Source organism: Sceloporus occidentalis, unplaced genomic scaffold (assembly GCF_023333645.1).
Source record: "Sceloporus occidentalis isolate IW3139 unplaced genomic scaffold, rSceOcc1.0.p SCAF_1, whole genome shotgun sequence".
Taxonomy (NCBI): Eukaryota; Metazoa; Chordata; class Lepidosauria; order Squamata; family Phrynosomatidae; genus Sceloporus; species Sceloporus occidentalis.
The window spans coordinates 137,093,440-137,237,277 of record NW_028316981.1 but is presented as its reverse complement, the minus strand read 5'-3'; the positions used below and the strand labels follow the sequence as shown (position 1 = coordinate 137,237,277).

General features: G+C 43.3%; 4 protein-coding genes across 10 annotated transcripts; 1 reads left to right on the top strand and 3 right to left on the bottom strand.

The window, feature by feature from the left end:
- Positions 1 to 26,550: 26,550 nt before the first annotated feature.
- Positions 26,551 to 36,447, bottom strand: LOC149322274 (MYCBP-associated protein-like). Its single transcript, XM_089525408.1, has 7 exons — positions 36,378 to 36,447; positions 34,753 to 34,940; positions 33,050 to 33,196; positions 30,384 to 30,644; positions 29,514 to 29,635; positions 26,937 to 27,052; positions 26,551 to 26,666 (listed from the first exon to the last, which is right to left on the bottom strand). Exons 1-7 carry the CDS (start codon positions 36,445 to 36,447, stop codon positions 26,551 to 26,553), a joined length of 1,020 nt encoding a protein of 339 aa, XP_089381534.1.
- Positions 36,448 to 50,026: 13,579 nt separating this feature from the next.
- On the top strand, positions 50,027 to 102,119 carry GCGR (glucagon receptor). 3 transcript variants are annotated; one of them, XM_089538413.1, is made up of 14 exons: positions 50,027 to 50,186; positions 88,341 to 88,482; positions 88,570 to 88,666; positions 89,809 to 89,916; positions 90,230 to 90,351; positions 90,496 to 90,528; positions 91,997 to 92,089; positions 93,671 to 93,830; positions 97,484 to 97,544; positions 97,789 to 97,858; positions 98,682 to 98,770; positions 99,270 to 99,408; positions 99,923 to 99,964; positions 101,071 to 102,119. In XM_089538413.1, exons 2-14 carry the CDS (start codon positions 88,429 to 88,431, stop codon positions 101,368 to 101,370), a joined length of 1,368 nt encoding a protein of 455 aa, XP_089394539.1. In that variant the 5' UTR covers positions 50,027 to 50,186; positions 88,341 to 88,428; the 3' UTR covers positions 101,371 to 102,119. The 3 variants fall into 3 exon arrangements, with proteins under 3 accessions (XP_089394539.1, XP_089394519.1, XP_089394529.1); XM_089538393.1 differs by having other exon boundaries at positions 90,496 to 90,602; positions 91,936 to 92,089; XM_089538403.1 differs by lacking the exon at positions 50,027 to 50,186 and adding an exon at positions 68,365 to 68,383 and having other exon boundaries at positions 90,496 to 90,602; positions 91,936 to 92,089.
- Positions 102,120 to 105,250: 3,131 nt separating this feature from the next.
- Positions 105,251 to 130,438, bottom strand: MCRIP1 (MAPK regulated corepressor interacting protein 1). Of its 3 annotated transcripts, none has more exons than XR_016282327.1 (5): positions 129,093 to 129,154; positions 127,640 to 127,758; positions 127,089 to 127,190; positions 124,341 to 124,625; positions 105,251 to 105,374 (listed from the first exon to the last, which is right to left on the bottom strand). XR_016282327.1 is itself a non-coding variant. In XM_089538379.1 (5 exons), exons 2-5 carry the CDS (start codon positions 129,098 to 129,100, stop codon positions 124,561 to 124,563), a joined length of 294 nt encoding a protein of 97 aa, XP_089394505.1. In that variant the 5' UTR covers positions 129,101 to 129,154; positions 130,334 to 130,438; the 3' UTR covers positions 123,592 to 124,560. The 3 variants fall into 3 exon arrangements, 2 of the variants coding, with proteins under 2 accessions (XP_089394505.1, XP_089394496.1); XM_089538379.1 differs by lacking the exon at positions 105,251 to 105,374 and adding an exon at positions 130,334 to 130,438 and having other exon boundaries at positions 123,592 to 124,625; XM_089538370.1 differs by lacking the exons at positions 105,251 to 105,374; positions 129,093 to 129,154 and adding an exon at positions 128,900 to 129,037 and having other exon boundaries at positions 123,592 to 124,625.
- A 4,040-nt stretch (positions 130,439 to 134,478) lies between these two features.
- Positions 134,479 to 141,707, bottom strand: LOC149322271 (protein phosphatase 1 regulatory subunit 27-like). Of its 3 annotated transcripts, none has more exons than XR_016282324.1 (4): positions 141,270 to 141,706; positions 140,114 to 140,264; positions 139,187 to 139,371; positions 134,479 to 134,735 (listed from the first exon to the last, which is right to left on the bottom strand). XR_016282324.1 is itself a non-coding variant. In XM_089538354.1 (4 exons), the coding sequence occupies exons 1-3, from the start codon at positions 141,523 to 141,525 to the stop codon at positions 139,248 to 139,250; spliced, it is 531 nt and encodes a 176-aa protein (XP_089394480.1). In that variant the 5' UTR covers positions 141,526 to 141,707; the 3' UTR covers positions 134,479 to 134,735; positions 139,230 to 139,247. The 3 variants fall into 3 exon arrangements, 2 of the variants coding, with proteins under 2 accessions (XP_089394480.1, XP_089394467.1); XM_089538354.1 differs by having other exon boundaries at positions 139,230 to 139,371; positions 141,270 to 141,707; XM_089538341.1 differs by lacking the exon at positions 134,479 to 134,735 and having other exon boundaries at positions 137,576 to 139,371.
- Between the last annotated feature and the right edge of the window lie 2,131 nt (positions 141,708 to 143,838).

Genomic DNA, 143,838 nt, shown 5'->3' with positions numbered 1-143,838 from the left:
GGTGCCAAAGCTGATCTCCAAAATAGATCCAGCACCTTGAAATATGCCTTTAAATTTTGAACTGAAACCTAGCACAGATTCCCTGTCTTATTAACATGGCAATCACCAGCTGCCATTACACTAGTCTACAAGGGAGAATATCCATCCCGTCATGGCAGTTTTGTATATAAAAGTATGCAGATGTAGCATATTAAGATGCAGCATAATATGTTATGCTGTACACATTCTTGATGTGAAAGACAACACAGTGCAGTGATAGAAGTACCACGCTATGACTGTGGAGGCCCAGTTTCAAATTCTCCAACCAAGAAGCTCATTGAGTGGTTTTGATCAACATTTCTTAATTTGTCCTACTCTACAGAGCTATTGAGAGGATAAAATGGAGGGAAAGGAGCTTCATAGAACACCCTAAGCTTTGTAGAAGAAAAGTAGATTATCAATGTTGAATAACTGTATAACACACAGCAGCACAAAATGAGCTTCTGATATTATTTCAGAGCTTGAAAAGGTTAATATTCTATTTGGACTGTTAATTCCCATAATGCCCCAGCCAGCATTATTATCTATTTACACACACACACACACACAACCATACATATGTAGTAGACATTGTGTCATGTGTTCTTTCCTGTTCAGAATAAATAAGTTCAGAAAGTGATAGATGAAATGCACAGATGTTATTGTTGTTGTTCTGTTTCTTACACACACTGCCAGATTTTTCATGAAAGTGGCTCCCAAAGCAGATATCTGCTTGCTGGAAGGCTTAGCAAGAGCACCAAGCCAGGAAGCGTGATGCTCTTTTAGAGTCTCATTTGCTCACAGCCGGCACCCAAACACAGCAGGGAGGGGAGAATGGGAAAGTTGTCGCTGGCCAGCTCATGCTAATTGGAGTAACAACAGAACCAGCCATGTTCTTCCAAGTGCTGCATGAGCTGTCAATGGGAGCAGAAATCACAGCCAACTACAACGTCTCAAACTTGGTTAGGGCTTTTTAACAAAATTCTGCAAGGGGCTGTGTGCGTTTATGTGTGTGAGTGTTCTGGATAAAAAAATGCAACTGGGATGAGTGAAGGGAGACATTTGCAGAAATGTATGAAACTGCATACAATAGAAGGAGGGAATGGATAGGTATTTTCTGGATAACTTTCTTTTGTCATGTGAATCAGTATGTTCATCTGTTCAAAATGTCTTTGGAGAGCTTTCTTTGGGTATTTTTGAAAGCAAGTGGCAGCTATGGGGGAGCTTTTCAGCGTGGGATCCAAATAATGGCTTTCCCACAGGGACATGTTTACCTAATATCAACTTTATTGTCTTTACGTAAAGAGACAAACTGTGCTTTTAAAATGTTTTTAATGACTTCTGACACTGCCTTATTACCTTGTTTAAATTATTTAATGGACTGCTTGGTGTTTTATTGTTCTCAGCCCTTGATTCATTAAAACACACACACACGTACACACTGCTGTTCTATTCTGCACATGTCTCTACTGTTTTTATTCTTTAGTACTATATTATTTGTTAGGTGCCTGGAGACAAATGCTGAAGACAGGATATAAATCTATAAAATAAATAAATAAATAAACATCTGTTTCTCAAACTACTAAAATTAGGCTTCTCCAATGAAACTGAAATTGCCATAAAATTTGAGACAGTAACTTCTTCACATGGCCACTACCCCTGTAGAAATACAAGGTAGTTATTCCTATCTTCCTGTACTTGTGAACTTTCTAAGGGCATCTGGTTAATCACAGCTGTAAACAGAAAGTTGGGTTTGACATGGTCCAGCAAGCTGATCCTTTTAGGTCTTGGGATGTCATTGACTGTTCAGATTAAAATAAGGTCAGCCCAGCCTATCTCCTTGCTAACTCAGTGGAAGAGAAGTCTTGCTTGCCTTTCCCACTCGCTACACTATCTCTGGAAAGCAAACATGTTGTTTGCCTCTTTGGAGTGACTGTTGTGTAATTCCCAAAGGCAGAAGTCCAGCCTTGCAAGCACTGGGCTCATTGCATGCTAAGAGAGGGCATTTGGTTTCTACAAACCAGAGGGTACAGCTGCAGGACCAGAAGAATGCTTATCCCAAGCACAGGGCAGGCCATCAACAGCCCAATTAATGGCACTCAGCAGGGTTCCCTGGTCTGACCTTGCCATGCATTGTGAAAGGAAAGCTACCACTTTCTATGTGTGTGTATTTGAGGGGCAGGATGGAGGGAAAACATGTCACAATGGAGCTGACTGATAGGAGGGCAAGTAGGCAGGGAAGCTCACAGTGCCAGGGAGAGAGACCAGCATCTAATCCCAGTGGGAGGGAATAGAAGAATCATTGAGCTTTGGATCAGTCCCAAGGTAAACAGGCCAGTGTTTGAAAACACTTTGATCAAGGCAGGACAGCAGGGCCATCAGTTCTCTTTGCCTAGGGGCCTTGCTATGCCATGGGCTCAAAGATACCAACCAAACACAGTAGCATGGTAGCACTGGATTCAGAGACTGGAAAAGTGACCTTTGGGACTACAGCTTCCGGAATCCCCCTAGGGTCTGGAGGATTTAGGCAAATAGAGTCCAAAAAGTAATTTTTTCATGCTCTGGGTGCATTCTGTTTAGCACTGAAAGTTTCAACTGTATGTTAATTTAACCAGCTAAACCATCATTCATAGAACAAAATTCCCTGCCTTTGTTTAATTAGTGGAGCTGTAAACAAGTACCAGTTTTTGGCCTTGGAACTTTTAAAAGATTTGCCAAAATGCACCAGACTTGTTGGGAAATAAATGGGAAAAATAGTTTTAATCCAGTTCATATCTATTGGTTGACTTTCAATGTTTTCTTCTAATAAGAACCACTGGCAACCAAAGTATACTACCCTTAGCTAAAATTAATGGACCAACACATACCCTTATGTCCCATTGATTTTGGAAAGAAAGCTACAGTGCAATCTTGTATATGTTCTCACCTCAAAAAGTTTGGATGTGTTCAATGAGGCTTGTTTTCTAGGATCAAAAGATTCCATCTTCAATCCCATGTTATTCTGTTGAAATCAATAATACCTTAAAGTGTGAAATGTTGCCTTGTGTCAATACAATTTTCATAACTCTATTCTCACAGTACTGACAGAACTTGAATTTATTTATCTTTTAAAAGCTATTGTGCTGTTTCTACAATAGGAAATATTTCATATTCTTCAGTTAGAGGTGAGAAATAGAGGAAGGCTCCCTAGCAATGAATGCAAACTTAAATTGTCCTTTTTTCTTTTCAAGCTTATGAAAATGCACTCTGTTGGAGATTTGTCATATACTAATATTTTCACATATCAATAAACTGAATGTGTAGTTGATTGATTAAATCAGTTAATTATTAATAATTAGTGGGCATTGCAAATTCTACCTTAGTGGCATATGGGCCTGTTAAAAGCCCTCCTCATGACAAATAATATTGGGTGTAGTTTTATACTGTTCCAGCAAGGTGTGTTTAAAATTTAGGCAGAACCAACTCAAGACACTTTGCCGGTTTTAGAAGAGCAGCATATAGTACTGCCACCTGCCCAAAATGCATTGGACCCTAAACAAGGTGCATTTGACTTTGTTGTTGTTGTTAATTGTCCTCAAGTCTACCATGGCTCATGGTAACCCTGTGGATCAGACATCTCCAAGACCCCCTGTCTTCACTGCTCTGCTTAATTCCTGTAGTTTCAAACCTGTGTGACCTCTCTGATTTAAACTACCCATCTGGCATGTGGTCTTCCTCTCTTTTTACTACCATCAGCCTTTCTTAGCATTATTGTATTTTCTAATGAGTCATGTCTTCTCATGATGTGGCCAAAGTAGGGCAGCTTCAGTTTGATCATCTTGGCTTCCAGGGAGAGTTTAAGCTTGATCTGTTCAAGGAATCATTTGTTTATCTTTTTAACCATCCACAGTATTCTTAGCACTCTTCTCCAGCACCACATCTCAAATGAATTGACCTTAAAACATGCTATTTTGGTATCTGAAGTAGGAAACACCTCTTTTCCTCATCAGCAATATAGATAGATAGATAGATAGATAGATAGTCAACAAATTAAATAACCATCAATTTGTTATCCTTCCATGAAACCACAAATCTACTGCCTGAGGCAGTCGCCTCACTCTGTTTAATGACAGGGCTGGCCCTGAGTTTTGGGAACATGGAAGTAGGTTGGTTACAATTGCTAGTGCAATTTCAAGGTTTCCCAGCAGGTGGTGCTGTAGATGGGACCAAATGAGAGTGCTACCTAGTAGGTACCCTCCCCGCCCCCCAGCAGGGACTGATGTCTGTCTGGCAGGCTGGCTGGCTGAAAACAAAAAGAGGGGCTGGCAAGCAAAGCCAATGAACTCAAAACCCAAAGCGTGTTGGCATGTCTTCTAGTTCCATTCAGTGGCATGCTGTTTGCAGGAGACTGTGGGATTGTGTACACAGGCCTTTGACCTCATTCCGTGTTCAGCTCTGTGTCCAATTTAGATCTCTTGCATTTTTGCTTGTGCCTGGTGCCTCTCGGATAGGGTTGCCATAAGTCACGACCTCCAAACTGGGACAAATGTAGGACAAAGTAGGACAATATTTTTCAAATGGAGGACACTTTTTTGGAAAATGGAGGACACGCGAAAAAATTGCTGTTTTTTAAAAAATGTTAATACTGTATAAATGCATGTTTTTTAGACATGAGCAAAATGGAGGACATTTTGGCAATATTCCTAGATAGATGGCAGAAATGTACTTCCCTTTCTGGCCAAACCTCCCCCCTCCATTCCAAAACACACGACACACATTTGGGCATTTCACATGGCTTTATTTAACATGGCCTCTTCAGAGGCTTATTGCATAACCAGACCCTTTGGGTTTAACACTTAACATGGCTATTATTAACATAGCCTCTTACATATTGCAGTTGCTTCCATAACCAGACCCTTTGGGTTTAACACTTAACATGGTTTATCATTTAACATGGCTATTATTAACATAGCCTCTTACATATTGCAGTTGCATGACTCTGGAGATCAGGGTTTGAATGCAAACTCAACTATGAAATCCAGAGGGTGACCTTGGGCATGTCACACTGTCTCAGCCTCACAGAAAGATGGCAAAGAGAAATCTTGCCAAGAAAAAACCCATTTTTGAATCCCCATTTCTGTGAGGCTGAGAGAGTGTGATATGAGTCCTGAACAACTGGAAAGCATGCAACAACACAGACACACCACAGCCATCAAGTTATATAAACAACCATAATCCACACACACAGATTTCTCCCCAATACACTTCTTGCAGGGTGACCAGTCCCCTGGGCCACAACCAGGCCTGACCATCTGCTGGGCAGCCCTGTCTAGATTCACACAGCTAGGTCTTTGACTAATAATAATAATAATAATAATAATAACAATCATGGAAGGCCCTTTTGCAAACTGACGTCACAGAGCTAGGTTTTGGGTGCTAATAATAATAATAATAATAATCACCACTTGCCTGGAGCACCTCAGTTCCTCGCCGGCCGGGGAGCAAACAGAGGAGAGCTCCTCCTCTATGAGCTGGGCAGCCAATGGAGGCAGAGACCTGGAAAAGCCCCCCCCCTGCCAGAACGGAGCTCCAGCCTCCAAGTGAGCTCTGCGCGCTCTGGGGGCTTGCGCGGCGGCGGTGGCAGCCCTCGCTTGCCCCTCCTTGCTCGCGCAGAGCTGTGGAGGCTTGCGCGGCGGTGGAGGCCCTTGCTTGGGCCTCCATGCCCGCGCGCTCGCGCGGAGCTCTGAGGGCTTGCGCGGTGGCGGCGGTGGGTCGGCGGTGGCCCTGGCTTGGGCCTGTTTGCCTGCGCGGGCGCGCGGAGCTCTGGGGGCTTGCGCGGCCGCGGCGGCGGGTCGGCGGCGGCCCTGGCTTGGGCCTCTTTGCCCGCGCGCTCGCGGCGGCGCCCTCACAAAACCCGGGGGGGCGCCCGGGACAAAGGTGGAACCGTGGCGGGACCGTGCACAACGGTCCAAAAGCGTGAAAGTCCCGCCCCCCGCCGGGATATGGTATATCTCCCTATGGTGTGACTGTGTAGAGCAGGGGTAGGCAACCTTTCTGAGTCGGGGGCCAGGTTGCTGTCCCTCAGACAACTGGGGGGCCGAAGCCGGGGGTGGAGCTTCCACCCTCCAGGGGTGGAGCCACATGCCGGGGGTGGAGCTTCCACCTTCTGGGGGTGGAGCCACATGCCAGGGTGGAGCTTCCACACTCCAGGGGCGGAGCCACACACTGGGGGTGGAGCTTCCACCGAAGCATCATCATCATCATCACCACCACCACTATCATTGTTACAGCAGACCTTTGTTACAGCACTTTGGAAAGTCACACTGTCTCACCTTCATAAATAATAAAAATAATGAAATGAAATAAAAAGCAATAATAAAAATAATGAAATAAAAAAACAAAAATAAGTGTTATATATTTTTTTTTAAAAATGGAAAAAACCCAAGGCAGACCTGAAATGACTCACCTTTCCACCTCCTCCCCCTCTTTCTCATTGAGAGGGCATTTTGCAGAAAGAACACCCAGAGCAAGTATTAGTAGTAATAATAGTAATACTAATAAAATTACAAGCCAGGAAGTTACTAAAATGCATCTGAAAATAAACTACAGCAAGCATGCACAGTTTCAACTCAGAAAAGCCACAAGGTGCTCAGAGGGGATTTTGCAGAAAGAACACCCAGCTAACCCCCTCCCCCAATGAACCAACCTCTGGCCTTGCTGTGGCTGCTGCAGCTGCTGCTCTGGCTCCCTCGCTCTGCACTCCTTCCTTCTGCCTCCTCCTCCTTTCCCTGCTCTTAGGGAGGAGGAGGAGGAGGGCGGAGGGCGAGGTGGAGCCTGCTGCAGCCCCTGGAGCCCTGTTGGAGTGCTACAGGGGCTGCACCAGGCCTCCTACATGGGCGCCGCCATTTTGTTTTTCAAAATGGCGGCCGAAATCTCACGTGACCTTTGCCATCCTGAGGTCACGCGAGACTTCGGCCGCCATTTTGAAAAACAAAATGGCGGCCGGAGCGGCGAGAAAACGGGGAAAATCGGCGGCAATCGGCGGCAGGATTGCGCAGGGGCCGGTAAGAAGGCCTTGGCGGGCCGCATCCGGCCCGCGGGCCGCAGGTTGCCGACCCCTGGTGTAGAGCAAAGGCCGAGTAGGCTACAGGTCTGTCAGGCCTTTATTATCTCGACCACGAGACCAGACGCCATAATAAGGCTGCGTTACCTGGGCAACAACGGCGAGGCCTTCAAAACACAGAGGCAGCACAGCTGTCGCCATTTTGCTGCGGAAGTGCCAATAGCCAGTCAGGTGACCATGGCCATACAAAGGTTGTTCTTCCTTTCCGCAGCTATTTCCGTTCTCTTCTCATTGCTGGAGTTCAAAGGAGGTCTTCAATGGAGAGATCGCAGCTGGGGTGAATTCTGTCTTCTAATCTCCGTCTGTTTTGGAATAGCCTTGCTCCTAGTCTTGGATGTGTTTGCAAAAAAGGAGCCAAAATCACTTGTGATGGTTGGGACTCAAACCAAAAGCGAGTATTTTGAGGAGGAGGAGGATGAAGAGTGGGCCCTTGAAGAAGAGGAAGAAGAGGAAGAGGAAGAAATATCAAACGAAGACGAGGAGCTTTTTGCTGACGTCAAGTGGCTGCATGCCCAGCAATTTGAGCAGAGAATGAGGAGGCCCAGGGCTCACTTTCAAGACTAGCAGCTACGATCCCGGCCAGTCCCTCACTCCTAGAAGATGCACCTGGCCTAAATAAGGCATTTTGAATTGTTTTAATTTAAAGAAAAATTGTAAAGATGTATTCAGTTGGAAAACCTCAGCCAGCGGAGGAGGAGAAAAAAAGCACAGAACCCTTTGAAAGCAGAGGATGTAAGAGTTTCCCTTGGGATACTATGTCCCTTTTGAGGACACTGCAGAGGTTGGTATTCCCTTCCTCCCAATTGGATTTCATACACCAGACTTACTCTACACTCTTGGAGGCTCCTTCCCCACATCTATTTCATGAGGATCAGACAAAGTTGAAGAAGCTGTAGATGACAGCAGTTTGTACAAACTACATTTCTGCGACCTCTCGCATCCGTGGAGATACATGTTACATGCAAATGAATTAAAGCAGGAAAGCTGGTGTTAACTCCATGACTGAATTGAAGTATTCATGCTCAGAAGGGGATTTCTCCATCAGAATGACACCGAAATATCTCTGTGAAACAAGAACTCCATGGCAGTTTTATGTGTGGTATTAGCAACTTCTGCAGTCCCAATTGGATTTCAGTACCAAATCAGAAACTGGGGAAATGTTTGTTTGGGATGCATCAACTGGCTGAATGTACAGTCCTCTGACCTCTATCTAATCCTCTTAGAAGGACATTTATAAAAGTATGAAAACTATAAGCCCATTGTGCCTTTGTCTGTGTGCTTTAATTGCTTTTTAAACTAGAGCTTTTCAAAAACAGACCTTGCCTGACCCCCTCCCAAAGGGCCCTCCTCCTCCTCCTCCTCCTCCCATTCGGGAGCCCTGCATATTGCTCTGTAAACAGAGGCCGGGGGGCCATCTGTCCCGGTGGGGGCTTGGATTGAGAGTTCCTGCATGGCAGAAGGGGCTGGACCGGAGGGCCCTCTTGGGGTCTCTTCCAACTCTATGGTTCTATGCTCCTCGCCAGGTGCCCTCTTTTCCCCAGCCACCTCCTCTCTTTCCCCCTCCTCCTCTCCAGGAGGGATTCCTCCAAGTCCTCCATAGATGAGGACAGGTCCTCCTTTCCTTTTCCCTTCCCCCACACTTTCTCTCCCAAGGCTCCTTCAGTTTGGGAGCCCTGCATATTGGTCTTTAAAGAGAGGCTGGGTGCCCATCTCTAGGGGGCTTGGATTGAGAGTTCCTGCATGGCAGAAGGGGCTGGACTGGGTGGGGTCTCTCCAACTCTATCATGCTATGGCCCTCTCCCCCGTTTTCCCCTAAATGTCACACACACACCCCTCCAAAAAAGTGCTGGCTAGGGAAGACCCCCAGCCTTTCTGCACACTTACCTGGCCGCCGGTGAGGAGAAGGACGCTTCATCAGGACTGCCTCAGCTGCGCAATGCTGGGTGGATGATGGGTGCTTCAGTGGAGGAGGAGGAGGCCTCTTCCCTGGCGGCTGAGCCACTGCAGTCCCGGCCGGGGAGCAGTCCAGACCTTCCTGGCTCCTTCCCTGGGTCTCTTTGGGGGAGAAAGGCAGCATAAAAATGACTTTTTTCATTTTTTACTTATGTATAAATAAATTTATTATTTTTATTTATTTTATTATTGTTATTAATATTTATCTTACTATTATTTATTTTATTGTTTAATTTATTATTATTATTTTATTGAGAAAATTTAAAATTGTAAAAAAATTATTTAGTTTATTATTTAATTATTTATTATTATTTATTTTTATCCCGCCTTTCTTCCAAGTTGGGACCCAAGGCAGCTGACAATATACATATATATCACACACACTAAAACAACACTTTAAAAAACAATTAAAATAGTCAAATTAAAACAGTAAAACGTTTTTAAAAATACAACATACACAATTTTATTATTATTATTTATTTATTTATTTATTTATTTATTTTTATCCCACTTTTTTTGCAGGTCCTCAATTTTATGGTGCCTTCTCCTCCTCTGGCCACCTTGTCCTTGGAGGTTATTAAGCAGAGGCTGGAGGACCATCTATCACAGAGAGGACATGGATGCCAGCCTCCATCACCAAAGAACCACTCCTGGCCTAGCAGTTTGAGTGTTGGACTAGGGAGACCAGGGTTTGAATCCCAGCTCGGCTATGGAAACCACTGGGTGACCTTGGGCAAATCACACTGTCTCAGCTTCAAAGGAAGGCCAGGGTAAACCCGCTCTGAGCAAATCTTACCAGGAAAACCCCATGATAGGTTCACCGCCTTAGGGTCTCCATAAGTTGGAAAGGACTTGAAGGCACCCAAGAACAGCAGCCTCCATCACTGTTGGTGGGGCTGGCTATCCCTCCTCTTTTTCCTTGGGGCAGAGACTCCTAGGCACCAAGAGGATGCCCCAGGAAGGAGGGATCCCCTACACACACACCCCTACACAACTGTTGTGTCTCTCTGCTGCAAAACCCAGCACTCCAAAGTTGTCAAGCTTGCTGGGCAGGTCTGTGGCAGTTTCCACAAAGAGAGCAGGAAGGAGACTCATAGCAATACCAATAGGATTTACATTTCTATACTGCTTTCATAGTGAACTCAGCACTGTCTAAGCTGTTTACAGTGTGTAAGCCAATTGCCCCCAACAACCTGGATACTCATTTTACCGACCATTGAGAGGACAGAAGGCTGAGATAGCCTTGGAGCCCTGCAGGGACTGAACTCACAACCTTGTGGCTGTAATACCAGCCTTTAACCACTGCGCCACCAGGACTCCTAGGGCAGAGTGAGAGAGAGAGAAAGAAAGAGAGGAGAAGAAGGGAGTCACATTAAAATAGTCACAAAGGCACAGGACAGACCGTCCCAAAAGGGTGGCCTGCTGGTGGCCTAATGCCCTCCGGAGGGAAGCCGCAGCTGCCAAACTGCGTGGTTTCTCTCTGGAGGAAAAAGAACCCAGAAAAACCGGGTTCTTTTTGTGCCGCAGGGCGGACGTCATGAGTGCACTAATGGCACACTCATGATATAAGTTATATGCGGTGTCGTATGGATGCCATGTGGCACTTACGTCACAATGGTGGCACCCGTGTACACAGGACACCGCCATTGTTATGCCACCATGCTGTGCTAGGGTTAGGAACTGTGTGGTTGCCGCGCGGTCCCTAACTCTAATATTGGTGGGAGTACAGTGCATTAGGGCGGTCTGTATCATGCCAAAGAAGCATTAACACACCACCATTTGCTTTCAGTATTGCAGTGACAATGCATTTCCGATATTGCTTTATTTGCACAATTGCATGTGATAATCATTCACACAATTACTCACCATTTTTGCTTTATTTGCAGGATGCTTTAAATGCTGATTAACTCCGATGATGCTGCTGCAACAGAGGCAGAGAGGCAGTTGCTATAAGGCAGCTCAATCCCTGTGGCTGTTTTTGGCTGGAACCCAGAGGGTGGCTTTTGCTTTTGTTTTCCTTTCCTCTTTTGCCTAGCCAGCACTCGCGCCTTCTAACCAAGGGGCTGTTCATCTTTGTCCACTCCACAGCCCTGGCACAGCTCTTCAGCTTGTCTTCGGTGAGGTGACACAGCACCATTGCCATCCCAAGGCCACTCTCCCCAGTGGCCTTCCAGCAGACGCTGCTTTGGGGTTTTACATTTGAATTGGTTAGCAGATTGCACCCTTGAACTTCCCTTAAAAAACAAAAAAATGTTCAACTGGCCATGTGTTGTGTGTCCTCAAGTCATTTCTGACTTATGGCAACCCTATAATGGTGTTCTCTAGGGCTGAGAGTGTGTGACCCACCCAAGGTCACCCAGTGGGTGTCCATGGACCAAGAGGGGTGCTGAACCCTGGTCTTTAGTCTGGTGCTCAAATGCACTAGTTCTTGCCCTGGTGTGTGTTGTTGCTGTGTGCCTTCAAGTTGTTTCCAACGTATGGTGGCCCTAAGGCTAACATTTCATGGGGTTTTCTTGGCAAGTTTCTTCAGAGGGGATTTGCCATTGCCATCTTCTGAGGCTGAGAGTGTGTGACTTGCCCAAGATCACTCAGTTTCATGGCTGAGTGGGGATTCAAACCCTGTTCTTCAGAATAATTCTCCAACACTCAAACCACTACCATTCTGGCTCCTGATGTGTACATGAGCTAAAACAGAGTGCTTCAAAGTGGCGGTTCCTGTGCCATTGGCTATGCAGGTCCCTGCCTATGTTCCAGGGTGAAAAAACAAAACAATTGCGATTAGTAGGGAAAAAATGTGGTGCTAGTACTTAGCACACTAGAAGAAAAAGGAACTGCTGGTCCCCCCACATCCCAAGAAGTACTAAGTTAAAACCTATCACCCTGCCTTCTGAGTTGGCAGGAACTAAAGAAATAGCTCCTAAAGCCACTGTGATGTAGTGGTTTGAGTGCTGGACTTTGGAGACCAGGGATCGATTCCCTGCTCAGCTGTAAAACTCACAGGGTGACCTTGGGCACATCACATGCTCTTAGCCTCAGGGGAAGGCAATGGCAAACCCCCTCTGAAGAAACTTGCTAAGAAAATCCCATGATAGGTTCGCCTTAGAGTCTCCATAAGTCAGAAACAACTTGAAGGCACATAACAACAATCCAGAAGACAGTGAGAGCCAGCATGGTGTAGTGTTGGACTATAACTCTGGTAGACTGGGGGTTGAATCCCCACTCAGTCATGGAAACCGACTAGGTGACCTTGGGCAAGTCACACTCTCTCAGCTTCACAAGAAAGCAAAGGCAACCCCTCTCTGAACAAAGCCTGCCAAGAAGATCCAGTGATAGGGTCACTTTAAATTGAAATGACTTGAAGGTACACCACAGAAATCCAAAAGATTCTGTCTCCCCATGGGAGTCTGCCTGAATTTATAGATCTTGGGGGATAGGCATTTGTAGGCATGCTTGGCGAAGACACAGTGTAGAGAATCTCCCCAGTGGCTGCCTTAAAATTGTAAGATATCCTATAGAATGCTAGGTTGGTCCCCTGTCTGCTCTGTTTCCGCTGGCAGGCAAATCCCTTTCCCTTTACTCAGGCCTTTGAGGATTAACAGCCTGGTTCAGAAAGACATTTCATTGGGGTGTTGTCCTTTTATCAACATCATTACTACATTTCAACATCCTTTTAAAACAGCTTTAACTTAATATTTATAACATGATGGCTTATTTAATTGTAATGAAGTTGACAAAACATCAGAGACATAACATATAAGAAATACAAATATTACAATATACACGGTAAATGAATGAAAATAAATTGTTTATTAAGAAGTGTAATGTATATTTGGGGGGGGGGGATTTGGTGTAAAGAAGAATAAGCTAGTGGTTACTTATTTTCAGGATGACACCAACAATGCCTTTGTTAATGTACTAAGGGGAGAGAGAGAGAAAGGGGGTTAAATAATTTGGAAAATGGGAAATAAGGACATGAGAGATGTTACAACTTTTTTTTGTCTAGTTTTGAGTATGAAATATATAAAGATACAGATACAGATACAGATATAGATAAATTGTTTTTTAAATGTTTGTACTATCCGTTGTTTTAACTGTATTTTAACTCATGTTGAGTGCCTTCTTGGGTCTCATATCAAGAAAAGGAAGGATATAAAATAATTAACTAATTAGCAACTATTACTACTGTGAAGAATTAAAAGCAGAGAAGAATGTGGTGCCCATGTTGCACAGTCAGAGAGTCTTCTTGTCACAGCACCTAGATGTAACCTCCCCACCTTGGGTCAACCTTTCTGTGCAGGCTGGAGATGCAACGTACTATCCCTGGCATCTCCTCTGAACAGGAATGGGTGCAGGAAGAGATTTTTAGAGAGAGTGGAAACACTATTGGGTAGTATAGAAAGTAAATTACATTTCTATCCAATTTCCCTTCAACCAGGTTGTGTACAAAAGGTTCTTAGAAGTTGTCCCTTTCATGTATTGACCAGACCCACATCTTCACTGGCTGCCTATTCGCTTCCGGGCGCAATACAAGGTGTTGGTTATTACCTATAAAGCCCTAAATGGCTTGGGCCCAGGGTACTTGGAGGACCACCTCTCTCCGTACAATCCGCCCCGCACACTCAGATCAACCGGGAAGCAATTATTAAGAGTTCCGGAGGTCAGATTAGTTACTACCACCAGGAGGGCCTTCTCTATCTCGGCCCCCAATCTCTGGAACTCACTTCCTGATGAGCTCCGCTCGGCCACCTCACTGAACCAATTTAAGAAGGGGTTAAAAACACACCTCTTCGAGCAGGCATACCCCTGACTCCTGACTCCCTATGTGCTCCCCCCACCCTCGTCAGCACTGTTGAGCTGGCACAAGATGTGGTTTTATTGCTGTAGTTGGTGTTCTGATGTTTTATATGATGTTTTGTATTTAGATGGTTTTAGATTGTATTTGCACATGTTGTTAACCGCTTTGATTTTTAGAAAAGCGGTATATAAATAAAATTTTTATTTATTATTATTATTCTTAGCTTCAGCAAAATTGCTGCTTCCTATTTACGTTGTAGTGCCTGGGACCCTAAAAGCACCAGATCCTGTCTAATTTTGGAAGCTAAGGAGGGTCAGTCCTGATTAGTACTTGGATGAGAGATCGTATACCAGATGCTATAGGCTATATTTCAGAGGAACTGGGAAAACCTGTTTATGGAAACCCTATGAAATTCATGGTGTCATCATAAGTCAACGGATGACTTGAAGGCACACATACAGAGAGAAAGGTAGTTATGTTCAGGACAGCCAGCACAGTATAGTGGTTTGAGTGCTGAACTAAGACTCTGCGTCACCAAGGTTTAAATCGTTGCTCAGCCATGGAAGTCCACCTTGGGCAAGTCACACTCTCTCAGCCTCAGAGGAAGGCAAGCACAAACCTCTTTAAAAAAAAAAAACTTGCCAAGAAATTCTCACGACTCTAGGATCACTTTAATGTTGCCATAAACTACTTAAAGGCACAACAAATTGATTTGACCTCATAGCTCTGGCCAAACTGAATACACACATAGAACAAGTTGCTGATTCCCTTCCCCAGTTTCTTACTTAAGAGCTGCTACTCCTAGCCCCCTGCCTAGCAACTTAAATTTCACAGCGGGCATATTTTTTGGCCAGAAGGACTCACAACATTTGATGTAGAAGCAGACTCCTCATCTTCCCCCAGTAAGAGGCTGTGGTGGTGGAGCCCTGCTTTTGGGATGCCTGAGCCACCCACAGTTATTTTCACTGTCCTCTGATATGTGTGTAGGAACACATCTCGCAACCAGAAATTCTGCTAAGGACATATTGCGAGTGCAGCCCCTACATGTGGATTAGGACCCTGGCATGTACTGAAGTTAGGATATTTTTTAGGGGAGAAGTCTTCCCAGGGCAACTTACATTTTTGAAGAAAAAAAAGAACAATGTAGCATTTCAATAGAATATGGTTGTTTTCAAAAAGAGTGTTAAAAACCACAACCTGGGCCTAAACCTTGGAGATTATCGCACTGCGTTCTGAGAACGTTCCTATCATCACGTGATGAGAACGTTCCTGGAACAGATATTACTGCATTAGTAAACTAGAACGTGATCAAAACGTGATCAGAACTGCATTTTACCGCACAGCGATTCCTGAAACCGTTCCGAGAACATATTCCACCAAGGCCGCCTCCGTCTCCTGATTGGCTGAAAGAATGACAGGCAGGGAGGCATTGAAGCAGGCAGGCGAGCGACTGCAGTGAGGGAAGGGGTGTGTGTGAGAGAGAGAGGGGGGAAAGGAGGAGGGAGGGAAGGGAGGGAAGAAGGAGGGATCGGGAGGAAGGCAGGGAGAAAGAGAAATGAGGAGATGAGCCTTGCAAGTTACATCCCAAACCTCCTTTGCAAGGCTGGGAAGAAGGAGGAGCTCCATGCAGGTCTCTTCAAGCCGAAGAAAAGCAAGTTGCCAGGGAGGGGACTGGGCCAAGGGCAGAGCCCCGGCAGCCATAGCAGCTCTTTAAACCGGTTAGAAAAGAAGAGTCCTCTGCTGTCATCCCAATTCCCCATTTTGGCTGCTTGTCAGCCTTTTGCCTCCTGTGTGTGTGCGCATGTAATGTGTGCCTTCATAGAATCATAGAGTTGGAAGAGACCACAAGGGCCATCCAGTCCAACCCCATTCTGCCATGCAGGAAATCACAATCAAAGCATCCCCAACAGATGGCCATCCAGCCTCTGCTTAAAGACCTCCAAGGAAGGAGACTCCACTACACTCTGAGGAAAGAGTGTGTTCCACTGTCGAACAGCCCTTACTCTCAGGAAGTTCCTCCTAATATTGAAGTGGGATCTCTTTTCCTGGAGCTTGCATCCATTGCTCCGGGTCCTAGTCTCTGGAGCAGCAGAAAACAAGCTTGCTCCCTCATCAATGTGACATCCCTTCAAATATTTAAACAGGGCTATCATATCACCTCTTAATCTTCTCTTCTCCAGGCTAAACATCCCCAGCTCCCTAAGTCGTTCCTTGTAGGGCATGGTTTCCAGACCTTTCACCATTTTAGTCGCCCTCCTTTGGACACGCTCCTTTTTGAATTGTGGTGCCCAGAACTGGACACAATATTCCAGGTGGGGCCTGTGAGCTTCCCTCCCCGCTTTAATTCTTGTCTGGCTCTTTGCTATGGAATTCTGGGAGTTATTTGCTTGCTTTTGTGTGTTGCTCCAAACAGAGGAGCTTTTGTGGGTTCCTTCCTGGAGGGAAGGAGGAGAAGGTCCTGGGCATCCCTGCCATCCTTGCCTCCTGCAGGCTGCCAGCACAGGAGCCCCGCTGGACATGACACTAGAGGCCCCCGCAGAAGCAGCCAGACCCTCTCCCTCTTGCTCTCTACTCTGGCCCCCCTGTTTCCCTCTCTCTTTCTCTCTCTTTCCCTTCTTTCCTCTTCTCTCACTTGTCCCAACTTTCCTCCCTTCCCTCCCTCACACACACACACCTTCCCTCACTGCAGTCGCTCGCCTGCCTGCCTCCCTCCCTGCCTGTCATTCTTTCAGCCAATCAGGAGACGGAGGAATGCGAGAACGGATTTGAGAACACATAAGAATATCGCACACACTTCTGTTGGAACGTTCTCATCACGTTTCAGCTCTCTGGGAACACATTCATATCTGTACCCTCCTGGAACACATTTGGAACACATTTAAGCGTTCTGAGAACCCGATTGGAACACATACGTGCGGTATACTCAAATGCGTTCCGTTCTCATCACGTGATGAGAACGGTCTCAGAACGCAGTGCGATAATCTCCCTAGTCAAAACACTGGAATACAGCAGACTTAACACTTTACTGCTGCAGCAGACAGTCCTGGTTTTGATCCAAACCCTGCCATAGCTGCCCTCCTGTTGCAGCAGTAGGGGGAGAGCTCAAACACCCCTTTAGTGTTAACAGAAACTTTTATTTAAAAACAAATAGAAGGCATGGGTTGGGGATAGACCACAATACAGGAAGAAGGGATTAAAGCCCCTCTGCCCTCAAGGTCCCACTTGGCATTCATACTAGGTTGTTGTTGTTTTGTGCCTTCAAGTTGTTTCTCAATTATGGTGACCCTAAGGCTAACCTATCAAGGGATTTTCTGAGGCTGAGCATATGTGACTTGCCCAAAGTCACCCAGTGGGTTTCCATGGCCAAGTGGGAATTTGAACGCTGGTGTCCACAGTCATATTCCAGTGCTCAAACCACTATGCCATGCTGGCTCCCTACCTATTTACTGTATTTGCACATCTGCTAATTGCCTAAAAGGCCCTCCTCTCATTTGACCCTGAGCTACTCAAAAGGAAGACAAGGGCCAGGGGTTCTGCCAAAATCTTACTTATGCTTCAGGGAAAGTGGCTGGAGTATAGGACAGAGTGTGACAGGCAGCCCTTGGAATCAGGTGCTGTGTTGGGTGGGATTTGGGGGGACTTCAAATTGTTTCTTATAACTCAAAAAGAATTTGCAAACTGTGTGATGAAGCAGATCAGGGCATCAGAACAACAAACAGTTTTAGTTTATCCAGTTAATTTTAGTTTATATGAGAAACAACAGCTTCCTATTGATAGAAAATCTATCCGTAATTTTCGGTTAATAAGGAAAACTATATTTTGTATTTTTTAAAATAAATATATTCTTAACTGTTCTGTATGGGAAAGATTGCTGTTTAAAAATTCTTGAAACTTTTATTTTTTTGTCCCCAACAGAGCTTGTTGTGAGGGAACCTTGGACAGTTTTTGTCTTCTTTCTTTAGGGCTATATGCATGTTTATGGGACCACAAATAAGCACATCTGCTTTATACAGCTAATAACACAATCCTTTACATGGATATTCAGAGGCAATCCCCAATGGGAATTCAAAGGCTTTCACTGCCGGCATCCATATTTTTTTGTGGGTTTTTTGGACTATGTGGCTGGGTTTTGGAAGAGTTTATTCCTGACATTTCGTCAGCAGCTATGGCTGGCATCTTCAGAGAATGGTGGCATGGAAGTGAGTGGGGTATATATACTTGTGTGACCCTTGGTTGAGAGGAAATGATCTACATGTTAATCTGTGTGTTGGTGTGTTGCTGAAAGTCAAGGCCTCTAGGTGTCTATTTAATTAATTAATGATTCATTGTATGTTGGGAAGCCCCTTTAACCCTGGGTGTTTTTTATTTGCATGGACGGGGTATTGTTCACAAATACCTGGACAACTTCAACAGGAAAAAGAAACCCTGAAAGTCAACAAAGTTTGGCTACCAGTCCTGAAAGTTTTTCAGGACTGGTAGCCAAACTTTGTTGACTTTCAGGGTTTCTTTTTCCTGTTGAAGTTGTCCAGGTGTTTTTGGATTTCAATGGTTTCCCTGTGCATTCTGACCTGATAGTTGTTGGGATTGTCCAGAATTTCAGTGTTTTCATTGTTTTGAACCAAAAGGTTGAAAACTGAAGGACAGGAAAGACCCTCTCATGGCTGCTGGAGTTTATTGCATACTGTGCAGCTGTGGACAAGTCTACATAGGGACCACCAAACGCAGTGTGCAAATGCGAATCAAGGAACATGAGAGACACTGAAAACTGGGTCAGCCAGAAAAATCAGCAGTAGCAGAAAACATTATAAACCAACCTGGGCATAAAATGCTATTTGAAAACACTGACATTCTGGACCATGCCAACAACTATCAGGTCAGAATTCACAGGGAAGCCATTGAAATCCACCAACACCTGGACAACCTCAACAAGAAAGAAGAAACCCTCAAAGTAAACAAAATTTGGCTACCGGTCCTGAAAAACACCAAAATCAAGACCCAGCAAGTGCAAATGAAAACCATCTAGGGTGAGGGGGTTTCCCTGCAGACCATGGATCACTAATTAAATAGACACCCTGAGGCCTTGCCATTCAACAACAGAACAATACACAGATTAACATGTAAATTACTTCCTCTCAACCAAGAGTTATACAGTATACAGTCCTTGTTAATGTCCTATCAACCTGGTTTGTCATGAGAGGGGGGCATTCATATGAATATGTACCACAAGCTGAATGGTGCCACTTCCAAGTCTCATGAGTGTTATTTAAGGGGAAAATAGGCATTTTCCCATACAACAATTACCCTGAAAATCTTGGCAGTTCTGATTTGCCCTTCTCTGGCCCCATTCCCACTTATGTTTAAACAGGTTTGGGATTCGCCTTTGCTCCATGTTGGTAAATTGTTTCCAAAAGATCTGTCGTTCTCACTATGAAAGCGGATCTTTTCATTATCCCCTTGTAATTGCTTCTTTTATGGCACAACTGTCATCCCCACTACTTTGCACTGCTTCAAAATGCATGTCAGTTATCTGTGCGTCATCAATGACATAAGCGGCAGCCCGGGCAGCCCAGCTTGGGAACTATAGATATTCTTTAAAATAACTTGATAGAAGATTCGATTCATTGGTTTTGCAACTACTTGCCTCACTGATTGCAAGTAGTTGCAAAATCAATGAATCAAATCTTCTGTCAATTTTTTTAAAATCATGCGCCCATAGGTCACACCACAAGCACAAAGGCAGTACTGTTGGGGGGGGGGGAGTTGGATCTACCCCTCTGCCATTAGTCCCTCCCCTCCACAACGATGCAGTTCAGATCCGTCGTTCCCACTTGTCAAACATGTTCCATAATCGATTCTTTCCAAAATAACCACTAGAAAACTAATGTCTGGAAAAACCAGTTTTTTTCTGTTTGCCTTGCTTTATCGCAACAGAAATCGATCAAAGTAGGATTGGAACCGGTTTCAAATGGGAACGACGATCATATAAACTGGTCAGCAATTCGCTTTAAATCATAGTGGGAACAAACCCTATGTATGTCTGAAACTTCTAAACTTTGTTATCAAATAGATTAACCTGTAAAATCCAACCATATATGGGGTTACAACCACAATGATATACACTGCCTTGGATCCCTTGTTGGGAGAAAAGTGGGATATAAATTCGTTAAAATAATCATTTAACTATATGTGGCTGCAATGGAGAGAAATAATTGAACAGATCAGTTCCCAAGTCCATGAATTGGCAGTTTCAAAAACAGAAGAAACACTACGATAATGTATATAAAAATATATAGCCTTTTATTTCATTACAAAATCAGCACTATTTAAATAAAAGATGCTTTAGTCTTCTTCTCTGGGATGTCCTTTTTCAGCTCCTCAAAGAGGAAGACCATTTTGCTTATCATTGAATCCAGCAATCCATAAACCTAGAAGCAAGAACCAATTCAAAGATACTTTTAGAATCAAAACAAAAGGCAACAACATCTCAGAAGGAAGGTACAGTACAAATAAACATTAATCTTTCTCAGACATACAATCAAATAAGCTTATGCATTTTCAAGTTTTGTGCATCCTGTACCAAACACCTCCAAGGCAGGCCTAGTAGTAAATGTAAGGTTGTTTCATAATGCATAACAGATATCTACATTAAATGCTGACTGAAAGTCTGAACTTAATCCATTTTAGTCATAATAATGGCGGGGGGGTGGGGGGGATTTGCTGTGCCAAGGCTATAGCAAGGTTATGATGCCTGGCCTTTGGAGGCATGTAAATCTGTTTCATATGCTGGGCAATACAACAAACATTAAACCCACTGGATGCCACAAAATGAAGCCAGAAGGGATCCCTTACTACTTTCATGCAAACTCACCTGTTGATTAATTGTGTATGTTCTGCCAGTCAGGGCATATGCATTCTCACACCACAGCCTCTGCACCCACCCAAGGGGATAGATCTGGTTTCAGAATCAGATATCACTCACACAGTTGCACTGGAGTTAAAATTTTAAAACCCATTTACATGTACTTTGGTAGAAGAGTGCTAGAGCACAAATATGAACTGTTACAGAAGGCACTCCTATCAGTAAACAGTAGAAACCAATATGCAAAGGGAACTTGTAGCACCTTTGAGACTAACTGAGTGAAAGACAGTGTAGCATAACCTTTTGTAGACTTGGGGGCTGGAGAATCTGGAGCGGCATGCAGCATCATGGCGCCCTGTATAGGGCCTTGGTCTACTTTATGTTTACTCCAGAATAAATCCTGTAATATAACTGACTTCCAAGTAAATACGTAGGAGTAAAGTTAACATCCTTCCTGTATATCTTCTATTTTATAGTCTTTTAATAGTTGTATTCTGTCTTTAGCCAAACCTTTTAGTGTATTAGTAACTAATACCTTTTAGTGTATTAGTGCCGCGTGATGGGGTGAGCTTCCATCACAAGTCCCAGCTTTGACCAACCTAGAAGTTTGAAAGCATACAAATGCAAGTAGATAAATAGGTACCACTTCAGCGGGAAGGTAAAAGCGTTCGGTGTAGTCATGCTGGCCACATGACCACCAGAGCAGTCCTCGGACAACACTGGCTCTTCAGCTTAGAAATGGAGATGAGCACTGCCCTCTATAGTCGGTTACAACTAGACATTCATGTCAAAGAAACTTTACCTTTAAGACATTTAGCTTTCTCTTTCAGAGAGCTCTGGTGCCACAACAATCTACAATTCCCAGAATTCTATAGCACTGAGCCATGGCAGTTAACGTGGTGTCAAACTGGAATATTTCTGCAGTGTAGATGAAGCCATAGACAGAGTACTTCTGAGAATATGAACAAAGATGAAACGTGCTTTAAATCACTGCTATTCAAAGTGGTGGTGAATGGACTGGTGTCGATCCACAAGCCATCAGCTGCTGGTCCCTGGAGAGCTCCCAGGAAAGAAACAACTGTAGCCAATGGGGGCAAATATGGAGCAGTATGTGGCATATTCACTAAAAAAAAACAACATTACTGATCCCCTATGTCAGATAGTTTTAAAAGCACTGCTTCAGGTGATATGCTGGCTATTTGCCGGAATACATAAAATGTAAATGTTTCAGGTGATATAAGGTGGGTTTATTTGGTTTTTTTGGCAAAGATTTCATTCTCTGGAGAGAGAAGACTGGTATCCAAACAGTGTAGGGCCCAAAAAGCACATCAAGCAATGTATTTGTCTTTTAACGGTCTATTGCAGTTGTGATCATCCTTTTATATATTCTACACTGCTGCTATTGTCCCCCTACATCAATTGCAAACTATGTCAAATCAAACATATCTTCAAACAATTCAATTTCATGATTGTATACTACTATCAGAAATAAACAAAGGTTTGGAACAATTATTGAAGAAGGTCAAGGAGGAAAGAACCAAGGTTGGGTTAATGCTGAACATCAAAACACAAAAATAATGACCGCAGAAGATCTAGAAGTCAACAAGAAGATTGAAATAGTCAAAGAATTCCCATATGTTGATTCAAATATTGATCAGAACAGAGATTGTAGTCAAGAAATCAGAAGATTAGGATTGGCAAGGGCAGCTATGAAAGAACGGACAAGATCATAAAGTATGAAGATATAACTCTGAATACTAAAGTGAGGATATTCCAAGCCACTGTATTCCCCATCACCAGGTATGGATGCAAGAGCTGGACAGTAAAAAAAGGCCGACAGGAAGAAAATCAATTTGATATGTGTTGGAGAAGAGTGCTGAGGATATCATGGACAACCAAGAAGAGAAACAAATGCGTTCTAGAATATATCAACCATGAAGTCTCTCTGGAAGCAAAGATGACTAAATTGAGGCTGTTGTACTTTGGCCACATCATGAGGAAAAATGAATCCTTAGAAAAATGATGCTAGGAAAAGCAGGAGGCAGCAGAAAGAGTGGAAGACTGCATGCAAGGTAGATAAACTCAGTCATGGAGAACACGGGCTTGAGCCTGCAGGCCCTGAGCACAGAGGTTGAGGATAGGGGGGGGTCTTGGAGATGTCTTATCCACAGGGTCAACATGAGTCAAGGTCGACCCGAGGATAGCTAACAATAATGGTTAAAGAAACTACAGCCGGCCCTCGATATCTGCAGAGAATCTGTTCTGGACCTCCACCCCACAGATACCAAAATCCGCAGATGCTTAAGTCTTATTGCCTCCAATGATGGTGCAGCCATGCTACCATTGGGGATGATGGGACTTCACCAGCCCTCATGCATCCATCCATGCATCCATCCTTCCTTCCTCCCACCCTCTCTCCCTCCTGGCTCTCACCTATGGCCGGCAGGTGGGCAGCAGGCACTACTGACACTCCCTCCTCCTCCTCCTGCCTCCTTCTCTTCCTCCTGTCCCTCCCGTCTCTTCCACCAGCCCTAGTCCTTCCTTCCTCCCTCTCTCCTTTCCTTCTGGCTCTCACCAGTGGTGGCAGGTGGGCTGGCTGCTGGCAGAAAGGGGCTGCCACCGCCACTGCTTCCTCTTCTTTCTGCCTCTTCCTCCTCCTCCTCTTTTTCCTCCTCCTCCCTGCCTTCATCTCTGTTGCCAGTGTCGCCTCAGAGCGGGCTTGCTGTCCGTGGATAGTTGAATCCGTGGATGGCAAGTCTGCAGATACCGAGGACAGACTGTACATTCTCTGTGTTTCTCTATTTGCTGTTCAAAAAGTTGAATTAACTAATCAGTCCATACTTTTATGGATATTAAAAAGGCAAAAACTACAGACAGTGAATGTGGCTGCTTTACATTTCCCCCTTGCAGTATACTGGGGGGAGGCAGAGCTTTACACTTAGGTCATGGAAGAGTAATGGAAAGGATTTCGTTTAAAAAAATATAAACCAGGAAGAACTCGGTTTAGGCTAATCCATGACCTGTTGGCTAAAGAAGGAGCCCCCAGGACACTATATGTCTGACTGAAGTTTATGACATGATATCCTTTCTGCTGGCAGTCATGCCTGCTCCTGGAACCATCTCTCGAAATGTAAGTGATCAATTGTTGGAACCGCCAGACATCTAAATACCATAAGGATAAGACAAAATAAATTAGGCTGCAGTCCTATACGCAGTTTCCTTCCATAGGTTTTACTAATTCTATGGACCTTACCTCTGAGTTGGTATGTGTAGGTTCACTGCTAGAGATCTTTCTTTTTCTTTCTATTTCTGCTTTTTTAAAGTACTATTGTTCAAGATACTATTCTGGAACATATTGCTGAATTATCTTGGCTAGAGCAGGGGACTTGTGGCCCTCCAGCTATTGCTGGTCTCCAGCTTTCATCCTAATCCTTGGCCTCTCTGCCATCACAAGAGAAAGCCATGCTAGAATAAGTATGCTCGTATTTGTGAAAGCAAACAAGTCTTTGAAGAATCAATCTAAAACTTGGAGAAGGACTCACTCCAGAGAAGTAGCATAGATTGTCCAAATGCATCAAGAAATCAGAAAGTACCCTTTTTGGCATACAATTCACAGAATCTCTCAGCCAGTTGTTTGTGGGATAGTAAAAAACATATCTTTCCCAATCTCTTGTCATGCCCTGCATGGAGGCTGAGGACTAAGAGGATGAGGACACAGACGAATCCAGCCCTGAGTCTGACCCAAGTTCTTCAGTGTCTGTGCTAGCAGGGAAGGCTGCAAACAACAACCAGGAACCTAGCCCCAGAGACTCCCGCCAGCTTGGGCAGTGAAGAGAACAAGGAGTCGAAGTTACCCAGGTCTTCTTTCTTTCTTTCTTTTATATTTTATTTTTATAATATGTACAAAAATATAAAAACATGCATCAACAAATGTTACAAAATACAAGAGATTATTTGGGGGGGAAAATGACCAGCAAAGGTCAGAAAGGGAGGGCATGTGATATTCCCAATTTATGCAAAACGCCAAGCAATCAAAGAACAACCGCAGGAGATAAAATCCTTGGAAGAATGCCAGAGAGTTGTCATAAGTTAACTGACATCTCTGGCGAAAGCACTCGCCTTGGACTCCTAGTGTTGTCTGAATCTCTGGACCGGACTTTTGGACCTTTGCCTGATTACTCTGCCTTCTGCAACCCTGGACTCTTGTACTGCTTTGACTATTCTGCCTTCTAGAACACTGGACTCTGGATAGCCTTATACATTGTTTACTGGTTGCTCCGTTGCCTGTCAGTAAATTATTATTCTCTTGACTCCAGGATTCATTAGTTCCATTGCTATCAGCTGCTGGCAGGTTTCCCAGACACCTCTGGATAAAACTTTTGCTATCATCTCACCATGTATGGCAAACTATAAAGGTAACACTTTACAATCATGCAATGAAAGCAATCACACAATAAAAAGGGGTGCAAAATGAGAAAACAGAAGAGTCATCTCCCACATCCACATAGTCAGAAGGAAGTCCCAACGGTTTTACTGGTACATACAAGATATAACCAGATTCAGAATTGCACTCAAAGTGCTAACTAAGAAGACAAAGGTGACAACTGTGGACATACTTACTTCAACATAAAGTTTCTCATGATATTTTTCCTGCACAACTGGATCCACTTGCTCACGGCGAAGATCCTGGACTTCTGGTTCGGCAGAATCCACAAAAAAGGAGATTGGTTCTTTTGTTTCCTTTGTGGAACTTCTTGCTTTTCTTTCTTCTTTTAGTTTCATCTTTCTGCTGTTTGGGCGTTGCTGCTCAAAAAACAGAAAGAAAGGCAAAGAGATGAGAACATTGAGGCAGGGTGTGTGTGTATATTTCTCATCAAATGAAAAGTGTCATTTTTGACCCCTTTTTTGAGGGGTGCCCTTTTAGTCCCACTTCCCTGATTTCGATTCCTTGAGGAAATCTCTTTTGAGGGGGGTCCCTATTGGTCTCCCTAGGATTCTAAGGGTTCCCTGAGGATCTCCCATGAGTCTGTGGGACTCCTGACCACTGGGCCCTCCTGAACCCCAAACAGGGCAACCATCTTTGTTGCACAAAACTTGGTTCTCAGGCTGGGATGTGACCCTTCTCTGAGCTCATTCTGGGACCACTGAACACTAGGAAGTTTTTGAAGTGGTCAGAGCTTCTCTGTGGGTGAGGTGATGATTTTAGCCTGACAAGCAGCAGCCATTTTTATTGAAACAACTTGTTTTTCAGGTTGAGGTGTCACACCTCTCTGAGCTGGTCTCAGCACCCCCAATGGTGAGGGATAAACTGCTGCTAGTCATGCTAAAATCATCACTATGCCATTGGGGAAAGCCAGACAGGCTCAGAATATGTTCCTAGCAGTCAGGGGTTCAAAGATGAGCTCAGGGAGGGGTCACACCCCAAGTTTTGTATATCAAAGATGGCTGCCCTCTTGTGGGATTTGAGGTTCAGGAGGATCCACAAGCTTATGGGAGGTCCTCAGGGAAACCCCTAGAGAATCAAACCAAAGGAGACTGAGAAGAGACCTCCCAAAAGGGATTCCCTCAAGGGACACCACAAAGGGGCACCGCTCAAAAATGGGGTAGGGCCACCTGTTACTTTTCATTTGACAAGAAATATGCCGCAATACTACCTACATATAACAGATACACAGTTTCATGCATCCATGTTGTGTGTCCAAAACTAACTGTCCTTTCAGCAAAGGTCAGATCAAAGAAGCTACTGATGCATATCCTGGGAATCTTCCAGATACCTTCCCTGAACTGGGCCTGTAATCTCCCAGGACTCATCTTCATGGAGGCCTAACCACATACCTCTTTTGAGGCCCTTCCTTTTTCTTTTGCAGCAGCTTTCTTATCTTCTTTTTGAACTTTCCGGTCCTCCTTCCCTGTCTTTACAGCCACTGGTTTTGTTTCAACTGCTCAGAAAAAAAGAACGGTGCCCTTATTTGAACCCTGTTTAATTCAAGTCTTACAAGTGCTCATTATTTTACTAATATCTCTGACCAGAAAAGCTCCTATTGGGCAGCAACAAATGCTGAATTTGGGGAGACGGGGAATAAGACCCAATAAGATTTGCCATTGACTCCATACCTGGATTAGGAAGGCTCTGTCTGGGGCATCTTCAGATTCTGTCATGCTCCACTCCTTTCTCAAGACAGAATTGGTCTGTTGAGCTGAAAACTTACCTAACTCCTCTGGCACAATTTCAATGTAAGTGTCCTTCTCAGGCATACCAAGCAGGGATCTGAGCATCAGAGAGCGGGTCACCAGACCATCAATTACTTCACACCACAACTGAAAACTGGTATAGGAAAGAAAACTGATTTTACTTCTGGACGGAAGAGAGGAGAGAGAGTGAGGCCACCTAGAACTTTTACTACCTGTCTGTTTCATGTTATTTCTCTATCCCCATAATCAAAGGCAGACTAAAACTAGGAGGAACTGTTTTGCTTCAAATATATTTAACAGATTCCTCAATATCCTTCTGCAGACAGGTGAAAATCTTTTTTATTCCAGCAGACCTTTGAGAATTGATTTTTTAAGGAAAACAGGCCTTCCAATAATGTACTGGACTTTTGTTGTTGTTACTACTGTTGAATGGTTTATGTTTTTAACTGTTTTTAATTTTTTTATAGTCTACTTGCTTTTTAACTTTAGTTGTTAAATGTAATAACTGCAACAATTCTAAACCTTTATCTCCAGAATTTCTGCTGTCTAAGCTCAACTAAAGTAAAACTGGGGGCAAACTGCCCTTTGACACAGGGGTAGTTTGCTTACTTGTCCCTGTGTTTAATTCATTCATTAATGAACGAAAGAGATATAGAATAATCAAAATTATTATGTAATTAGCCAGCACCTCCATGCTGAAAAGCTAATATGATGTCCTCCCATTAAGGTAATGTCTGTTAAAAAATAAAAACATGCACAATGAGCTATGTTTCTCTATGAATCCCTCTGTTTTTATGTCTCTTAATGTTTCAAGTCCTGCATTTTTTGCCTAAATTGCTCACTCTTACTGGATACCAATCCTTATTTTCTCATGTGAATTCAAGACACTGGGCATTTCTTTGGCTTCAGACTGATCTGGGGGCATGGTGTGCAGACGACACATGCCCCCCAGATTGACCGGAAGATTGGTCACGGCAGCCTATGGTGGCCTAAACCAAGCCACAAAAGGAGCAGAAAAAAAATGCTCCTTGTCAACAGTCCATTTTGGCAGCAGCTGACCTTGGATCTCAGAGTCCAGTCACCACAGTCCCGTTTCGCTCAAGGATCAATCAGGGCTGGAGTGGCCAGAGGCCACTCCAACCAGCCCGTCTGTTTGACCCCTTTAAAGAAGGAACAAAGGAATAGATTCTTCAGAGCAGTCATACTGGAGAGCAAGTACTGGTAGCTCCAGTGTACTGGAGTACTGTAGAGCAAGTACTCCAGAGCAAGTATTGGAGCTCCAGTGCTGATCTATGCCACAGGATCTTCTCAGGAAAATAAAGAAGAAGGGGAAACAAAATGCATGCTGTCCAGACCATCATAAGAGGAAGAGATAGGTAAAAACATAAAAATAAATAAAGGAGTTTCTAGGATAGCTTCCACAACTAGGACAAAGCTAGCTCAATAGAGGTCAGAGTGTTGCATCGAGGTGTTCCTCCCAACTGAGCCATGAAATGCACTGGGTAACCTTGGGCTAGTCATTCTCTCAACCTGATCTAACTCATGAGGCTGTCATGAAGGTAAAATTGGGAGGAGAGGCATGTTGACCATCTCATCTTACTGGAGGGAAGTGGGATATAAAAGTAACTCACAAACCAAACTCAGGAGTTTATCACATGAAGGAGATCGGGATTTTATCCCGTGAATATCCTGGAAAAATTGCATAATTATGCATAACAATTTCACACAACGTTACACAAATACACTGTTAAAGTGGTCACAAAGAAACATTGGCGGTGTACAGACCACTCCTTTGGGGTGGCCTGCACTCGCCCCTTTCCCCAATGGATCGGGGCCTGAGCTGCCACAGCAGCAGCCCCGGAGGCCCCAACCCACCGCTTTTCCTGGCCTCGGGGAAGCGGCAAAAGGCCGCTTCTCCGCAGCCTGGAAAGGGGTATCCTTGGGGCTTCATGCCCCAAAGACACCCCGACAGCAGCGGGGAGAGAGAGAAAGGGGCCGCTCGGCCTCTTTGTATCGCTGGCGCGGCTGTTTAAAGGCTGCGCCAGCAATATGCACAGCAGAAGCAGCTCCAAAATGGCAGAAAGCGCTCCACAAGCGCCCTTCAGCGGCGCCAAGATGTAACGGCCGCGCCGCGCCATTTGGACGTGACGCGGCTGTTATGTCAAAATGGTGGCGCCCGTGTGAAAAGAGATGCCCCAAGGCAACTCTAGTACGTACAGAGTACGTACAAAATGGCGCATCTGGACAGGGCCATTAATGCACATCTTTTTACTTTTGGGATTTCAGCAACAATACATTTTCGATATCACTTTATTTGCCCAATTGTGTGTGATAATAATTCGTGCAATTACTCGCCATTTCCGCTTCATTTGTGGGACACTTTGAATGCGCTTTAATCTCTCTTTAATGCTGAAATCAGCCCTGGTATGATAAACTCCTAATAAATACCTTCTCTTCTCACTTGTGCTTGAAACCACCTCCTGGAGAACCACTTCCTGCATCTTCACTAGTCTACAGAGGATTGGTTTGGGTTCTCTAAGTGAGCCAAGATTTTTGCAGGAAAAGGTATGTTCTGTGCAGTATCAACAACATACCATATGTGGTACAAGAGTTCTGTCTGTGTTGTCAAAGGTGCCATACAAAGTTCCAGTACTGCTTTATTGATTTGAGCCAGGGCAGCTTCTCGCTCATCTTCATCAGGGATTGTCAGCACAGACTAATGAAACAGAAACTACAGTCAAAATCTACATCTAATCCAGAACCTCAAGTATTCCTTGCTTACCATATCTGCCAGAGATTATCATGAACTCCAGAATGGCGGCAGGCCTTGCCCCATCAACAGCAATATTTGATGGAACTATCCACACCTTTCCCACTCCTTGCTCCCCTTTCCATGGGAAGCATAAAATATCAGAATAGAGAAACACATATCTACTGAACATGGGATCTCCTCTATTGTACCTGTCCACACCTATGCCATGCAAATAATGTATATAAAAAAGAGCAGCATGGTGTAGGGGTTTGAGAATTGAACTATGTCTCTGGAGAACAGGATTTGAATCCCTGTTCAGCCACATAAACCTACTGGGTGACTTTGGGCAAGTTATACTCAGAGGAAGGCAAAGGCAAATCCCCTCTGAACAAATCTTGCCAAGAAATCCCTTAAGGTCACCATAAATCAGAAATGACTGGAAGGCACACAATAACATGCACATACCTGATTTCAGTGCAGTTATGCAATTCTGGATTGGGGGGGGGGGAATCTCTGAAAGCTAGTTTGGAATTACATGTGCAGGCATCTTAAGATGCCATGCTTGTGTGCACACATGCCAGTGCTTCAGTTATAGACACAATCTTGACATCCTTCTTTCAATCCACTTGCTGCCAGTACTAGAAAATTTGGATATGCTGCTCAGAGGATGACATGTGCTTAGAATTTTCCAGGGATACGAGCATACACACACCTGTTTGAAATCTGCAACAGAAAGATTCCACTCCACTCGATTCATGGGCTCTACTTGCTTTATCTCCTCCGCCTCAGATTCAGTCAAATGAGTTACATCCTCTTCTGTTACAGACCCCCCTGCTTTTGAAAAAGCTGGGGAGTCAATAGGAATGCTTTTCCTGTGTCCCTCATACACGTAGACCTCTACCACCTGAGGGGGATTCATGAGCTTGTTCCATAACTCATGGAGTTCCCTTACCACCTGGTGTTTATAGTAAAGCTGTAACAAGAGGAGGTAAGAAGGGACAGCAAAGAAGCATGAATCTCACATGTTACTATATATTTAATATACCTTTGAATAGATTCTAATCCACAGATCAAGAAACCACCCTTTGGATATCTTTTGGAAGCTCACCAATGTATATGTGAAAATCAACCCTCAAATTTGGCATAGGAGCTAGGTGAACACCAGCAAATGACAGCTCTGCCTATAAGAGACTATCTCATATCTATTGTCCCTTCAAATTGAGAACTTCTTTTTCTAGCTAGCTTGCTCAGGCAATGAGATTTCAGGTGTTTCAACAGATCAAAGTCACACAATAGAGGTGGGCAAAACAAAGCCCTCCAAGTATTGATGGTCTGTCACTCTCAGCATCCCTCGGTGCTGGCTCAGTTGGTAAGGGTTGATGTGAGTTATACACCAACAACATATGGAGGGCTGCAACCTGCCCACCCCATCATCAAAGAATATGTTGTCAGATAGTGACTCATTTCTTGTCCCATTTGCCTCTAGTTATTAACAGTATGCTCAGCTTCAAAAATAGCTGGTCTCAAGGATGACCCTAAGCCCCACTCTCTGCATTTCGCTGACTAAGCCTACAACTCTATACACACTTACAAAGAAGTAAGTCCTACTAGACTCACTGGGATTGACACCTGCAGAGGCTTAGGAATTCTACAGCAAAATTCTGCCTTCCAAGGTATCATTTTGAAAATCAAATATTCTATCCTGTAGGAAGAGGATTGCAAGTCATGCATTTAGAGAAACTGACATTTGTATTAGTTCTAATCCAGTTTTGTTTTTATGAATATTGGTTCATGTAGCATCAGCCAGTGTCGTGTAGTGGTTTGAGTGATGGACTACAAGTCTGGAGAAAAGGGTTTGATTCCTTGTTCAGCCATAAAACTCACTGGGTGACCTTGGGCAAGCCACATGCTCTCAGCCTCAGGACAAGGCAATGGCAAACCTTCTCTGAACAAATCCTGCCAAGAAAACTCCGCAAGAGGGTCACCAAAAGTTGGAAATGACTTGAAGGCACACAACAACAACAACAACAACAACAACAACAACAACAACAACAGCAGCAGCAGCAATAGTATCAGCTAAAAACATATACTTCTAAATAAACATGCATAACATTGCACTGTTGACCTATTCAACATCTGTAGCTGTAGGGTATAGCAAATCAATGTAGAGCCATAACAGAGAAATTAAAAAGTTGTATCTTTTAAAAGGTGTGTTCTGAGGGGCTGAAGCCCAAAATACCAGCAGTCAAAGGTTTTCCATCCTTGTATTATATTTTTAGCTCAAGCAATATTAATTAAGAAGAGCAGATAATGCATATATTCAAGTCCACACACCCAGAGGAGAGTGAATCTCACGTGTCTCTGACATGTCTTCCTAGCCCACAACAGGGGAGCCTTTCATCTTCCAGATGTTGAAGAGTTACTACTCTCATCCTTCTTCACTATTAGACAAGATAGCTAGTGTTCATGGAAACTGTAGGCCAGCAAACCTCTTGAGAGCCTATTAATTGCTACAAAGCTAGTTATAGCAACAATCTGGAAATGAACAAGTATTCCTGTGATGAGGGATTTTTAACAGATTTGAAATAATGTGTACATGCCAAAGTAACACATTGTCCATTCTTTGGGAGAAATAATGAAAGCAGATCTCATTTTGAAAGATCTCATTTCTTAATTTCCTGCATTGTCTTGCAACTCCATGAGATCCAGTATACAATTTTATATTAAATATATATTTTATTAAAATATAATTCTTTAAAGAAATAATTGCATGTAATCATGGTTTCTAGCTGTAAATAGACTGCACATCATCTGACTGAGCTTTTCAGGGCAAGTTATCAAATGGCATTTTCTGCTTTTTGACCATTTTAGCTGTCGTTTTCTTTGGGCTGAAGTGCTCAAAAGGACATTTGGGCCTGGGATACAGAAAACAGAAAATTGAATAAGAAATGTCACCTCTAAACTCAGGCAAAAGAAGGGAGCACTGAGGTGCTGAGTGTTCATTATCCAGTGATCAGGTGGCACCACCATGAAGTGTTCCATGGTTCTGCTAATCCATCCACCACATCCTCAGGCAAGTTTTTTGACACTATGGCCTCTAGTAACACTGGTCATTTACAGACAGCCAAAATAAAGCTGCTTCGAGTCACAGTGGAGGTATGGTGTTTCAATGATGCATGCGTCCTAAGAGTCCAGAAGTCGCACCAAAGCCACAGACCAGTCCTTAGAGCTGGAGCGTGGCTTTGGTGAGACTTCTGGACTCTTAGGACGCATGCATCATTGAAACACCATACCTCCACTGTGACTCGAAGCAGCTTTATTTTGGCTGTCTGTAACAGGCCACTATAGTATCCTTTCATTTCAACAGACTAATGTTACCTCTGGATTCTTTCTCTGGAATAACTCCTCCTCTGTGACATATGCATCAAGAGGAGACCGTACTCGCTCTGGGGTATGGATTCGATCAAACAGGTCCTTCAGGTTCTCTTCCACAATGACAGCAGCTTCACGGGCTTGCAGTTCTTTCTAAGATTTCAAGAATGCCACAGGTGAGCTATGGAATCTAAATTCCTTTGTAAATATCAAGTAGCACATATTCATTCTACTTTTCTCTTCCTGGCAAAGTACATGAATAGGGAATTATGTGGCTCTGGCAATATGAAAGCTGGCTTTCCTGACCAGCAGGAGGAACAAGGTCTTCCTTGATCCTAGGAGGCTGAACACCATGAAAAGGGAAAAACTACCTTGCCCCCCCCCCTCAAACTGGAAACACAATTCCCTGCTTTGTTCTGGCACGGTCAAATTCATTGTAATCTTCCCTCCTGTCTTTGGTGGTATATTATTATTATTATTATTATTATTATTATTATTAAACTCAAGGATATTATTTGAGGATACAATATTTATCTGAATAGGCAGATAAGAGTGAAATAAATAAATATTTGTAATGTATTTGAATTTTCAGTTTAGTTAACTATAGCTTCGAATATGTCACTTCCAATTTCTTTCTAGCAAAAGGGGCCAGCCTCCAATCTTTTAAGAAGACATAAGGATTTCTTTTGTGAAATGAAACCACTCAAGACACTGGTGCACAATTTCTCTTTTTTATTTTCAGGCCTGTTGTTTTTAGCTTCTGAGATTTTCCTAATCTCAGGCTACAAATCTGAATTGTTTTAACTGCCAAGGTTTCTCTCTAAGAGAATGTGGGAAGAATAATTCTGTGGGGGAGGAATTTTCTGTATCCTCCCAAAATTGAACCTATTTAAAACTGAATAGACAGGTGGTGAGACCATGATCTGAGAGAAAGAATATGAGTGGGAGAGAGAAAGAGAAAGAGAAAGAGAGAGAGAGAGAGAGAGAATACACTACTATTGTTTTGCCAATCCCTGGCTTTTACAGGCTAAAGATGATCTGATCATCACATGCAACCATTATGTTTCTGTTCATTATGAGGCACAGCAAACTTTGAAAACTGCCTGTTCATATCATTTACAAATGCAACATAAACAGTATCTAACAATATTTGTTACATTCAAAAAGGACAAAGAACTTTCATGGCTGCCCTCCTACCTCTACTGTTTATCCTTACAAACTCCCCATGATGGGCAGGCTGAGTGTGTGTCGTGGGCTCCATGATGGAACAGAGAATTTCCTGGTCTTAAATTGACACTCTACCCACTGTCCAAAGTGGTGACCCATGGACTGGTGCTCTTCTGTGTTTTCCAGACAAGGAAAAAACAACAGTCATAGCCACTGGACACAAATATTGTACCAGTCCTTGGCACATTAGGGGGGGAAATTGCTGGTCCTTCAGATAGCCTGAGAAGTCTTTATGGATGACATAACTCCAGCAGAGCCATACTCCTGAATCTGTGTCTGTTTGTGCACATGACCATGGCAGGAAAGGTATTTTTATATATGTGTGTGTGTCTGCAACACATGCCAAATTTTGTTGTTGTGCAAACCCACTCCTCTTGCAGAGAGGTACAATCTCAGAGCTACACAAACATCCTAGATCCCATTCCCCTCCCCAAGTTGTTTAAAGCATAAAGTTCATAGCTTCTGCCCCAACATTTTATTACCTCCAACTCTTCCCTGATCCCAGATGATATATCTTCATATAGGGCTACTCCCCACAGAGTCACTTGCAACACAGCTCCTCCTAGTAATACAGGATGAGTACCAAACTCCCAGGACTCACTGAAGATACCTGCACTCATTGACTTGAAGATGAAGAAAAACCTCTTGGTTTCTCCAGGTAAAATAATCCCTATGGGGAACAGAAGGAACATATTGGAAAGGAAAGCCTTCAGGGGCTTTCCCTGGCAGAATGATTCCATTGGAGGTGACTTCACATGTTATTTTTATTTTTTATGCATGTATTACCATATTTTAGTTTCAACTTTACTTCCCATTTGTTGACATATAAGAAGGATGTTATCAGGGCTCTGGCAAGGGTGAAACATCTATGTGGTATGCAGGGGCTTGTACTGAGTCTCGGATGTGCTGTGAGTTTCACTGCCCCCACACTTCTTTCGTCCTCTCTGTCTGTCTGTGCCATGCACATATCCAGACCCCCCTAGGCTGATGGAAGAATTCAGGGCCTTTCCATTCACCCAGCTCTAAGAGGAGCAGCTGAGACCTTTCTTGGGGCTGGGGCTGGGGGTTTGCTTTAATTTCTCTTCCACTCTTTTGAGCAAACAAAAACGCCAGAGGAACATCTCCTGGAAGCTGGAAACTGTTGTATTGAGAAGCTGCAGCCTTGCTTAATTTGCAGTGAGCATGGACTAGGCTGGCTCAGATCTAGTCCCATGGTGAGCAGAAGGCCTCTGCAGGGAGCCTTTTTAAAGCAGCTTCCGCCTGAGGATGGACTTGGCTCTCTCAGACAGGCAAACTGGGTTACTCAGTACCATGCCATTTTATTTAAGATACATCGCTGTCCCCCTTTTTTTCTTTACCACCACAGATGGGAAGGCTAATTGAATGGTCCTCCATTTCCCTCTGCCCCACCCCATGTTATGCTCACAACAGTCCTGTGAGATAGAGTGAAAGACAGTGATGGGCCTAAAGTTGCCCAGGGAGAACTTTGTGGCTGAGGAGGTATTTCAAACTGGTTCTTCTATACTCTTAACAACTACACCATGCTGACTTTCCCGCATCGGGTTTTTAAAGTCTTATTTTAACTAGACATGTATGATGTATCCCACCTCTCTTTCATTCTTTTCCAGGTCAGCATTCATAATATTTTTAAGTGGCCTCACACCCAGACATGCTTCAGGTCTAGAGATATGACAGTGTTATGCATAGGTCTCTATCCACACTGTTGCTCTGTTATCTCTATAAGGACAATAACATGGTGTCACATGTAAGATGGAGACTTGGAGTCATCAGTAGGCCAAGACTCTTGAAAATATTCACTGAAAAGTGGAATATTCACATCTTCTCCTTAAACAACTACTTACCTACAACAGGACACATAAAATGGATGGAAATATAGGGCCACAGATGCCAACTCTATCCCCACATCTACTCTGGCTACAACGTTACATCTGTTATATGCCATCCTCTGTCAACAGTGCTCCTTTGCAGTCTACATTGGCCAAACAGGACAGTTTCAGTGCAAGAAGATAAATGGACACAAATTCGAGATTAGAAATGGAAACACCTAAAATCTAACTGGAACATTTCAACCTTCCAGGAAATTCACCTTCTGAGCTACAGTCAGACTGCCGTATTTCTGGGCACACGGCTTGCCATCGGCAGATCTGAGCATCCATGGATGGCAAGCTCCTTTGTCCCCAATGACCATGTATGCATGTGGCTGTGCGAGCAGGAGCACACACATCACACCACTATTATGAGGTATGGGACTTGAGGTCCCACTTGTTTTTGTATCTGCGGGGGGTGTCTGGAAGATATGGAGGTTTAACTGTACAAACAGAAGTTCTAGAACAAAAAAGAAAATAATCAAAGAATGATTAGAAAAGAGAAGCAGTTCAATTAGGACATATTCCCAAATTCCTATCCATTAATAAATGTAGGAACGGAGACATTTATTTCTTGGCACACCATGTATATTAAAATATAAAAAATATTCTTATTTCAAGGGAATAGATATTCAATTAAGCAGATTTTATTGATTTCACACTTCAACACCAATAGACCAGATATCTGACTAACCTATATCATCATACACAACTTTTGAAGTTGTGGCCAAAAGGTGACCAGTGTCACAATTTTCATCTTTTTGTATCCTGTTAACCCTATCTCACTCCCATAACTATGTATCTATGCTTAAATGCCTGCGGCTTTAATTTTACTCAGTTTTATTCAAATTTATTCAATTTACTCAGCTTTATTACATCTGAAGAAGGAGACTGTACCCATGAAAGCTCATGCTGAAATAAATCACTTTGGGTGCTGCCAGATGCCTTCTATCCCCCCTTTTCCTTTTTTGCATAAAGAAAGCTTGTCAGGCAAAACTTCAATAAGGACTTCAGAGAAGCATAACTATAAGGGACATGCTGAAGCCATCCATAACTTAGTGGGGGTAGGATAATGATGTTCTAGGTACCAGAACATCATCTTACTGCTCAACTGTGGATGACTTCAGTATGTCTGTGCTAGTCATTCTTTTTAAAACTCATTTTCAAAGCATTTCAGCCCTACCCCAGGCAATGCTGGAAGAAGTGTAATCTGTGTGGTGTGGTGCACATTATCCTGATTCAGCTAGTAAGGAAGTCAGCAGAAAATACACGCTCCTATAGGCATTCTGATGTCTCTGTTCCCAGAAAATGGAATAGCAATGCTGGTTATATCATAATCCACACTTCAGAAAACCCTCATAAGTGGCTACAAATGACTTTCCATTTACAGACCAATTACACCTAAATTGCATAGGTCTATTGCAAGGAGGGGAGAAATGTATTCAAACACTGTGCTTTGCATACCAGAGTGGAATACCAGTTGGAGTACAGATTTAGAACCTGGCCTTCTCCCACCAATCTCCTGATACACACTCACAATCACCCCTGCTCATATCCCACCGATTTTCCTACAGATTGCTCTTTCTCCATTGCTGCTAGCAGGTAGTAAAGGGCAAATTATTCAGGCTTGCTGAGGATGCTCTGTTCCCTCTTAGTGAGGAATGGGGACTGCTGGAATGTGTACATGCTTTGTATACATGTTAATAATAATAATAATAAATTTTTTATTTTTATACCGCCCTTCCATAGATCAGGGCGGTTCACAGCAAATATCAATAAAACAATTAAGAATACATAAAAACACCCCTCTCTCACTGACCCCTCCCCCCTGGTAAAAAGCCACCACAGCGGCAAGATAGTCCTACGCAGTTCTGGGGAGCTTCTTCCCAGGTGACATGGGGGGGGGCAGCGGCAGAAGTAGTCCTCCACCAGCTCTCAGGCAGTCCCCGATGTTGCTGGGTCTGCCTGATGGCTCCCTCTGAGGCCGAGATGACAGTTGAAGAGGGAGGGGCCTCTTCCTTCAGGCAGTCCCCGATGTTGCTGGGTCTGCCTGATGGCTCCCTCTGAGGCCGAGATGACAGTTGAAGAGGGAGGGGCCTCTTCCTTCAGGCAGTCCCCGATGTTGCTGGGTCTGCCTGATGGCTCCCTCTGAGGCCGAGATGACAGTTGAAGAGGGAGGGGCCTCATCCTTCAGGCAGTCCCCGATGTTGCTGGGTCTGCCTGATGGCTCCCTCTGAGGCCGAGATGACAGTTGAAGAGGGAGGGGCCTCTTCCTTCAGGCAGTCCCCGATGTTGCTGGGTCTGCCTGATGGCTCCCTCTGAGGCCGAGATGACAGTTGAGGAGGGAGGGGCCTCTTCCTTCAGGCAGTCCCTGATGTTGCTGGGTCTGCCTGATGGCTCCCTCTGAGGCCGAGATGACAGTTGAAGAGGGAGGGGCCTCTTCCTTCAGGCAGTCCCCGATGTTGCTGGGTCTGCCTGATGGCTCCCTCTGAGGCCGAGATGACAGTTGAAGAGGGAGGGGCCTCATCCTTCAGGCAGTCCCCGATGTTGCTGGGTCTGCCTGATGGCTCCCTCTGAGGCCGAGATGACAGTTGAAGAGGGAGGGGCCTCTTCCTTCAGGCAGTCCCCGATGTTGCTGGGTCTGCCTGATGGCTCCCTCTGAGGCCGAGATGACAGTTGAGGAGGGAGGGGCCTCTTCCTTCAGGCAGTCCCTGATGTTGCTGGGTCTGCCTGATGGCTCCCTCTGAGGCCGAGATGACAGTTGAGGAGGGAGGGGCCTCTTCCTTCAGACAGTCCAAGATGTTGCTGGTCTGCCTGATGGCTCCCTCTGAGGCCGAGATGACAGTTGAGGAGGGAGGGGCCTCTTCCTTCAGGCAGTCCCCGATGTTGCTGGGTCTGCCTGATGGCTCCCTCTGAGGCCGAGATGACAGTTGAAGAGGGAGGGGCCTCTTCCTTCAGGCAGTCCCCGATGTTGCTGGGTCTGCCTGATGGCTCCCTCTGAGGCCGAGATGACAGTTGAAGAGGGAGGGGCCTCTTCCTTCAGGCAGTCCCCGATGTTGCTGGGTCTGCCTGATGGCTCCCTCTGAGGCCGAGATGACAGTTGAAGAGGGAGGGGCCTCTTCCTTCAGGCAGTCCCCGATGTTGCTGGGTCTGCCTGATGGCTCCCTCTGAGCCATGTGACCCTTGGGATTAAAAAAGTTGTGCACCTTGACTCAGAGGGTGTCAGACTAGACCTGGGGACACCAGATTCCCAGTCTGACTGTGAAGCTTGCTAAGTAATCTTTGGCAGATCTCACACTCCCTTGCTTAGCCTGCCTCTCAAGGTCATTGTCAGAAGAAAATGTGAGTTGGGGACAAGTGTGAGTGTTGTTGACTTTAGTTTGTTGGAGGAAGGGGCAGCAATTAAAGTTAATAAGGAATAGAAGTTGCTTCTTCTCGTTTGTACCCTGACACCTTCAGGGCTTTTCAAAAGAAGCCACACTTGGTTTGGAGGCCACTGAACCCCCCTTCCCTCTCATCCAACAGTTAGGCAGGAATGGGTTGTCACAAACATAGAACTACAACTGCTAGCCATCATGACCAATGCTGCCTGGATGATAGGAATCATAGCTCAAAATATCTGGAAGGCTGCTCCTAAATGGAGGGTCACAAGCTCTTTAGTGATCAACCATTCATCTTCAAAACTGAACCCCTAAATATCCTCATACCCTCTTAAGAGCTATGGGTGAGTTTACATTGCAGTTTGAAGCATAATTTATCTTTCCCACATTTACCATGCTTCCCTTTTCCTGGCACAACTTTATGTCACTTCAAAACAAGACTCCAATGTTATTACCCACTGGTTTAAAAGGTTTTAAAAACTACCACAAACAAATGAGTGATGCTGAGTGCCAGGGTTTGATTTACCATGAGGTAAAAGTGCTCCTTGAAAGCAGCCTTGGAGACATAACATTTGATGGCATCTCCTGTGTTTTGTGCCTCAGTCTGATTTGGAGATAAGTAACAAACAGCAGGGGACATGGTGTTTATTCTCTAAAGCACTAGCCTTTTCTGTTTAGAAAAATCTTGTGCGCTGAATTCTGTGCTTAACCACGCTACACACAAACATACATTACGCATTAAGCAGCATTAAGTGTCGTGTGTTTCCTTTGCAGCCCTCAAAGGCCTTTTGGTGGCTCAGTTGGTCTCTCAGAGGGAACAGAGAGAGGGAACAAGTCAGAGTAACTCAGACATGTCCTCACATTAAAACATTGCCACTCTCTTGACACCAAAGTGACACCTCTGCCCTTTGCAGCCATACTCCAGGAAACATAACTTTCTCCCTAGGCCTTTCCTTTGCATCATGTCTCTCTCAGCAGCCAGGGCAGGTGGTGTTCTCCGTCTCAACTGGGGCGCCTCACATTTGCTACTGAGATGCCGCACTGTATCTAAGAGCTTATCAGCTGACTTAACACCACCATCAATGCATGTTCCTTCCCCAGTAGGCTGGCTGAAGGAAAGGGCAGTAGACTGAGAAATGCTTTTGAAAAAAAGGGAGAATTAACAGGTTCCCTTTGTCAAAGGGGAGGGTGAGTGGGAGAGCTGTCGTATAGGCAATGCTTATGATCTGCATTTCCTAATCGGTTGTCAACACTAATAACACTACAGCCATACGAGGGATTTGTGGTCTCTATTTCTGCAGTTAATGTGATAAGCTCCCTTTCCATTGACAGGCTCATCTGCAAGATCCACTTTAGAGTGCGATTGTAATCGCTGTATCCAATTACCAAGGGTCAGTCACTCAAAAAAGGGCACAGGGAGGCAAAGTGGCACTTCTTTAAAGTATCAATAATGGGGAGCATTTAGGAGGAAAATGGCATAAGCATTAAAAAAAACCCACCTGGTAGCTGGGTGGCTGACTCTGCACCATCTCTTAGAAAGTGCCTAAGGGGAAAATGCTGAGGCTGTGAAGGGAAGAAGTAAAGGAGCCAAAACGGTGGGCATAGGGAAACTGGACAAGTGCTGTCATAGGAAATTTTGTAGCTCTGATGGAACCCTGGAGAATTTTATTCCAGTAGACTTCCTCCTCCTCCTCCTCCTTTTCATCCTCATTACCATAATATCCCACCTTTTCTCTGAAGTTGGGACTCATTAATCAGAATAGCATGATTTCTGTTGGGATGGGCAACAAAGATGGATCCGGGGCAAGTCTTCTTGTGCAGACTGCCAAAAATGCCAAAAAGAAAAAAAAAAGAAGTCCACTTCTAGTTGTGAAAAATAGGTGTGTGTATGTGTGTGTGTGTGTGTTAAACATTTTGTGAGGGGGTGTTGCTATGTGTTTCAAAGATTAACTGCCTCCTCTGGAAGTTTCCAGGATAGGCAATTGTCTTCTTTTGTAGAGAAGTTGAAGCCCTAAAAAAAAACAGCCTTAGAAAGCAAGAATGGTCCCCGGTCTGTACTGGCTACCTCTGATCAACATTTTTAATATCTAGATAATTGCCTCACTTCGGACCTTGGCCACTGCAATCCATTCTGCTCACATAAAAGGCACACCAGCCAATTTCATGTACTCATCCCCTTATGCCTTTAATTGTGAGTTTATTTATTTATTCAGATTTGTTTATTGTTGATATATTTATTGATTTGTTTTTATAGTTTACTTTCCTCCAAGCAGATCAAGGCAGCATGCACAGTTATCCTCCTCCTCGCATTATTTTCACAAAATTCTTATGAGGTAGGTCAGGCTGAGAGAGGTTCATGGCTCCATGGGGATTAGGATCTGTATTTCCCAGTTTCCAGTCCATTCGTCTAACCACTACACTATACAGGCTCTCCAGTGAATCTGATACAATATAAAATCAGATATTCAGAAACTTGGACTGGAAAAGCTGAGGTAGACATTGCAATAAAGACTGTGCTGTACTTGTTGCTGCAGATCAGTAATTCTTAACCTGTGGTCTGGGGACCCCCAGGGATCCATGATACCCTCACAGGGTCCGTGAAGGCTTGAAGGCTGATCAGCTCACTTCCTTATCATACAGAAGAAGTCACCTGAGACAAGTCAAAGGGTGGCTGACTGGCTGGCCTGCTGGACCTTCACATTGCCATTCAATCTGCTCCAAACGCAAACTGGTGGGAAGAAGCAAGAGAAAGTCTTTCCTCCTGGTCTTGTATTTCTGAGTAAAGCTTTAACAATTGTGTAATTGTTAATGGTTCGGTGCAACTGTTTGGATATATTTGTGATCTAAAAGTAAATGATATATATTTTTGGTCTCCTTAGTTTGGTCTATTTTATTTCAAATATTTTTAATAATGTAACCTATACTAGGAATGAAATGTGCTTTATATTTATTTGTATATTATTATACTACTATATATTTTATATGAAATTACATGCTTTGGACTTGTCATGTTTATTGTTTCTATGTTAAACTGTATTTCTAAATATTTTCAAATAGTCTCTTCTATTATTATTATTATTAGGGTTCTAAATCTTGAGTTAAGTTTTGGGGGTCCACGACAACAAAATATGTTTAAGGGGGGGGGGAGGTGCCTGGTAAAGAAAAGGTTAAGAACCACTATTGTAGATTAACTAATAGATATACTTTAGATCATCAACAGAACCTCACAGTACAGCCTAACAGAGATGTGCTTATCAGAGATCCATGAGCCAGCCATGTCCTCCTCCAAGAGACAGATGAATCTGGCTGGGCAACTTTCAGCATTTTGGCCTCACATGGGCCTCATCCTAATTTCAAGTAGCTCACAGCCTAATTTCAAAAGCCCTTTGCCAGCAATCAGTTCAGACCTCTGCCAATAACTATCTCTGCCTTCCTGCCTGCTCACTGATTTTCCTCATGTACTCTGTAAACTTTCCTCCCCATTGCCCTTAACGCTGTGAGAAAGATGTACTGATTTCCATTAAAGTTACTATGCTGGGAGAATATTTGTTTTTCCTTCACTTTACACTGACTTTTTGGAAGCCAGATTGCATATTTTGCTGAACCACTCATTGATCTCTGGTGGTGCCTGGCGATTCTGTCATTTTCAGACGACAGATTGTGTTTCCACTGCCCAGACAACTTTTCAAAGCTTGGCAGTTTGGGTCTGGTTCCATGCCCAAACATAGCCTGGAATTATATGTGAGTATTTGAAGGCTTATCCTCAGTGTAGAACAGTCCTGAGACACCTTCATGGCATATTGTTAAAGGTGGACTCTAGGTCCTGACATCACCAGCTGCAGCTAGACGTTTGCTTTTCCTGTTTTCACTGATTTGGTAACATAGCTAGAAGGAAGCAGATATTTTTGGATTTGATCAAGACTGCCTCTGGGCAGCATCAATAATGTTTGAGGATGTTGCCCACTGGGTTTACTTAATTATACTTTTTTATTTCTTTCCTCAATGATTTCTTAACGAAATCTAATGGCCTGTTAGAGCCACATATGCACAATAAATAGGAGCTCTGAACAGGACAGGAGAAAATAAATTTGAACAAATGTTTACCTATTCTACAATAGTCCTGCTTAAGATTCTTTGCCATAGTCTTTCACAACCACACAACTGCAGCCCACAACTTTGTGAGGTTTTCCTTCTCTGTCTATCTTGGTTAATTTTCTGTCATTCATCTTTTTCAGTTGCTTCTAAAATGTCTGTTTCTCTCTCCTCTTCCCATGTTGTCATCAGCTTACCTCCATTGCTGCAAACTGGGCTCAAAGTGTAAAAAGTAGTTTGCACTCAATTAACTTCCAGATTCACAGCTATGCCTTTCTTAATTGAATCTTCTTCTTGTTGTAGTTGTTGTTGTGTGCCTTTGAGTTGTTTCCAACTTATGGTGTACCTAAGGCAAACCTATTTTCAGGTTATCTTGGCAAGATTTGTTCAGAGGAGGTTTGCCATTGCCTTCCCCCTGTAATGCATTCTTCCTCTTTTACTAAGTAATTTCCCTAGTCCTACATAATATTATAAAACTGTCATATTATCTACCTACCTCCACCATCATTTTTAGCTTTTTATACAAAATGTACTCCAATTCCTTGGGAAGTTTGCTTGCACCTTTCAACACCATTAGCAGAACTATAATATACTTGTTGAGCCTAGGCAACTAGAACTGTGCACTGCATTCCAAATGTAAGTTTATTAAAAAGCATTACAGTGCAGGCTGTCTATATCAGTCCCTTTCACAATAATTCTTGGTCTGGAATTTGCTTTTTAAACTGGAAAAAAATACAAATATCAGCAAAATAAATGTCTTTCCAATTATCCATCATTTGAATAAATGCCAGTGCATTCCAGTATGAAACAAAACAAGTGTCCATTTTCCACCTGGATTTTATGAAATTCACTTTTTCAATAAACATTTTCCATGAAAAATTTGGCATTTCCAAAATCTCAAGGAGCCACTTCTCAATGGTAATAGGACAGATGATCAGAGTGCATATAGTGTTGAGTCCAAGCTATTGTTGTCACCAAGAAAATTCTTCATGATATTTTCAGCATTAAAGTTTTCTATCTCAAGAACAACTAACAGTTCAGGCACAGATAAACTTGTTCTAAAAATAAACCAAGTAGTCTGAATCTGATGTGGACAGACAACTCCACCAAACCGAGGTGTGTGTTGTGGGGGGGGGGGGGTCCTGTAGATATTTGATAAATTTCCTAATTCCAGCTTTAGTAATGTTTCCCAGAAATTTTATTTAATGTTGCAGCAAATTTAATTCAGCAAATGTTGGTTGGAATCCTACTCATCAGTCCCAACTAGGGTAGACCCATTAAAAAAACACTATTGAATGGTAAGTCAGCAAATACATGAAATCAACTGATTCAGTGGGTCTGCTATAGTTGGATCTAACAACAGGTGTATATTTAATGTTGCAAGTGTCATGCACCAATGGGTAGTCATTTTATACAATGATTTCTTCGAGGTAAGGGTAGGGAAGCTTGTACACCTTCTCTGAGGTCTACTTTTGAATAATCTTGGGCAGGAACAATAGCAGCCATGGGTGAGGCCAAAACCACAGACTCACTACATTATAATATAACATGCATCAATACAGGTCCAGCCTCCCTGATCCTGAATGTCGAAATCCAAAATAGTCCAAAATCCAAAACTTTTTTCATGTGTGGCTGGGAGAGTGACACCTTTGCTTTCTAATGGTTCATTGGACACAAACTTTATTTTATGCACAAAGTTATTGGGAAAAAATGTATACAATTACCTTCAGGCTATATGTATAAAGTGTATATGAAAAATAAATGAATTATGTGTTTAGGCTTAGGTCCCATCCCCAAGATATCTTATTATGTATGCATATGCAAATACAGGTCTTCCAAAATCCCCCCAAAATAAAATTAAAATAAAAGCCTAAATCCAAGGCACTTCTGGTTCCAAGCATTTTGGATGTGGGAGACACAACCTATACAGCTCCATTCAGACCCCATTCTCACTCTCACCCTTTCTTGCATACATCACCTTCACCTCTTCATCCATCTGAGAGGTAAGGAGTTGGGGAGGGAACATATAGATTTAATTGCAATTCTTTTTTTCTACTGCATGTTATCTTATATTCCCCTCCTTAAATCTTGAATGAAGAGCCACCATGGCATAGTGGGTTGCGTGTTGCACTACGGAGTTTATCACACGGGAGGATTTTCCCTTAATTTCGAATGAAAAAGAGAGTGGGGCCAGAACACATTCACGCGAATTCGCTAGTTCAGTGAATTTACATGAATTCGAATTGCGTTAGAACTGACTTCCCATTGCCCGAAAATAGCTTGCCATTGCCCGAAATTGCATGTGGTAGTCTATCACGCAATAACGTTCGGATTGCCATTGGATTATACTTCCGATTTCCCTTGTCTGATAAACTCCAGAGTCTCTGGGAGACTAGGGATCTAATCTCTGCTCAGCCACAGAAACCCACTGGATGATCTTGGGAATGTCACACTCTCTCATTCTTAAGAGGAAAGCAATGGCAAACCTCCTCCAAATAAATCTAGCCAAGAAAACCCTAGGATAGAGTTGCCATATGACACAGCTGACTTGAAAGCACATAATAAAAACAACAAAATCTCGAGTCTACGATATCTTGTAAGAGTCTTTATAATGTTTCACATTTGCATGGAATTTGCTTTCTTCACCACTGTTACACACTGACTTGACATGTTCATTCAGAGACAATTCGAACACATCTTTCTTGGTTAGGCACTGCCAGTTCCATTCCCGTCAGAGATGCTTTATTTATTTTTTACTCCAGTGTGCATAACTTTAGCATTATTTATACTAAACTAAATTTTCCATGTTGTTGCACATTTAGTTATTTCAGAACACATTCAACTTTGGTTTTCATCTTGTCCTTTCATTACTTCATCACATATTTTTGTCAGCCGTAAGTAGATTTAAAATAACATCCAGTCAGAATTATTATCCAGATCTGTAGGATAACCTAACTTTAGGATAACTTTAGCAACACTATTTTAGGATTGTGTACTATTAACCAGTCAGTCATTTAATTCATCAAAACCCCAAGATGGCCTGTATTATTGGAAAAGCAGCCAAATGAACAGGGAATCTCTCTGAAAAACCTAACAGTTAACATGAATCATATTGCCAATTTACAAATCACATTTATCAGAAGTGAATACAACTTATATTTGATTCCCCTCTTTAAAAACAATAGATAAATTGATACTAATTTTATCAATGTTTTCTCTGCATCTAGTTCCATCCCTTCATTTGTTCCAAATTTTTTGCCCACTTTTTTGTAAAAGTCCAAGAGAACTTGTTCAAAGCATAAAATGGACTGATGCAGCCACTGGCATTGCTGATGTCAAACAAGAATTCACAAATGTTTTTTATTCCTCAGCTCATAATACTTTCTACATGGAAGCACTACAGAGTGCCTTGCATGGAAATGCTGGACTGGAATCTTGAAGATCTTAAGCCTCTTGTAGTAATCCCTATCCACACCCTTATTTTCTTAGGTTAAAGCCATGGTTCTCAGCCTTTTCTATGCCCTACGCCCCTAGGAAATGTTTGATTAATGTTCACACCCCATGTAAAAGTAATATCACATTTTAAGATGAAGAAGCCTAATTTCTAATATTTGAGCCACATACAATACTGCAGTTGAACAAAATAAAATAAGCTTTTAACTCAAAGTATACTGTAAAATGCAAATCTGAATTGAGCATTAGATTCTAATTTATTCAGAAAACAAATTGAGTGACAACTCATTATTTGTTACTGAAGGACACAAGCCACTCATCTGCCGCACCCTCTGAAATCCCACCTCGGCAGGCACCCCAGGTGGAAAAGCCCTGGATTAAAGCATCCTGGCCATTCGCAAGGGTTTCCCATTATATCGAGGTTACATTCCCCTCCTCTGTCTGCCTACTGCACTTGACGGTCATGTTCATAGTTAATCAAAAGAGCCCCAACATACATGTTGAAAACTTGGGTTTATATTTAGATGTATGCTGCACATCTAAAGCAGAACAAATTTAGGGTATTGTGCTAGTATTTGTGGGCCAACTTTTTCCTTTTTTGATTTTTCTTAAGAATAGTCCCTTCTAGTTTTATCAGTGTATCAGATTCATATACTTTGGTTTTAGTGGCACAGGAAACTTTTTAAGTTTCGGGGGGGGGGGGAGTGACTATTGAGAGGATACTGTCTGGAAGCAAGCAAGACATGGCAATACCTTTTCTGGGCGTGAGGGCTAGCAAGAGTGGAAGGGCAGAGCGGAAGGGGGAGAGTTTCATAGCAAGGTCATAGTGGATTTTAAAGTGAGGATGAAGCGTTTGTGATGGCTCTGTGAGCAGGCAAGAAGCCACTCTGGGGATTGAACGGAGGGTGTTCAGGCAGTCAAAGAGATGAGAGATATGGGTTATTTGGCACCAGAGTGTTAAAGAACAATCTGGCTTGTTCTTTAACTTGGCTATCTCACAGCTCTGTCCTGCCTGCAGCTCATTTACTGGTAGCTTAAATGTTACCTGTCCCCATATAAATCCTTCAGAGCTGTCCTTGTCGATATCTCTGCATAGTTCCTTCCATTACGAAAGCTGTCCGTTTACTCCTATCTGCTTCTTGTGTTTTAACTAGTGGCCAATCTACCGAGGAAATCTGTCTTGTTATTCCTTGACTCTTGAGTTTATGCTGGGGTCCTGGATGCAGGGAGTTTGGTGATCTGACCCATTATGCTCAATGTCCTTATCACACTTTAAGGGGAAAAAAGCATGCTGAACACTGCCATTTGTTATTTCGGAGGGAAAGAAGCGGCCACCACCATCTCAACAACAGTATGCTGTGCTCTGAGTCTGGATTGGGGTTCTTTTCCTTTGAAATAAAAGTGCCACCATGAAGACCCCTTAAAAATTATTATTAACATCATGCGCAGTCTGGCACTTGTCAAAAACGTTTTGAAACTCTGAATGTGTCACGTCTGTGCAGTCTCTAGCTGCATGTTTGAAGATGTTCTCAACAAAAAAGGCTGATGAAGCTTCCCTTTCCAGAAGCCAAGCTGATTCTTCCTCATCAGTGCTTGTCCTTCTTCAGTATGTTTCCTAATTCAGTTCCAGCCTTAATATTGCTTCTCCACAACTTACTCAGGGCAAAAAATTAGTCTATTTCCAAGCTTTCCTGGCTTATCCACTCTCATCCATTATATATAGATATATGAACCTATTGTTAAGTTGGCTAACCTCCATTCCTCTGGTACAGAGGCTGATTTTAGTGGTTGACAAGCTATTTTGTAATGCTGAGTTTCAAGGGAAAAGGTAGCTTTGCCTTATGATCCTCAAGGCAAGGAGCCAATGCTGAATGGAAAGAGAATACAGAACAAGGGAGGGGGGAACCCCCCACATATTTTGACTTTGAAATGAAGGAGCATCCACGATTGCAGCAGACATGTGTTGGGTTGTGTAATGTAAATCTCACATGGAGTTACTCCTGCATTGTGCTACGCAATGAGTGTGTTGAACGGCAGTGCAAGGAACAAGAGGCAAAAAGTGACCTGATTCCTCCTGGCTTTGGTTAGCAAAAGAACTTGGTGTTGGGGTTTAGTATATCTGGTAATGTGTGTATATATATATATATATATATATATATATATATATATTATGAGGGGTGGCCTAGCGCAGTGGTCAGAGTCTTGGACTCGAGGACTCTAGAGGCTCTGGATTCCTAGCTCAGCCATAGAAACCCCCTGGGTAACCTTGGACAAAAGTCACACTCTCTCGGCCTCCTCGAGGGGGGCAATGGCAAAGCCCCTCTGAAGAAACCTTGCCAAGTCCAAGACGACTTGAAGAGCAGGGCTCTGTTAAGCGGGGCGCCAAGGGAGGCCCGGTGGGGCGTGTGTGCCGCTGCAAGAGGCGGGGTGCCGCCGGGGCCAGGAAGGGGCCAAGAAGCCAGAGAGTCCGCCAAGGGCAGCAGGGGCAGAAGGGCCAGAGGCTCCGCAGGTCTTGCAGCCCTCTTCCCTCCGACGCCCAGAAATGAGAACTGTCCAATGGGTTGAATGTGAATTCTTGTTCTGAAGTTCTCCTTAAAAACACCCCCTTGATGCTCAGGAGGAGCCCCTGGGCTGGGCCTCTGGGGCCCTTGCCAGGCAGAGCCAGGGGGCCCTGGTTGTTGTCTGGGAAGCGCTGGCCTTCCGGGCGGAGGAAGGAAGCCGGGCGCTGCCTTCTTCCCAGGGGCTCCCCGCCTGCTCCGGGAAAGGAGGAGGAAGCCCACCGCCGGCACCTGCCGCCCCGGGGCAGAGAGAGAGAGAGGGAGGAGGAGGAGGAGGAGGAGGGCCCCGCCGGCCCCAGACCCCTCCCAGGCCCTCCTTGGCTCCCTCCTTGGCTCCCTGCCTCCCTCCCGGCGGAGGCTGCCCAGCCAGGACCACGCGCGCCCCGCCGCACAAAAGTTTGGAGAGCGGCGGCGGAGGAGGAGGAGGAAGAGTTGCTGCTGCAGAGCCTGGCCCCGAGAGGAAGGCAGGAAGAGCCCCCTCCCTCCCCAGAGGCCTCTCGCCCAGCCATGCGCCCCGGAGGGCCCCCCAAGAGCCCCGGCAGGAGAGGTAGGAAGAAAGAGAAGGGAAGGCAGGCAGGGGCCCCGGATGGAGAGCATGCCTTTCCCTTCCTGGCCCAGGGAAGAAGACCAGGCACCCCAGGCGCCCGGGGCTGCCCTTCCTCCCCCGCCCGCTCCCCCGGGAGCCTCCGCGGAGACAGACACAGGGGGCTCTGGCCGGAGAGAGCCTCGGCCCTGGAGGGGCTTCCTGAGGGAGAGCCCCAGCCAGGAAGGCTTTTTAGGGGGAGGGGTGGCAGTTCTCCCTGCGGAGGAAGGAAGAAACCCGGCGCCTCCAGCCCAGGCTTCCCTTGGGGCAAGGGGCACCAAAGCAGGTGCAGAAGAAGCGGCTTCTCACCTTCAGCTGCCCCAAGAGAGGGAGACTGCGGGACAGGGACCGAGAGGAGAGGAGGAAAGAAGAGTCTCAGGAGGACTAGTAGGAATTAGGAGAATAGCAACAATACAGTCCTACCTATCTCCCTCCCTCCCTCCCTCCCTTTCTAATCTTCCTATCTTTCTTCCCCTCCTTTCTTTCTTTCTAATTACAGTCAGGCCCTCCTTACCCACAGATTTTTTTATCCACGGATTCAAGCATCCAAAATATTCCAAAAAAGTATACATTTCAAATGGCAAACCTTGGTTTTCCAGTTTATGTAAGCAACATCATTTTGCTCTGCCACTGTATTTAATGGGACTTGACCATCCACAGATTTTGTTATCCACAGGGGTCCTGGCACCAAACCCCAGCAAATAACAAGGACCCACTGTATTATTATTATTATTACTACTGCTACTACTACTCCTTACCTGTCTGTCCCATGGATCAAGGCAGGGGACAACAGCAATTAGAGAACAAAAAACATCAATGAAAACACAGATCACTTTAAAAGGGCCAACAGATGTGCCCCCAAAAGCACACAACTGGATCCCCACCTCTCCCTAGCCCCTTCTTTACCCCTCTCACCGATCCTGAGAGCAAAAATTTCTTTCCCTGGACCCTTCCTTGAGGTCCTAAGGGTAGCCCTCTAAATAGGACCCCATTCCTTATCACTTTCCTGATGCATTTAATAAATCTAGACTATTTACGGCATCTAGTTCTTCAGTTTATACAGCCACCCATCAACAGAGCCTCCCTGGGCAGTATATCTAACAACAACAAAAAGTAGATTCCCCTGTACTTTTCCCGCTTAAGTCTAGGTATCTCTGGCTTCCAGAGCTGCAGCCCTATCTATTGCTCTGCTGGGCCAAAACAACATGTGATGTCTCCAGAACTGACCAATTTACAGTGGGCCCTTGGTATCGTTGGGGTTTGGTTCCTGGACCCTATGCGGATAACAAAATCTCACGTCCCATTAAATGCAATGGGGTGGTAAAACAGTGTCCCTTATTTAAAAAGCAAAATCAAGATGGATGGGTAACTCCATAGATGAAGAATCTGTGGATATGGAGGGCTGTTTATGGCCCATGTTTTCGCAGACTACAGTCCCATTTTGTGTAGTCCCTCTCCCTTTGATCCTGTCCCTTTTGTTTATACCACCCCCTTCTTGTGCTGTTTTCTGTCTTGCCAGTCTGAGGCTTTATTACGGCCAAGGCTCGGTCTTCTGCCCTGAAAGTGTCACAGCGGTGGGCCGTGTTTGGTCTCCTGCCCCCAGCCTTTGGCCAACAACACCATCAGTCACCTAACAGCTGGCAGAACCTGAACCTATTAATACTAATGGCAATCTGCTCGGTGTGTGTAAGAGAAGAGGTGGCAGCGGGGAGTGTGAGCCCACGGCTTGGGCAAACAAAATTTTAGAAAGGAGGTTGTCCGACATCAACTGTAACCTCAAGGCAGGCTTGGGGAGCCGGGGGGGGGGGGGGGAAGAACCAAATACAATAATCTATAAAAATAATCATTTCAGTAACGTACAAAAATGGAAAAATCAATATCCACTTTTATAATATACAAGGAGGAGCTGCCCATGCGCTGGTTTTGTTTATGATAAATTGCATTATAGAGTCACTAAACCAACACAGAATCCTGTGGCACCGTAAAGGCGAACATGTTTATGATAGCATAAGCTTTTGCGACATCTCCTTGAAAGGGGCTTTAGTCCATGAAATATTATGTTAATAAAAGTTGTTAGCCTTTACAGTGTCACAAGAGTCTTGTTCAATTTTGCTGCAGCAAACTAATGTTAATACAAACCCTTCTTGAGGAAAACAGTCTCAAAATATCCATTTGAAACTCCTCCTTTAGTTTTGTACACCAAAAACTAACAAATGGATCTGGATGTCCACAAAGTTCAGTGAAGACTGGTCTTTATTGCTATCAGCTCTGCTAAAATGAAGTCCATCATGGAGTTAAGAGTGTGTTCGTGGGCAAAGGCGAGCTAACTATGTGTGCAGGGTTGGTGAGCAGACTGCACTTGTAGTGTGCATCTACACTGAAGAAATGCAGTGTGACACCACTTTAACTGCCATGGCTGCATCCTACAGAATCCTGAGAACTGCAGTTTTGTGAGGCATCAGCACTTACAGTAGGGAAGGCTAAAGGTTTTGTAAAACTGCCAGTATTCCATAGAACAGAGATACAGCACTTAAAGTAGTGTCAAACTGCATTATTTCTACAGTATAGATGCGCCTGTAGCTGATCAATAGCAAGCATGTTCCAAACGCCCAGCAGTGTATATGCCATAATCCTACATTGGTCCCCTTGAAAGAGTTAGGAAGGAAAAGTACAGATATTCACCTCTGACTGTTTTTGTTAGTGTTATTGACATTATATTGTAGGTATTAAAATTCCTCAATTGTGTAAACAAACTTCTGGCTGCTGGTAAAGACTGGTGTGTGTGAATGCGTTGGTTCTAATGTTTGATAGCTTTAGTATGTTCAGGAATGGAATTTTTGTCTCTTTTGTAGGAAGTGTATACTTTTTTGTGTATTCTCTCATTTCAGCCCCCCCTCCCAACTTGGCTGGGCATGCTGTCAATATTACTCTTATAAACATGTTATCTTGTGAATAATTTTCCAAGGTGTCTTCACCAAAACACCATAGCTGCTGGTACTGGTACTGGCAAAATAATTGCATGACAGTGACTTGACCAAATGTTGTCTTTAGCTTCTTTTTTCTAGAACTAATTCTGTTGCACTACCTGTCTTACTTAGGATATTTCACCGGTGAAAGCAGATCTGCAGCCTGTGGGGATGGCTGCAGATCTCCCTCACTTCTTTTGTGTTACTCAAAAGGCAGGTGATGATGAAAACCAAGAGATCTATACCAATTGCACCTTCTTCTTGGCCAGTGTATATGAAGAGTAGAAATCTTTTTCTGTTGCCTTCCAGAGTGAGTTCTGACCTCTGATCCTTATAAACGAGTCCAGAACAACAACAGAGTTTAGATTACGCAGTCCTACAGTTTTTTGCCTGGATTCAGTTTCTCTTGTATGAGTGTGATGACATTTCGGTTTTGTACAGCAAATTCCGGGAAAAGCTGCATTGAGCAGACAAACTCTCTTTAATTAACCTATCACTTCTGTAACATGGAATGAAGCGTAAACACAACCTTCTTAAAATGCCTTGCAGGAATTTCCCTCCATTTCAGGGTGGTTCCATCGAATGGTGTTGGCTGGGCACATTATGAATATTTCTGTTCTGTCCATCTGTGTCCTTCCAAATAGCTGTACCAGGGACCTTTCCCTTGGAGTAAGCTTGGATAGCCTTCCCACTTTCCCTTGGAGTAAGCTGCAGATGTGTATACTTTAAAATTCAAAGTGTCTATCGGGTAGGTGGGTGGGGGTAAAAATGCACACACACACACACAAAAAGATGCATTAGCAGCTATATAAATATTTTAGCATTTTGTAAAAATTGAAGTAAGCTTTTATCGGATAGCGTATGCAATTTCAAAAGGAATTTTAAATATTTGGTGGCAGCAATATTTGACATAGAGAACAGTGTGTATAAAGGCTGTGAAATACATTAAGGGGATTGGTAGGAGATCTACAAGAATGCAAATCTCTTGCTTGCTGATTACTCTCAGTTCCACACAAACCAATTCTAATGTCTAACTTTTGCACAAAGCATTATGTCCACATTTTCAGGGATTTCCCCTCAGATACCTAGATGGTTTCCCCTCCCCCTAATTAAAACTGGGATACTCAGAATCCCAATATTTTCTGGGGGGGGGGGGGGATACCTAGATTTATAGTACTTACTATGGAGGAAAAATCCATGAAAATGTATTAGTTGTGCTCTTACATTTCACACTGTAGACAGATTTCACGTTGCATACTGTGAAGATTTTCAGACACACAAATCCTTCCCAATCTCAGTCACCTTGTCCCTACATATTAGTCTAATATGTCCATTAAGTCAGAGCCTGAACACGTGTAAGTTTCTACATTATTTTTTTTACCAAAATCCCCATGGGAACAGCTGCATGTTAATGTCTCTTGGATTTTTGAGCCCAAATGTGGCATCCAGTCTCCCATCACCTTTGTTCACTTTACCTTTAGTATGCATTTTTCCTGTCTAAGTCACCCTAGTAGTGTGAACCAGATCCTCCATCATTTGGGCTCTGAGAGAGGTCACCACATTTTGACTGTGTGCAAGCAAAGGAACTATTCTGTGTATATGCCATGAATGTTCCCAGATGCATTAGTGAAAAGTAATATAATATGTATTTGCCTATTGATTTCACTGATGATATGCTATCCCTAATTCCCCATGCCTTGATATAGGCGCTAGAAAATATTTTTAAGGGCTGAGTTTGCTCAAGCAGTATGACTTTGGGTTTGGCTGCCTCCAGATGCTTAATTTGTAAAACCACAGCTAGTTCAACCCTATCTGGGCATCTTCTCCTCTAAGATGTAATGGGGACAGAGTGCTGGATTGGGATTTGGGAGAGATGGGTTCAAATCACCACTGAGACATGAAACATGTTGGGTGAGCATGAATTAGTTGATATAAATCTATGTCCTACCTCACAAAGTAGCTGTGAGGGCAAAATGGAAGAGGGAGGAGAGCCTTGCCTGGAGTCTTGAGCTCACTGAAAAAGAAGCATGATGTAAATGTAACTGGGCTGGCCTTGAGTGTGCTGCCCCTTTTGTACATGCTCAGAGACACTCTTCTCTTTAGATAATAAAGAGAAACAGAGAAAAACAACATCCCTATTAGGTACAGTATATAGAAATCATGATAACACACACATCCCTACCTGTTTGAACAACTGGGTGCTGAATGAAATAGCACAGTCAAATGGCTGTGTGATTGGACCACTGCATGGCCAAATCCAGACTGCTGAAGTTCACCCCCCCCTCCCCCCGGTTTCTCTTGATATTCATCACACAGTCATAAAGGTTTGATCACTGATTTGGAATAGTATGATGGAAATCTCTCAGTTTGCCTTGAAAAACGGTAACTTGGAAAATAAAGTGAACCCAGTCACATCACTGTATCTGCATGATCACAAGAGGATTCACTCAATCCACGTAAGGCACATATCCAAAGTAGTATGAACTAGACCTCAGCTTTCATGATCCAGCACCTGACTTATGCTGCAAAATCCACGACCTGACAATAACAAACTAATTCAAGCATGTGCACTTAAATTGAGCACATGTCTGCTTATGATCAAGTCCTTGTGTCTTTAGTGGAATTTCAGGTGAGTGGGCACTGGATTGCAGTTTCTATCTGGTTCTTGTTTTGTGCTAATTGTGATTGTGATGATGATTCTACATAAACCCAGGTGGAGACAGTTTTGTACCCCCAGTTATGGATCAGCCTGTAAGGCAGCACTGTGGATAGACTAAACCTCGTTCAAAGCCTTGCTGGCAGAGTTGGAGGGAGAAAAAGCACCACCACCACCCACTCCTCCCTTTATTTTCCCATTAATTCCTATGAGAATACTACAGGTCCAGTGGGCCCAAGTCTTTCCAAGCATACCCACAGAGTACTCCTTTTTGCCTGTTCTAATACTGAAGAAGCAAATGGTAGGAAACCTATCACTGCAGACAAGATGGTGTTTGCAAGGTCACTCTCCCCTCCCCCCTTTTACTTTATATCCCACATTTAACCCAAGAGTGTGACTCAAGGCAGCTCATAGAACAAATAGAAGTAAAACCACATTGCTAAAATATACAAAAAGTGAAGATTGAACTGTCTATAGAAATAAAAATCATATAAAACATATTATTTTCCTGTGAGGTGAAGCTTGTCTTCATTCCCTCAGAGGTAGGAGATCTACAGTAACATCCTATGGCTCCTGGGATGCCTTCCGGGGGACCACACCACTGCAGCACCAATGCTTTTTAATATGTACAATGAAGAAGTAACAATTTCTGGAAATGGTTCTAGTAAGTGCTGAGGTTCCCTCCTTCAGCATAAGTTACCAATATGAGTGAATCAATATCTACATGTGTATATTTGCAACCCAAATAGGCAAAATGCAACTTTCTGCTGTTCCCTGGGTGGCATGTGAGCCCAAGGGTGACCTGCTCACTCTTCTTGATTGGCCATTAGATGGACAGTGGTGCCCAGCAATCCTGAAATAGGGAGGACCACTCTTCTCATGTTGCTACTAGGGATGTAGGTTAAGCTGAAGTAGGTTATACTATGAGACAGTACAGGCTCAAGTAACATGGCTAAATATGAATTTGAACCTGGATCAAACCTCTAATACATGGATCCCCAATACACGTGTATACATTTCTCCTCCTGATTTTTATTGAACTATATTTTCTTTTTCTTTTCTTTTTTAAAAAAGTGAGGCTGGCATGCTACAAAGCAAAGCACTAGCCTGTTTCCCTGCACATCACAGGTTTGCCTTCTGTGAAATAGCTGTTTTGGTGTGTTTTGTAGAGCCAAAATAGACGACTTGGCATTTGAGGTTCAGACTCCACTACTTGGCCTTTTTTTAACTGGTCTTGTCTCCTTAGTTTGTCTTTTATGAAATGGATCTCTGAGTAGAAAACTGGTTCAAAAAACTGGTCTTGTTTTAGAGCTCAGACCCCATCTTTGCCTTGTTCTCAGCTTCTTTAGTGTCTTCCCAGGAAACATATTCAAGGGTAGCCTTGTTTTATCCATGCAGCAAAATACAATAAAATACAAACTCTACAAATCCACAATAGAGTGATGCCTTTATTATTCAAGCAGAAATGCAGAAAATACATCATACAAGCTTTTGAAGCTTCACTAGCTTCTTCATCAGGCACGAATGTTAAGAATCATACAGGAGAAAAATTGTGATGATGTCATAGGCCTACATTTTGTCTCAGATGTTACTCTGTTGTCAGAGATCCATGCTGTCCCTGTGTTGTGTGAAGCTAACTGCCCCCACTTTGTACGTGCCTTTTGAAACTTTTGTACACTAGATTAGTGCTAGTAACCTGTTTGATTGCTGCCCTTTTTTTCTTCCAAGGGCTTTTCAGAGTGAGAGTGAGTAGACACATGTGCAACTGAGTGAGTGAGTGGATGCTGAGTGCCATTGCCACATTGCTCCTTAGTTCCCTTGGGATCCTCCCTGTGATGTGAGGCCTTGACCAAGGTCCCCTGGGTTCAGTCTCAGCCTCTCTGCTGTGCCCTTTGTGCCTGAGTTCCAAGCTGGGCTGTGTCAACAGCAGGATTGCAAAGGGTTCTATTTGAACAGGCCTTACTCACGCTGAGACTGAGACCTCGCAAACTAGGAAGCTGGCTGTGCCTCAAAATAACAACCGCTGCCATGTTGGCTGCTTCTATGACCCCTTCATGAGGTTGTATGAGACCCACCAGCCTCCAAGCTGAGAAGATGAGAACCCACTGGCATGCAAAGTGTATGCTGCTAGCAGGGTCAGGATCCTTGCTGCCTTTATCCTGGCCACCTCTGGTTGGTTTTCTGAGTCTTGCAGGATCATAGTTTGGAAATTTGTTTAGAAGAGTAGTTTCCTGCTGACAGGGCAAGCCCCATCTATCATGAGGCAGTATAAGGCAGCTGCTTTAGGCAGCAGTGGCAGCCTGGTCCCCCTCACTCAAAGCTATTTCTCTGGGACCCCTGCCATTTCCCTCTCGTACAGTGTATCCACACTGCAGAAATAAAAACAGCTTGACACCATTTCAGCTGTCATGACTTTGTCCTACAGCACCCTAGGATTTGTAGTTTGACAGATCAGGTGGACTACCTCACCAGACTACAAATCCCAGATTCCAGAGGGTGGAGCCATGACAGTTAAAGCGGTGTCAAACTCCTTTATTTCAGCACTGTGGTAGGTCTCAGAAAACAGAGCCGCCCAGCCTGCTTTGTTGTCCTGCTGTTGTGATTAACTCCTGGCAGTAGAATTGGGGGGGGGGGGGGGGGGAGGCAGTGTGGTGTAGTGGGTTGAGTTTTGGATTACGACTATGGAGAGCAGGGTTCAGTTCCCTGCTTGGCCATGGAAACCCAGTGTGTGGCTTTGGGTGAGTCACACACTCTCAGCCCCAGAAAACCCTATAATACGTTCACTTTAGGGTAACCATAAAACACATAAGAACAAAGTGGAATGGGGGAGGGACCATTTTGCCTTTTGCCTCAGGCAGCAAATTCTCTTGAGCCAGCCGTGCCCACTGACTCACAGCCTGGCCAAAGCGGGCACAGAATTGTCATTCAGAAACACCTCCCTGGTTATGCAAGGGCAGCTGCCATTCCAACTTCTGCTTACCTCTCCCTTTGGCAAAAAAAAGCTTCAGAACTGTGCCCATGGGCTATTGATTATTAGCAAAGCAAAGCTAACAATGTGAAGAAAATTCAAAGACACATTCATGCTAGCCTATTTTAGCATTAAAAAGATATTAAGGAATCCTGTAGCACCTTTGAGCTAATAGAGAAAAATACATTTTCAGCATAAGCTTTCCTTGACTAAGGGGACTGGAATCCATAAAAACATGCACTAGAAATTTATTTTTCTCTGTTAATCTCAAAGATGCTTCAGGATTCGAGGGTATCTTGGGGCTCATTCCCACTTACATTGAAATCGGAGTGCAATTCGCATTCACTCCGTGTTGATAAATTGATTCCAAATGGTCCCTCATTCCCACTATGAAAGCGATGTTTTCATTACCCCCCTGTAATCGCTTTTTTTGGTGCGATTGTTGTCCCCACTAGTTTGCAGTGCTTCATAATGCATGTCAATCATCTGTGCATCATCAGTGACGTAAGCGGGTCCCTCCCAGACCCCTGCCATCCCTGGATCGCGCAATCCAAGAGTGGCAGGGGTCTTTTTTAAAAACGAATTCATCGAAAATTTGATTTATTGGTTTTGCAAATAGTCAGCCCTCCTTACCCATGGATTATTTTATCCATGGATTCAAGCATCCATGGCTTGCAAATGTTTTAAAAATCTATAAGTCCCAAAAAGCAAGCCTTGATTTTCCCCTTTTATATAAAAGACACCATTTTATTATGCCATTGTATTTAATAGGACTTGAGTATCCACGTTTTCTGATATTCATGGGGTGTCCTGGAACCAATGGATACCAAGTGGATACCAAGGGCCCACTGTACTTGTCTTTGCTAGTAATTGCAACTTCAATGAATCAAATTTTCTATGAATTTTATTTAAAAAAACAAACATTCATACATACACTCATTGGTTGCACAGCAAGCACAAAGGCAGCACTGACCAGGGGGGTGGGGAATGGTGGATCTGTCAAAACCTGAGGAGGGATGGTAAACACCCCTCTGCCATTCGTCCCTCGCCTCCAGAATGAATCGATTCTGATCTGTTGTTCCAACTTGTTGAACTGGCTTCAGAATCGATTCTTCTGAAAAGAACCACATAGAAACTACTCTCTAGAAAACTGGTTTTTTTGTCTTTGCCTCGCTTCATCATGACAGGACTTGATCACATTGCGACAGGAACCAGTTTCAAATGGGAATGAGGATCATTTACACCAATCGGCAGTTCACTCTATTTCATAGTGGGAATAGGCCCTTTGATTGCAAAGAAAAATCAGGATTGAGATGAAATAGACTGTAACAGTCTGGTCCATGTAGTTGCCAGTATGAGAACCAAACAGAATCCCTTTCTCAACTGATCTTCTGGAGTGGGCATACTGTCTATTTATCTAATTGGCATTCTCCATTGCAGTTATGAATTGCTAACCTAGAGGTACGGATCTGTAACTGCTCCATATTCAGCTGTGCAATACATTTATGATCATGGTACTATTACCACAATCATAAATGCCCCCTACATCCCAGTTTAAACTCTAGGGAGCCAATCTGTGCAATGAGGGTCTGTGGTGCAGTCGAGTGGGGCACATAGGACGATACAGCCAGTTCCTTCCCAACTCAAGCCATGGTTTTTCTCCATGTTGCACCATAGATCGCGGCAGGAGGGGAATAGCCAAATCATTCTGAAGTGCCCCAGTTGACCACACTGTGACCTCCATTGCACAGAGCAGCTCTTTAGAGTTTAAGGTGGGGAATCAACGGTTAGTTCCTTAGATCATTTCTAGCTAGGGTTGCCAGAGTGATCATTAAAGTGGGCTCCTGTACCTTTAAGGGTTATGTAGAAGAGGGAATTTCAGCAGGTATGTTTGGTCACACAACCAGGTAACAAGCAACACTTGCTGAAATTTGCTGTTCTAAAAAACAATTAAAGCTACAGGAGTCCTCTCCAGTTTTCATTTTGGCAACCCTGTTCATAGCTACGTTTATGTAGTTACAAATGTGATGTAGAATCTCACTCTCTCTGGCTTTTCTGCGTGAGCAAAGATTCAGGAAGGACTCATCCCATGCTTTCTACAAGTGCATTGCTGACTAAAAAGGCCAATCCGAGATAAACAAGTCCCGTTGCAGAAAGCACAGCAGAATGTCTCCTTGGGTGATATTTCCAAGTTGTGGTTCTTTCTGCGTTGTCGTTTCTCTTCGAGACTTGCTCGGCATGAGCTTTCGAAAAAGGCTGCAGCATCGGGGATAGTGTGTCTCCATGCCTCCCGGTGCGAGGCCAGGGTGGGCCATTGTTGGTGATCAATTTGGCCAAGCCTGAGATGTTGCTTCAGGGAGTCCATTCAGGATCTCAACTTAGCTTTATAAACCACCTTTCCTCCAGTGAGCTCAAGGTAGAGTATGTGGCCCTTCTCCTTGGCACTTTTTCATCACAAGTAACTGTGAAGTAGGTGAGTCTGAGAGAGAATGACAAGATCACCCAGTGAGTTTAATGGCTCAGTGGCGATTTGAACCTGGTTCTTGCAGGTCCCAGTTCAGCACCCTAACCACATTCTGCATTACTAGTTGCTTTCTCTTCCCCTAGCACTTCTCTGACACATCTGATACATTTGAAATAATAATAACATGGGATGGTTTTATTTATATCTGTTGAATCTACTGAATCCATTGAAAAGAGATGAGAAGCAGTGTGATCACAATCTCACCTCTTAGTACCCACGTTGTGTGGCGCTGTCTGTAACGCTGTTGTTTCTAGGGTTTCTAGTGGTATTAAGTCACATTGCCTGCCTCACACAAACAGTAAAGAAAAACCTGTTTCATTTCCATCCTAATTGAAGCTGTTGGTTTTGCTGTTCTTTTAATCTTTCCCTCAGAGCTCCCCTGACCCAGGAGACCACCTGGCCCATGTGGAAAACATTTTCAATCAAGTTGCTGCCTTTCCATGTTCTTACACTGTCACCATCTTGTTAATTTGATTTATCCTTATACCTCAATCCACAAGCATATGTGGAAAGAGATGTTTTGTGAGAAGACACAATTCCCTAGAAGACATTCCTTTTTTCATTTAAATGTTTTCTTTCCCCCAGTTTATTTATGTCCACTTTAATTTCTAGTACAATACCAACATGTGGCAATAGTAGTGAAGAGAAAGGAATGCCTCTGAGGGACTTGTGCCTCTCACTTAAAATAAGTGTAATTAATTGGCCTCCATTTATCATCTCATGGGGCTGCCCTTTTTCTCTCTCTTTCACTGTTCTTTTCTGTGTCCAGTCACAGGGTACCAGGCTCACTGTTGTTGTTTTCCCTGTTAAGGTTCTGTGGCAACTGCCCAGTGAAAAAAGCTCACATGGTTTGGGCCTGTTTAGCTCAGAAAAGTAAAAAGAGATATGGCAGATGTATATATAAAGTGGCCAGAGAAGAGGATTTCTCTCACTTTGAGTCAATGAAGCTGAAGAGTTGGAGATTTAGGGCAGTCAAAAGGAAATCCTTCACATAATTAAATTAATGAATTTGCTACCGCAGCATATAATAATGACTGCCAACTTGCTTTATACAGCTCCATGCATCTAAAGAAGTAGACCAAGTCTATGAAAGCTTATGCTACAAGTTCTTTCACTCAGTCAGGGGCTGTGCAAACCGGCCATTAAGGCTGGCCTGAGAGTGGAGTCAGGGCATGGCATTAATATGACGCACAGCCCGACTTTGCCCCCATGGCGGCGTGATGCCGCACAACTCTTCACATGAAGCATGGCATCACAGCGGTCCTCTGGTGCTGCATTTACATGGCACAGCACCAAAGGAGCACCTTAAAGCCGCGGCACCATAGCTATCACACCCCTTCCAGGGTGCAAAAAGGAGCTGCTTTTTGTGTCTCCTTTTTGTGCCCTGGAAATAGGGTTGCCATAACCCTCCTGCCGGCGGGACATTCCTGGTTTTTCACCACTAGGGGGCGTCCCTGCATGGTTTCCCCCTTGACTCCCAGCCCCCGCCGCGCAGTGTTGCCAATCTGGTGACTTTCACACCAAAATGGGTACTTTTCAGAGCCTTTGGTGTGATTTTGGTGGTTGGTTTTAATGGTAATTTTGAGAGTTGAAATAAGTTCCAATTATTTTTATTCAATAGGGGCTACGTTTTATTGCCATATTAACATTACAGGGACTTTTCAGGGATTTTGACTGAATATTTGGTGAGATATGGGGGGGATTTGGTGAGTTTTGGCCAAACGTTTGGGGAATTATCTTCAAGGCTTGTTATTATTATTTATTATTATTATTAACCTTTATTTATGAAGCGCTGTAAATTTACACAGCGCTGTACATGCAATCTTTTTAGTTAGACGGTTCCCTGCCCTCAGGCTTACAATCTAAAAAGACATGACACAGAAGGAGAAGGGAGTGGTGACGGGAAAGGGTAAGAGGTCCAGCAGTTCCTCTCTACCTCCGAGGCCTGGACCAAGGCAGATGGACTGGAGGGAGGGCTTGGCTCCAAAATGGAAGGTTAATCATTATCCAGGGAAAATACATACTCACAAGTAGGATAATACATATACAGTACATAGCAATACAGGAAATGGATCGATAAACAGCCAACAACAGAACATCAGATAGTAAGCGACAATTATGCGATGCCTGGGAAGGCTTCTCTGAATAGGATGGTTTTCAGCTCCGTTTTGAAGCTGGTTAAAGAAGTGATGGCTCTTGCTTGTGGAGGAAGAAGGTTCCAGGAGTGAGGGGCAGCAAGTGAAAAGGGGCGAATCCGGGATGGGGCAGAGGAAATCCTGGGCTGAGACAGGAACCCTTGACTACCAGAACGGAGGGCCCTGGTGGGAAGGTGAGGAGAAAGAAGGTCTGATAAGTAAGGAGGGGCCAGTCCATGGAGGGCTTTGAATGTCGACAGCAGGAGCTTATACTGAATGCGGAAAGGGAGAGGGAGCCAGTGAAGGGATGCCAACACAGGAGAGATGTGGTCAGAGCGGTGGGTGGAAGTGATAATGCGTGCAGCTGAATGCTGGACAGAGATTAAAGGCCGGAGGTGAGAAAAAGGAAGCCCAGCCAGGAGGACATTACAGTAATCGAGTCGTGAGACCACTAGGGCATGGACCAGGATCTTGGCAGTAGAGGCGGAGAGATATGGTCGGATTTTGGCAATATTGTACAAAAAGAATCTACAAGCCTTGGCTGTGGTCTGGATCTGAGGGATACACGACAGAGAAGAGTCAAAGATAAAACCAAGACTGCGGGCTTGCTGGACTGGTTGAATGGAGATGTTGTCCACAGAGACAGAAAAGGAGTGTTGAAGGTTGGGCTTAGGAGGAAAGACAAGAAGCTCCGTCTTGGACATGTTGAGCTTCAACCGCCGATGGCGCATCCACTGCGAGACAGCTGTAAGGCAAGATGAGACTTGCTGTTCAAGCCTTGGAGAAAGGTCAGGGGCAGAAAGATACAGCTGGGTGTCATCGGCATACAGATGGTAGGAAAAACCAAAAGAGCTGATGAGTTTTCCTAAGGACAGTGTGTAGAGAGAAAACAGAAGGGGACCCAGAACAGAGCCCTGGGGAACTCCAACAGATAAGGGAACAGGAGAAGAAGTCTGACCCCCTGCAACTACAGCAAAAGATCTGCCAGACAAGTAAGATCTAAACCAGTCAAGAACAGAGTCTGAGAACCCAAGGTCAGAGAGTATGTCAATTAGGAGACAGTGATCAACAGTGTCAAAGGCTGCAGACAAATCGAGAAGAATGAGAACAGAGTAAAGGCCATTAGCCTTGGCCTGTAAAAGGTCATTCGAGATCTTAGTGAGAGCTGTCTCTGTAGAATGCCTTGGGCGGAAACCAGACTGAAAGGGATCGAGAATGGAGTTGGCTTCAAGAAACTCAAGACAGCGCGAATAGACAACCCGTTCCAGAACCTTAGAAAGAAAGGGGAGAAGAGAAATCGGACGATAGCTAGACAAAGAGGTGGGGTCAAGAGAAGGTTTTTTCAGAATTGGGGAAATGAGAGCATGTTTGAAGTCCGACGGGAAGGAGCCTGTAGAGAGAGAGAGATTGAAGATATGGAGGAGCGAGGGCAGAAAGGAGGGAGCTATAGAGATTAGAAGACGAGTAGGAATAGGATCAAGAGGACAGGTAGCAGGTTTGGAAGAGTTCAGAAGTGTAGAGAGTTCATCCAAAGAGGCAGGAGGAAAGACAGAAAATTTGTTAGGCGAAGGCGATAGAAGATTAAGAGCAGAAGAAGAATCAGGAGGGACTATCTCAGAGCGAATAGTGGTAATCTTAGAGATGAAATAGTTAGCAAAGTCATTAGGAGAGAAAGATGAAGAGACAGGAGGAGAGGGAGGTTTAAGCAAAGTATTGAAGGAGGAGAACAAACGCTGCGGGCACCTCTCATTGGCAGAGATCAATGATTTGTAATAATTCTGTTTAGCCATAGAGAGGGCGCGTGAGAAGGACGAAAGAACAAATTTGAAATGGATAAAATCAGCCCACTCTTTGGACTTTCTCCAAAGACGTTCGGCCGCTCTAGAGCAGGACCGGAGAAACTTAATGTTGGGGGTAAGCCAGGGCTGAGGTCTAGTCTTGGAGGAAGAACAACAGGAGGTTGCCAGACTCAGGAAGAGGAGCTCCTCCTCTGTTTGGTCCCCACGTGGACCGGGGCCATTTCCTTTGGCACCGAGGCTAGGATGATGAGGAAGAGGAGGAGGTGCGTGGCCATTTTTAATATTTATTTTGCCCCTGTGTATTTTTTCTAACTTTGACTGCCAGGGCTCAATGCTCTGGAATTCTGGTGTCTGTGAGGCATTTGCCTTTCTCTGTCAGAGAGCTCTGGTGCCACAATAAACTACAATTCCCAGGATTCCATAGCACTGAGCCCTGGCAGTCAAAGCAGTGTGTTTTGGACACAGATATCCTCCTTTTGTGAGTTAATGAATGAATCCAGTCCCTAGCCTTTCTATCTCTCTCACACACTGCAGGAGTAATAACCCACTTTGAGACTGCTTTAACTCAATGGTAGGGAATCCTGGGAATGCTAGTGTTTGGGAGACATTGAGACTTCTCTGTCAGAGACTCTGAGGCTACAATAGACTATAATTCCCAGGATTCCCCAGCACTGAGCAGTCTCAAACTGGACCATTTCCTCAGTGTGGATGCACCTGGTGAGGCATTCTGGGCACTGCAGTTCAACTACATTTGGAGGGTTATGTGACTCCCTGTCAGAGATAGCTCTGGGGCCACAGTGTACTACAATTCCCAGCATTCTCCAGCACTAACCCAGGACAGTTAAGTCACTCTCGAACTGGATTCTTTCCTCAGTGTGGATGCAGCTTTGGTGAGGAACTCTGGGCATTTCAGTCCAGCTATGTTTTATTTCTGCAGTGTATTTTGGACCAGAGACAAGGTGACCAGACATCCTCCTCCTTTTCCAGGATATGTCCTCTTCTATCAAATTTCAAAATGTCCTCCATTTGGATCATGGCTAAGAAACATGCATTTATATTAACATTTAAAAAAAATCATCAATTTTTTTCGCGTGTCCTCCATTTATTAAAACTGTGTCCTACATTTGGAGAAAAAATGTTGTCCTACATTTGTCCTACATTTGTTTCGATTTGGAGGTCCTGACTTATGGCAACCCAACCTGGAAAGGCCAGATTAGGGCTGCAGTGTGCAGTTGCTGCGATCTGGCGAAGATGGAGTTGGCTGCAGGCTGTCCCTTCAGGGGCAGTCTTTACAGCCTCTTCGTCTCTAAGCTGCTACAAGATCCTTGTGCTTTAAACAAATTCATGAAAGCTATCAACTACTAAGCATGGCTTAGTAGTTTGAGTGTTGGGCTAGGAATCTGGAGACCAGGGTTTGAATCACTGCTCAGCCATGGAAATCCACTGGGTGATCTTGGGTGAGTCACACTCTCTCAGCCCCAGAGAAAGACAACGGCCAACCTGCTCTGAACAAATCTTGCCAAGAAAATGACTTTAGGGTCTCCATACATCAGAAATGTCTTGAAGGCACACAACAAGAATAGCAATCAGCCACTGCTCAGCATGGAAGCAAAAAGGTTATTTATACCACTTGCTGGGGAACTTGTAGGAGGGCAATATTTTCAGGCTCTCTTTGTGGGCTTCCCATGAAGAAAATACTGGTCCAGATAGACTGTTGGTCTGGTCTAATGGAGCTCTCCTTATGTTCTGCTGTTCTTGTTCATCTCACAGGGCCAGGCAGCTTCTTGTAGTCTTTTTATAGTATGAGAGGGTAGCTGATCAGTAATTCTGAAGATGCCTTTTCCATGCTCTTTCTCTCTCTCATTACCTTTCAGTATAGCAGAGGGGCTGTGGCAAACCTCATGGGGAAGAGCTGTTAAAATAAAATAGAGCTCACCCAGTCCCAAACTGCTAGTTTAGGCCTAATGCCATTTTACATTATGGTGAAAATCCTTATAAAGTTTTCTATTGCCTTTTATTTTCTTTCTCTCTCTAATCAACCTTGTTTCTGTACCTCTGAGCATGCAGAGCAGTTCAGCATGGAATACAAGAAAAGCACTGGGTAAATCTGATTACCTCACTATTTGCGACATCAGAGAAGTGTCCCAGCTAATCAGATACTTCCTATTACCACTGTGATTTAGTCTGTTCCTTTTCTACCGCAAAACAAGCAGCCAAGGCATTAAAGGGTCATGAAGATCAGAACTGAGAGGCAGTTGCAGCGTTGTGAGGGCAGGTGGGGGACAAGGACAGAAATGAGTGTCATGGGATACCTGGCAAAAGTACATATAAGTGATGGATCTAATGATGAGTCTTCCCTAAGGCTAGCCAAAGACATTTGATCCCAAGTGGGGCATGGAGTGGATACTGACAAAACAAGCCCTGTGTTGGCATCACGTCAGTTCCTGCCGCACACATTCCCATCCCCTGCCAAACACTGAAGCCCCTGCTGTGTTGGGTTGTAGCTTCAAGGTTCATGCCAAATGAACCATGGAGTGTGTGCCATTAACGCACTAGGGGCTAATCCCTTTGTGTCTTAACAAGAGAGCAGCTTCTCCTCCTTTCCCCACATCCTTTTTCTTGAGCAATCAAGGTCAAGGGAGGGAGAAAGTGTATGTTTTGTGTGTGTGTGTGTGTGTGTGTGTGTGTGAGAGAGAGAGAGAGAGAGAGAGAGAATTGGAGCAGCTCTGATGTTTGTTTGTAGAGAGAACATTCTGGAAAAGAGAATATGCCATCTTACATTCTCAGGATGAGTGATGGTGCAGTCTACTCATCTTGACCAGATTCAAAAGCTTTTCTTTTCTCAGGCACCTTTACAGTTTCGTTTGTGTGTGTGTGTGTGTGTGTGTGTGTTTAACAAAGGCTTCTGTGTTTGTTCTCTGCTTTTTTTTTTCCTAACAGAAAAGGCTGACAAGAAGTCCCATACCACCAATTCCATCTCTACCTCAGTGCTGCTAGGCTGGTGAGGTGAATGTGTGAATTCTCTGTAACAGGTGTCTCTTTTCTGTCATAAGAGACCAGTGGTGCAATCTTGTGGACCACTTGTATCTGAATAAGCACCACTGAACATTGAGGTAAACATGCAGGGGATCAAGCTCTACTTGTGTACCATAAAATGAGGTTTAACAATACTGTATCTTGTGAAGTCAATATGATGATGTTTTCAATGAAAGACATGAGGCAACAGATATCGGACAGTGGCCTTGAGAGTAGCTTCCCCCAGCCTGGTGCTTTCCCAGTGCTAAGACTAAAATAACTCTCCATCATCCCTGGTCACAACAGATGATGGTTTTTATAGTCCAGCACATTGGAATGGTGCAGGGTTGAAGAAATGTAGATTTCAGTAACCAACATGTAGGAGAAATAGCCATAGATGTTCCATACTTGCCTAGTATCTGCCATTCCATGTCACACAGAGCTAACAAACAAACCACTCTTGGCATTAACTGGAGAGTTATTTAGGAATTGAGGTGTGAAGTTGTTCATCTTTAAGATGATTACAGTCCGTCCTCGCCTTACGCGGGGGATCCATTCCAGATCCCTCCGCGTAAGGCGAATTCCGCCTATGCTCGAGCCCCATTGGAAACAATGGGGCTCGTGCGCGGCGGCACGGCGGCGCGGGCACACGCAGGGTGCAACGGGCGTGCGTGCCCATTAAATTGAATGGGACATGCCGCCCCTTCCGCCCCGCGCGCGCGCTGCGGCTTAAGCACATATGCTCAAGGCCGCGTATGGTGCGGGCGTACTGTATAAGTAATATCAACTTTTCATGAGCTATTAAAATTAATATCCTGTTTAACATTAATTTTTCAAAAAGATCCCTAAGGGGAAGTAAATTATTTTCTCAGTCTAACATTTGTCCCAAGTGGAAAGTATTACTGAAGCAGGAACAATGAAGCATGTAGAACAGGCCTTAAAAAACACAACATCAAACCAAACTTTAATATTCCATTTTTCTTTCCAGACAGTCAATTGACATTCTGTTGTTAACCATGATCAGTTGACATTGAGCTCTGTGTTTGTATGTGTGTGTTTCTATAATATTTATGTAGGTTTTTATTTTAAAAGATACTTTGTACATCCAAAAACTGCAGAGTTTCCTAAAGAATGTGGATGCTTCCTTCATGTTTCTCGGTGGTAACATTTGTTTGCTGAATTCTTTATTAGTAGGAGTGATAGATGAAACACAGAACTTTCTCTTCGCCCCGTAATGTCCAGTAATACTAGTACAAAGATACAGCCTAGCTTCATCACACTCCTGATTTTGTCATGCCTAAAGACATCAGTTACAATAATGGAGCAGGGGCAAGGAAACTGAAGAGTATGATGATTATATCATACCGCACAACCCTTGCATTGTTGAAGTGTACAAGAGAATGGAAGAGAAGCCACAGGGGAGCCACATCATGCCTAGCTCCAGGCTTTTTTGTGGAATCCACTGTTATGGAATGCTTTAAAAAAATACTATCCAGATTCATGGGTTATTGTTCTATCCATGGCCATTAATATCAGAATGGGGCCATTTTCATCAGGCTTCATTTGTAAGCTTTTGAAAATTACATGGCAGACCAGTTGGACCCCATGATATATTCGCTTTAAGGTCACCATAAGTCAGTCATGACTTGAAGGCACACAACAACAACAGTTGGAGATAAAAGTGTGGGATCAGATGAATCAGAGCTTCAAATAATAATAATAATAATAATAATAATAATAATACAGTAATAGGATTTATTTATATGCCGCCCAATCACTGGGAATCCGGACAGCTTAAAACAGAAGGGATAATAGACGATTTCCTGCCCTCAGGCTTACAATCTAAAAGATACGACACAAAAGGGGAAGGGAATGGTGAGGAGGGGAGGGGATCAGGTTCAGCATTCTTCTCTCCCTCTGAGGCCTGGACCAAGGCAGATGGACCGGAGGGAGGGCTCTTCTTCTTCAGGCTAGGCCTGATGGAGCTAGGCCAGCCTATTCTCTCCCTCATAGGCCAAAAGATGACAATTAAGGAGGGAGGAGCTGCTAGGGCATGGAAAGACGTGCTGTGTTCACCACGACCACCTGCAGAGTTCAACCACGTCGACAGGACGCCAGGGAGAAGGAATCTGAAGAGATGTCTGCAAAGGTATTCAAGCCAAGAAGGAAAATATTCCTTCACCACTGCAAACGACCTTAAGCTCCCGGCTTGAGAAATAACGACAAGAGCACTTCAAGCCTTCACTCTATATGAGGGCTTTAATAAATAAGTTACTTTAATAAATAAGTTACTTTGCCAACCAAACAACCATAACAACAAAACAGAGAGGCAGTTACTGTAACACCAACTGTCATAACTGAAACTCTCTCTCTGAGGGACCAACTGTCTCACTCTCCCTCAGTGACAGTTGAGAACGACAGTTGACAGTTGCATCAACATTCCAATGATGCACTGTTTAAATGCTGACACATATAACTGCCACTAGAGCTGTAAATAACATCCACAACAGCTTCCCCTAGTGGCCACATCCATGTCATTTTATCAGACCTGTTTACCATGGTCCTGACAGGAGCGTCTTTCTTCAGGCTAGCCCTGATGGAGCTGGGCCTGCCTAGTCAACTCCCTCATAGGCCGGAAGATGACAGTTATGGAGGGAGGAGTCTCTTCTTCCAGGCTAGCCCTGATGGAGCTGGGCCTGCCTGGTCAACTCCCTCATAGGCCGGAGGATGGCAGTAATGGAGGGAGGAGTCTCTTCTTCTAGGCTAGCCCTGATGGAGCTGGGCCTGCCTGGTCAACTCCCTCGCAGGCCAGAGGATGACAGTTATGTTTTTAGATGACAATTCCCATAATCTCCTCACTATCATGACCACTGATTTGAGAATTTCCTGTGCCACATTTTCACTGGGGCGTTAGTATCGCCGGGGCTATCACTACGCCAGGCTGCCTTTGTTTTCTGAATTTTCACAAAGCTGAAGGGATGAAGATAACAATTCCTGCAGCAAAAGACCACTGGTCTCACTAGTACCCAAACCAAAACAAACATGGACATATCCTTGTGACTAGGTAGAATCTGTAGGATAGTTTCCTTTATTTTCCTTTGCTTATTTCCTGCCATTGGATCAGCATAAATGCCATGGCTTCCAAGTGGTAGAGAAATCCCAGCAGTCTGGAAGCCATTCCTGGGCCTTGAGTTCCTTTTAAATTATGAATGGTGCCAGCGGAGTGCACAGATTTCTTGGAGTAGCTGATACGAAGTGTGATAATGGGAGGCTCCTATCAGGCAGTGTTCAGTAGGTTGCCTAGAATATGTGCAACCATAGTATTTGGGGATAGAGCTGTTCATTGTCACAGGGAGTAATTATACAATAACAACATTGGCATCCCACCTATTTTTTTAACAGATTTTTACCACCGCTTAATGCATAAAGTTGACCATTACCCTACTGGGTTCAGGCCAATTTCTCTTGTAAGTAAACACACACTATACTGAATATCTTTCACATAAACAGGGATTATAACTTTCTCCAAGAACAGCAACAGACACTTTGTATTAGGTCAAGAGTTGGAAACCATGCCACCCTCCAAATGTTGTTGGATTGCAGCTCCCATCAGCCTTAGCCTTCATAGTCAATGGTAACCAGCAATATCTGATGGGCCACACATTCCCCAGCCCTGACTGAAATAGATATACCTCCTTTTATTTCTGGTTTTTCTTTTCACAGTATTTCCATGATAAACATCACATTCATGGGGTGAAAAAGAAGTGATTCCTTGTTCCTTTGGTAAGCATGCCCAAAATGGGAAGCAGGAAGAGGCCACTTGGACTTTTACAACATCTCGCTAGTAGACCCAGCAGTGGCTTGGAACACACAAGTGTTGGCACTTTTGGGATGATTTCATCAATGTCCAAATATCAAAACTATTCACCAGAGCACTTTTCATGTGGGCTTTGGTGAAAAGATGGTATATATTTTGACTTGTCAAAAACCTAAGCCCCCTCAAAAGACTTCTTTTGCCTTATTAAGATTGTGGCTGTTTCCCTTATGCTGTATTTTGGGGATATTTCCCTGTTCTTCTGAAATGACAGCAACAGGAGGGCAGAGTGAATGGACTTGCACTAAGTGACGTGGAAATTTTATCTCTTGGAGGATTAACAGACAGGTTCTGTTTTCACAGTCTGAGCTTAATGCGTCATCATATTGAGGTCTGCAAAACAATATTCTCCCTGACCATATTGGCTGATGTTCTTGAGGCCTGGTAGTGTGCACAGAACTCCTTTGTTTTAAATGGGGTTCAGAAGTAATTCTGATCCTACATACATGTGTACTGAGACTTCCCTAGAGTTTGCTGTTCTTGTCTTGGAACACATTTCTAATACGTATAACTGGGTTCACAGACATCCAAGGCTATTTTTCAATATGAGAAGTATATAAGAATGATGTCCTTATTTAAGCACCATTATCAACCCTACATCCTTGAGCTATTTACCTAACAAGGGGTTCTCGAATGGACTGTCTGTCCAGATGAAAGGATCCTAGTGCCACCAAGCAAGGCTCTTTAGCATTACTCTTAGCTATAAGTGGAATCGCAACTGATTATCATATTGCTGGGCTCCAGCATTTGTGTAAGTGTATGCATCTCACTATGTTCCAATCACATCTGTAGTCATTATGTCTTCTAGCTATGTGGACAACACACTTGTCCTAAGACACTTTGCTTCTTGAGGCAGAGCAGCAAATGGTTCATTGCCCGCCCCCACTCAAGATACATGGTATCCCAAACTAGCCAAGACATTTTGGAACCTGAAGGAGAAAAGAAAGTTTATCCATTGTTTGCTGCACGTCCATATTAACTGTAACAAATTAAATAACCAAAACTTTGCTACCTTTATATTATGCCCCAAATCTACTGCCTCACTTTACCTAACGTCATGGACAACACTGATGAGCAGTGTTGTCCCTTCCCGTTTCTCTGCCCCTCACTGTTCACAAAAAACATTGCCTCAAAAACTACAAATACAGACACACCCACAAACAACCAAAAAACAGAGTACAGATACAAAATATCAGGAAAAGGCTGTTCACAAAAAAACAGCCTTCTCCTGGTATAAAGTCGAAGGCTTTCATGGCTGGCATCCATAGTTTTTTGTGGGTTTTTCGGGCTATGTGGCCATGTTCTAGCAGAGTTTCTTTCTGACGTTTCGCCAGCATCCGTGGCTGGCATCTGGTTCTCTGAAGATGCCAGCCACAGATGCTGGCGAAACGTCAGAAAGAAACTGCTAGAACATGGCCACATAGCCCGAAAAACTCACAAAAAGCTTCTCCTGATATTTTGTATACGTAGTGTGTTTTTTGGTTGTTTCCGGGTGTGTCTGTATTTGTACTTTTTGAGGCAGTGCAACTGCAAAAATAAAATAAAAAGCAAATATTTAAAAGCATTGTCTGTTGCATAAGAGGATTGTAACTGTGACGTACAACCAAACAGTATAGAAAGAGATTGTGTAGCACCTTTGAAACTAACAGAAAGAAAGAAGTTGGTAGCATGAGCTTTCATAGACGAGCCTACTTCCTCAGATGCATTTGGTGAAGTGACAGTCACTTGACACTCTGTTGTTTTTAACCGTGATCAATTGACATTGAGCTCTCTCTCTGTGTGTGTGTGTGTGTGTGTGTGTGTGTGTGTGTGTGTAATAGAGATTTATTTACTTATTTATTTAGGTTTTTATTTTTAAATATTTCTTGTACATCCACAAACTGCAGGGTTTCCCAAAGAATGTGGATAACACTCTACCAAATAAATGCATCTGAGGAAGCAGGCTCAAGCCTACAAATGCTCATGCTACCAACTTCTTTCTTTCAGTTAGACTCAAAGCAGGCAGGCCAAAAGGATCCTGCTGGCACTGTTAGCTCTGGGACCCTGGCAATCTGGGCCGCAGCAGCTGTCCTGAACCAGGCCACTAAAAGGAACAATTCTATTCACTCCTTTTTGGCCCACGTCTTCTTGTTTGGCACGGAATTGGCTTCAGCCCATTGAAGACATGTGTCATGTAAATGGCACACCCCCAATGAAGTCACTTCATTTTGCCCGTGTGTTTGCGTCCCTAGTCTCAAAAGAGCTACAAGATCTCTTTCCATACTGATTTTACAGACTAACACAGCAATGTCTTTGAATTTTACAACCAAGTGCAAATGGTTAACAATCAAGCTGTAAGGTTCCATAAACTGTACCTGAAAATGCCCCATTGCCAGTCTAATTTGTTAACACCAACTCAAATCAGACAGTCTACTTGAAGTCATTTTTACAATCAGATTTAATCAGCTCTGCAACTTGGCTAGAAAACTTGATAGAATTTTCCCTTGAATCAATTTAGTTGATTCTGGAACTGGAAACTTATAATAATACTTACAATACTTATTTATTTATATCCCGCTCTTCAGCCAAGGCTATCACAGCGGCTTACAATTTGTTAATTAGACATTTCCCTGCCCTCAGGCTTACAATCTTAAAAAAAAAAGACATGACACAAAAGGAGAAGGGAATGGCAGTGGGGAAGGGGGGAAATCCAGCAGATCTGCTCTCCCTTGGAGGCCAGTTGGATCTGGCTTGCTTTCTCTCCTTCCAGATGCTGGATAGAAAAAGGACTTTTCTTCTTTTCAGACAAAGCCTGATGGAGCTGCCTTGCCTTTCTCTCTCTCAAGATGGTGGATAAAGGGAGGGTCTTCTTACAGTAAGCACTAGAGAAAGAAGGGGGAATTTGCAGCATGTCATCCAACTTTTCCACAGACAACATCTCTCACTGTCCAGATTTTCCTATACAAACTTTCAAAGAGTTTTCCATGTTATTCTACATAGGACTGTAATAGCTGGTTAATGATATTATCTGAAAGTTCCTAAAAATTGTGCAAACACAACATTGTTTTTGCACATTAAAAGCTTCACCTGAAAACACTATAGTACAAAAACAACAAAGAATGTAGTGATGCTTCAAAGACTAGTTACTTTATTCTACTTTATGGTTCTCTGAACATAGTACACTGTCTTAGGTCACTTCACTCTGGCATCAGACTTCCAAGAAATCATGAACTCTATTCACTTCTGCAGTGCCAAATATTAGTTATTCCTCATCATGTCTTCAGTCCTCTAGATACACTTAACAGAGAGTAAATCCTACCAAACCCAGTGGAATGTATTTCTGAGTAGACGTATGTCTCAGTATTTGCCCTGAGCTTCTTTTTAAATTTACAATTCAGATTAAAATACTTTTAATAAATAGGATTAACCCATGATCTCTTCAGCTTTTGATCATCATTTTGGTTTAAGCATTTTTAATAATAATAATTTTCATTTCTTACATGCCTCTCCCCATGGATCTAGGTAGGGGAACAGCAACAGATCAACACACAACACATAACGTATAACATCTTTCACAAACATAACTTCATTTAAAAACACACAAACCAATTAAAACACATAACATCAATTTAAAAGGACAAATAAGACCTGCACATGTCAAAACAATCAACCCACAGTTTAAAATTCACAATTTAAAAATCATCTGGATACATATTGGTCATTAATGCTGTTTTAAATTCAGAGAGCATATTCAGCTGTAGAATCTCTTCCATTAATTAATAGGTCTTATGGTTAGAAGAGTTTACTTAGTCTTAATCTTACGCTGGATTTAGTTACTACATGAAGATCCAGAAGGAATTACAAGCAACCTATAGTACATAATAGGCAGTGTGGTGTCTTCTAGGATTTAGTTCCCATGTACACAAGTCCCTGGGGGCACATCCCTTGTGCAATTTAGTATATCCTATGGGAGGGTTCTATTGCAATGAATTGTGAATTGGAGGGGCATACTAGGGTATATGAACAAATAGGGTAGCCAGATCACAACATGGAGATTTACATGACAGACCTCTGGACTGTAATCCAATAATCCTAGAGGGCAGTTCTTAAAACACAAGACACAGTGTGTGTATAAATGCTATGGATTATTAACTAGAATGAGTTTGAGCAATATTCTCACCTCATTTACTGGCTCCATTCTGCCCCAGTAACACAACTGGAACATGTAAGCTTTTGGTAGTACTGGCTAGTAAAGTCTAATAAGCAGAGTAGACTTTCTAGCTAAGTCTCAGTCTCTGTTTCTCTGTCTCACAAGAAAAACCATTCTCACAGGTTTCTCAATACAGTTCTGCTCTGGCTATAGTATACTGTATATCCTTACACCCATCATCCATCTGCCTAAAAATAGCATACTTTCAGGCACCTGCTTCTCCAGCCTCCCATGACAGAACCCAGAGCTCTCTGACTGATGGAAGCCAGACATGTGGGTCAAAAAGCCACCTCCAGGTGGCTCTGCAAGCCAGCCTGGGATTGACTCTCACACCAGGAGGATGCCACACACAGCTCTGGAAGAATAGGTAGGGCACAAGATGGGGGGGGGGAGGAGGCAAGAAAAAAGGGGAAGGATTGGTAAGTACTAGATCAATGCTTGTTGATCTCATTTCCACTTGCATTGTTCTCTGTCTTGCCTCTGTACTTCTGTGGGGATGAAAATCCAGATGTTTCCTATGGTTGTGCATGTTCCAGAGAGTTCTCGGAAACTCCCAGAAACACCTGAGAAGGGTCTTAAAGGCCCCATACAAACTGCCAAAATAAAGCTGCTTTGGGTCACTTTGGAGGTATGCTGTTTAAATTATGCATGATCCTAAGAGTCCAGAAGCTGCGCCAAAGCTGCACTCCTTAGGACTGGATCGTGGCTTTGGCGTGGCTTCCGGACTCTTAGGATGCATGCACCACTGAAACAGCGTATCTCCAAAGTGACCTGAATCAGCTTTATTTTGGCCTGTCTGTATGGGGCCAAAGTATCTATTGCTGTGTATTTGTTACCGTAGTGGTCAGTGGCAGCTGGTAGCTTCCAGGTCAGTGGGCTACTGGATCTACTCTGGGTTTTAGTGCAAATATTCTTCACCTTGGATTGCTCTCTAAAACTCAGAGTAGATTTGTTGTTGTGTGCCTTCAAGTTGTTTCCAGATTATGGCAAACCTAAGGCTAAGCTATCATGGGGTTTTCTTGGCAAGATTTGTTCAGAAGAGGTTTGCCTTTGCCTTTCTCTGAGGCTGAGAGCATGTGACTTACCCAGTGGGTTTCATAGCCAAGCTGCAAATTGAACCCTGGTCTCCAGAATAGTAGCTCCCCAGCTGATCTTCTGATTCTGTTTCAAAGTAACATAAGTATTTTGTTGTTGCTGCTGTTACTTGTTGTTCTTTTCAAATTGGTGGTGATATGTTTTCCCAGTTTTGAAATCTGCTGGTTTGCGTAAGAGCCAGTCGCTAGCAGGACAACCTTCCTGCCACTCTGGTATTTTCACTGCTATCACATATATTTGATCAGTTTAACTGAAAGTTCAGAACCAAAAGCACCTTGAAAACACAGTATTCCATCCTTTTGTAGGTCAGTAAAATGAGTAGCCAGCTTGTTGGGGGCAATTGGCTTACACATTGTAAACCACTCTGGGAGTGCTAGTTCAGTGATAAGTGGTATAGAAATGTACTTGCTATGCAGCTTGTTGTTTTCATTAAAGTGCAGGACAGATCTTTTTGGGAGAGACTTCAGAGTCTGGGCCTGCAAGCCCAAAGGTCCAGCCTATCCCCAGTCCCCAAGCTGTATATTTGACCTAGAATGACAGCTGGGTATGAAGCATGATGCTGAAGAAAACAGTCGTTTAAACACCCTGGCCTCAGACCATTAAAGGATTTGAAGGTGCTGACCAATACTTTGATATGGACATGATGAAGTCAAATACTCCAAACCCTGGAGCTCCAGCAATTCTCTTCAAGTTACCATTTTTCACCAGCAGCTACATCTGAACACTTTGCACTTCCAGCCTGGAAGTGACCAAAGCATGTGGGATAGTGGCCAGAATCTGTTATTTAGCTCAACCTTGAATTTTCCTGGAGACATTTAAATGTGGAAAACCCCCAAATATGGCTAGATGTTGTAGTGTTTTCCCTCCCTTGATGCTTTCTCCAAACAGGGATGTGTCTGCATTTCTCAAATACTAGCTGGTTTGGATTAAGTCTTTTCACTCTGGGAGGCTGGGCAGGGGGGACTACTACAGGTGTTCTACTGTCAGTAACACAGAATAGGTTTGAATTTAATGGCTGGTATTCAGTGAGTGTTGCTGTTACAGGTTTGTAACCTAGAGTAACAGACCCGTAACTGGTCTGTATTTAGTAATTATGTGGTCTCACTGGAAACCTATGTAAATATTAATCCAGTTCATGGAGAATATCACACGGGACGGGAGGCTCTCAATTTTGAAAGAGAAGATAGCAAGGTCAATTTGAAAATTCACGCAATTACGTGATTATGTATCACACCTTAAATTCGCTGTAATGGCCTCCCCGAACGCGACCCAGATTCTGTGCCAAGTAAGCCATCACATCGGTGGGTTCTTAATTGTGAATTGGCCTCCTTGTGCATGCTCAGTGAGACTCCAGATGACTGGAGCATAGCATATTTAGGTGAGTGAGAGAGAGGAACCAAGGAACCCCACAATTTACAAAAGAGGTGGGGGGGGCGGGAAGAATGGTTGAAAGAACATGCTCTATTCATGTTAAAATGAACATATATTCACTCTTGTCATATTAAAACATGAATATAATAGTTATCCAATAGCTCCCGGTCCATGCCTCTTAATTAGCAGGCAGCAGCCCCCCCCCCCCCCCAGGACAAGCGGAAGCAAAATTGAAGCAGAATTGCAGTGTGGCTTCATGGGAAAACCCCCCTTCTGGATTGGGGGTGGGGAACCAGGTCCAAAGGAGATATGCACATCACACCAAACAACAGCACACTGAGTGCGAAGTTGCCTAGGAATAGGGTTTGTGACTTCGCTAGTTCACCGAATTTACTTAACTGTGGATTGACGCATGATTGCGTTTGGAGTGCGTTCGGACTGCCAGCAATCACTTGTAGTAACCTTTCGCGCAATAACGTGAATACACATGATTGCGTTCAGGATGACACTGGATTATACGTCCAATTTCAGTCATGTGATAAACTCCCATGTTAAGAGTCAGCAGCTGGTTTGGATGAAGGAGATCTTTTCAGCTTCTGATTGGGGTGCAAAGAGTACGATGTTTCAACCCCCTTCTTGCCAGCAAGTGAGCCTGCAACAATCAGAAGCAGGACACCTGTCACAAGTCCACAGGTGGCAGAGGGGTGGAAACATCCTCCTCCTTGTGCCCTGATTGAAAGTTGAGCAGACCTCCTTTGCCTGACCTGGTGGCTGGCTCTTAAGGTGGGCAGCAGGCAGAGCTGGGACAGACACATAAATTATGTTTCTGTAACTAAGTAGCTAATCTAGGATACTGGTGACCAGCTGTGTTTCCATTTAAAATATTTGGATGACAGTATCAGAGATTCTTCCGAAATACAAAGATTGTGCTATACCTCTGCATATCATATTGTAGCCTCTGTAGCTGCTGACAGCAAATGACAGCTTTCCAAATTTTTAAGTTTAGAAACAATGACCCATGGGAATATAAGATTCAGCAAGGAAAAATAACACCAGATAATTGAGTAATTTGCTGAAACAAAGACGCAGCAAATAAGGATGAAACAGAGTGGAAGAAATTAAATGCTGCAAACCATTTCACAGGTAGCTAGCTACATAATACTAATGAAAAATTACAAACTGCTGAACACTCAAAGTGGCACATTTAATATGCATTTCAAAAAGTTTTGTTCATTAAAAGGTGAAAGAGGATGCTTATCTGCTTAAATTCAATTTCCTATGAAACTCGGCTTTCATCAAAAAAAGTTGCTAGACCTCAAGGCTGATGTATTACTTCTTTTTCTGTCTTAGTGATTGTCTCATTAGAACCCAGTGGGGTGGATTGTTGTTGTTGTGTGCATTCAAGTTGTTTCCAACTTTTGGCAACCCTATCATGGGATTTTCTTGGCAACATTTGTTCAGAGGGAGTTTCGCCGTTGTCTTCCTCTTAAGCTGAGAGCTTGCCCAAGATCACCCAGTGGGTTTTTGTGGTTGAGTGGGGATTTGAACCAATACTCGGTGCTCAAACCACTACACCATGCTGGCTCTCATTGAGGTGGATTGTGCTAAAATCAAATGATACTCCCTTACCCAGTGGCACTCACTAAGCTGGATCATGCAGCAGCACCCATTTCATACATGACCAGTGTTGCTTCCCTGGGCTGTTCACCCAGAAAGATGCCTTGGTTACCCTGAAGTCAGAATGCTGTGGGTGTGGGGAGCGTATGGGTATCTTCTCTGTCTCTATATAAGGCAGCTTGCTCTGTTCCCAGAAGAATTCTCCATGATGTGGCTCCAGGCAGGCGCTTTCCTGCTTGGGTCTTCAAGGTCCAAGGTCATTAGCCTGCACAGTAATTGGAGTATGTTAGCCAAGCACAAAGCAAAGAGGCCACTGTAGCAGAGAGGGAGAATATAGAATCATAACTGTGTTGAGGAGATAAATAGGGCTCTCTTGATCTTGTTCCTCGGCCTGGAAGAGTGAGTCTGGGGAAACCCAAAAGTGTCCAGCACAGGTGGGAAAACAAAATGCTGGAGTCTGTGAGGAATGGTTACTTTATGAGCTGTTTAGCTTAGATGAAAAAGGGAAGGCAAAGACAGCAACTAAGGGTTTAAAGTTAGGTATTGTGTGGAGAAAGCCAATAAGGAGAAGTTGAAAGGTGGAAGATTCCAGATGGATCAGAAGGAAGAAATGTATTCATTCAACATTTAGTTAAATTGTGAAATGGGCTGCTATAAGATGTAATGGTAGCTGTCAACATATACTGTTTCAAAAGGGGTTTTGACAGATCCATGAAGGTTATCAGTGGCTGCTAGTACAGTTTGGACTGCTGGTGGTCATAATGCAGGTTGCTTTGTAGACACAGCCCTACAGAAAGTGCAAAAGGGTAACTCTTACTAACTAAATATGGATGCTTTCCAGAGGTCTATTTTAAAAAAGTCTTTTGTAAAGCTGATGAGTTTTAACTGGCAGTTCAAGACAAGCCTTTGTGAAACAGTTTGCATGAAAACAGAAATAGCTCTCAAGGATTTATTGATTGATTGATTGATTGATTGATTGGCTGGGGGGATCTCCCCCAGATGCTGTGAAAATTGGAGCTAAACCTTCTTCCATTGTTGGAAGAAAGGTAGGATATAAATCTAGTAAATGAAATAAATGAAGAAGGAACACTGAGGGGGGGATGACAGGATTGTTTCTGCTAATCCAAAATCCCTGATGCTTTGACTTGTACTGCTGCCATACTGCAGAATTAATGTAGTTTGACACCACTTTAACTGCCATGGCTCCATCCTGTGGAATCCTGTGATTTGTAGTTTGTCATGTCACCAGAGTTCTCTGAAAGGGAAGACTAAATATCCCACATAACCTCAGATCCCAGAATTCCATTGCATTGAGCTATGGTAGTTAAAGCTGTGTCAAACTACCTTAATTCTGCAGTATATATGCAGCCTTGTTGAGCTCTGGCTCTGCACCACCATTGGCTACTTGCTGGAGCATACAAGTAAGAAGGGGGCAGTTGCACATGTCCTTTTTGTGGCCTCCCCATTTGCATCCCTTTTGCCACTGGGGGAGACATGATGCTGGACTGGACAGGTCCAACAGGGTTTGTGTTCTGTTAAGGGAGAGCCTGAGCCAGCGATGCAGCTTCTGTGGAGCTCAAAGAGGTGGATGAGGATGCAGAGTTGGCTCCATACCAGAAAACCCCTGCCCCACTGAGCTGGTTTAGGGCACGAAATGGAACCTCTGGAGCAGTGGGGCCTGAGCCAGGAGGATAATCTGTCCAGCTGGGTTAAGGGATGGCAGGCAGGCAAGCTGCAGCAGCAGTGGAGGAGACCTCAGCATGATTTAGGGCAGAGGTTTTTGCTCAGGCTATTGGAATGACATGCATCCCCTGTGACTGTGGGAAGATTTTGTTTGGGGGCCTTTGCTGGACAGGTGCAATGGGCCCCTAAACAACTGGCAGCCATGTTTATAAAATACCTGCCCCAACACAGGAGGGATGGGTAGTTGACCAAGAGGAGGCTTCCCTCCCCCCCATGATTTCCTGTCAGCTTTGAGGCCAGGAGGCCAGCACAGTCCAATTCCAGTAGCAGAGAATGAGTTGGCTATCTCAACTACTCTCTCTCTCTCTCTCTCTCTCTCTCTCTCTCAACATTTAGGCTACCCAAGGCTCCCACAGGGAGGATTGTGAGGCAGGAAAGGTTGCCAGTGGGGATAACTGGGCAAGGGACCTAGGCCAATATGATCCAGGACTGCCAGAACTATGCAGGCTCCAAGAGCTTCTGGGCACTGCTGCCAGGGCAAGGTTCATCTTGAGACAGACACATATGTCTGACTGCCCCCATCTAAATATGGAGCAAGCTCAGCCCAGCAGCCCTGGGTGCAGCCTCTGGCACTATCTGCTCCCTTCCACCCTTGATGAATGAGTTTCCCAGCTCCCAGGCTGCAATAGCAATTAGGGGCAGCTCTGAGGAAACATGATTTCTTTTCCCAGGGCTAAAAATAAATATGAGGAGAGAGGGAGGGAGATTGTCCTGGGAAGAGCCATCACAACCAGGTGCTGGTTGTTTCTCTTCACTTGAGTTGGGGAAGGTTATCTCTTAAAAAGAAGGTGAGCTGGACACAAGCCAACCATTCCTTCTGCCTCATGGCAGTGTGGATCATCAGAGCCAAAAGACTGAAGCTCTATCTGCATAGGCCAAATAAAACGTCCTCCCACATGGCAACAAATCTGGATCATGCAGGGCCTGATCCTCAATTCTGGTGCAAATTGTCTGGACAACGTTTAGCCAGTTCAGTACAGAAGCCACCATATAACCTCCTTTAAATGGTGTTTTTTTTCCTTCAAAACTTACTGTTTGGTCCGGACCTTCCTGGAAGATCCATAGCTCTCTGTTGCGACATTGATGCCAGGCGGCTCTTTACAACGCATCCAGCTGTGCCACCCAGTTGCTGGTTTATAGAAAGTTTCCAGAAAAGAAACTGACTGTTGCAGCCAATGAACACAAATATGGTACCAGTCCCTGGCACTTTAGAAGAAAAAGCTGCTGGACCTCCATATCAGATAGCCTGAGAAACAGTCGGGGCACAGGCTTAGGAAGGGTTTCTGATGCACACTCACATCTGCAGCTCTAATCAAAGTGTCTTCCCTGTTTTGGTGAAACTGAGGAGAGGTTTCTCAAAAACCATTGCAGCAGAAGAGAACATGGAGGTTGAATGCAATGGCAGGGAAGATACACAGAGCATATGAAGAATGCTGCTTCCAAACCTGAGTGAAATAGCATGGCTTGTATCAGCTCACACTTAAAAAAGCTTTGCATTACTGTTGCAATAGACCTGGTGACAGATAAAAGAACTGTGGGGAGAAACACATGATGTGCAATGCTTTGAAAAGAATATGAGCTGGGTTTTCCAGAATATTTAACAACGCGCATGCATGTTCTCCAAGTTGTAACACATTGGCCCTAGTGAATACTCGTATTATTTAATTCAGTTTTAAATAATTTGTATCCTGCTTTGAATGATAGTTATCAAAATGACTCAGAAGGAATAATAATACACTAACTATAAAACACATTCTATTAAACATAACCACAGCTTAATTAAGACCAGTGTGAAGTGGATGGGCTGTTAAAGAACAGAACTAAGTATGCATTCCAGAATGGCAAAGATTTTTGCTTGCCTCTAGAAAGAATTCCACAGCTGTGGCACAACAGGTTGTGCTAGCAGAACTTGGAACAGGGTGCCTCTAAACTTAGTGCTCAGTCCAAAGATTTGTAATCAGAACTGAGCTCACTCCAGGTTTCTCCACTTTACAAACCCCCAGTTTAGAAAAATACTGAGGAGAGGATAGTCTTTCACTTGTTGCTGCAGTCAGGCAATTGGTGGACAGAAACCCTTGCAGACCTACTGCAAATCACCCATTATCGATTTATCCAGTCAGTTCCAGGGTGCTCACTCTGATTCTCCAGGGCACAACAGGTAAACGCTGGCATTTCAGGCCAAGTGCTTTTCCTTTCATAGGGCAGCTAGAAGAGCACCCACATAATCCCAGCAGAGTTCCGGCAATATCCGGTGCCAAAGGCTTGGCCTGTTGCTCCTTGAGGCGGGCAGCAAGAATAGCTTGTTTGTCAGGAATACTGCAATCCCATTCAGGAGCCCTTTAACCAGATTAGAGGGGGATTGGAGGAATTAGCTCTTGTGTGCATCTGAGTTTATCCTGGATGGGTTGCAAAAATGCAGGGGTGCCATTGCCCAACTGCCCATAGGAACACAGAGTTACTCTTGGGCCAGGGAACCAATGTCTGAACACACTGGGGTGTGGGTGGGGACAGGAATGATGCCAGCTAGAGAATGGGGATTGTGGAGTTACGAGACAACCAAGTCCCTGGGCTCATCCAGAGTCAGGAGATCCCCAGAGGGTGCTAATGATTAACAGCCCTGTTGGGCTTTGCTGGGCTGTGCCAGAAGCTGTAAACAGGGAGGACAAAATGCTGGCTGGGCTGGCACATTCTAGTTTATCCCTCCACCTAAGAAAGTGTTTTTCTAGATGAGGGCTGGGGAAGGGAGGGATATAAACTGATTCTGAGTTGGGAGTTCCTGCTGGCTTGGTGGGTGCAGACCAGGGCATGCTAGTGTGAAGAAATGCACAGGCCAGTGCCCATTATGACACTGGGCGTTAAGGCATGTGTCTCCTCAGCATGCCTCTATCTCCCTCTCTTCCAACCCTTCCCTACGCGTGCCCCAAAGGAACAAAATCCTCCCACACACACCACTGCTTCTCTTGCTGCTGCTATCTTGGCATGTGGCATATGCACCCTCAGCATTATTCCACAGGATTTTTACGCCTAGACATGCTGGGCAGAGGGGCTCCTAATTTGCTCCCAGTTAAAAGGCATGTCTTTATTGTCTCAGGGAATTTTTTTTTATTATTATTATTTTTGCTAAGAAAAAAGATGGAAGAAACAAAGAGAAAATGCGGGAGGGATGCATACTGAAATCTACAAGCATCCATGAGCCAGGCAGTGCGATTGCATAGTAAAAATCTCCTTTGGAAACACCCATTATTTCCAACACTTTTTGCTTCCTACATCAGCTGATCTATATGCATTTATATATTCTAATGCACAGACAAAGCACCTAGCTGCCTCTCCATCCAGTGAATTGCTGTTTCTTAGATGACATGGGAGGTCTCCCATTAATAATAATAATAATAAATAATAAATTTTATTTATACCCCGCCTTTCCAAAAAAATGATCAAGGCGGCTTACAAATGTTAAAAACAGTTACAATAGGATTTACAATACAAATTAAATTACAATATAAAAGTTAAAACATTACTACAAAGAATAGGAACAGGAGTCAAAAAATACACATATCAGGGTACAAACAATCAATCACAAATATTTTGGAGTCAAAGGAAGAAAACAAGGGCAGAGAAAAATCAATTAAACTAAAGAGGGAAGGCCAATCTAAATAAGTATGTTTTTAAATTCTTCTTAAAAGAATCTAATGAGGCGGCAGAGCGAAGCTCTAAGGGGAGCTTATTCCAGGAAGATGGGGCAACGATGGTAAAAGCCCTCTGTGAGGTCCTTACAAGATGTGCTCTAGGAACCTCTAACAGGTTTGTCCCGGATGATCTAAGTGTGCGGGGCGGATTATGTGGGGAGAGGCGGTCCTCCAAGTACCCTGGGCCCAAGCCATTTAGGGCTTTATAGGTTAAAACCAACACCTTGTATTGAGCTCGGAAGCGAATAGGCAGCCAGTGAAGATCTTTTAAAATAGGTGTTATATGGTCCGACCTGGAAATACCAGCGACCAGTCTAGCTGCCATATTCTGTACAATTTGCAGCTTCCGGGTTTGGTACAAGGGTTGCCCCATGTAGAGCGCATTGCAGAAATCCAATCGAGAGGTTACTAAAGCATGTACAACAGTTTCAAGGTTCCTACGGTCCAGGTAAGGGCGCAGCTGGCGTATCAGCCGGAGCTGATAGCAAGCACTCCTGACCGTCGCATCCACCTGAGATGTTAGCTGGAGCGACGAGTCAAGGAGCACCCCCAAGCTGCGCACCGAGTCCTTCAAGGGGAGCGTGACCCTGTTCAGGACCGGATGACAAATCTCATCACCCGGAGCCGGGGAACCTATCACCAGTACTTCCGTTTTCCCTGGATTCACACTGAGTTTGTTCTCCCTCATCCAGCCCATTACCGACGCCAAGCAGGCATCTAGAGGAGAGATGCCATCCTTAGTTACTGCATCAGTCGGAGACACAGAGAAGACTATTTGGGTGTCATCAGCATACTGATAACACCGCGCCCCGTGTCTCCGGATGATCTCTCCCAGCGGTTTCATGTAAATGTTGAATAGCATAGGGGACAAAATCGCTCCTTGAGGGACACCAGATGTAAGGGCCCTCATGTCGGAGCGACAGTCCCCCAGGCTCCTCCTTCCTTAACTGTAATCTTTCGGCCTGTGAGGGGGAGAATAGGCTGGCCCATCTCCATCAGGGCTAGCCTGAAGAAAGAGGCTCCTCCCTCCATAACTGTCATCTTTTGGCCTAAGAGGGAGAGAATAGGCTGGCCCAGCTCCATCAGGGCTAGCCTGAAGAAAGAGGCTCCTCCTTCTCTAACTGTCATCCTTCGGCCTGGGAGGGAGGGAATAGGCTGGCCCAGCTCCATCAGGGCTAGCCTGAAGATAGAGGCTCCTCCCTCCATAACTGTCATCCTTTGGCCTATGAGGGAGAGAATAGGCTGGCCCAGCTCCATCAGGGCTAGCCTGAAGAAGAAGAGCCCTCCCTCCGGTCCATCTGCCTTGTTCCAGGCTTCCGAGGGAGAGAAGAACGCTGGACCTGATCCCCTCCCCTACCATTCCCTTCTCCTTTTGTGTCATGTCTTTTTAGATTGTAAGCCTAAGGGCAGGGAACCGTCTATTATCCCCTCTGTTGTAAGCCACCCGGATTCCCAGTGATTGGGTGGCATATAAATAAATCCTATTATTATTATTATTATTATTATTATTATTATTAAATATCATGGACCAAAGCTTGGGGTAGTTACATTTTTGAAGACAACTCCTTGAATCCTCCACCAGCATTGTAGTGGTTAGAGGATGAATGCATGGACCATGGCCATGCTAGCAGGGAGTCTGGGAGTTGTAGTCCAAAAATGTCTTTGTGTTCTGTTATGGGCAGCGGTGTCCCTAAAACAGCATTGTGTGACATGTGTTCCAGAAGTTTTTTGACTGTAAGTTTCACATGCCCTAGCCAGCCTAGGTGATGGTGAAGGATGATGGAAGTTGCAGTGCAGTAATGCCTTCTTTCTACCCTAAAAGGATGAAAGGGACTAGCCTAGTGCCCAAGGCATTCATACTTGTTGGACGGCTCAGCCAAGCTTAGCAAAAGCAGCATTAGAGTCATTTCTTTGTGCACTGTTGCATTTTGTTGCACACAGTTCATTCCCAGCACATGCCACAAATTTAGGCTGGCCGGTAAGTGCCATGTGAATGACTTTTCAGGACTCAGGCAATACTGGTGTTCTGAGGAAAAGCACGTGAAAAAACGCAGTCCCTGAGCTGCATCGTAGTGGCTCATGTCTCACTGGGCACTCAGCATGGAACTAAATCCAGCCCTGAAATAGCTTTCCCCAAAAGAGGCTCCAGTTACAGTGACTGGCATCCTAGCCTGGGTGTTCTCAGCTCCCTCTAGCTCCCCTAAGTGTCAGAGAGTCCCCAGGCAACAACCAGAAGCAGGGGTAAAACAGGTTCCATGCACCTGACCTAGGTGGACCTGCAGCAGCCATGTTCGCTCGTTGGGTAGCTGTCATTCCCAAATTTCCTGGCACTGAGTCTGGTATCTGAACGCACCCACTCCCAGCCTGCGTCATCAACCTTGGAGACAGGGGACTAGAGCCTAATATCTGCAGGAGAGCAGTGAGGAGTCTGCAAACATATGTGGCATCCCTACTCTTTCATCCTTGCTTACAATTTGCAGGGCTCCTGCCAAACCAGCCCCAGGACCTTCTGTAGCTGGTCAGCCGTTCCGGGAGCTTCCCAATGCAGTTTTGTAGCCCTCCAGAGGGATGTCCCAGTCACGCCTCCTTAGTATCCTGCTGGTGCTGGTGCTGTGCCTCCAGGTAAGGCCCTTGGATCCTCAGTTCAGGTTTAATACCCACACATTTATCAGGCCACTAAAGTGTCCACTCTGTCCTTTTTTCACTCAGGGAACCTCAGCCCAGATTATGGACTACCTCTTTGAGAGCTGGAAGGCTTATAGTGAAGAGTGTCACCACAACATGAGCCTCCTGCCGCCACCCACTGGTGAGACAAGACTCACACCCACCTCGGAGGTTATGGATCAGCAGATGTAGCCCTAAAGGGGGAATGGGAGGGCCAGCCCTACCGTTAAAGAGACTGAAGCAGCCACCTTAAGCACCTGAGAAGACAGCAAATGGTTCAGTATTTAATTGTGATGATGTTTCTGCTGCCACATTGGGGAAAGAACCATGTGAGAGATTATTATGCCTCAGGTGTTTCAACTGGGGGTGGAAGGGGAGATCATTTGTTGTTCCACCTCAGAAACAAAATGTCTGCCAGGGAGATATTTTGTTAGCTTTGTCACCCAGTTGACTTTCTTTCCCATTCCTTTAATCAAGCTCAGCCTTCTTGCTAAGCAATGGGCAGCTATGTGCTGGGGCCATATGCACTTCTGCATACCTCCGGCAGTAGTGGATGTGAGACAAGAATTGTGGAGGCTGCAAAGGTGCACTAAGGCAACCTGCAGCACTGGGTGCATCAGAAAAAAAGCTACAGAGATCAGGATATTTATGAAAATGAACAGCGGTGACTTACTTTCAATAAGTAAAACTGAAAATAGCTTCAGGACAGTAGATCCTAAGGGATGAGTTGAGCAGGCTTAATGGAAGGTCTGTGAACCAGTCACTTGGCAGTTGTGCATTCACACATACATGTATGTGATCCACAAATGTGTCCTAAGTACCAGTTCTGCTGGGAGGTTGCCTTGATTTGAAAGCTACCATTGTTTGGCAAGCAACTTAGTTATGGAAAGGATTTTAAAATGGTGAAGAATAGGACTCATTGTTATTTATATCCTGCCTTTTCCCCAGTCCAGGACTCAGGGGAGTTTGCAAAAGCTAAAACAGATACAGATAAAAGTTCATTTCCTTCAGACATTAAAAATGTTTAAGTAGAATTAAAAACTGTTAAAAGCACATCCATTAAAGTAGTAAAGAATAAATACATGCAATGGAGTACATACTGAAAGAGACTTTCCACCATGCCATCAGCCCTCACAGGCCTGCTGAATCAAAAAAAGTCTCACCTGCCTATGGAAAGATAGTAAGGAGGGTATAAGTCTAACCCTTCTAACAAATGCACACTTCTGTTTTCTCCACCACCACCACCACATATGCACACCCTAAGCTCCCTCTCCTCTTCAACAGAACTGGTTTGCAACCGAACCTTTGACAAATACTCGTGTTGGCCCGATGCACAACCCAACACCACTGTCAATGTTTCCTGCCCTTGGTTCCTGCCCTGGTATGACCAAGGTACTTGTCCATGAGGGTGGGAGTGGGAGTGGGAGTGGGACCCTGCCCTTAGTAGAGGAAATAGGCCAGACGTGTCTCCACCATGGGGCTTCAGGAGTAAAAATGGAACATTGGCAAGGACAGGGAGGGAGAGCGGGATCAACCTGATATTCTGCAGAGGACTAAAGTTGGGAAAGTGTGGAGAAGAGGCACAGGTTCAGAAAATTGGAAGTGTGGGTAGTGCAGAGATGAAACAAGAAATTGTCAAGGATCAGCACAATTATGGAGTTACTTCATGTGGTTGGATGCTGATCATCCGTGTTTTCTTTTACAGTGAAGCATGGCTATGTATTTAAGAAGTGTGGCCCAGATGGACAATGGGTGACTACTACTGAAGGGAAGTCATTGCGTGATGCCCATCAGTGTGTGATGGACAACAAGACCATCTCAGACCAGGTGAGCATGAAGGCCAGCTTGAGCTCTGAGGGTGGCCTGTGAGAACATACCCTGCTCCTCCCTCCATTTCTATATGCAAAAGACCCCTTGAGCAGATGAGAGGACCAGGAGTAACCCAGTCTCTTTTTCTTTATCTCTTTCCAGGAGAGGTTTGCTAGGATCTATGGTAGCTTCAAGGTGATGTACACGGTTGGCTACTCAGTGTCTCTCTGCACCCTCCTCCTTGCCTTGGCTGTGCTGCTAGGCTTCAGGTGCCTTGGGAATTGGACATTGGGATGAGGAGGAGAGGGGGATTGTTGTTGAGGAAAGTGACCATGATGGTTGTGGGGAGGAAGGACATGGAACCTTTTAGCCAGATTCAATGATGTTGATCTAAAAAAGAGGGAGTGCAGTTATTGGTTTGTTTGAAAAAAATTGAGACTCCATCGCATTGCGAGCACTGGTTGGAGGAGTTACATCTTTCAAGCTGGACAATAACCATAGAGCTGTTACTCTTCAAATTGGAGAGGTTGGAGTTCCTTATTTTTGTTAACATTAGGTGCAGCTGATGGGCTATATGAAAGAGGAAGAGAAATAAATTACATGCAATGTAATGTGTTTGCTTGCTTTTAAAAACCCACCAATGGGAGGTGGTTTCTGTGGTGGTGATGGGGAGATCCAGAATCTGTGATGGAGTTAGCAGGTGTACACTTCAGTGTCATGCCTGCAAATTAATTTTGCTCTCTTGTCAATCTTTTTAGATTATCATATGGGGGGAAAAGCTGGGAATAAAAGGCATACTCCTGGCAAAGTAACACAATCATGCTGAAGATTTTCAAACACATCGCGGTTATCCAGGACTGAACCCATGAAGAACCATCAATACTCCAGCAGCAAACCATTCATGGCTTGTTGCTGGAGCATTGCTGATTCTTCATGGTTTAAGTCCTGGATAAGCACAACGTCATTGGAAAATCTTCAGCGTGCTCATGCTACTTTGCCAGGAATATGTCTCCCCCCTGCCCAATTTCCCCCCCGTCTCATAATCTCCAGGTGCATCACTGCAGAAATAAGTTTCACACCACTTTAACTGCCATGGCTATGGGATTCTGGGATTTGTAGTTTTGTGAGATATTTGCCCTTCTGGTTAACCTTCTGTTTAAGCTCTGGTGCCACAACAAACTACATAGCCCAAGATTACATAGAATGGAACCATGACAATTAAAGGAGTGTCAAACTGCATTAATTCTGCAGTGTGGAAGCAGCTTGAGAAGTGGTGTACAACTAACTAAATAAATAAATGCACAGATGCTTCTGTTAATAAAGGCCAGCTACCATCAAACCTGAACCCCCAGGTACTTGTCCCTGAATAACATTCAGAGTTTGCAGGACAGGTACAGCATGACATACGTGAATGGAGTTGAGGGAGAAGTGAGGAGCAGAAGGTGGATCCTGGGGCTGGTGGCCAGGGAGGTATCAGACTACAGATGAAATTGTGGAGAGGGCTGAAGGTGGGAAAGAGGAGGAGGAAAGGCTGGGTAAGGGGTATCTCCATGGTGCCAGCCCTGCTGGACAGGCCATGCTGACCAGCTCCCTGCTCTCCAGCAAGCTGCACTGCATGCGCAACTACATCCACATGAACCTCTTCGCCTCCTTCATCCTGAAGGGCATCTCGGTGCTTATCATCGACACGCTGCTCAACACCCGCTACAGTGAGAAGATCGACGACTACAATGTGGGCCTTTGGCTGAGTCATGAGGTGACACATCTGTTCCCATTTCCCCCACCCCCACCCCCTTTTGATGCATGGTTTCTTCTCCTTCCCTTTCTTCACCTCTCCAATATTATAAGATGGGAAGCTTCAGTCAACTCCTCCCCATCCCCATGTCTTCCCCATCTATGAAGAACTACTGATCCCACTTAGATATGGGGCTGACCTTATCTGATTCCACACTTAAATTGACAAGAGCCAACCATAAAGCTCAAGAATTTCTCAGAGCTTTCACAAGGCAATAAAACAGGTTAAAGCGATCCATAATGTAAATGTAAAACCTACATTATCTGCTGTATATAGTCCGTTCATCTACTCTGTTCTATTATAAATTCATAAAACTCAATACATACTGAGCATAAGGGGGCCTAGTGGCACTGCTCTAAATTAACCTTTATGGAAATGAAAGCTGGTCTGGAGCAAAGCTTAGAAAATTTCCTCCTTTTTTGGGCTAAAACACCCAGAATCCTCCCACCAGCAGAATCACTGGCTGTGTTGGCTGGGGATTCTGGGAATTTTAAAAAAGGGGAACTTTTCCAGCCTTTGGTCCTGAAATGACACCCTGGTTCAGATGAAGCCGTACCTTTCCCTTCCTTCCCCCAGTCATGTTCTGCAAACCTCTGGTTCAGTACTCCTATCTAGAGACCAATATATAGCAATTTGTAAGCTGCTCTGAGCCTTTGTGGCAAAATAATGAGGTATAAATGCAATAAATAAATACATAATACATACATACATAAAGGGAACTCAGTACCAATTGTTGTCATCATGCAGTTTGAATCAGCTGTGATTTGAAATTTGTTCAACACCACTAGTGTGTTGTCAAGAAGAGACTGAGATCTAATCTGCACTGCAGAATTAATGCAGTTTAACACCGCTTTAACTGCCATGGCTCCATCCTATGGAAATTCTGGGATTTTTATTTTGTTGTTCCATCAGACCTCTCTGACAAGGAAAGCTAAATATCTCACAAAAGTACAAACCCTAGAATTCCATAGCATTGAGCCACAGCAGTTAAAGTGGTATCAATCTGCATTCCGCAGTTCAGATTAGACATGAGTCTGATGAAAGTCATAAAATGTGCTTCTCCCTTTCTTTTCCCCTTCCATGCTGCCCCGTCCATACTGTACCCCAAAGCAAAGGACTGAAGCAACTCCTGTACCAGTAGCTTTTATTTATAAAACACCAACCACAACATTATGGGGTTGGACCATTAGGAAGGGAGAAGCAATGGCCTTTAGTTACAAATGCTGAGGGGCATCAGGGACAGCATCCCAGCAGTTCCTCCTGAGGCTGCCCACTCCCTTGACCATTCCCTTTTCTTCGAGAACAGAACTGAATGTGCCACACAAGGGCAGTTATTTTGGCCTTTGTGTCAGGCAGCACAGCCTTCTGAGGAGAAGTGGCCAAGCAGTACTCTTGGGGATTTGCCACCTCTAGTAACATTTTTCCTTTATGTTCAGGTTGTTTTGGGCATTGTGTGGGAATGTGAGGATTGAGGGTTGGAGTTCTTTGCCAAAAGCTTCCAGGCTTTAATGCCCTTTCCACTAACTTTTCTGCATTTCCCAGGCGGCGGCAGGCTGCCGGGCAGCCACTGTGTTCATGCAGTATGGCATTGTGGCCAACTACTGCTGGCTGCTGGTGGAAGGGATCTACCTGCACAACTTGCTCGTGCTAGCTGTTTTCTCCGAGCGCAGCTACTTCACCCTCTACCTCTGTATTGGCTGGGGTGAGTAGGTGGCCACCAGGGCCCTAAATAAGATGGGCAACTTGAGCCTCAAGTTCCTTTTCAATGGGGAACTGCAGGAGCACAGAGAGAGTAACTCAGGCATGCAATATTGTCACGTAGGGGAAAGAAATGGGAGGCAGAGACATTGGAGAAGCAGGAAAGGGCAATGGTGCAGATGCCTATCACTATCTGTTGGGAGGAAAGAGCATATGAACTTATCTCTGGATTATGGGATGGGGAGGAGGCTGGAGCCAGACTGCATTTTCTGTTGATGGAACAGACGGCTCTCTGAGATGCTGTGGAGGCTCTCCTTGGAAGTGAGGGATGACTGGTTTTTAGATTCCCTTCTACACCACCTCCCATACTGTTCAGGAGGCTCCTCCAACCCTCCAGACCATTGTTTCAGGAACGAGAGGGATGCCAGGAAGAGGAAGGATGAAATAAGTAGAAATGATCTCTCTTTACCACTTTGTCTCTTGAGAGTCATGAGTAAAGTATGCTGATAGGATCCAAGCCTGCATATATATCATACTGCTATAGGCAGTGGCGCCCTTCTCCAGTTAGCAGAGGCCAGAACTTGCAAGTAATGTGTTACATGTAAAAATGTTCCCATGTTATAGGTGAGAATAATAAAGGGATAATGATAACCTATCTTTCTGTAGGTTAACATTAATAGTACATGTAATGTATTTTTGAGGAGGGTGTGTTATTAACTTACTAATTACTTCCAGAATGTTTTAAGGATCATTTTGGGAAAGTTTTAGACATTTTTGGCCATTTTTCTTTTTTTAAGGAATTAAAAAAATTAAATATTAAAAATAACATTTTTAGTAATAATCCATTAGTCTGAAATACCAGTACACAAGGGGATCTTCTTGCATCTTTGAAACTAACTATTGCAGCATAAGCGTTCGTAGTTTACTTCTGCATCTCAGATGTAGTATTGCACAATGGCATCCCCAGGCTGGTGTCACCTGGTGTGTGTGGAGGGGGCTGCCAGGGGGGGGGGTTCCCACTTGTTCACTCCTCCAGGGCTGTGCAGGGGGGGCATGGCAAGGGGAGGGGGCTTGCCCCTTCTTCGCCTCCACACAGCTTTTTGTAAGGAGGGAGCTGGACATAGGTGAAGCCAAGAGGGACACACTCACCCCTCCTCATCTTCCACTGCCTTGGCTTCCTCCTCAGGGAGAGAGCTGATTGTGAAGAAGAAGGAGTGGGTGCCAGCATGACGAGTACAGCACCCCTTGCATCAGAAGGAAGACCCCACCAAGTGTCACCCTGCTTCTGGGATGTCACCCAATGTGGTTCTCCTGCATCCCCCTAATGATGCTACTGGGTCTTCATCTGAGAAAGTAGACCAGGACTACGAAAGCTTATGCTACAACTTCTTTCTCTCAGTTAGTCTCAAAGGTGCTACAAGATCCATTTGCATTTTCATAACGAGTAATTGTTGCACAAGTAATTCTGCCAACCTAGCAGTTCGAAAATATGTAAAAGTGCAAGTAGATACATAGGTACCACTTTGGTGGAAAGGTAACAGCGTTCTGTGCAGTCATGCCGGCCACATGACCACCGGTGCAATCTTTGACAACGCTGGCTCCCTCAGCTTAGTAACGGAGATGAGCATTGGCTCCTATAGTTGAACACAACCTGACAACCTTTCACATTTTTAATTAATGCATAATGCGTACAATGACAATTAATGGCAATACAAATGTGCTTTTAGAAAGCACCTACTAATGTCAACATATATTTTTTTAAAAAATTGTTCAGGTTTGTCAGAGATTCTGCTATAGTTCTGTTCCATATGTGGAAACAGTCTCCATTAGGTTATCTCAAGATGGGCTGAGTGTCAATCAGTTTGTGTCTTTAAAACAGAAGAGTCATCATTTTTTAAGCACCATCTGCTATCTTCTTGTGTTGCTGATCTCTGGTTTAATTAAAATGGTCAAATATTTGGAATATTCCAGATTGGTCTGAAATGGATGTATGATGTGTTGAGAGCAAGGAGCAGGGATTCTGAAAAAAAGTGGTGAGATAAGAAAGATAATGTTAAACAGGGTGACCAGGGTGTGTATGTCTTGGGTTCAATGTGAGAGGAGGTGTTCTCTTCTCAAGAGCAACTCTGAGAAGAAAGTGGCCATGAGAAATAATCCAGGAATCACTGGGCTCTGAAGAGGTCACAGTCCAGACTCCCTATCCTGTGTTCTTTCCTCCAAAAAGAGAAAACCCTTTTCTCATTGGGTTGAATGTCAGATTTTATCCAGCATTTGTGAAATCTTGGCCCAACTATTAGTCAAAATTGAACCGGCAGATGTCAAGGGGCATGGGGTAGAGGTGAGAGCTCTGTATGCCAGATGGCCTATTCTCCCCTGTTCTCCCGAGGTGAGAATGCTGGGCACCCTCTTCTACTCCACCTCAGGGAACAAAATGTCTGTAACACCAACAATGTACTAAAGAACTAGCTTGTTGCTTTCTCGGATGCTACAGGATCTTCATACAGTATTTTCTTTCATGCCTTCCTAATAACACCTAGTAAAAGATGTGTTATGTGACAGCATCATGCTCAAGTGTTTCTTGGAAGGAAGTGAACCAGACTGATTTCCAGTCTATGCCAATTTCACATGTATTCATAAAGAACATTTCCATTGTCCCCATTTAATCCATGATTTTAAAAGGTCTGCATTTTTTTTAAAAAAAGCAAACACATTTAAACACATATTTCCAAATGCAGTTTCTCTTAAAATAATTGTGATTCTAATCTCAAAATATACATTTTCTATATAATTTCATAGTACTCCCCCTTTTGTTTGTTTGTTTGTTTGTTTGGTGCCAAGAACAGCATCAGAACATTGGGGAAGTGCTCTGACCTGCATGTTAGTCCCCAGGAGGGGAGCAAGTCAGTTCATACTGGAAGGGACAGATCACTGTGTCACCTATCCACCCACTCAATTTAATTGGCTGCTACTCGCAAGAGGGGTGGTGCATTCTGAATGCCATGACACCATCTCATATGTCTTCATCTTTTACCAAACATTCCTAAGGAGACACAGGGAGGAGACACTGATGTTCTTACTGGCAGCCAGACATCCCTCATGCCTACTAAACCTTGGCTAGGAGGGCAACCTTATCCAACTGGAGCTGCACACTCTTGCAGCTAAAGCCATGCACAGAGTTTTTGGGAGAGTTTGAAAGCAGTATGACAGATTTGTTTGTTGCGTGGTCTAAAATCATTTATTTGCTCCTTCATGTTCTCAGGTTAAATTGAATTTTTAAAGCACTACAACACTCTGTTGCAACATCTTTTTGTCCAATGGGACAGAAACAACATTAAGCCATGGCTTTATCTTACCATCTTTAATGCATGATGGGCTTTTTAAAGGCAAATTTCATTTACAACGGAAAGGTGTATGATCTGGACTGATGCTTTGGCATAGGGGTTTGGGGGGATTTAACCATTTGCCTCCTGTTGAGGGTCCCAGTCTGAATCATGGGCCCCAAACTCAATATTTGCATAGGAACAAGCCTTCCATTTACTTCACTGACTCTCTTCTACTTCACGGCATCAAAATAGGAATGAAAAGTAGTAATGCTGATTAAATTTCTGCCTATAACAGGGGAGATGCTCTGTATAATTCTCTTTCCTCTTTTTCCAGGAGCTCCAATTCTCTTCATTGTGCCATGGGTGGTGGTGAAATTTCTTTATGAAAATATTCAGTAAGTTCTGACAACCAGTGCACCAGAACATTGTATGTACACATGAGCTGGTGTACAGATAGGTTGTTTTTCTGCACTCACTTTTGTCTGCACCAAACAATTTAGCAGGTGAACTTCATGAGAATGCAGGATAAAAACTGCACTGTACAGGAGTGGGGAGGGGGTGTTGCTTAGCAATAGAATGAGTACATATTTGCTTGACTGTCTTTTACACTGTCCTTCCTTCCTTCCTTCTTTTCTTAAGATGCTGGAGTACCAACAATAACATGGGTTTCTGGTGGATCCTGCGTTTTCCTGTCTTTCTGGCCATCTTTGTGAGTCTTTATCTCTTTCATGTTTATCTAAGTTTCAAAATGCATTGCTCAGAGTTGCTCTTTTCTTCCAATTGATCCTAAAGGTGGCATCACTTTCCTGCTTCTGATAGCTTCTTCTTAATAATAATAAAAAAGATAAACTGGAGGTTTGGAGGGCAGTTATCTTCCCAAGTATAGAAAAACCTAAGGTCTACCTTAGCTTAGCTGCCTTAACAAACATAAATTCCACATGTTCTGAATCTCTCTCTCTCTCTCTCACACACACACACACACACACACACACACACGATACAGTAGCATTTGGCCAGTTACTATCTTTAAAGGCAGCCCCACATCAAGTGCATTACTGTAGTACAACCATAACACTGCTAGAACAGTCAAGGTCCATTCTATCCAGATAGGGTTGCTACAGCTGTACCAGCCTAAGCTGACAAAAAGCACAGCTCAGAAACACAGCTACTACCACTATCTGAGTTTCTCAGGTTCATGCAGAGTCCAGGAGAGCTCTCAGTCTGTTAACCTGAATGAGGCAATTTAGTGTGTCTGCTACACTTTTCATAAGTGCTCAAAGAACAAGGGGTTTTAATATACAAATATACCAGTGGTGAACCAGCACTTTCAGGATGTGTTCTATGCCTGGATGACAGACTATAGGAAGACCTATGCAAACCAGTGTGAGGTTAGAAGAGTGAGAAGCTAAATGCTAACAATTATTCTTATTATGTGCAACAGTCCATTACATATTAACGTACAGTACATGAATCTCTACTCCCTCCCGTGCTATTCCTTCCCACCTCTCAACCACGTGGTCTCTCTCTTTCAGATCAATTTCTTCATTTTTATCCGTATCATTCAGATATTGGTCTCCAAACTCCGTGCCCACCAGATGCGCTACACAGACTACAAATTCCGGTAATGGCTATTGTTCCTATAGGACCATGATTTTCTTTGGATGAGGACATTGTGTTCCATCACTGTCCAAAACATCCTGGCCTTTCTTTTGGGGAGAGTTTCCTTGCAATCACTTCCACCATGTCTATGGGCTATTTAGGCTAGCACACTGGTTTGTGGGTTTGTGAACTGACCATCAGTTTGTGATGTTGTTGCATCTGTCTTCCTGCACACAAGCCCATTTGTATCTCCTGTAGATAGGGTACATATATGGGCCTGGCTACTAGATAAGGAGCTGACAAGAAAAAAAGGAGATACATCTCAACATGTTTTTAAAATGGCCTTTCATAGGCTGAAAAGCCCATTACAGGTAGTAAAATGCCTTCTTTTAAGCATTTTAAGATGTCCCCCTTTTTTCTTGTTGATTTCATCAAAGTTGTTCCTCAATTTTTGCTTGTTTTTTTTATTAACTGGATAATGGAGCCTATTTCTTATAATATGTTCTGATGTTCTATTTTAGACTGGCCAAGTCAACACTGACACTTATTCCGTTGTTGGGCATCCATGAAGTGGTTTTTGCTTTTGTCACTGATGAGCATGCCCAAGGCACACTAAGATATGTCAAGCTGTTCTTTGACCTCTTCCTCAGCTCCTTCCAGGTGAGACATAGAACACTCCTCTGCCTCATCCACCCCCATTTCCTCTCCCAACTCTGTATTGAGGTGGGCAAAATGAAGTCCATGAACTACAGACAACCCTACATATCCATGGATTTGTTATCCAAGGATTCAAGCATCCATGTTTTGAAAATAATGGAGAAAATGTATCAATTCCAAACAGCAAACCTTGATTTTGCCATTTTATATAAGGGACACCATTTTACTATGCCATTGTATTTAATGGGACTTGAACATCCACACATTTTGTTATCAATGTGGAGTCCTGGAACCAAACCCCAGTGGATACCAAGGGCCCACTGTACATACAGCTGCTCATTAAGGTGCCTTTGTGATCCTGCAGTCTCCAGTACCCTCACCTCTGATTTCCCCATTACCAAGTGGTCAGTATATATGTATACGCACACATTCACTCACTCACTTTCTCACACACACACACACACACACACACACACTTTGAACAACCTTGTTCTGATTGATTCTTCTCTTTCACTAGGGAATGCTGGTGGCCATTCTTTACTGTTTTGTGAACAAAGAGGTGAGTGTGAATTTTGGCCAGGGAGATAATGGGATATAGGTTGCTGTGCATATGGGAGAAATTAATGGGGATGAGGAGTAGGATTTCCACCTCTTTCTTCTGAATGGTGTTAAGAGGCACAGTTGCCTTTTGCAATATCCTTCTTAAATATTGGCAGAGCTGCAGGGTCTAGACAGTTTAATTCACTCAGTATGATGCTGTTTTGGTTACAGATACAACCCCCCCCCCCCCCCCGCTCATCTCTTCCATATGTGCCTTTTGCCCATATCATTGAGTGAACCAAACATATTTGGTATGCTGATCCTGTTACATATACAACTGGATTTGTGCAGTAGTAGACAGCTGCTGCTGCCTATAAGGAAAAACAGACTTCAGAAGAGGCCAGTTTTCTTCCCTTTTAAACATCTTTTTATTAGGTTTTCCAACATTGATTTTAAGAAAATAAAACACACATCTTACATTCCTTATATAAATCATCTAACAACACAAATACAACAAATATTGACAAACCAAGAACAAAAAATTTACATACAATTTCATTAATTTATTTCCTTTCCTGCAATGCATGGGTTGCAAAAATAAGAGGCCAGTTTTCATTGAAGCAGTAAGAGGAAAGATGGTGGTGCTTTGCACTTTACTTCCTGCATTCTCACCACAATTCCGTATACCCATGTATCTTCCTCCAGTGAGTTTCAATACATGCGGTTCATGTCAGCTCTGCAAAGAGCTATTCCACAGTGCTGATTCAGGAACCTGACAGTGAGTGTAGTTGCAGCATGTAAAAGTGATAGTGGGAGATAATTTTTAAATCTCTCTCATCTTTGCACTGAACATCACTTCCTTTCTAAGTTGCTTTTCACTACAATAAGCTGAGACCAGCCTGTGCATGCTAACATGTAACATTTTGCTTTAGCTCTTAAAATGTTAGATCTGGGTTTATTTGTCCTACCTGTGAGCCTCTTAGAGACATTTTCTTGTTTATAAGGGTTGCATCTTCCCAGCTACTGGAAGTAGTCTTACACTATCTTAGCAAACTGGCAAAAAATTTAAAAAAGAGTATCAAACCAATGGCAAAACACAGGTCTTCTGGTATTTCATTTCCATAGGTACAATCAGAACTTACAAAGAAATGGACACGCTGGAAGCTTGGCTGGGACATAGAAGAGGAATACAAGCACACATACAGCCACACACCCAATGTCCGCAATGGGGGTGCCAGCACCTTTGAGAAGCACAAACTGGTTGGCAACTACCTCAATGGGTTGGGGCGCAGCCAAGCCACCGTCCATACTAGCACACAGTATCTGGAGAGAACAGGCTGCAGTGCCAGTGAGAACTTGGCTGCAGGTGGAAATTGGCAGCCCCAAAGCTATGACTTCCCTGACACAGTCGAGAGCAACTTCTGAAGCAGGTCTACTTATCTGCCCCACCACATGGGACCTATTTCTTTGTCCCAGAGGACAGATACACTGCAGGTCAAGGAAGGCAGCTGATGCTGGCAGGAACCCAAACTTGGAGACATCAAGAGGACATGTGACTGGAAACAGTGTCATCTTCCAAGTTGCCTGGAAATGTTGATAGAACGGTGCAAGTTCTTTTATGTTGGAGACACGTTTGTGAGACCTGATAAGACTTACTGCCCTGCCTGTATGCATGCATAGTGTCCCACAGCTGTGCCCCACTGTCGGTGAGCATTAGATGGAACAAGGCAGGCGGAGGTAGCCCAGTGATGGAATATCTTGAGGGAGGTGACAGTGCCAAACAGACTTTGTGTAGGAAGAGATTCAGTACATTGTCAAGGGGCTCTGAAAACCTGTACAGTTTAGAGGCCAGGCCATGATCAACACTGATCAAATCCTTGAGAATCTGAGACTCCCTTCTTTTAAAACAAGTTTCTAGCCCTTATATCTACAGAGAACAAATTAAGAATATGTCAGCAGTATTTGCTAAAAGGTTAAAAAAAAGCATGGATGTTGTGCAGTTGCTTCTTTTAATCATGCAGTAGGATATCACCAGCTATTCCCTAAATTTAATTCATTCTACCCTTCTCTTCTAGATAAATAAATCTTAGTGTAAAATTTTGCCAAAAGAAAAGCTCCCTCCCCCTCAAGACAATTCTGCGCAAAACTTGAAAATATATAATTGTCCAATATAACTATGCCCAAGATCCTTATTAACACTGCTTGCATGATTTGGTATCCTTCCCACCCTGGCAGCTGTCATACCCCAGGAGGGGCTGCTACAGCTGCTGCTTACCAGTTTGGAGAGAAGGAAGGAGAGGCAATTCAGATGATGACAAAGGTGTAGATCTTAGTTTCCAGGTGAGAAAGAAACCAAATACTCTCCTCTCCCTTTAGCTGGGAATCAAGAGCAGCTGTATCTTCATTATCTGAATTGTCTCTCCCATCCCCTCTAGTCAGCAGCAGCAACAGTCCCTTCCTAAGGTTTGCCAGCTGTTTGTGAGAGGAAGTTTGGGATAGAGCACAAAGGGCCAGGACTAGCTCCCTGTTCCCCATCCAAAAAGAGATATACACAGATGGACCTTACAAGAGCCTGTGTGCTGGTTTGAATGTTGGACTAGGACTTTGGGAGACTAGGATCTGGTTCCCTGCTCACCCATGGAAACCCAGTGAGTGACCTTAGGCAAATCATGCCTTCAGCCTAAAAGGAAGGCAAGGCCAAACCGCCTCTGAAAAAAGTCATCAAGAAAATCCTGTGATAGGGTCACCATAAGTTGCAATCTACTTGACAGCACATAACTGTGTCATAAACAGAATGGGAGCCTGTGTGTTTTAGTTGCAACGTGTTGTTTTCGGTGACTGCAGAACAAGCGAACAGCAACCATGCCTCTTGAAGGATATACAGTCGGCCCTTCTTATACATGGATTTTTTTATACACGGATTCAAGCATCCACGGTTTGAAAATATTCCAAAAAAGTATAAATTTCAAATTTCAAACCTTGATTTTCCTTTTTTTTTTAAATAAGGGATACCATTTTGCTATGTCATTATATTTAATGGAACTTGAGCATCCACAGATTTTGGGGGGATCTTGGAACCAAACCCCAGAGTATAACAAGGGTCCACTGAATAGGCTGAAAGTGAAACTTTCAAATCTTGGTGGGTGGCAGTGGTGGAGGAAGTGTTGCCTTCAGGGCTTAAGAAGCTAGCAGTACTACCCTGCAGCCTATTTATGGAAATAACAGTGTTTACTCAGGGGACAAGGGCCATCAGTCCTCAGCCACAAAGGCAGCTGTGCCACTTCACTGCAACTTCCTTTTATTCTGGAACAACCTTTTTCTTGGTTGACTCTGTAGATTGGGGGGGGGGGGGGGGAGAGAAAGTAATGCAAGCTCCAAGGGCCATCTTTGTGTTTCTGTGTCTGCTTGTCAGTGTCAATGTCCTGGGTATCAAACACCCCAATAAACCTTGCTATGTATCCTGACAACTTGGACAGTACCTCCTGTTGATGCAATGAGAGGCTTGTCTTGAACAAGAAACTGGGCTGCACTATATGTACTAACATAGACGGGAACAGGTGTCTTGCATCAGAATTGCCCTTCAGAAGTTTTAACCTTTCCAAGTTAAAATTAGAACCAATGCAACAAACAGGTAATTGTCACCTCCATTGCTTATGCAAGATTCCCTCCAGTGCCCATGATCTTATATTCTCTAGACCAGTCCTTGGAAGGGAGGAATACTGGGACCGTGACCCCAACATCTACAAGCAGTGAGGACATTGCTTATCTTTTTTCTTTAATCACTTCAACAAAATAAAATGTCCTCCCTTGAATAGAAATATGTATGTGTTTTTAAAAAATCAGAACATGCAGGAAAAAAAACATGTCGGGAACATGAATGGCCACAGAATAACCTCACCTTCTATACTCTAAAGTGCCCAACATGGAACAGGCCTTTAGTACCCATTAGGAAAGCACCATCAAAGCAACATCTGAGTTAGGGCAGTTGGCAGATGCTAGCTTCCTGCCTTTCCTTCCCCTGCCTGCAAAAAACTGCTCCATCAAGGAGCAATGCGATACATTGGGCCAGTACATACTTGGGGTTTTGTCCAGAGCAGTGGCAGCATTTTTTCCTGCAGAGGGAAGCCACAGATGCCAAACCGCGCAGCTTCCCTCCACAGGAAAAAACCCGCAAAAAGCAGGTTCTTTTTCTGCTGCACCAGTTACGTTCGAGTGCGCCAGTGGTGCACTCATGATGTAACTGGTGTGACGTGCGGATGCTATGCGTCCGTTATGTCATAATGGCGGTGCCTGTGTACACAGGGCACTGCCAATATGCTGCCACCAGTACGTGCTAGGGTTAGGGACCATGTGGTTGCTGCGCAGTCCTGTAACCCTAGCATGGCGCGAGCATGGCGCTATAGCCCCATCTGTACCACACCATAGTTAACCGAGCACTGCTGACTACTGGTGGGAAGTAAGTGTGGCAGGCACTAAGGCGATGGATCTTAAGCTCACCATCCTCTGGTGCTATGCCAGTTTTGGGAATTCATCCATGTCCCTTCAAATTAAACATGGTGTTCCTCCACCCACCACCCAAACTTATTGAAATTATGTGTATCTGGCAGAAGCATGAAACATCCCCTCTTATGCTTTTCCCATTCCCTCGCCCCCTCCCAGCTTTTCCCCATTGTAGTCCTTATCTATCCACCCTATCCCCACCTGTATGCTTAACTATGTGCACAAAATATCTCTGTCATGGACTTCTTGTCTGGTCTTCACCAAATTAGATTATTTCACTCTATGTATTCTGCTTTGTATGTGGAGATCTATTATAAGCCAAACACATTTTTACTGATCTTCTGACACAAGACTCATATTGGGCAGGGTGTGTGTGTGTGTGTGTGTGTGTGTATAGACTTGGCCAAGTCATTTTTAGTTTGTTTCCTATCATTAAATGGAAGTGCTGTTGGGATTTCCACATTCATTACATGTTGGTGGGACTTTCATGAAAGATTACTATATATGTCTCCTAGTCATGATAGTACTGAATTACTTTCAGTATCAATGGCAATACAGTTGGCTCTCTATCTGCCTATCAGTTTCCCATATGCATGGTTGGCCAATGTAGGGAATGCATATGGGACCAGATAGCCCTGAGATTGGATGTTGCACAGGATGACCAGACATCCTCCTTTTCAAGGACACATCCTACATTTCAACCATCTGGCCAGAAGGAATTCCAAAATGTCCCCCATTTTGAGCATGACTAAGAAGTATGAATTTATATTTGTATTGGTGTTTTTAACTTTTATTTTATAATGTCCTGCATTCTTCTGAATGCCTTACATTTTGCAGTGCCTTGTCCTCTTTTGCGGTAATGACATCTGGTCACCCTAATGATGCATGATGCTTCTTGTATTCTTCTGGTAAAGATGTCGTTCTCTTTGCTGGAGGAAAGAAAGAAACAGCATAGTTAAAAGAACTGGAGCAGTATGTAATGTGATCCAGTCTCCATTGTATTACTTATGGAAGGTGTGGGTTCCCCTCCCTGCTCTAGATTCAGGGTGTGACCTTGACCAAGTCACTTTCTCTCAGGCTTAGTTCCTCACCATATACAACAACAATGAGACTTTAACACTGGGATGTTTAGTATGCTTTCCTTTGAAAACCTGAAGGGACATGTACACACAGGCTAAGTCAGCATTAGGTTCAGGGTAAAAGGATGTAACTGGCTGATCAAAGAAAAGGTCCTTCAATTCTCATGATACATTTTTAGGATTGAACTGAATACTGATTGAAGCAAACACGCAGTATGTTGGTAAAGTTACTGCTCTCTATGGATTCATCTTGTTGACATTTTTGGAAAGTCAACACAGGGAAGCATCTAAAAATGTAATTTGATTTACAAAGCATTCTTTCAGACAAGAACAATAAAGTATTTAGGAATAGGATATATGGAGGTCAGTGGGAAGGTTGTTTAGTCTCCTGTTGTTGAACAAGAGAAGTATACAGAGATGGAAGGACAGTAAAAATGAGCAGGAAAGATGCCTGGGATCCTTCTCCCTTAGGAAGGACATTGGAAACGTATCTTTGCAGCCTCCTCTACTCATGTCCAGAACCAATCACATCATCCTAGCTGCATCTGGTCTTCCACTAGTGGTGTAACTCCAGTGGCACTCTCTAGTCTGGTACTACTAGGGAAGAAACCAGAGGCTGTTTTTCTGGACATGAGTCAACCCACTGTGAGGAAAGATGATGGCTCTTGGGCTTAGGAAACTAGGAAGATTGAGGTGCAGAACACAGTCATGAATGGGCTCTAGCATCATTTATGTGCACAAGTTGCTCCATGCACAAAAAAGACAGAGTATAGTTATGTTGTGCAGGCTCTCTCCAATTCCTTTGTGCACCTCCTAAGATGCTTTGGCAGCATGTGACTTTTAAGCCCCCACAAGCTCATTTTAGGAACAGGACAATCCCCTTGTTTGTGGAATTAGTCCCTGTCTCTCCCATAGTGTGCCACCCCAAAGACTCTTGCTTCCCCAGCCCCCAATTTGGGGAAGCAGCCACCAAATTAATACTTGGCTCACTGCTAGAGGACATAAATGCACACACTCCTTCAAAACCAGTGATTTTCTGAACATTCCTAACTCCAGTGCCTCCAGCTTGCTTCTTCTCTGTTTCAACCCTACTCACCTCTTATACTTGGTGTTTTAATTCAAAGCACCACATTTCCAAACCATGAGATCTCAAGCTCTTTATCCCCATTTGGGTGGAAACCAAAGCAGTGACCTCTGTATCCATGGCTATGCTGCAGTCACACCTGGAGCCTGATTTGCTTAAAGTCAGACTGAAATACATCCCCATGAAACAGCATTAGTGGCCACATTGTACACTGCCTTGGACCAAGGTGCTGTAAGACCAGAGGGACAAGATAGAGACAGATCTTTATTCAGCATTCCATACAACGGGAAAGATTTTTAAAATCCCAGTATTGGTAAATCAACAAGATTTGAAGAAAAATGCTCTCCTGCTCCAAAAGTGGACATGCTGTACTTCCTTACTCCTTTACGCAAGTGTCTTGGATGTGTCAAGGAAGCAAGCTGGCAGTGTGTGAAAATTATCTGTGCATGAACCTTCAGGTGTCTGGTTTAAGTTATCAGAGATATATTTGGCCAATCCAGAAACAGGCTGGTTGTACTCATAGAACCAAACAGACATATATCACCCTCCCTCCCTTGCTGAATCTGTCATGCGTAGCATCTACATCTCTTCAGTAATTTCTGCTTTGCAGTATGTGGAGAGCAAGCTGGATATTACTGACTAGGACTGCTTTTTAAAAATATACTGGTGTGATGAGGGGCAGGGATGTCCAAATCTTCACCATCAAGTTAAGCAACCTATCAATTCCACTATCCCATTTGGACCCATTTCTGCTCAAGTGTCACATAGGGAACCCATACAAAACTCCCTTCTTTGTCTATTTATTTCACTACATTAGAATCACAATTTAACTTTTCTGTTGGCACCCCTTTTTCCAGCAGGCAGCTATGTGAGGAGCAAGAGGGGGTGACATCAGGAAGGGGATGAAACAGGATGGATAACCTGCTTATGGCTCTGGCCTCATCCATCACTGGCTTCAGCTCCAGTTACGTTGATGAAATTCACCCTTCTCTACCCTGGACAAAAGGTACTGAAAGGCTGAAAAAGGAGAGCTACAGCATTCCCAGTTATAGTTCTTCTCCACTGTTTGTTGATTACCTCTTCCATGCTGAGTTCCCTCTGGGCAAGGTTGGAGGGCAAGGTCCCCCTTTACTTTGGCTTCCCTCCCAATATGTAGCTTTAGGCAGTTCAGAATGTCTTCTTGAGTAAGCTGCTGATAAAAATGCCTTGGCCTTCACTGCTGGGCACCTGTGATTTGGGAGAAAGGGGAGCCTGATCTTACCACTTCATAAACCCTTACGTTATTTGCTGTTTTGTGCACAAGCTCAGAGGGACGATGGAAAAAGCAATCTCAGAGATTGGAAGGGCAGGAGGGCTGCAAAGCAGAAGAGTGAAAATGTCACACAACCATATCTGTCAGGATTGTTTTTCTGTCCCTCCCATCCCTTATGCCCAAGGGCAGTTGAGGGGGGGGAGGGCCACAGCAGCCATCTGTTCACAGGCTGGTGATGAGCAAGGAGCACAGACAGAGGTGCTGTCTCCCCCTCCCACAAGGGTGCCTCTCTGCGGGTGCCTCTGGGTGAGATAATGACCCTAATTGAAGCAAATTGCTGGCGCACAAAGGCACTTTATGAGAAGGTAAATATGGTTGACAGGTCAAGTGCATGGCAGGAATAGCTCTCTCTCTGTCATAATATAACTCTCAACAGTGACACCCAAGGAAAAAAATATCACACCTCTCATCAGAAATAAATGTTGTTCTTCCTGCCCTCCAGATGCCCCCTAATCACCAAGAGTCTTCCATTCCCAAAACACTGCCTTCTCATATGACAAAGCATCCCTCATTCTCAACCTTCTTTCCATACTTTCACTACTGGTTTCATGGGCCAAACATGCCTGGTTTCCTGGACTGAACTTCTGGCCACTGCATATAATTTTAAAGTTCACAATCTCTCATGTCATAGTCTCTGGGAACAAGATGGTATCTTACACACAAAGCCTAAGGCCACACTGCAGGCAGAAAGGGACAAAATCTCCATCCACTACAGTCCAGCAGCTACTTTTGCTTTTGCAGAGGAATGCATTGGAGCTACCACACAGTGTGGAGAAATCATAATCTGTGGCCTTGAAAGATGAGGAACAAAGGACTCAAATGTGGCCTGATGATGTTCCAAGGTGGATGATGTTCCAAGGCTGGGTAGGGAGGTCGTGAGTGGACCATGTCATCATGATGGAACTTTAGATGGAGTGCTTCAGGAAAGCATCACAGGCATCAAGAGCTCACAGCTAAAAGGGTTGCATCGTGTGCTAGTAAGAACCCAGGGAGACAGAAGTTTAACTTACCCTAATCCATGGCATTATTGCCTAGGGCTGGCTTACTTGGTGCTTTGTGGCAGGCAGACCAGATAGACTAGCATTGCTGGGGCATACCACCCCTGTTCTCAACCCCCTCCCCATGTAATTGTGCCCAACACAGGCAGCTGTGTCTCAGTTGGCACAGTGAGTTGAGCTGGCAGGATAAATTACAGCCCAGAGAGCACAGCACCCTAGGCACTCCTACCTATCATGTGGGTGATGCTGTGCTTCTCACAGCCGCTTAGTGACAGCCTCCAAGAGCAGACGGATCCTTATGTAAGAGCCCTACTGGGGTCAATTTCACGGTCCAAATCTTGGAGCCCGGGGAGGAGGCAGAGACCCCAAACAAAACAGAGGAGGGTACAAGTTGGATTTCTTCCCCATTCCTTGCACAGGGTGTTCTGCACTCTTTGGCCCACAAATCTCCTTCTTTAAAAAGAAATGAAGCTGTTGCCGTTCTTCTCCCTCATGCCTTTGGTATAATCCACCCTACTACAAACATCTGTCAGGGCTACTCCCAAAACAAACTATACCCAAATCTACTAGCAACTCTTCTTAGTGCTGCCAGCACTTCCCAGGAAAGTAAGGCCCATCCCCAACAGGACCACGGGACAATGAGAGGAAAGTATCAGCATACTGGGCCTAAATGTGGTCTTTGCTCCTCCAACATGCCTGGGCTCCATATATCACAGTGCAGGGCAGCAGGTTGAACACATTGACATTTTCTCTTGGCAGTGAAGGAAAGTGGTCCATGACCCACATCGGGCTCATTCCCATTGGAAGAATGACTCAGTTTTTGATCCGGCTTGGCTGCATGTCAGAAATCGATGCCAAAAGGTCACTCGTCCCCACTACAAACAAGAATTACCTTACTCCAGAGTAAGTGCAGGCTTTTTGGCATGATTCTTGTTCCTATTTGTGCTCCGGATGTCAATCAGCAGGACTGGAGGAGGGAGGAAGGGAGGGAGGGAGAGAGAAGCCCCCAAGTTGGGGATGGAGAAGGAGGAAGAAGGCCTGGGAAGAAAGGAGAAACGGGGACTTCTGGGAGCCGGGAGGGAGAGAAATGGAGGACTCTGGCGAAGGCAAGCAAAGGGGGACTTCTGGGGCATCCTGGGAAGGGAGAGAAACAGGGGACTACTGGGAGCAGAGAGGGACAGAAATGGAAGACTCTGGCAAAGGCAAGGCAAACAAGGGACTTCTGGGAGCAGGGAGGGAGAGAAACAGTGACTGCTGGGACATCCTGGGAAGAGAGAAACGGAGGACAATGTGTTTTTTAAAAAATTAAACTGAGTGCATATGCGATTGATTGCTTTAGCATCCACATGCCTTTGCAAGTAGTTGCAAAAGCGATCAATCGAATATGCGCTCAATTTAATTAAAAAAAAACCAAGTACAAAGGCAGCACTGACAGGGGGGAGAAATGGTGGAACTGTCATAAACTGAGGAGAGATGGTAAACACCCCTCTGTCATTTGTCCCTCCCCTCCTGAATGCTGCAATTACAATCTGTTGTTCCCACCTATTTGACTCACTTCAGGATCAATTCCTGTGAAAAGAACTGCAAAAAAACCAGGATCAAGTAACCCCAGGTTATTTGTGTTTGCCCCACTTCTTTCCTCCTGGAATCAATCCAATGAGGATCAGAAGTGGGTTCAAATGGGAACTCCTGCTTCAGAACAAACTGCAATGGGAATGAGCCCATCATCTGTGGGCTTCCATGCCAACAGGATACAATGACAAGCAGCACTTGCCCAGAAAGAGATTTGGATTCCTGAAGAGGGATGTTTTTCCTCCCAAACTATGGGACACAGAGGGTTATGATACACAGTCAAAGCACACACAGTTCTATATAAGCTCGGGTGAGCAGCCTGTGGTCTTGGAGGGGGATTCCTATTCTAGTAGGACAGTATCAGTTTGTACAACCAGGGGTCATTCACACATTGTTTTTTTGCGCAACTATGTGAACAATCTCACTCATGCATTCCAGGTTTGTTATTCACACTAGGGAACTGCATCTCTGCAAGTTTGGTTGTTCACATGTGTCAGCACTCAAATAATAAAGATGGAATTGATTATGCAAATGTATTTGAAGCACATTGAACAGGGGTAGGCAACCTGCGGCCCACGGGCCGGATGCGGCCCGGCGAGGCCTTGGGACCGGCCCCAGCCTGGTCCTGCCGCCGATTGCCGCCGGGGCCTTTGGGGGGCAATTGTGTATAGAAGCCTCAGAAACATGCATTTATATTAACATTTTTTAAAAATCAGCAAATTTTTTTCGCGTGTCTCCATTTTTTTTAAAAAAGTGTCTTCCATTTGAAAATTTTGTCCTACATTTGTCCTGGTTTATTTATATATTTAATTTTTTTTTAATTATATAATTATTTATTTTTTGGCTTCGGCCCCCCAGTTGTCTGAGGGAAAGCAACCCGGCCCCCGGCTCAAAAAGATTGCCTACCCCTGATATTGAAGGTATGCAGTTTTATCCTGGTTTATCCCAGGCCAATTCGCATCAGTTATTCACACAGCTGAGAATCCAAAGAATCCAAAGAATTAACTCAAATTCTACCTGGAGTATTTTCACCATCTGAATAACCCCCCAGTTTCCCCCTAACACAGGAGTAATGGACCGTGGGTTTAAGACAGTGCCTCCTAGGGAGAAACACTGATAATATAACCTGCACCAGGCTGCTACAATCATTTCCTTGCCAAGTATACCATTGATGAACAACAGGACCATCATTTCTGTTTCATATGATGTATTTAAAATCATTAAGCCTTACACTAGTCCCACTCTTCGCTGATTACTCCCCACCAGGCTGTGCAAACATAGCATGGACAAAGCTCCACTGGAGTGAACTGCTACTGTGATTCAGGTTTGTGTAAGTGACCTTGTGCACTGTGGGCAGGTGGAAAGTGAGTGTTGTAAGTACACACATAGCAAATGGCATATCTTGCTGAATGATAAAGATGTTTGTTACGTTCAGGGGATGCGTTGGGTATAAATGTCAACATGCATAAGCATGTAAGTGATGGTTTATAAATGCTAAAATTAGATTGCTGGATTTTTAAAAAACTGAAAAAACAAGACCACAATAATTCTACCCATTCCCCCTTTGATACCAAAACAGTGAGATATGAATTCCTTCTCAAAACACTCCCCCATTTGAATGTAAGGTACAGCTAAGCTGCCTGTTAAACAGAGCTAAAGCAATTCACAAAAGCTATTGTTTTTGGTGTTGATTTTTAAAATAATAATTTAAAGCATTCTATGGCTGCGTCCACACTGCAGAAATAATGCACTTCAACACCACTTTAACTGCCATGGCTCAATGCTATGGAATTTGGTAAGTGTAAGTTTGTTGTGGCACCAGACCGCTCTGACAGAGAATTTATTTATTTCAAGGATTTCTATCCCACTTTTCTCCCACAATGGGATTCAAGGTGGGTTATAATAATTTAAAAAGAAAAAATAATTTTAAAAGACAGAAATAAAACATTATTAAACCTTATTAAATTTAAATCATTAAACATTATTAATATTAAAACATAAGTTAAAACATAGTTAAAACCAAGACTAAATAGCTCACAAAACTACAATTCCCATGATTCTATAGCACTGAACCATGACAGTTACAGTGATGTCAACCTGGACTATTTCTGCAGTGCAAATGCAGCCTATGTGTGAATGTCCTTTTATAAAAGAATCTTCTATTTTTAAACTATAAAAATATTAGTACAGAAAGATGTTTAAACCTAACAATAGATCAACCTTTTTTCATACCAAGTTCCATGCAAAAATGGAACTAAAACAGCAATTTCCCTCCAAACGTTTGTTGATCACCTGCACAGAGATTTTGGAATGTCAATCTAAGTGTAAATATCTATTTTAGATAACAATGGTTAATAAACTGCATGGGTGAAATTCAAATCAATTGTTCAGGAGGTACTCGGAGTAGCTGACCAGGCAGTTGACCAAACAGATCCAAAATGTGACTACAGTCTTCATTTTGGTCCCAACAGGTAACACACCAGATTTAGTGATTATGATCAAAAATATTGATCTGTATAGCAGAACAGATAGACAGACCAAACACTTTTAACTGACGTGCTCTCTGAACCCCTTCCCATCATTATTTTTTGAGAAATCTTGGAGAACAGCTGAGGTTCCAAAGGGCTAGAGAAGGGCAAACATTGCTCCCTCTTCAAAAAAGACAAACAAACAAAAAAGATACAGAAAACTACAGACCAGTCTGCCTAACTTCAATACCAGGAAAAATATTAGAATGGATTACTGAATACAGAGGTCTGTCTGCAAGTATCTTTATGGCAATGCAGTGATTGGGATGAACAAGCATGGGTTTTGTCAAGAACAAATCTTGCCAGACTAATATCTGTTTTCAATCGGGTCACTAGTTTAGTAGATGGTGCGAATGAAATGGATGTCAGTTACCTAGATTTCAGCCAAACATTTGATAAGGTTCTCCCTGATGTTTTAATCAGCAAAATGAATAAATGCAGAATAGATGGAAACAGTGTCAGATGGATCCATAACTGGTTGGAAAACCATGATCAAAGAGGCTGCACTTCAAACTGGAAGGAGATTGCAAATGGAATGCCTCAGGGTTCTGTCCCTGGAGCTTTACTCTTCAACAACAATGACTTCGATGATGAGGTGGAGGAAATTCTTGTTAAGTTTTGTGAGGCTAACAAAACTGGGAAGAGAGGCTAAAACATTGGAAGAGAGGAACAGAATTCAAAAGGACCTAGATAAATTAGAAAATTGGGCAGAAACTAGTAAAATGAAATTCAACAAGGCAAATGCAAAGTTCTACATTTAGGCCACAAAAACCAAACGTACAAGCATAAAGTACATGGCTCAGTGGCACTACATGCAAAAAAGATCCTGAGATTATTGGTGATCACAAACAATATGAACCAGCAGTGTGGTGCTGCTGCAGCAAAAAAAGCAAATGCTATTTTAGCTTGCATTAATAGAAGCATAGTTTGTAAGTCAAGAGAAGTAACAATTCCACTATATTCTGCACTGGGCATGCCTCATCTGGAGTACTACATTCAGTTCTGAGTGCCTCATTTTAAGAAGGTCACAGACAAATTGGAGCAAGTTTGGAAAAGGGCAATGAGGATGATAAGAGGTATGGAGAACAAAGCATAGGAAAGATTGAAGGACCTGGGCATGTTCAGCTTAGTGAAGAGAAGACTGGGATGGGGGATGACCCCATCACACTCTTTAAATACCTTAAAGACTGTCACAGTGAGGAGAGAGCAAGTCTGTTCTCTATTGCAGTCCAGCAATGGAATCAGTTGCCTACGGAGGTGGTGGAGGGTTCCTTCTCTGGACATCCTCATAGAGAGGCTGCTGAGGATGGTTTAGCTAGAGATCCTCCATTAAGCACAGGATTGGACTCTATAGCTCATGAGGTCCCTTCAAACAGTGTGGTTCTAATACTCTAATGGCTCTATAATTATAGTATAGGTATCTGTAACTATGAGAGCCAGTGTAGCATAGGGTTTGAGCACTGGATGATGGCTCTGGAGACCAGGGTTTGAATTCCCACTCAGTCATGGAAACCACAGACTGGGAAAGTCACACTCTTTCAACCTCAGGTGAAGGCAAAGGAAAAACCTCTCTAAACAAATATAGCAAAAAACAAAACAAAAACAAAAAAAAACAGTAACAACTCCTGTGTCGAGGTTAAGTCAACCATAAATTGGAACTAACTTAAAGATGCACAACAGCAACAGTCTAATGGTAGCAATGGTAGTAGTGGTTAATTAGGTCCTGCATGACTGGAAATGTGGGCCAGTACAGAGAAAGCAGATAACTAACCTATCCTATTTTGAAGTGTTTAACTCAGCTGAAATCTTTTAAAAATAATTGAAATTCTGAACAGCTAGCTCAGTATGTTCTAAAATTCTATCTTCTTCAGTCCAAGCCAGATTAAATCCAAGATGGGAGAAACACATTTCATTCATATATGAGGTTAAAAGACAGGAAACAGAGGTCCAAGGCAAGTACAATATTTTCTCAATAGGGAAAAGGTAAACTGCATGATAGCTCATGATCCATCAGTTAATGACATGAAAAGGGAACTGAGTCAGTTTGCAAAAACTGCTAAAGAATACAAATTGATCTAATGCAGTGAAGCTTACAAAGGACTATGACAGACTTACACACACATCTCACAGATTAGTGTGACTCATGATACACTGCATGAAAACTCAAGGTTGCATCTTTCAAGTACTGGATTCCAAAATAATGGAGAAGTATCATGTAGAAATTACATCTGATAACTCTTGTAGATAACATGGCTCACTGAAAGCATCAGCCTGATGTACTACACAGTGATCAAAAAAGTAAAGTACGTCAAAAACTATTAGAAAAGATGATATAAAAGAAAACAAAGTATATTACAATGTCACAGAACAAATTTAAAGTGTCAACCTAACTTAAATAATTGGCTGTATTCACTTGTTTAGGCTGATGAACCCTCACAGAAGAAGTGAAGAAGCTACAGAGTTATATAAATAAAGCATAATAATAATAATAATAATAATAATAATAATAATACCACCACAAAGAGCTACCAACTGGTTAATAGTGGAGGGGACGACATGCTTTTGGCCCCCTGGGCCCACTGAAAGCCACATCATTTCATGAAACAAAATCAGAAGTGCCCAGTGATTACATTTCCATTTCATAAAACCCTTAAGGATGGTGGTGGTAAAGAAAGTGCAGGGAATTTTACAAAGAAAAACAGAACTAATGGATCCTATGGTTAATTCAAGTGTTAACCAGGCATTTTTGCACCACAGTAAGTTAAACCTGAGAAATCTGCCCCTATCAAAAGCAACATACAGTCTGCACCAGAGTATCACAACCACTGCATGCCAATTCCTAGAACTTTCAGTACAGACTATGAAGTCCAGTATCTTATTACCTACCACAGCTCAGGAGCCAACAACAATATTGCAACTGCATAATTAAGGGAATTATATACATTTTAAACGCTGTGGCTATTAGCCAAATGTGTCATCAGAAATGAGTCAGAGCAATGAGTAACTAATTTTCAAGAACAATCAGTTCCAAATGCAACAGAAGAAATGCTTAGCAGCTCAAGTTGTTAACAGAATACAGTCTGTGTTGATCACTCCCAGATTCATGTATTTCAGAAAGGCAGATGTTATAGAATCATAGAGTTGGAAGAGACCACAAGGGCCATCCAGCCCAACCCCCTGACATGCAGGAACTCACAATCAAAGCACCCCGACAGATGGCCATCCAGTCTCTGTTTAAAAACCTCCAAGGAAGGAGACTCCAGTACACTCCAAGGGAGTGTGTTCCATTGTCGAACAGCCCTTACTGTCAGGAAGTTCCTCCTAATGTTGAGGTGGAATCTCTTTTCCTGGAGCTTGCATCCATTGTTCCGGGTCCTGTTCTCTGGAGCAGCAGAAAACAAGCTTGTTCCCTCCTCAATATGACACCCCTTCAAATATTTAAACAGGGCTATCATAGAATCATAGAATCATAGAGTTGGAAGAGACCACAAGGGCCATCCAGTCCAACCCCCTGCCATGCAGGAAATCTAAATCAAAGCATCCCCGACAGATGGCCATCCAGCCTCAGTTTAAGGACCTCTAAGGAAAGAGACTCCACTACACTCCGAGGGAGTTTGTTCCACTGTCAAACAGCCCTTACTGTCAGAAGGTTCCTCCTAATGTTGAGCTGGAATCTCTTTTCCTGCAGTTTGCATCCATTGTTCCGCGTTCTAGTCTCTGGAGCAGCAGAAAACAAACTTGCTCCCTCAATATTAAATCCCTTCAAATACTTAAACAGGGCTATCATATCACCTCTTAACCTTCTCTTCTCCAGGCTAAACATACCCAGCTCCCTAAGGCGTTCCTCATAGGACATGGTTTCCAGACTCTTTACCATTTTAGTTGCCCTCCTTTGGATACGCTCGTTTCTCAATGTCATTTTTGAATTGTGGTGCCCAGAGCTGGACATAGTATTCCACATGGGGCCTGACTAAAGCAGAATACAGTGGCACTATTACTTCTCTTGATCTAGACACTATACTTTTATTGATGCTGCCTAAAATCGCATTGGCCTTTTTAGCTGCCGCATCACACTGTTGACTGATGTTCAACTTGTGGTCTACTTGGACTGCTAGATCCCTTTCACATGTATTCTCATTCTGCCAAGTGTCCCCCATCCTATATTTGTTCATTTCATTTTTCCGCCCAAAGTTCAATACCTTACATTTCTCCCTGTTGAAGTTCATTTTGTTAGCTTTGGCCCATGTAACTCCCAGCATCTTTCATAACTGGCTGTACTAGTAAGGATTGATAGAAGCTGCACTCCAACATTATGTGGAGAACCATGTGTTGCTCATTGCTTGCTCACACAAACCCTACTTGTGCATACTCCTGAGAAGCATTTGGCGAGATTACTGAACTGGACAGGCCATTACATGACCTAGTCAGCATTGTTTATATTGTGACTAAAATGCCAGTTACTTTTCGTATTTAATTACCAACCCTTTTCACCCTCTCCAATGTGTCAGCTTTCCCCAATTATGAGCCTTTACCTTGTACCAACATCACCATCTTCTGGCTAGAACGGGGAATAACACACAATATATTCAAAACATTTCCACAATGAGGCAAAGAACACAAGAGCACAATGGTGCTGTATCACACTTCGCTTCTTTCTTTTGACTAAAAAACAAAACAGAGGAATGAGAGGTAGCTTCTTGTTTGAACCAATTTTATGAAATTTTATTTCCAGCTATGCAAGCTGCTTACAGTTCTGCCAACACACAGAAAGGAACTCCGCCTGCTTGTTTTTAGCAAGGATAGATGCACTCTAATTTGAGTACCAGTAGTTCCAAGCATGCAGTTGGATTTTAGTCTTCCAAGTTCATTATTTCATGTGATAGCATACTGCGCTGATTGCTGACTTCCAAGGAGAAATTAATATAAGATATAATAATAAATTAATATAAGATATAAAGAGCATCGTAAGGATTGACACAAGTTCACCTTCTTTTGCCTCTCTTTAAGCAGATATACTTCATCTTATTCACCTCCCAGTTGCAAGCTCTTGGCTGTTCCTCTAACTTCAAAAGTAGACAAAGTCCAGATATTCCTGGACTACAACTGCCGACACACATCATGATGATATGGCTGATAAGAGACAAAGTCAAACATCTGGAAGCCACATTTTGCCCACTCTTATTCCACAGACACAAGAAAATTCTTGCTTCTACTTCTCTTTTTAAAACTTTCACTTTGCCTTAGCCGTGTCTTGCCATTTCTTACCTACCATTTCTGTACATGGTTTAAATATCTGGCAAACCATCACTTACATTTTATCACAGATATTCAAGGTTTGTAACAGAATCCAGAGAGCATCTGTCAGACCAAGTAGCTCATCAAAGCTTGGAAAGGGTGCTCAAAGTTACCAAGTGCATCCAGGATGCTGAAGTCCAAATTTCAAAACAAGGTCCTCCATTTTGGGAGAAAGGTATGAACAGAGGAGATGTATTTCATCTGTAGGTGAGCACGTTTGTGTAATTACTATAAGGGATCAGAATGGAACAAATGCATAAGGCTTTCCTCTTCTTCTACCTGGAGTTCTACATGGAAGGAACCCCTACAAAAGTGGACTAACTGAGAGAAAATGAAGTGAGAGAACGGATAAAAACTTTCTCTTAATTTTCATCACCTAGGAGAGTATTTATTATTTTCTGGGACAAAAGTGACATATGGATGGATAAAGAAAAAATATAGCATGGAGAAACTGAATGTTTCTCTTCTGTTGTGTTTTTGATTGAGCACGATAACATAATACCACAGTTACCTCTTTCAGTTAATGCAACATACAATTCATTGTGCTGCTGATTCCTCACTGATAGGAAAGTATTCCACCCTCACATACTTGCTTCTCTATGAACTCTCCACAGAATTAAACTATAAGATTAAATCAATCCCCTTCTTTCTTCTTTCCATAGATGGATTTTGTGGCAGTGTTCAAACTATTTTTAGACTCTCCTGAATAGCCATTTTAATGCTTTACAAATGCACACTAATTCCCCAGTTACAAAAGATTTAAATGCGTCCCAGCTTCCAAGCTAGATGAAAGCATATTGCATTTTGCTAACATGCAATTTGTAACTAGTGCAAGATCAGGTATAGAGCAAGTACTATAAAAATCTTGGTATTTCTATCATCTGGAAAGGGCTAAAATGTGTTCTGTTTATATTCTAAACTAGGAATGATCTTTCTACCAAAATTTGAAAAACCACACTTTGGAAAAATAGGTCATAAAGTGTGACAAAATGACACAGTCAGACTTTGAAAATGGGGTTATGTTTCAAGAGATTCATAGCAAAGGTAAGAGTTTAGTCTTCGTGAAGAGAGAGAAATCCTGCCTATAGCAAGTAGACTCCAAATGACACTGAACCCTCTGTACCAGAGAAGGAAAACAGATCTGGGTGTATTAATAGATGCAACATTTTAAACTCCATGTCCCTAATACAGCTACACTGGTGTCTTATGCTAGGAAAACTGTGCTACCATGCAAGTAAGGAAAACACTTAGCGCAAGTCTGTCAGAAAGCAGGCTAAGCTTCATGCCAACAGCTCTTTACTTCCCTCACATAATGTGAACAAGAGAGAGTCTGACAGAGTGCCTCCTCTATCTCTTTATTATGCACTTCAGTTGCTCATCTCCATATGTTAGCCAAAGTACAGGGAAATGAAAATGAACAGCTGAGAGAAATGTCAAAGTAAGCAGGCTACATTATATCATGTTTGGTGGACATGTCCATCAGTTAATAAATTCTGGAAAGAAGTCCATGACATAACACAAAAGATTCTACAAATTAAGATTAAATTTAAACCAGAGAGTTATCTTTTGAATATTATTGTAGAAAAACAAGAACGTAGATATTTGAAAATTCTATTATATGCTTATACGGCAGCAAGATTATGTTATGCCCGAAAATGGAAAGATAAGAATATCCCTACAATGCAGGAATGACTGGAAAAATGGCTAAGTATGGTTCAACTAGATAAACTAACTTTGCTAAGAAGTGATAGATGGTCTCAAGATTGGGAGAATGACTGGAAAAGACTGTATGAGTTTGTAGGTAAATATAAGTAAGCTAGCGGATACGGACTATGGTTATCGATTATAAAACTTTTGTGTGAAGATTATATATGGGACATGTTATCAGGACTGTAATGTATATAGTTCCAGTACACTAAGTATATTACGGAGAATAGAGTCGTGGATAATAGTCAAATCACACAGATCGATAAGAGACAATGTCAAAAGAGGGTTACTTTTTCAGCATTGCTTGATAAGAAATTAATGCTCAAGAAAACAATGTATATAGCAGAGGGGGTGGGGATAGGGTGGGTTTATTTATGGGGGGAAAAGATTAAGTTCAAGACGTTGGAAATCTTTGTACAAATATATATCGGATGTTATGAATTTTTGTCAAGTCTTGAGCAAATAAATAAATAAAGGGGGGAAAAAAAGAAAATGAACAGCTGAGGTCCCTAAATAAAAGGTTTTCCAATACTCTGGTGGCTACTGATTTATGCAGGAGAGAGTTAACCAGTGCTCACTTGAAAGGTAAAGACAATTTTTAAAATTTCTGGCCACCCAGAGGCTCACCAAATAACTGTATGGGTGAAACTGCACTACAGATGAAATGACTGCCTATCGTGTAGGATGTTGTCCCGTCTTGAGGATCTGAGCTGTTTTGTGAGAGAAGGAGAGTGTGTGGGGTTGTCAGATGAAAAAAGTGTATATGGGAGGACAGCCAGAGTTTTTCAGTGAGTTGCAAGTTGAACAGATTCCAATTTAACTCCAAATTTGAAGACTATTTTATAACATGTCTCTAGACTGATTAATACACGCAACCATCTCAGCCCTTGAGATGGTTGCACATATTCTGCTTTGCAAAGCATGCATTCTACTTTGTTTCTAATGAGAATCTTGAGATCCATCAAGTTAAGCCGAGTACAAGAAGGAATTTTGAACTGAAGTAATTGTTTTGTTTTGTTTTGCGCTGGTGGCACAGTGGTCAAATGCCTGTACTGCAGCCACTCACTCACAAACCGCAAGGTTGCACGTTCAATACCAGCCAAGGGCTCAAGCTTGACTCAGGCTTGCATCCTTCCAAGCTTGCTAAAATGAGTACCCAGCTTGTTGGGGGCAATTAGCTTATACAACTTAGGGAGTGCTTAAGTGCACTGATAAGTGGTATAGAAATGTAATTGCTATTACTATTGCTACAAGAACCAAATGGTGTTCATAGGCTTTCCTCCTTAGAATACACTCCAGGTTTACCCCAAGCCATCTTCATTTGAACACTACAGTTTAGGGTAGGATAGCATTGGGGAGAGGGGTTGGCTTCACTGATTGAACCACTGAGTGTAAGACATCCTGGATGATTTACTGCATCCAAACATCTCTCAGTAGATCCACCTTTACCTTCTCTGAGATTTTACAGCTATGAAACAGTCTACAATTAATAGCCAACAAGTTCACAATACAGATACTTGTTGAATATTTATTGTTTGGATCAGTATGTCAAATCATGTCACAGAAAGGAGCTAATCTGTTTTGGTCATACTTCATATCACTTACCACTGGCATTAGAACAAAATACCTAGCCCCAAGAAACGATCTGATCAAAATATGTAAGACCAAGTTTATGGCCTTTAATGCTGGTACAGAGTGGGCCAGGGACTCTTTTAGTTCTAGATATCCAGCAGGTGTAATTTTCTGTATGCTTAAGACATCTTGCCTCAAAGATTCATAAAGCACTACATGCTCCCACACTGTCAGAAAACAGGGACAAAAAACAAAACAACACCATGGCTGAGGTAGTAGAATCAATGTTACAGAAATATAGGGAATATTTTCTGAAATCTACAAATTTGATAGAATCATATAAAGATTAAGGACAGGAAGGATAGGATCCAAGGGATGGAACTAAACACTGCCAAGAATAGCTGGCCCTATTCTCTTGGCTTTCCCCCAAGAGAGGAATGGAAAGGAAACTAGAGCCAGGGATATTTGAGGCCACAATCTTCCACTTTTTCCTGTTAATTTTACAGAATAAACTACCAAAACAATTAAAAATATAAAAAACTATTAATGGAACAGACTGTCTTCCAACAAGATACACCTATCTTCAGTAAGTGTTCATTCCAGTATCCTGGAAGACTGCCCATTTTGTTTAGCTTGGGCTGGCAAATATTGCATTTGATTAGAACGTTTCCTGATTTGGCTTTCAATTTCAGTCAGAAAAGGACCAGAGTATTGAATAATAGCAACATGCATGCTTAAAGATACTGAAGGACCAAATGGGATAATCATATTTATGATATCATACACCGGAGGCAAGCTTTATTTCCACCATTTGATATTGCAAGTCTTGTGCTTCTCAACAGCTACATGACATTCTGACACAAAATGCTTCTTGTTGCAGTCACCATCTACAATGTGTGCTGCCTGTTGGCAGAGAAAAACACTGTTTTCTAATCCAACTTCTTATGCTCCATTTGATTTGAACAAATAAATGGATGAAACTGAGGGTAAACACTGTGCACTTGAAGCAAATATGAAGAAAGAACTGAACAAGCTGAATAAGATTTCAAACCTCATACAAAGATTGATTTGAGAAAGCAAACATCACAGCGACCAACTGAGGGCTGAAGCATGCTTCAATAGATTGATTCTGTTGGCTGTGATGAGAAATCCATACTAATCCCACCAAAGTCAATGTTGTCATCTAACGGCACCAGTGTTTTGTTTCTCAGCTTTTAAAAGCAAGAAAACCTTAGCAGCACCCCCGCCCTGCCTCATGTTATCAATGGCTGAAAATGTTTACCAACCTGCTGCCCAAGCATATCTTCATGTAAATCCACCTATACCCTTACTCCCTTCTTAAGATGCCAGCTAAAAATCATTGAATGCAATGCTGTCTGGTGCCAATTACAGGAGATACGATACCAGAACATGCATTTGGCCAAGGAAATCCCAAGCTATGCAAGAGGCTCTTACTTCAAATTAGCTTTTACCTCAGACTGAACACAAAACTGCTTTGAAACAGTCTCACCTCTTTCACATCAAGGTATAAACATCATTCTGTAGTTTATGAAATATTAAATACTGAAACAGAATGGAATCTAATGGCACTTGTTTAGGGAACAGGTAATCTCTATGCAGTTCTCAGATTAGATATCACTCCTTTTACCTATAATTATTAGACTGCACAGAGAGGTTAAGACTCTTCAAGAGGCATGGCAGAGCTGCAGCAGATTAGCCCGCATTTCAGGTTAGACAACGCTACTTGGATGAAAAACTTGCAAAGTATAAGTAAAGCTGCAAGTAGTCCAGCACCAGAAGAACATTGATCAGGGAGGGAGAACAGAAACCTTCCAAATACTGTTCATAGGGAAACAAGAACAACAAAATTAATTCATTTCCTTCTGAAAAGCTTCACTGTAAATCAGGTGAGACAGATCAGAGTACAATATAGAACCAAGAGACAGGTTGGTAAGCAAGTTCCAACCACAAGGAATAAAACTAGGATGAACAAAATGTCAAAATGACTAACCAGCTTTTATTTACAACACTCCTTAAAGACAGACACAGACCAAGAGGGGACATAACAAAAGGAAAGCAATAGCCACCATGCCCCTTGCCTACCAACTCTGAGTAGGGTCCCCAACATCACTGCTTGGGCTGGACACATGCACAGACACTTCTGCCATTTGCCAGTGCTCAGCACATACCATGGCTATCCCCCAAACATTGCTGGGGCATGGGGGCTGGGCTCTGGGGCTAGTTCAGAAATATTGCTGCTGATCCCCACCACCCCCGGCTGAGGCTGCCAAGTCATCAGGGTGTAAAGCCAGTAGAACCTCGAGTACTTTCTCATCACAGGGCAAGGGAAACTACTAAGTCTTGTCCAATACAACAGAATCCCAAGGAGTTTTTCCTGGGACTACAGTCTGTTTTATGCTCTTCCCCATCGCTGTCCAAGGGGCTTGGCTTTTATCATATAGGCAGTGCAGTACAACACCCTTTCACCTCCAAACTGAAAGTTCAGGTAATGTATGAAAACTCAGTCTAAATTCCCAAGTTGTATTGTTAAGATGGACTACAGCAACTCATACTACTTCTGTCCCATCAACCTCTCTCAGCTTGTCCCTAAGGAGGACTGGGCTTTGAGAAAAATATAAGGAGAGAGTAGGCCTGATTGCTCCTGATTCTTATGCCATATTCCACACTCCTAGTCAGACAGGACACACACCAACTTCTCAGTCGTTACCAGAGTAAAATGTCATTTACTAAGGAAAAAGGAGAAATCCTGGGCCCAGTTGTAGAATGAAGGCAGGCAGCCCAGGCCATGGGATGCAGTGGAGGAGAAGTGAAAAGCCAATCCTTCCTAGAAAATTCAGAGCCAGCCCCAGGCACAATCCAGATCAAAGGAGGAAACCAACACAAAGTCATCAAATTCATGTACTAGTGGCCACATGCCAGCACTCAGGGCTGGGCCAGACCCAGCCATTTAGGACTTCTTAGCATCCTGTGTGTTCCGCCGCTTTAGGTCACTCAAGTCAACAGGTTTGAAAGCTGTCAAAACAAGAGAAAGAAAAAAGAAGCAACTTAGACTACAACTCCTCTACTGAAGTTACCATATTACTTTACATCAATACTGATTAGTACTGAGGAAGAAAATAGGACCTGGAAAGGAAGCAAGATAGACTAAATTCCTGTGGCCCAATAATGCCAACATCCACCCAACAATACATCTCACAAAGGCATATATTTTGGTTCTAATCCTTCAGTAATACAATTTTGTTTATATCTGGAATGGTATATACCAGAATCTAGCAGTCATGGACTTTTTTTAAAGTAAACTAAGGGCCTGAACAGACAGGCCAAAATAAAGCTGCTTTCGGTCACTTTGGAGGTAAACTGTTTAAATGACACATGCATCTTAAGAGGCCAGAAGCTGTGCCAAAGCTGCGCTCCAGTCCTTAGGACTAGAGTGTGGGTTTGATGCAGCTTTCGGCCTCTTAGGACACATGTGTCATTTAAATAGCATACCTCCAAAGTGACTCGAAGCAGCTTTATTTTGGCCTGTCTGTTCAGGCCCAATGTTTGAGATTCAACTTCCACAATCTGTAGAACAATGATGACTATATAGACCTCTCATAGCCATCATTTACATCTGTTTTAAACACATCTGCTCCATTTTTTGGGCACTATGATATCAAAGACAATTAACATTAAAAAGAAAAAAATAGAACATATCGTATTAACAAACCAGAGCAAAAATACAGGTTGAGTCTTTCTTATCTGAAATTCTGAAATCCAAAATGCTCCAAAATCTGTAACTTTTTGAACATCAATGAGATAGGTCAGCACTGGCAGCAGGGAGGGAGATGGTGTGGCTGAGTTTGCAGCTAAATTTTACACAAATGGAAGCAGCGTCTCCAGCCTTGGCCCCATGCTAAAAAAAAACCCAACACCAATCTCCTTTCCCCATTGGATCCCAGATTCCAGTCAGCAAATTCTGACAGCAGTGGCAGTGGTGGGGCTCCTCTCGCCTGTTCTCCTTCCCTGTGAGCACTTCCAGCCGCCCAGTGATTGCAGGATGAGCAAACAGGTCTAGGGAGAACCCCACAACAGTCATAGAATCATAGAGTTGAAAGAGACCACAAGGGCGCTCCAGTCCAACCCCCTGCCATGCAGGAACCCTCCATCAAAGCACCCCCAACAGATAGCCATCCAGCCTCTGTTTAAAAACTTCCAAGGAGGGAGACTCCACTACACTCCGAGGGAGTTTGTTCCACTGTCGAACAGCCCTTACTGTCAGGAAGTTCCTCCTAATGTTGAGGTGGAATCTCTTTTCCTGCAGCTTGCATCCATTGCTCCGGGTCCTAGTCTCAGGAGCAGCAGAAAACAAGCTTGCTCCCTCCTCAGTATGCCATCCCTTCAAATATTTAAACAGGGCTATCATATCACCCCTTAACCTTGCAACCACCAAGAGCTGTGCCATCTCCTGCGGCTTCCTGGCCAAGTAGTGAGGCTTCTTTAAGCAGACTCACGCTCCAGTAAAGAAGCACATGAACTGGCTCAAGGGTTCTACCAGTGCAACCGGCCAGAGGCTGAAGCACAGGACCCTTCATGCCAGGAGACGTGACAGGATAATTCAAATGCATCTTTCTCAGATATAAACTTAATCCTCTAAAAATTAAAAAAAAAAAACCTCTCCTTCAATCTCTCACCACCACCACCACCACCCACTTTCCTTCTACATCCTTACTGAAGAGGCAACTTGGCTTAGGAGTAATAAGCATGAAGCAACTCCTGCAAAGTGGTACATTTCCTCTGAGCCTTAGACAAGAGCCTGAGCCAGGGGAGCTTAACTCCTGCTTGTTTTCTCCTCCACACACACACTCATTCACTGCTGTGGAACTTGGTCATAGGCCCTAAGGGCCTTATGTATATGCAAATATTCCATAATCCAATTTAAATAGCAAATCCGTCCCCCGAATCCAAAACATTTCTGGTCCCAGGTATTTCATATAAGGGAGACTCAACCTGTAATATAAACCAAAAAGAGAAAAGCAAAAGGGGTGTGGGGGGGGGGTGTAGCAGTTGCAGGCATATTACTTTTCCTCCTTTCCAAACACTTTCCTGAACCAAGAGAGTTTTGAAGGCCAAGAAAGATGAAAATGAATGCACTGGCCATGGGAAGAAATTACAGGGACCAACTGCCAGGAAAATTTCCTGTGCAGCCACCTGCTGCATTTCCAATTGTGGAGAAACATAGCAATGGATCTCAAATGATAATGAGAGAGCAGGGCAGGTACATATGGGAGGTGATCCTTTAAATACAAATTAGATCCCAACAAAGATGGCAGAATATAGGATTTATATCCTATAAGCAATGGCACTTCTTAATGCTTGTCAAAAGTAGCCCCATATACAGTGCAATACAATAAGTTGTATGTCACCAAGCTGTAGGTAATTGTTGCTTAATCAGATATCCCCATGAAAGGGTACAGAAGACAAAAAGAAACTCACCCTTCAGACTGGGATTTGGCATTTTCTCCACATATTCCTCCACGAGTCCTCGTTCACCACCTGCCATCTGGCTGCGGAGATCCCGTTCCACACACTGCCATGCTACAGAAAATAAGAACAGAGTGGTGGAGGAAGATTTCACATAGAGACTAAAGAAGAACCTTCTTCTTTTGGCGTAATTACTGCCAGCCTTTGGAAGACAGAAGTTCCACCTTTACTAATGGAAGCATCTTTAAGATGCAAATAGAGCCATCAAGCAGTGTTTGTGATAGTGGACATGAAATCAAAGATGGGCTTGATATACAGAGATAGAGAAGCTTATCACTTCCAAGCATCAAACTTATATCTAATGGACTGGCTTTTACTAAGTCTCAGCTTTAACTATTTTTCTCAATTTATACATATTTAAAGATGTAAGTAGACAAAATATTAACATTAGAACTGGCAACAGCATAAGAAAGTAATTGGGTAGGAGATAGGCTAGTATGCCATTGACTCAGTGGAGATGCAACAATGCTGGACTAAGCTTTTGCAAATCTTAAGTGCTGTACCTTCATATATGAAGCGCACATTCTCCTCATGTGCAGGAGTGAAGATCTCACTGCTATTGCTTGGAGAACGAGGGCTGCTGTTCCGCTTGCCATTGTATACAACTCTGGAGACAGGAGAGCTGGAATATATGAGACAAGATTGTGATCCCTGCCACAAATAATAAAACAAAAGAAGTTGTTTCAAAACAAATTTCTAGTAAAACAATATTGTAACTCTATAGACCTGAGAGGATCTTTACGTCTCCTGTTTTAGACTTCAACTCCCATAAACCCCAATCAGTGTAATGATAAGAGATTGAAGGAACTGTATTCCAAACATCTGGAAATATAGACCCTTCATCATTTTCAAGGAAATGTGACCAAAAGATATGGGGATTATTCTCTTCATTTAGTTTTTATCTGTAGGACACCTTCTTAAGATGCACAACACTTTATTGTTCTTTTTTTCATACTCACAGCTCAAACTAAATTGTTGTATAGAAAGAGCAGAAACTAAAATAAGTGATTTGTCAAAGAATACAGTTGGTCCTCTGTATCTACGGATTTCTTATCCACAAATTCAACCATCCATGGCTTGAAAATGGTATTCATTGGGGGGAGCCCTGGAACCAAACCCCAGCACATACTAAGAGCCCACTATACCTGATGAATCCAAGTGGGCAGCAGGGAGGCACTAAAATTTAAATACCAGACTCTCAAGTTCCATGCTATTGATTAATTAAAAGATATAAATGTACTTTTATGTCACAAAACATTCCTGATCCATTATCAGTAGCACCTCCAATAGACTGTAGTCACAGAAATTCTTTATCTCCCTACCTCTGCCACAGAAAAATGAAACACTGTAAGCTGAAAATCCCAAATCAGTGTAGATTCAGATATTTCTGACAAGTGTTTTGCCCTGGCACAAGTTTAGTTCTCACAACCACATCTTTTCTGCACTGCCAGAGACTAGAACAGAGAGCACTGGATTCGAACTACAGGAAAAGAAATTCCACTTCAACATGAGAAAAAACCTACTGATGGTAAGAGCCAATGTTCTGTAGTGGTTTGAGCACTGGTCTATGACTCTGGAGACCAGGGCTTGAATCCCCACTTGGCCATGGAAACCCACTGAGTGACCTTGGCCAAGTCACACTCTTTCAGCCTGAGAGGATGGCAGTGGCAACTCCCCTCTGAAAAAATGTGCCAAGAAAACCTGATAGGGTTGTCTTAGGGTTGCCATAAGTCAAAAGCAACTAGATGGCATACTACAACAACCTGATGGTAACAGCTGTTAGACAGTAGAACATGCTGCCCTGAAGAGTGGTGGAGTTGCCTTCTTTGGCGCTTTTTAAACAGAGTCTGGATGACCATCTGTCGGGGGTGTTTTAATTGAGAGTTCCTGAATGGCAGAATGGGGATGGACTGGATGGTCCTTGAGGTCTCTTCCAACTCTATGATTGCTTCTCACCTTGTCATGGCTGACTCTCTACTAGCCCTGGCCCAGGAACTGGATTTGAAGTGTGGGTGATGCTAGAACAAAGACAAACATTGAATTCACTCAGAATGACCTCTCATTAATCCTGGAGAGGGAGAAGGGGTTCCCCATGAATTGAAAAGACCTTAAGGTATCCTGCATTTGCTTTGGGTATCCTGACACCCTTGGTCCATTTCAGTAAGGTTCTGGGTCTTAAAGAGAGAGGAGAAGGGACACCAATGTCTCTCTCTCTTTCCCTCCCTCCCTCCCTCCCTCTCCATCCCATCACTGAGACACAACTAAAAAAGAAGCCTCAGTCTTCAGACCCAGAAGCCCCTAGCCCAGTGATTCCCACACTTTGGACTTCGGTTCCCATTGGCCAGGATGGCCAAGGCTTCTGGGAGGTGAAGACCAAAACACCTGGAGGGCCAGAGTTTGGGCATCACTAGCCATTCCCCACCCAAACAGTCCACCAGCCCTTTTCTCCCTCGTGGGCAATGGCACCCTTGTTCTCAAAAGCCCACTGTGCTCTGAAACTCCCACCACCATCATCCACAGAGTGGAGAAGTAGCCTGGAGAAGAGAAGGTCACGAGATGAGATGATAACCCTGTTTAAATATTTGAAGGGATGTCATATTGAGGAGGGATGAAGCTTATTTTCTGCTGCTCCAGAGACTAGGACCCAGAGCAATGGATGCAAACTGCAGGAAAAGAGATTCCACCTCAACATTAGGAAGAACTTCCTGACTGTAAGGGCTGTTCGACAGTGGAAGACACTCTTTCCTTGGAGTGTAGTGGAGTCTCCCTCCTTGGAGGTCTTTAAACAGAGGCTGGATGGCCATATGTCAAAGGGGATGCTTTGACTGAGATTCCTGCATGGCAGAATGGGGTTGGACTGGATCAGGGCCCTTGGGGTCTCTTCCAACTCTATGATCCAGAGCTGGATTCCTAGCTGGGCCATGAAAACCCACTGGGCAATGAGTCCCACTCCTCAGCCTCCTCAGGGGAGGGCCATGGCCAAACCTCCTCTGAAGAAACCTTGCCAAGAAAACCCCTCGATGGGTTCGCCCTAAGTGGGGAAGGCGCCAGCCCCCCTCTGCCCCAGGAACGCTCCAGATCCCAACAGATCATCCCTGCCCGGCTTTTCCCAGGATTCATCCCGAGGCAGGGCTGGGGCTGGGGCTGTGCTAGGCCCACCGCCGCCACAGAGGAGGCGGAGGGCGGTTCCTCTTCACCTGGGCCGCCGGCTGCGGGGATGATGGTCCTCTTTGCGCCTCTCGACGCTGCTGCTGCTGCCGCTGCCAGGCCTGGGGCGGAAGAGAGAGCGCCTAGGCCCGGCTGCGCCTGCGCACTACGGCCCAACGGGCACGGAGAGCAGCCCCTGCGCCGCGGACCCGAGGGAAGGCGTTCCCATGGAAACGGAGCGGGAGGGGGTGCAGTGGTAGCCATGGCAACGGGAGTCAAGGCGTTAAGGCCCTCTCCCCTGACGACCGCTGGTCCTCACCTCAGAGAAATGTTGTTGTTGTTGTTATTATTATTATTATTATTACTACAATAAACAGCCAAAAACACTCGTGTCTGTTGTATACCTTCAAGTCCATTCCCGACCCTAATAAATAAATAAATAAATAAATAAATAAATAAAACTTTTATTTCTATCCCTCTTTGTGTCGAGACAATCAAAGCGAAGTACAAAGATTAAAGGACCCCAATATATTCAAGTCTCCCCTCCTTAAAGATTAAACAGTATAAGGTTAAACATTCAAGAGTTAAAACCAAACAATAACCAACAGCCAATAACCACGAGGTTTTCTTGGCAAGATTTGTTCCGAGAGGAGGGTTTGCCCTGGCCTTTCCCCTCAGGATGAGAGAGAGTGACTCCAAAACACACTGCAGAAACGTTCCAGTTTGAGACCGCTTTAACTGCCCTGCCTCAATGCTAGGGAATTCTGAGAATCGTAGTTTTCTGTAAGACATTTGGCCTTCTCTGTCAGAGAGCTCTGGTGCCCCCAATAAACTACAATTCCCAGGATACCCTAGCACTGAGACAAAGGCAGTTAAAGCGGTCTCAAACTGGATTATTTCATGAAGTGTGTTTTGGACCCAGGTCTCCAGAGTTGTAGTCCAACACTCAAGCCACTAGGTCACTGGCTCTCAAAAACACTCATCAAAACAGTACATAGAGAGATCTTGTAGCACCTTTTGAGACTCGCTGAAAGAAAGAAATTGGCAGCATGAGCTTTCTTAGGCTTCAGTCTACTTCCTCAGATGCATTTACGAAAGCTCATGCTGACAATTTCGTTCTTTCAGTGAGTCAAAGGTGCTACAAGAAGAGCTCTCTACATACTGATTCTACAGACTAACACGGCTATATCTTTGAATTCTACCCATAGAAATATAAATTCATGCTTCCTAGTCATGCTCCAAACGGAGGCCATTTTGGAATTCCTCCTACAGAAGGTAATGAAATGGAGAGCAGGTCCTGGGAAAGGAGGACATCTAGTAACCATCACCCTTCCAGTCAAGTGTTGAAGGAGGCAAAGGCCAGAGAAGGAGGGAGCCAGGCTTCTTCCCTTGAAGAGGAGGGGAAACTTCATTCCAGACAAGGGCAGCTGCTTGGGTAGAAGAAGAAGCACCTTCCTTCACAGCCCCCAGAAGTGGCACAGAGATGTGGGAAGGGCGCCATAGGGCAGAGAGCTACTGTGGGGAGAATCATGGCCCAAGCACTGGCCAGCTTTATCATTAAAAAACCATTGTTGAGCTCCCTTTTACTGTGTGTCTGGTTCTGGGTGAGCAGAAGTCATAATCACAGGAGGACAAGGCACTGACAAATGTGGGTTGTCATGTCTCCAGAGCATCTTTGATGCTCTTGAGACATATATTTAGTTAAGATTATATTAGGTTTTCTATGTATTAGTTTAAGAGGGGAAATAGAGATCTACAGCTTTAAGAAATACAGTGCTACCTCGGGTTACGAAATTAATTCGTTCCGCGGCGCCGTTCGTAACCCGATACATTTCGCAACCCGAAAAGCCGCTGGAAAGCCGCTAGCCGCGCTTCCGATTTGAATTTCGCGCCGAAATTAATTTCGTAACCCGAAAAATCTTTCGTTACCCGGAACAGTTTTTTTAAATCTAACTTTTTCGTACCCCGGAAATTTCGTAACGCGGTCAATTCGTATCCCGGGGTACCACTGTACAAGGATTGTGGGAAATCCCAGGGTCTCTTACTGTCTCTCTCTAGTTATTTTCAGTGTATAGTAAGATTTCAGCCAAGTCAGACCTGGAGAGAGTATTTTCCTTTGACAAAAAGATAAGTCCACAAAAGAAGAAAGATAGTCCTCAGAAGAAGAAAGATAGAATCCATCAAGAAGAGAGCAAGGTATTTAGGAAGGACTATTAAGAAAAAGGAGATCACTTTCATGTTTGTGTTTATAACCAGTAAAGCTTTTGAAACTTAAGAAATTTGTGGACAAGTCTTTTGTTCTGGCTGTGTTCCCAAGAGCCAGAGGCCTTACTACACCCAAAGTCCATAGCATCGCTCTTGGGACAAAACATGGGTCATTCAAGAAAAATGGAGGATGTGACCAAATAAAAGCTAAAATGACTCCAAGAAATGTAAACCAAGTCATGTATGTTGTTTCATGATTTTGTAAAATACCATGCAAAACTTACGGTGCTATATAAATAAAACCCAATAATAATAGTAATAATGCTCAAAATGGAGGACATTTTGGAATTCCTGCTACTCAGAAGGCTGAAATGTAGTAGATGTCCTGGAAAAGGAAAGCGTCTGGTCACTCTGGTCTGGTACTGTCGCTGTTTAAAAACGTCTGATGGAAAAGAGTATACTACAGTGGACCCTTGTTATACGCTGGGTTTGGCTGCAAGATCCCCCGTGGATAACAAAATCTGTGTATGCTCAAGTCCCATTAAAATATATAATGACATAGCAAAATGGTGTCCCTTATAAAAAATGGAAAATCAAGGGTTCATATTTGAAATTTATACTTTTTAGAATATTTTCAAACCGTGGGTGCTTGAATCCGTGTATAAGAAATCCGTGTATAAGAAGGGCCGACTGTACTTTCCAAGGGAGTTTAACTATTACACTGTCTCTTATGGTTAAGAATTCAGAGATATAGCCATGTTAAGTCTAGAATATCAGTATGTGAAGGGTTCTTGTACCAGTTTTTGAGACTAACTGTGCAAAAGAAGTAGCATAAGCTTTTGTTGACTTGAATCTGAGGAAGTAAACCAAGTTTATGAAACTTTATGCTCTGTTTTCTTTTGCACACTAAAGTGCTACAAAATCCCTTTGCATATGAGTAGGTCAGCTACAGAGAGGCCTATGAACTCATTGGAATGGAGACATATTGGATTGCAAAAGAGGGATCCCTGTTGAGAGATGCAAATGGACTTCAAATTTCCTGAACTTTGAAAATCTCCCCACATGGCCGGAAGGAGGAGGAGCCTGTCTGCAAAAGCTATCCTCCTCCCCATCCTCCCATCTCTACTAAGGGCTGAAAGAACATGATGGCATCTGACTAACATCTCCTGTTGTTTCCTCCCTTTCTTTCTCCTGTTGGGTTTGTGATATCTTGCCTGGCGAAGAAGCCCATGGAGCTCCAAAGCTTGCCACAAGTATATTGGGCATTTCGGGTGGCCAAGAAAGGCATCCCTGATGGAGTTTTGTTTGTATTTGTTAAATGGCCAACACAGCTACCTCTGCATCTTTTATGGTCAAGAAGTTATTCCAAATATTTTTGGGTTCTTCTATATATTCTGTTTCCTTCCACTGCCAGCCCACACCTGGTTGCTGGGACTATTTTCATATGAGACATTCTTTTAACATTTAGCCTGTCTGCAATTTGTACCTATGCTGTTTAGTATACAACTTCAGTTGAAAAATGTCTCACTTCCACTTCCTGGTTGGCTACATAGCTGTTAGGATTCACACTTGACAGAAAACGCATGAAAAGACATTGAGGTTTTTTTTTTACTGTGACAGTTTTTTCCCTTAACACTCATCCAAGCCTTCTGGTGCACATCCAGCACAAGAAAGGCATTCCTACATACATTACATTGCTGGGAGTAAATGGTTTGAGTGTTGGACTATGACTCTGGAGACTGGGGTTCAAATCACCGCTGAGTCATGAAACCCAATGGGTGATCTTGGGTAAGTCACACTCTCTCAGCTTCAGGGGATGGCAATGCCAAACCCTTTCTGAACAAATCTTGCCAAGAAAACTCTGTGTCACCATAAGTCAGAAATGTCTTGAAGACACAACAACAGCAACAAATACCATTGATTAATATTGGTTTATTTACGGATTTGATTTTGAGATCTCCCCCCCCCCCCCAATTACATTGCTGTCTTCTTGATTTGCATAAACAGGGCTAGCAAAATGTGTAAAAATCTAAGCCAAAAATCAGCTTTAAAAATGCATGTATTTCCTTGGTTACACTGATTTTTCTTGCTTCTGTTACTGGGAGAGGGCAGAGCAAAGATGTATGCTGGGAATAGAAGTTACATATTCTTCCTGAAGAATCCTCTTCGGAACTTCTCCTAAGGCTGTAGAAGTCAAAGACAGAGCCATGATAATGTGGATCAGTATGCAATGGGATCTTGTAGCACCTTTGAGAGTAAATTAGAGTAAGAAGTTAATAATATAAACTTGTAGACTTAAATCTACTTAATAACTGAAATGCATTTGATGATTTCAACAAGTCTAGGAAAGCTTATACTACCTACTTCTTTCTCTCAGTCTCAGTCTTAGTGTTGCTACAAGATCCTTTTGCATTCCCCTAAGGTTGTTCTACTGGTCATTGTCCATGCCTGTCAGTTGTTATCACAGCCACCAGTGACTAAAGAACATAAATAAAGCTGAACTGTGACCACCCATATTATACCTATGCAACTGCTATACTGAGTCCTAAATATACCGGTAGTTCAGTTTGTGTGTGCGTGTGTGTGTATGTATGTATGTATGTATATATATATATATATACATACACACATACACACACACACAGACTGACTGACAGAGAGATTAGATGATAGATAGATAGATAGATAGATAGATGATAGATAGATACCCAGTGACACCTACCTGATTCTAGAGAAACTTGAAGCAGCAACCAAGACGTAAATCCAGTTGCTGTACTTCATTCAAGGCATACTGACCCAAATGACACAAGGAATTCCCTAGTTTTCACCATGAGGCAAACGGGCTGATTAGGGAGAAGTAATTTTTAGCACTTTTAAGTGCCAATCATTGACTCTTCTCCAAAAATACAACATCTAGTAGTTTTCTTTGAGCTTTGTCCAGCAGTTTGTTAAACTACTGTATTACCAAAGCCAGTTCTTTTCAAGACAGATTACAGTCGGCCCTTCTTATACACGGATTTTTTATACACGGATTCAAGCATACATGGTTTGAAAATGTTCCAAAAAAGTATAAATTTCAAATATCAAACCTTGATTTTCCATTTTTTTATAAGGGACACCACTTTGCTATGTCATTATATTTAATGGGACTTGAGCATACACGGATTTTGTTATACACGAGGGATCTTGGAACCAAACCCCAGCGTATAACAAGGGGACACTGTATTAGAGGCTTCTTATTCCATTACCAGCTGCAGAACCACCATATCTGCAACTGAAACATATCAGAAACTGGATGCCACAGAGAAAGATCCAAAAACAGGAAACTAAATTACTTTCTATTAAGTTTCTTTAGTATTAATACTGTATCAAACACTGTATAATTACCAGAAGAAACTCCTTAATGGCCACAATTAAGAGTCAACACTCTTTATGTAACTACCACCACCACCCCACCAGTGATCAGGTAAAAGTGTAACACCAAGACTCCTATGCAATTGAATATTTGCATAATAATAAATCAGAAGTATTTTAAATTAAGACAGCAAAAAATTGACCTAAGCCCTCCCCACTGCTATCTATCCAGTGCACATGTACTTGGGAGTAAACACATTAACACATGGAGTGTACTTCTATATATAGATGGTTGTAAGAGAGTTGATATTTAAGGATCTTTTAATAATAATGGATGGGAAGAGCCAGTAACTGCTAATAGACAAAAATCAACTACCTGTCTGCCAATGTTAAGCCACCCACATTTTAAAAACAGTTCTGGGAGGTCCTGCCTTGCATTGCCTTTTCACCACTCTGCCTTTCAAAAAAATACAAAAAATAGCACGTTTCAAATTTTACCACTGGGATATGATTGTAGCACGATATTTTTTTTTAGAATTTCCAATGCAGGTCTGTATTTCCACAGGATGAAAGAAGTATTAAATCAGCCATGTTTACTATTAAAAAATTTGACATCTCCATAAGCATTAGACAGATAGATTTATATGAATTAGAACTATGAAGAAAAATATTTCCCAATTCTTTCATCATTCTTTAGCAAGTACTTTTCTTTGGGTACTAAAATGAACTTGCTTGTCACCAGTGGTATAGTGGTAAACATTGGAGGGGAGGCCTACACCATGGCAGTCTCTAGATAGCAACACCCTCAAGGATAGTTTTTTTGTGTTTTTTTTCAGGCCATGTTTAATGTTGTAAGCCGGTTGTGTTACGCAGAGGAGCAGGATAAAAATATATTATTATTATTATTATTATTATTATTATTATTATTATTATTATTATTATTATTTTATTAGGTTGTATTCTGGAATAATTTATTCCTGACGTTTTGCCTGCATCTGTGGCTGGCATCTTCAGAGGGTGGTGGCATGGAAGTGAGTGGGGTATACAGTTGGCCCTTCTTATACACAATTTTTTTATACATGGATTCAAGCATCCACGGTTTGAAAATGTTCAAAAAAAGTACAAATTTCAAATATCAAACCTTAATTTTCCATTTTTTATAAGGGACACCATTTTGCTATGTCATTATATATTTTAATGGGACTTGAACATCCACAGATTTTGTTATCCATGGGGGATCCTGGAACCAAAACCCGGGTATAACAAGGGTCCACTGTATATATTGTATGACCCCTGGTTGAGAGGAAGTGATTTACATGGTAACCTGTGTGTCTGTTGTTGAATAGCAAGGCCTCAGGGTGGGAGCATATGTGTGTCTATTTAATTAGCAATCCATTGTCTGCAGGGAAACTGCATCTATTGAGTCTTTATTTTGGTGCTTTTCAAAACTGGTAACCAAACTTTGTTTACTTTCAATGTTTCTTCTTTCTTTTTAAAGCTGTCCAGGTCTTTGTGGATTCCAATGGCTTCCCTGTGCATTCTGACCTGGTAGTTGTTGGCTTGGTCCAGAATTTCAGTTTTCAAGTAGCATATTATGCCCTGGATGGTTTATAACATGTTCTGCTACTGCTGATTTCTGACTGACCCAGTCTGCAGTGTCTCTTGTGTTCCACCCTGAGGCCTTGCCATTCAGCAGCATACCAACACACAGATTACATATCAACACACAGAGTCTCCCTCCTTGGAGGTCTTTAAGCAGAGGCTGGATGGCCATCTGTCAGGGATGCTTTGACTGAGAGTTCCTGCATAGCAGGGGGTTGGACTGGATGGCCCTTGTGGTCTCTTCCAACTCTATGATTCTACAATTGTAAATCACTTTCTCTCAACCAAGGGTCACACAGTATATATACCCCTCACATCTCCATACCACAATGCCAGCCACAGATACAGGCAAAATGTCAGGAATAAATTATTCTAGAACACAGCCACATAGCCCAAAACCCCCACAAAAAGTATGGATGCTAGCTGCTTAAGCATTTGACTTCACACTCTCAAGGATGTTTTAAAATGCAGGGAACTGTGATAATTCCTATATTTTAAAAGCATCCTACCAGATCTTTTGTATAACTAATATGTTTTGCTCACTCAAGACCAGGCCACTCCTGCAACAGGGGTAGCTCATAACAATACATAATTGCTGTGAAAATCCATTTCCCCTCCAGCTACTATGAGGAGTTTAGCTAAGGTCAGAGAAATCAGGGAAATATGAACTCGGTAGTAGTAGTAGATTATGTTACATTGTTGTTGTTGTTGTTGTTGTTGTTTACCTTCACGTTGTTTCCAATTTATGGCAATTTAAGTTTCATAAGTTTTTTCCTGATTTGTTCAGAGGAGCTTTGCCACTGCCATGCCCTGAGGCTGAGAGTATGTGACTTGCCCAAGAGGAGTTTTGCCATTGCCATCCCCTAAGGCTGAGAGCTTGTGATTTGCCCAAGGTCACCCAATGGGTTTCATGGCTGAGCTGGGGATCAAACCCTTGTCTTCACAGTCATAGTCCAACACTCAAATCACTATGCCACATTGGCTCTCTATGTGAGCCCTGGCTCCACTACATCCCTACTGGCTCCAAATCTGAATGCTCCCGCCCTCCAAGGGCTTCTGAGGGAACAAAATCAAAGTGATTTAGCAGAAGCAGCTGGATGGGAAATGTGGCTTTGTATGAGAGCAGAAGGAAGATGAATTACCCAAAGCTTTGGGAATTACTTTATTGAAAAAATAAAAAGCTGTTCAGAACCACATAAAAAAGTACAATAGAAAAGCAAATCTGGGACAAGCAAACATGGAAAATAAGACTTTATACACAAGATTGTTAGGATAGTCCATATGTACAGTAGATGCCAGATTGAACTTGGAGATAGTTTTTCCTTAAGATAATTTTGTAAGAAGTCTTCAGGAAAATAGCTTGAATGATACTGAAATTACACACGTTATTGTCACAGTCATTTTCAGTGGTGAACTGGAAAGATCAATGCTTGCACAAATTGGTACCCATTCGTTTAGCTCATAATCATCTTTGTGAACCTCCTATACAGTACCATCAGTATGTCCCAGCCATTGTATCCATTTTAGCTAAAGCCTGACCCCACCAGATACTGAGACATAGTAGAGAAGGTTACATCACTTTTTGAAGAGGCTATCCCAAGCATAGCGCTCCAAGAAAACCTGGAGTAGCCAGTCTCATACGTACACATTACAGCCAAGTGTGGTCTCTTTTGGGAGCTCATCACTCCCTTGCCAACCTAGTATGGGCAACTTTACTAGCCTCTTTCCTGCATGCAACAGACCTGGCTGGCTGCCATGGAGACTAAAATCCCAGATGGGAAAGACCTGGGGGTGGGTAGAAGCTTAGTTGACTCGGGCTGCTTTGAAGAGCTCTACAAGGTCCTTGTACTCAGGGTCAATAAGGTCAAATGGCTTCTCCCCTTCATCATTGGTGGCATCACGTTGTGCCCCAAGAGAGATGAGATACCTGCAGGTTAAAAAAAAACACAGATTATGATTTGACATACTTCACCTTTGTGGGTAGCATTTTACCCAGCAAGACCCAGTGGAAATATTATGGCTCTGTAGCACTTTTTGCAACAAGAGCACACTGGCTTAAATCCACACCAGGACTCAAAGTCCCAGTTAAGGCCAACTGAAACATGTCAAATCTCTATGTGCAGTCACGTATACCATTGCGCAACCATATGGAAACAAATGTTGACATGATTTGGACCAACAACTTGTTCTGTAATTGTGACTGCTGAATAAGTTGAAAACAGAATCAAAGAAATGGGTGCTGGTTTTCCCCACAGGCACAGTCGAATTCATATGTGCTGGCTTTCCATTCTACATTTGTGTACAAGGTAGTGTGAATAGGCTTAAGAAACTGATACTTTTTTCCCCCTTGCAAGACATCTCACTTCTGCTTAGGTAGTTTCCATCATCACCTTCTTCTCGATATATCATATATCTGACCAATACCACTGACTACTTAACAGGCTGATAAAATACTCCTGTCAGCCAGTGACAGAGGACTAACCCTGTTGTAAGACAGCCATCCACCCCCTGTTCTGAACCAGCAGGCACTTCTCTTTCACCAGCTTCTGGAGCAATCACTTTTTCCCTCTGCACTTTCCTTGGCCATGGAGGCTGCTATTTATGCCTGTTAGCAGGGTGGTGCAGTTGAACGAGAGAAAAAGAGGTAAACATAATCTGACATCTCTGACCTTGCAATGTCAGCATGACCATCGCTGCAAGCTATGTGCAGGGGCGTCCAGCCGTCCTCGTCTTTCTGATTGATGTCAGCACCATATTTCACCAACAGCTTCACACAGTCAAGGTTTCCAGAAAGCACGGCTTCATGGAGAGCAGCCATACCTAATGGGAAAAGATGATAGTCTCAACCATAGCTTGCGGAAGATAGAAGGGGGGTCCCAGAGACTTAGTCAAGGAGTAATCACATCACTATCACTTGACTGAAATGGGAGTTTCTAGTTTAGTATCTAAGCAAGGAAATCTAACCCTCTGACCAAGGAGGGGGAGTACTGGAAGTTAAGATAACTTCACTGCACAAGTAATGGGCTTTCTTCAAAGCTAGACTAGGTCCTCAACATTTTTAAGGCTCTGTTAGCTTAGCAGGGAAGTGAGGAGAGGACTTTTTTTGCTCAAGTTATAACACACCATAGATAATAATTTAATTAGGGCTGGATAGGTTTTGGGAAGCTCTTGGGGACTTAAGCATTTGTAAAAACAATGATTCAAGGTCAGTGTCTATAACATGAATATTCCACCCACCCACCGGGATTGTTTAACTCTCTAACAATTTGCTTGGACACAGTAGCTGTAATACTTGACATTTTTGTAAACTGGCAAGAAATTAGTGATTATTATATTTATATTATCTTATGCTGAGGTAACAGGAAGAAATGCTTCAGAGGGGCAATGAGACAGCTTATAGCTGGTCAGGAATTTTTAAAACGTCTCCTTTTCAGCATATTATCCATTCAGCTGGTCATTCTACCGTTTAATTAAGTTCTTTGACACCTCCACCTCTGTCTGTCTGTCTGTCTATCTTTCGCAAATTAACAATTAGCTGGAGAGTGAGCTGTACATTTCTTCCTCCTATTCCAGCCAGCTTCCTCATTGGGCACTAGAATTAAGAGCTAATTTGACCAAAGAAAATTTGCATGGTTTCATATACTTGTGTGACTGAAGGACACAGAGATGAATGAGAGGGAAGTTATCTCCTCTCTTCAGAAAGAGAGAAAATCCATCTAGTTTGCAAGCTACAGTGTGCCCCAGACATAAGGTGGCTGAACTGCTAGTATTTAGCTCCGTCCAACCACATAACTCCAGTTGGGTCTTTATCCTCATCTTACTTACCAGAGGGATAGATGGTGTCCAGTGTGACCTTCCTAGCCCGGATGAAACGCCCCACCTGCTCCAGATCACCCTGGCGAATGTGGTCCTGGAAGAGAACATCATTGGGGAAACGCACAGTCTTCAAGCTTCTTGCATATCGCCTATACCTGGGATGTGAGTCTGGATAGTAATACTTCATCGTGGTAGTGCGAGATGGAAGAAGAGACAAATGAGACAAAGGGACAGAAGAAGTGTCTTGAGGGATGAGAACAGGCATACAACAATCCAGACACAACTCTGATATGCTGAAATATAATATGTTGAGATATGTTATGATCCTCTCCTCATAAACGTTTGCAACAAAGAGCTGGCTTAGGGTTCTTCTTGGGACTTCCTTTGGACAACACTGCACTCATGTAGTGATTGCCTGCAGAGGATGGGTGACTTTCAGCAGCGTCTTCTGTTATATAGCTTCCTTGTGTCTATTTTGAGGCTAGTCATCTCATGCTATTTGCCATGAGATTTTGTAATTGAGCTGCCCTGCCCTCTAGCCTCCCCTTTTCAAGCACAAGTTGGAGTCTCAGCTTACAGACCACCTGTCGATGTGCAATAGTCAACAGGTCAAACTTTCTCCATGGTCTGCCTGTGCAGATCTCGGCCACCTAAGATTTTGCAAGCCCCTATTTGTAAAGCCCACTGTTTTCATCAATTGCAGGAATTTGTTGGCATCCACTGCATGGCTTTCCAGTACTCAGTGTAGATGGCATTCGCCTAGATGAGAGAAATGGCTATGAAATAACAATTTTTAGGAGATCAGAAAGGGTTCAGGAAGTGGAAAATGAGAGACATCCCCACAAATGAAGAGTGACTGTTAAAATTGTATGAACCAATAGAAATGGATAGGTTAACATGTTTAAGAAATAATAATTCATTGAAACAGTTTAATAAAAAATGGATGGAAGCAACAAATTCTTGGAAAATGCATGGGGTAAGATAGAGATACTAAACTTTAGCTAATAAACTTTTTAAAGAAGTTAGATCAGGGATTTAAAAATTAATAGAAAATTAAAAGGAAAGTGAAAGAAGTAGATTAGTGATATCAGATATAAGATAGAGACATTTAAGTACATAATGAAGGAGGATGAAGTAGATATTGGAGAAAAGTCTTTTATGGTAGTACAATAGGTGTTATTCAAAATAAGTAGAAGGTATTAGAATGTTATAGGGAAAGTAAAATTAGATGAGAAGGTATAGAATTATTCCAGCATATAGGGTGGTGGTGGTGGTGGGAGAAGGTAAGAAGGTAGGGCAAGGTAAGGGGAGAAGGGAAGAGGGGTGGTGGTTAGGTCAAGAAGGAATGGGAAATTTGATGGATTAAAGAAAGTTGATGAAAGGAAAGAGTAAGTGAAGAGGGTGAGCGAGGAGTGAGGAGAGCAAGGGTAGAGGTGGATTTGTGGAAAGAAATGACGAAACAGGATGTGGATGGAGAGAGTGAGAGGTAGAAGGAGAAAAGGAATGGAACATGAAAGAAAGGTTAAGGATGAGAATAGAAGGTAATGAATTAGGAGGGGGTAGGAATTATTACGAAGGGAGGGTTGTTGTGCTTTGTTTGATATATGTATGTAGGAATGTCTGATTTTATGTATTTTATTTACGTGAGATGTTACGCTTGAAATAATCTGGTTGCTGCATATGATTGTTATATGATTTGATTTTATATGTATAATCATTTAAAATAAACTTGAAAAATAAAAAAGAAAGGGTTCTGCACTGAAGAAGTTTGGTGATATGAATTGCAAACTTAACATGATGCAGCTTTCATAAGGCAAAGTGGATTTGCTTAAATTGTATTCTCCAGCTTGCTCCAATTTAACTATCCAAGGCTATTAGCAAATGTAATTGAAACACTGAAATAACAGCTTCACATAAAGACTCTAATGACATTAGTCCAGCAAGCAACTTGACATTCGTAAGATATAAATTTTTGCAACACACACATTCTGAAGGCTGTATCACTACAGTCAAAAAAGGAAGAAAGAAGGAAACGAAAAAGAAAATATATATATACCACTAAAGCAAAAACAATCCCTAAATCTGAGGAAGTAGGCTCGAGTCTATGAAATCTCATGCTACCAACCTCTGTCTTTCAGTTAGTCTCAAAGGTGCTGCAAAATCCCTTTGCATACCGATTTTCCAGACTAACACAATTATGTCTTTGAATTGAACCCCTAATCCTGTTGGAGCTCTTAGAACGTTTTGTTCCAAACCCAGTAATTGCTTTAGGAATCAAAGCAGATGGTGCTCATCTTTCTGGGCTCAGCAGTTAGGAATGCCAGAATGAAATCTAGAGGGGGTTCTTGGACTTTTAATGGTTGCATAGAAGAGGGAATTTCAGCAAGTGTTGTTTGTTACCTGGTCCTGTGACAAACAAAACCTTCTGAAATTCTTTCTTTTGTACAACAGTTAAAGGTACAGAAGCCTTCTTCAGTTTTTGTTCTGGTAGCTCTAATTTGAGTGGTTTGTTACTGGCACTGTTCTCAAATTTACTTAGGCACCAGCCTCATGTTTCGCAGGCTAGATTTGTGCTCCC

Coding starts and splice junctions, on each gene's coding strand:
- LOC149322274 (XM_089525408.1), bottom strand. CDS start 36,447: ATGGATGCTCAGATCTGCCGATGGCAAGCCGTGTGCCCAGAAATACGG. Junction 34,941..36,377: donor GTCTGACTGTAGCTCAGAAG/GTGAATTTCCTG, acceptor TGTTCCCCATAG/GGATTATTTTACCTGGAGAA. Junction 26,667..26,936: donor AATTGTGCCAGAGGAGTTAG/GTAAGTTTTCAG, acceptor TTTTCTGAGCAG/TTGAAACAAAACCAGTGGCT.
- LOC149322271 (XM_089538354.1), bottom strand. CDS start 141,525: ATGCCTGTTCTCATCCCTCAAGACACTTCTTCTGTCCCTTTGTCTCAT. Junction 140,265..141,269: donor GGACACCATCTATCCCTCTG/GTAAGTAAGATG, acceptor TTTTCCCATTAG/GTATGGCTGCTCTCCATGAA. Junction 139,372..140,113: donor GGTCATGCTGACATTGCAAG/GTCAGAGATGTC, acceptor TTTAACCTGCAG/GTATCTCATCTCTCTTGGGG.
- GCGR (XM_089538393.1), top strand. CDS start 88,429: ATGTCCCAGTCACGCCTCCTTAGTATCCTGCTGGTGCTGGTGCTGTGC. Junction 88,667..89,808: donor CCTCCTGCCGCCACCCACTG/GTGAGACAAGAC, acceptor CCTCTTCAACAG/AACTGGTTTGCAACCGAACC. Junction 89,917..90,229: donor CCTGCCCTGGTATGACCAAG/GTACTTGTCCAT, acceptor TTTCTTTTACAG/TGAAGCATGGCTATGTATTT.
- MCRIP1 (XM_089538370.1), bottom strand. CDS start 128,931: ATGTTCTACTGTCTAACAGCTGTTACCATCAG. Junction 127,191..127,639: donor TGTGCGCTTCATATATGAAG/GTACAGCACTTA, acceptor TATTTTCTGTAG/CATGGCAGTGTGTGGAACGG. Junction 124,626..127,088: donor GCCAAATCCCAGTCTGAAGG/GTGAGTTTCTTT, acceptor TTGTTTTGACAG/CTTTCAAACCTGTTGACTTG.